At 46.2% G+C, this 109,934-nt stretch overlaps 1 protein-coding gene across 1 annotated transcript; it reads left to right on the top strand.

Annotated features, from left to right (window-relative positions):
- The first annotated feature begins 16,412 nt into the window (after positions 1-16,412).
- On the top strand, positions 16,413-108,426 carry LOC122941760 (prominin-1-A-like). The gene is made up of 25 exons (XM_044299171.1): positions 16,413-16,523; positions 48,673-49,258; positions 56,258-56,313; positions 62,682-62,887; positions 66,791-66,911; positions 67,897-67,960; positions 69,071-69,160; positions 81,867-82,060; positions 84,257-84,331; positions 88,680-88,743; positions 90,927-91,086; positions 92,179-92,331; positions 93,316-93,439; positions 93,693-93,766; positions 94,184-94,268; positions 95,101-95,247; positions 96,109-96,174; positions 97,832-97,924; positions 98,134-98,187; positions 98,515-98,595; positions 98,765-98,833; positions 99,024-99,113; positions 104,807-104,919; positions 106,144-106,167; positions 107,635-108,426. The coding sequence occupies exons 2-25, from the start codon at positions 49,129-49,131 to the stop codon at positions 107,684-107,686; spliced, it is 2,385 nt and encodes a 794-aa protein (XP_044155106.1). The 5' UTR covers positions 16,413-16,523; positions 48,673-49,128; the 3' UTR covers positions 107,687-108,426.
- The last annotated feature ends 1,508 nt before the right edge of the window (positions 108,427-109,934 follow it).

The raw sequence follows: 109,934 nt of genomic DNA, 5'->3' as shown, positions 1-109,934 counted from the left end.
TCTGGAACACTTCCGCCAAGTGCTGTAAATGCTCTTCGTAGGTCTTAGAGTAGATGATCACATCATCCAGGTACAACAACACGGTCTCAAAGTTTTTGTGTCCAAGACATCTTTCCATGAGTCTCTGAAATGTCCCAGGGGCGTTGCATAACCCGAATGGCATGTTGTTGAACTAGAACAGACCCATTGGGGTGGCAAAAGCAGTTTTTTCTTTATCTTCTGGTGCCATGGGGACTTGCCAATAGCCACTTGTTAGATCCAGAGTTGAAAAGTAAGCAGCGGATCCCAGAGCTGCCAGGGATTCTTCAATCTGTGGCAGGGGGTACGCATCCTTGTGCATAATGTTGTTGATCTTATGGTAGTCCACACAAAAACGGATGGTTCCATCCTTCTTCTTTACCAGGACTAAGGGGGCAGCCCAGGGGCTGTGACTATCCTGGATAACATTAGCTGTCTTCATATCCTGCACCATCTTCTTCAGCTGCTGGTACATGGCAGGAGGGACTGGTCGGTATCTCTCGATTGGTGGATTAGTGCCAGTTGGAATGGTGTGCTGTATTAAAGGGAACCTGTCACCGGGATTTTGTGTATAGAGCTGAGGACATGGGCTGCTAGATGGCCGCTAGCACATCCGCAATACCCAGTCCCCATAGCTCTGTGTGCTTTTATTGTGTAAAAAAACCCGATTTGATACATATGCAAATTACCTGAGATGAGTCCTGTCCCTGACTCATCTCACATACAGGACTCATCTCAGGTTAATTTGCATATGTATCAAATGGTTTTTTTTACACAATAAAAGCACACAGAGCTATGGGGACTGGATATTGCGGATATGCTAGCAGCCATCTAGCAACCCATGTCCTCAGGGTGGCCTGATTAGCACTTACTGCGAATCTGCTGCCTGTTTGTGTCTACACTCCATAGCTGAAGGACCTTCGATGACATAGTCATGTGATCTTTTCAGCAGTGGAAAGTGGAGGTAGGACCTGTGATGAGGTCACCGTCATGTGACCAGTGCAGAAAGAGGCAGCTCAGCAGTGGAGACCTGTGATGCCATGGAGTGAATTTGAGTGTCAGAGAAATGCTGGGAGATGTGGTTCTCCCCATTATACCTCCTCCCTGCTTTGTGGGAGGGAAATATTTTATTTAACTGGGACTGTATGTTAGAGGGGCTGATGGGAGGGTTGTCATTTACATAGGGCTGTATGGTATAGAAGACTATAAGAAAGATATGTTTTTTACAGGGGACTGTATGTTATAGAAAATTGGAGTGAGATGACTGGTGTTATTTACATGGGACTGGATATTTTAGAAGACTGGAGGGTAAGGACTGATTTTATTTATATGGGACTATGTGTTGGAGGGGGGTAAAGGAGGGGATTTAAGTTATTTACATGGGACTGTATGTTATAGAGAACTGTAAGGAAGATAAGTTATTTACACGGGACTGGAGGGAGAGGACTGATGTTATTTACATGGGACTGCATGGTATAGAAGACTGAAGGGAGAGGAGTGAAGTTATTTACATGGGACTGCATGATATAGAAGACTGTAAGGAAGATAGGTTATTTACATGGGACTGTATCATATAGAACAGGCATGCTCAACCTGCGGCCCTTCAGCTGTTGTAAAACTACAACTCCCAGCATGCCCGAACAGCCTAAAGCTATCAGCCTATAGCACGGCTTTGTGGGAGTTGTAGTTTTACAACAGCTGGAGGGCCGCAGGTTGGGCATGCCTGATATAGAAGACTGGTGGGAGGCGACTGGTATTATTTACATGGGACTGCATGGTATAGAAGACTGGAGGAAGAGGACGGCCATTATAATTTATGTGGGCACTGCAGAGATGATTATAACTCCGGGGGGTGCGGCAGGAGGTATATTTACAGGGGGCACTGCAGGGAACATTATAAATACTGTGTGCAGTGGTGGAGGGCATTACTACTACTGAGGGCTCTACAGAGTGCCTTATAGATTATAAGAGGTGCCCTATAGGGAGGCCTTATTAGTACTGAGGGCACTGTAGGGAGCCTTATTACCACTGGGGATACAGGGGGCACATATCAGGGCATAATGTCTATGTACTGGCACAAAGGGGGAATAATTACTATGTGGGGGCATTAAGGGGACTGGGTGTGTATAGTTATGCTTTGGGCAGAGTTAGAGGCGCGACCTAGTATGAAAAAATATATATACATATTGTAAACATAGTCACAAGATGTTTTTTATTTGCACATATATGTTTATATCTGTATGTGTGGTTTTTTGGGGGGGGGGGGGGGGGGGGCAGGTACAGCCTTTGCCCTGGGGCCCTTTGCTGCCTGTGTCCGCCCCTGAACGGAGTGCTTCCATTCCGTGGTTCCATTCCGTTCCGCATCTCCGGATTTGCGGACCCATTCAAGTGATGCGGATTGCACACGGCCGGTGTCCTGTGTATTGCAGACCTGCCGTACGGCCACGGGGAACACACGGTCGTGTGCAAGAGGCCCAAAGCTGTGTTGTCTGCTGGAGTCGTAGTAGTCTGATATCTCGCATCAGAGACTCAGGCTACTGCTTTGGCCCTCTTCCATGCTTTACACTGCAGTTCTGATTGCTCAGATTGGCTGATGATTATAAGAATAACGTCAGTAGGTAGCAGTGCACGGAAAGCACTAAGGCAAGAGAGATGTCTGGGAGCCACTGAATTGTGGTTCATGTAACATGTCAGGATCTTGGAGCAGATTTAACCCTTTCTACCCCGGAGGTTTTTACGTTATTGTTTTGCGCTCCCTGCCTTCCCATAGCCATAACTTTTTAAATTTCTTTTTCACATAGCCGTACGACGGCTTGTTTTTTGCGGGACAAGTTGTACTTTCCACTATTTAATATTGCATACGGGAAGTAGGAAAAAAATTCTAAATGGGGTGGAATTGAAAAAAAAAAAGGAACTCTGCCACAGTTTTATGTTTTTTATTTTTTATTTACGACGTTCGATATGTGATAAAACTGACCAGTTGCTTTCATTCTACAGGTCAGTACGAATTCAGTGATACCTTTTATGTATAGTTTGTCTTGCATTTTGATACTGATAAAATAATAAAAACCTTTGAAAAAAAAACAGTTTTATTTTTTCATCAACATATTCTGACCCCTATAACATTTTGTACTGAACTGTGAGAGCATTCATTTTTTTTCCAGGGCGATCTGTACTTTTTATTGATAGCATGCTGGGGTGTGTATGACTTTTTAATCACTTTATTTCATTTTTGCAGAAAATGATTTTTTCGTTTCACCTTACAGGGAAAATATTTTTATATTTTTATAGTATGGCTGTTTTCACACGTGGCCATACCCATGATGTGTATTTTTTTAATTATTTTTTTATTTTATTTTGGAGAAAGGGGGGCAATTTGAATTTTAATATTTTTTATTTTTGAAAACATATTTTTTTACAGGCATTAGATTACTATTCTCATAGGCTCCAATGCATTACCATTGGAGTCTATGAGAAATGTTCTAGTTTCTTATAGAGCTACAGATGGCTCCTCCAATCGCCACTGGAGGGAGCCGAAGCATACCCAGAAGCACATGCTTCCGGGTTTGCACGCGCTCAGATGCCATGGTCAGGATTGACCACTGCATCTGAAGTGTTAAATGTCCATGAACGGCATTATCGCCGGTCGCAGACATGAGTCGCAGGTGTTTGCTGTCTGAAACTCAGTGGAGCGGGTGCCATCTTTAAAAACCTGGCCAGCGCCGTACTAGTATGGCGCTGGTCGGGAAGGGGTTAAGGTAATTTTGCAAACGACGACGGTTGCATTTTGGAAGCTTAACTCATGGAGATGATGTCCGTTTCCTCTTCAAAATGGGTGATGTGAACCTGTGAAAGGCTTCCCTTAGGCCGGGTTCACATCTGCATTGTGAACTCCAGCAATCTATTCCGGCGGAGGAACAGACGGCCGGAATTCACTGTATCCGGCATAGCCGGAAAACACCGCGCACCGCCGGATTCCCATTCACTGCAATGGGATCCGATGGGGATCTGGCCGCTTTACAAAAAATGCTGCGTGTACGCTGAATACAGTGAGTTCACAGCACATACATAAGTACAGGACCAGAGTGAATTGCGATAAGCCAAGCTGTTCCTAGCCTGGGGAGGGGGGTCTTAGAATGGGTTTTTCTAATAAGATTGGCATCCCCCATCAACGTGAATTATGAAAAAAAATAAACTTAAGGCCCCTATACACATTATTGTATTTGCAGCCGAACCCACGAGAACAGCGATTTGGCTGACAGTTTAAGCCGGGTTCACATCTGCATTGTGAACTCCGGCACGGTCACTGTGGATCCGGCAGTGCATCATGGTATCCGGATATGGTGAAATCCGCCAGAGTTCACAGCGCGGATGTGAACCCGGCCTTAAAGTGTATGTGAAGCTCCTGACTCTTCCTCACATATTGTGGTGCCCATGGCCGGGCCCAGCGCTTGGGGGATCCCTTGCCCCTTGGTCGGTTTCTACGAAATATGTCCCTCTTATAAAGCAAGTAGACGTGACGCCAGTTGCAGTTAAGCAAAGGGAACTTGGAGTCCCATTTGTAGATGGTAATGTTGGCACCCAGTGTAGGAAGGCCAGAGTGGTGTTAAATAGGCCACAATATCCCTGGAGATGTTGTGTGGCACTTTTATCACGGTGCTCCTACCTGAATACGGGTGGATCCCAGACGTGGTCAACCGAGGCAGTGCGAAAGGGTAGTTGAACTTGGATAGTGTAGAAATAAAGTTGAGTTCAGACTTGGTAAACGTTGAACAGTTGCTTTTACTTGGCATAAACGGTAATCCATACAGTTTCCAGACTTTATCTTGGTTTCCAATAGGTTTCAGCAGGCAAATACTTTCTCTGCAACAAACTCAGTTTTCCTATGCTGTAGCTTCCTCAGCTCTGCTATGTTAGCAATAGTAGTCTGTCTCTTACCGAAGGCAATCCTAGGAACTTCTTGTCCTGGTATTTAGTACCTCAAGCTTAGGCTTAGCTTGGACGAAGGCAATGCAAGCCCAGGAGGGGACATCCAGCCAAAATGCACTTTAGAGGCAGAGCCTCTGGGCCTAGCAGAGCAGGCAGAGCTCTGCTAGCCAACATACAACCTCTCCCCAGGAAGGGGTAGGCTAGACTCAACCTCTATCTTAGGAGGTTAGACTAGTCTAACACTAAACTCCTCCTCTTCTTCTCCCTCCCTCTACACCTTGTAGTAACCAGGCACATTACATGAAACAACTATTACATGGAATAAATATGCACATTATTAGAAGAGGACATGAAATACATTCAATTACAGGTATTAGCACATAGGAAATTGTAGCAAGGTGTCAAAAGGAGTGGTAATAACAATCTGGGTCATTACATTATGATGTCGGAAATGAGAAGGCTCAGGCGAATTGAATGTTTTCGGAGCTTTCGCCTGATCCTTTTGTTCTCCTGGGAGATAAGAAGAGTTTGGCAGCGGCTTTCTCCCCTCTCCCCATTGAATATACATACATGTATGAAGGAGCCAGGAGAAAGTCGGGAGAGATATCTGTCGTCTGAACGATCATTTGGCCGACCGCTATCGAATGTGTATGGCCGTCCTAAAAAGGTGCAACGTCCTTTTTAAATTTAGTATTTTTTTTTTTTAGTTTTAAAGTTTTGGTTTTAAACTTGACATACGACCGTGCACGTAGACAATAAGCATTGTAAATGTCAGAAGGCGAAGGATTAGTAAATACCAACCGAGGGCTACAAAAGACGTAAAAATAACCAAAGGGTCACTAACTGATAGGTATGAGATAGTGTGACAGAGACAATGCGATAAGGAGTCGGGGAATGTATATTGTGGTTGTTTTGCCAGAAATGTTCTAAGACGTATTGTCTGATGCTCCTTGTGCAATGCTGCTTAAAGTTACCACAACTGACCTGTTTCTCAACAATGATTTACTTCCTCATCTTCTGCGTTGCAAAGTCCTGATCTAATGGAGATGCTGATCATATCTAAGTAACGGTAGGTAATACGGTATCAATGGAAGTCTGTAGGGCCATTCTGATTTCAGATAGAGGCATATGGGTGGCTTGTAGAGGCACGCCGAGTGCCCACAGCTCCACGGTACCGAGCCGTTGTGCCATTCAGGTCCTGCCATGTGCACAAGGCCAAAAGAGCATATAAAAAAACTATAAAAACTGATTGTAAAGCGCTGGGAAATATGTTGGTGCCATATAAAGATTATTTTTATAAAAACATGCACTAAACATAATGCTGCGAATGGCTACAATTATACATAACTGTTTCTTTATTGCAACCGATTTTGGCACAGCTGAGTGACAACCAATCACCATCACTGGGCCCCACCTCATTGCGTTGTGACTCTGCCCGGCCTGAACCATGCAGAGACACGGTGGAGCGGCATTCTCTTTCTTAGGCCTAGTTCACACGATAGTTTTTTTTGCGAGTGTACGGGCCGTTTTTTTGTGTACCGTATACGGTCCGTATACGGAACCATTCATTTTAATGGTTCCGCATTGAAAACGGAATGTGTTCCGTAAGCATTCCGTTTCCGTATTTCAGTTTTTTTGTTCCGTTGAAAGATAGAACATGTCCTATATTTGGCCGCAAATCACTTTCCGTGGCTCCATTCAAGTCAATGGGTCCGGAAAAAAAAAACAGAACACATACGGAAATGCATCCGTATGTCTTCCGTATCTGTTCTGTTTTTGCTGAACCATCTATTGAAAATGTTACGCCCAGCCCAATTTTTTCTCTGTAATTACTGTATACTGTACATGGCATACGGAAAAACGGAACAGAAACGGAAACACAACGGAACGGAAAAACTGAACAACGGATCCGTGAAAAATTGACCGCTAAAAACAATAAAAGCCATAAGTTCGTGTGAACTAGGCCTTAGTTCCATAACCATTACTTTCTAGTGATGATGGGGATAGTTATTAAGGTCAAGGGGTTTCCAATGATAAGAGTGAAATCTGTGGCTCGTCCAGAGCATTTACGTACCACAATGTGGTGCCTCTGTGGATTTTGACCCATTATTTCACGAGTGGCGTATCCTAGCAGTAAGATTTAGGACAAAGATTAATTTTGCTGCCCCAGCCTTGCATCTAAATACCCAATGCCTATCCTCGTTCTATCTAGAACACCAAAAACTCTGCCACCAAAACAGCACAAACTCAAAAACAAAAATAAGTATAGCACAAAATAAAAAATAAAAAAAAGGCCAAGCTTTTGTTGGCAGTTGTCGCCCCAACTGCCTGCCCACCCATTGTAGCATAGAAGGGCAATCAGAGACTGGGCCCGACCAAGCATCTACCATGATGGACTGGGCCAAACCTGTTCAACCACTCGCCAACCGTGTCCGTTCACAGAACTAATGCTCATTGGATGTTTTTGGTATTCCATCCATGTGCAGAAAATTCCAGCTTCTAACATAGTTTCATGTTTACTTTAGTGACCTGCAGCATGACTTGCAATTTGTATCTACTGGTAGGCAGCTATATGCATCCAGTTCTTGACCTAATTTAGTTTACCTTCAAAAATGTACAAGAGGGTGTTCTCTCACTAAGGCTAGTTTCACACTTGCGGCAGGACGGATCCGACATGCTGTTCACCATGTCGGATCCGTCCTGCGGCTATTTCGCCGTGCCCGCGGACCGCCGCTCCGTCCCCATTGACTACAATGGGGACGGGGGCGGAGCTCCGGCGCAGCACGGCGCTGCACGGAGAAAGCCGCCGGACTAAAAAGCCTGACATGCAGTAATTTTAGTCCGGCAGCCTTTCTCCGTGCAGCGCCGTGCTGCGCCGGAGCTCCGCCCCCGTCCCCATTATAGTCAATGGGGACGGAGCGGCGGTCCGCGGGCACGGCGAAATAGCCGCAGGACGGATCCGACATGGTGAACAGCATGTCGGATCCGTCCTGCCGCAAGTGTGAAAGTACCCTAAGAAATGTAATCTAATTCTGAATCTGCGAAAATGCTTGTACATGCCCTCATCATCTCCCGCCTAGACTACTGCAACATTCTCCTCTGTGGCCTTCTATCTAGCACTCTCGCACCCCTCCAATCTATCCTCAACTCTGCTGCCCGACTAATCCACCTCTCACCCTGTTACTCCTCTGCCTCTCCGCTCTGCCAATCCCTTCACTGGATCCCCATTGCCCAACGAATTCACTTCAAAGTACTAACAAATACATACAAGGCCGTCCATAACCTGTCCCCTCCCTACATCTCTGAGCTACTTTCCCGATACACCCCCACACGCAATCTCCGATCCTCACAAGACCTCCTTCTCTCCTCTCCTCTTATTGCCTCTTCCCACAATCGCCTCCAAGATTTCTCCCGTGCATCCCCCATACTCTGGAACTCGCTACGCCAACATATCAGACTCTCACCTACAGTGGAATCCTTCAAAAGAAACCTGAAAACCCACCTCTTCAGACAAGCCTAAACCAGTGACCCTGCTGCCTCTATACCGCCATGACCAGCTTCACCCGCACCTACTGTGTCCTTCTCCCATACCATGTAGATTGTAAGCCCTCACGGGCAGGACCCTCTCTCCTTCTGTACCAGTCTGTAACTCGTCTTGTTCATGATTAGTGCAATTGTCTATATTATGTATGTGCACCGCTTATCATATGTACAGCGCTATGGAATGAATGGCGCTTTAATAATAAATAATAATAATGATAATAAAGGGGTTGTGCGGTTGAAACACAGTATATATGCACACCCATGCCTGATGCTCACGGAAGAAAACGTACTGAATCCGTGCTGGACCCTATCAACATGCAGGGAATGTCCACTTAGTAGGTCACTGCTGATGAGAGGGACCAGGGAGCAGAAATCACAGAAAAGAGAAAAAACAAAGATAAAACATCCTGCACGATATGATAAATAAATCTGCGGATGTCCCTGGCTACATTTATGAAAAAAAATCACAGAAAAAAAAGATAATAATGCACTAATAAAATAGATGCAAGCATTACGGTATATATGGACTAAGCCCTCACTCTGATGTAATAAAATGTGAGCCAATATATTTTGATCAAAACACATCTGTGCCCGCCTACCACCGCCAAGGTGGACCAGGGAGCAGAGACCAGCACAGGTCCAGTAAGTCTTGGTACGTGAGATCAGTGAGTTCAGTATCCAAAAATCTCGGCCAGGGAGCCCTTTAAGGAACGAAATGTATTTAAATAATGTTTTTATTAGGTTTTTGCTATAACATTTTTTTTGTTTTGTTTTTTAATGATTTTTATGTGATTATAAGGCTAGGGCTACATGACGACGTGTGGCGAGACAATAAGTTGCACAACAGAAAGAGTGTAACTGCATGTGGCCTGTTGTGCGACATTCATGTTGCATAATTTTTTTTTATAATGATGGTCAGTGGTGTTGCACTGTGACATGTGACATGCTGTGACTGTGACGCATTATACAAAATTATTACAAAATGTTGCACGACAAATGTTGCTTTGTAGGTTGTCGCGTGACAAATGTCATCATGTAGACCTAGCCTTAGTGGTAAAGAGCAGCTCCAAAGTCGCCTCTAAATGGGGTTGCCTCCTACAGGACCTTTGGGACCCTGTGGTATTGAGATCCCATTATTTTATCAGAGAGACTGGATGCAATGGAGAAAACATCTGGTACACCCGGGAAGGGGGGGGGGGGGGTGGAGACCCCAAAGAGGGAGTATGTAAACACTTAAAGAGGACCTTTCACTATTTTAAAAACTAAAAACTAACTATATCAGTGGGCAGAGCGGCGCCCAGGGGTCCCCCTGCACTTACTAGTATGTCAGGGCACCGCTCCGTTCGCCCGGTATAGGCTCCGGTGTCTGCAGCTCCCTCTGTTGTGCTGGGCGGAGTTTTTGTATTAGGGTTGTCCCTTGCTGCAGCGCTGGCCAATCGCAGCGCACAGCTCATAGCCTGGGAGCGCATTGAAATAAATGGGTCCGCAATCCTATCCGCAAAAAAAAATGGAGAGGACACGGAAACAAAATACGGTCGTGTGCATGAGGCCTAAGGCTATAGGGGGGACACAAGAGGTAAAAGTGCCTGTTATGTACAATGGCCCGGCCATATTTTCTACGAAATAAAGGAGTGCACATAGAACTGCGTGAGCCGGCCACCAGCCTGTTTATGTACCGTTATGAAATCCAAGGAGCGCTGGATGAAGGGCCGAGTTCTGAGGATTAATGGTGATAGGAGGACAGGAGATGTATGGAATGTGATGTCTGCCAAAAAAGATAATTTCTTAGACGTGCTGTGGATGGTCTGGGGTGCGCTTTCCAGAGAATGCATGCGAGACGGGAGTGGGAGGTTTGCATTACTAAAGAGGTTAAATCCGTTGGACGCTTTCTGATGAAATTTCTGAAATGCCATAAACTGTTGTGTACTGGCCCAGGAAACCATCAAATACCTCATTCCTTACCCCAGCATTAGGCCATAAGATGTGTAACCCCCTTGCCGACATCTGACGTATATGTGTGACGCACCACAATGGCCAGGTGTCCCTTTAAGTAAATGTTTTTCGTGACGCCAGTTGCAGTGAAGCAACAAGGGCACAGGGCATCTTTTTAGTGATACTGTGGTAGATGGTACCCAGGTGTAGGAATGCCAGAGTGGTGAAGGTTGGCCTAAATGTCCCTTAATGTTGGTGCACATGTCACGGTGCTCCTACCTGGATACGCTGGATCCCAGGCGTTGTCGTCGGAAGCAAAGCAAATAGGGTGAACAATTGAGGGATTTAAAGAAATAAATTGAGTCCAGACCTTGTGATGAAGTTCAACAACAGCTTTACTTGAATAGACGTTTCTCCAACATTTTTAGACTTTGTCTTGGTTCCCAGCAGGCTTTAGCATTAACTCTGGCAGGCAAACGCACTCAACCCTGCTACATCAGTTGCTCTCTGGCTCTGCTGTGCTGACAGGCTGACTGAATAACTTTACTTTAGCTGTATGCTGCAACTTCTCTCTGTAGACTGACTAGATTTGTCCAGGGAAAACTTTCTCCTCCCGGCTTCAGAGGCTCCAAGCTGTGGCCTCCATTCCAGCTTGGTAGCCAACCATATAGAGCTGTAATAGAGATCTGATGAATACTGTAACTACCTAGATAAATCTCTCACTCACTACCGTATTGTGCCATAACGTGCTAGATTTGCATTTCAGGGTCCCAGGAAAGATGGGTAGCAGGATATAGAGTAGACCAACTGGGTAGTGAGGAGATGGATTTATCTAGTTTGCTTTAGTATTCAGCAGATCTCTATTTCAGCTGCACATACTGTGCTACCCAGATTTCCGAGGACACTGAAAGGCAAATCTGCCTAGCTAGGGCACTATTTAGGAGTGAGGAGCGGGATTTATCTTGGTTGATTTAGAATGGTGCCTGCATCTCTGTGTGTGACTGGAGCATAAAACATGATGTAACAGCAGAATGGTGCCTGCAGCTCTGGATGTGACTGGAGCATAAGACATGATGTAACAGCAGAATAGTGCCTGCAGCTGTGGATGTGACTGGAGTATAAGACATGATGCATCAGCAGTGTTGTGCCTCAGCTCTGGATGTGACTGTAGCAAAAGACATGATGTAACACCAGGATTTTGATTGCAGCTATGGATGTGACTGGAGTATAAGACATGATGCATCAGCAGTGCTGTGCCTCAGCTCTGGATGGGACTACAGCAAATGACATGATGTAACAGAAGGATTTTGATTACAGCTCTGCATATAACTGGAGTATAAGAAATGATGTAGTAGCAGCATGTTGGGATGCGATTGTAACCTGAGAAATTATGTAATAGCAGAATTTTGACTGCAGCTCTGGATGTGACTGGCGCAAAAGACATTGGCGCAGAAGACCTAGGAGATTCCTTCCAGCCAACATGGCCACACTCCCTGTGTAGACAAATGCCCACATGCACTAGCATCAGAAGGGAGAAGAGAAGGGGGAGAAGTCATGGCTGCAGCCTGAGAGAACATCACACTGCTTTCCCATTGTATTCTTCATGGTCTGCTATTGTGATATTTGATGAAACAAGAACAAATAACAAAGGCACATAGGGATATTATGTAACGTTTTGTTAGTTGTTCTTTAATTTGTGTTTGGAATTAATCTTTAGTTCCTCTTTAATTTAGAGAGTTTATGAAAACAGACGAACAGTATAAACAGGCATTTCTCAGAATATATAGTGTAGGAGCTCCAGCAGTTTTATGGAAACCTACATGGAACATGTGCACTTTGACTGATCCTTTTGGCGATTCTTTTTCTGTTTAAATACCTCATTATGACTATGCAGGTTATTTTGTTCTAACCTGAGGAAAGATCTTGTCTAGATCTGACACTCTTCGTTGATACACACCTTAGGCCTAATTCAGATTGTTGTATTTTTAACCATGTGCCACCCGTGTCCGCATCAGTTAGCACACAGACCCATAAAAGATAATGGTGCCATTCACACTTCCATTTTTCCCTGGTGATGTCTATGCGTTCCAGACTTCAGGCTGTAATTGACTGCAAAGAATTTGCAACCAAGTATTAAAAAGTGAAAGTTTGATTTATGATTATTATTGTGTCCCATTACTTTTGGTCCCTTAACCAGATGCAAAATGTTGTAATTCCTGCACCGTTCACCTGATTTGGATGTAAATACCCTCAAATTAAAGCGGACCGTCTGCAAGTAAAGCACATCTTGTTCGTCTTGTCCGCAAAGCGGGGCCGCGGAATGGAGCCACGGATGCGGACAGCACACAGAGTGCTGTTCGCATCTTTTCCAGACCCATTAAAGTGAATGGGTCCACAACGGAGCCGCCAAAACGGCAGCTCGGATGCAGAGCCAAACAACGGCCGTGTGCATGAGGCCTAAATCTGTGTTAGTGAGCGCTTCTCCTTTGCCGAGATAATCCATCCCACCTTACAGATGTGACATATCAAGGTGCTGATTAGACGGCATGAATATTGCACAGGTGTGCCTTGGACTGCCCACAATAAAAGACCACTCTGAAATGTGCAGATTGATCACACAGCACAATGCCACAGATGTCGCAACGTTTGAGGGAGCATGCAATTGGCATGCTGACTGCAGGAATGTCTACCAGAGCTGTTGCCCGTGCAATGAATGTTTATTTCTCTACCATAAACTGTCTCCAAAGGTGTTTCAGAGAATTTGGCAGTACATCCAACCGGCCTCACAACCGCAGACCACGTGTAACCACACCAGCCCAGGACTTCCACATCCAGCATGATCTTCTGAGACTGAGACCAGCCACCCGGACAGCTGCAGCAACAATCGGTTTGCATAACCAAAGAATTTCTGCACAAACTGTCAGAAACCGTCTCGGGGAAGCTCATCTGCATGCTCGTCGTCCTCAGGTCTGGACCTGACTGCAGTTCATCGTCGTAACCGACTTGAGTGGGTAAATGCTCACATTCGATGGCGTCTGGCACGTTGGAGAGGCGTTCTGTTCACGGATGAGTCCTGGTTTTCACTGTTCAGGGCAAATGGCAGACAGCGTGTGTGGCATCATGTGGGCGAGCGGTTTGCTGACGTCAACGTTGTGGATCGAGTGGCCCATGGTGGCGGTGGGGTTATGGTATGGGCAGGTGTATGTGATGGACAACGAACACAGGTGCATTTATTGATGGCATTTTGAATGCACAGAGACACCGTGACGAGATCCTGAGGCCCATCGTTGTGCCGTTCATCCACGACCATCACCTCATGTTGCAGCAGGATAATGCACGGCCCCGTATTGCAAGGATCTGTACACAATTCCTGGAAGCTGAAAACATCCCAGTTCTTGCATGGCCAGCATACTCACCAGACATGTCACCCATTGAGCATGTTTGGGATGCTCTGGATCGGTGTATACGACAGCGTGTTCCAGTTCCTCCCAATATTCTGCAACTTCGCACAGTAGAGGAGTCAACATTCCACAGGCCACAATCAACAACCTGATCAACTCTATGTGACGGAGATGTGTTGCACTGAGTGAGGCAAATGGTGGCCATACCAGATACTGACTGGTTTTCTCTGTAGACCCTTTAGAGAAGGCGATTCTCTAGGATGTAGGCTTAGTACTCTGAAGAGTAACCACTTGTAGCTTCTCTCTCTCTATTCCTGAGCTAACTCTCAGCTGCATTAGGGGCGGACCTAAGTCTATCCTCTAACTTTCTACAGGGACAGAGTCAGGACTAACCCTCACTAATCTATACAAAACCATACTGGATATTACAATACATTAGTTAACATTACATAACATTTAAATAAAAAGAAACTATTTTAGTGCTGCATACTGCTCTATTCTTTAGGTCAAATCTGAAGAGACTGCTGACAGAGGCTTAGGACAGAGCCTATGACAGTGTGAGAATAGCCTTATTTTGCTAACATTTATCACTGCTTGCTTCCTTGGGGGTACTCAGTTTAAACTTCTGGTCACTAGGGGGCACTTAGCATAAAAAGTTTGAGAATCACTGCCCTAGACCACCATAGGTGTAGACAGAAACCTGACATGGCATGCTGATGTTAACAACTTTACTGCCATAGACCACTAGACGTGCAGACATTAACCCCTTCTCTGCCCTAGACCACCAAGGGTATATTCTAAAACTCCTTCACTGCCCAAAAGAACCAGGAAGGTAGGTAATAACCTTCACTATTTGCCTGGGTGCTATGTGGCCCTGTATATCTGGCTAATCATTAGGGTGCTCTATGTTGATATTTATGGATATTTGAGGCTATGGAATAATACAGTTCTGGCTGCCTGCATTAGACTAGGGGACTAAACCTTTATGCAATTAGCTCCCTCTAGTGGTGGTCACGGCTAGCCAGAATGCTGTCATTTAAAGGGGTTGTGCAGGATTAGAAAAAACATCACGTCTGTCCATTCACGGAAGTGACTGTAAAGCAAAGCAAACTTGTAAACTTCTCCATCGAATCCAATGGTTTATTATTAACAGTAATACGTAATCCACCGTACAGGCCATTAAGCCCTGGAATGTAAAAATCCAGACATGATGACCATCCTAGTGAAAGGCCACCACGTCCAACGGTGAGAAAATATCTCCCCCTCCTCTAATCAGCAGTGGAAGGTAAATTTCAAGTACATTTTCTTACATGAGTGCCATGTCTACTGTTCTAGACTTGCACAAAATATTACACAGAAACCTTGATATTCCCCCCGGCGCTTGCAGGCTACCTACCTTAGACCCGGGCTGCACAGCAAATTTAATCGGGTAAAGTGAATGACAGGCAAGTTGCTTAATTTAAAAGGGATGCACCTGTCAGCAGGATCAACCCAATTAAACCAGGGATAAACAGGGTGGATCCTGTTGATTAGAATGATACCTGTCTTGTACAAAACGGCTGTTGGCATTTCTAAGAAGAAAAAAAAAAGACTTTTAGTGTTTATGCAAATGAGGGCTTTGTTGCACCAAGGGGTAGAGCCTAGCCCTTCAGTGCACCTCAGCTTTCCAGTGCTAGCCACTCTGGTCCAACTGGGTGTTACCAATTGGGCGGGGGTCCCTGCACAGTCTTACCCTAGGAGCACAGATTGGATAATGTCAGACCCAACTGGTAACACCCTGCTGGACCGTCAGAGTAAACTGCTGGCAATTCATTCAAATCTAGCAGGAATAATAGAGGAATGGCACAACACAGAGTCATAGGAATAGATGCTCCAGAATTGTTATTACATGGGGGATGCAAGTAGTTACTAGAACAGACATGTCAGGAGAGGGGACTGCACCATGATGCCACTTGTTCGCAACTGGAAATCTGCTCCGTACATATGAAGTGGCAGTTGCCACCAGCGGCGGGGTTCTTTTTATAAGGGGTGCTCTCAGCGGCGGATTGGCCATAGACCTTACAGGGAAATTTCCTAGTTGGCCGATGCCCAAGGGGCTGCCTGAGCCCTCCTCACAGCTGCCAGTGGAAGTTTTTGGGGATGTGTTTTGTGCTGCTGGCAGTATTTGGCTCTGTTGGGGCGGTATAATGTGCCGCAATATGGTATTGCTGGCCCTGCCTTCCATCAATTTGGACCCGACTACAAAATGGGGCCACTTTTTAGTATTTTTTTCCAGTGCCACTTTTAGTTCCCAGTCCGCCCCTGGGCGCCCTTCATTATTTGCTATGCCGCAGCATTGGCTAGAGAATCCCATGTGAAACGCCAGGGTGAAAACAAAAGGCCAAGGAAACCGTCCAAGCTGCAAACGTGCCAGCGCTGATTAACTGCAGGGAAGGGGCAGTCTTGGCCAAACTTTTACATCTCTCTAAGGCTCAGTTCACAGTCACATCCCTTAAAATCAGGAGAAAAAAAAAAAAAAAAAGTCCTGCCTCCTGCACAGTATGGAGGGGGAGCCTTCACCAGGGCACTGCTAATGAGAGGAGCAGAGAGGCTTCCTCCTCAGCAGACCTGTGCGGTGGCTGACTCACACTGTGCCTGTTTACCTCTGCCCAGGGCGCAGCCGTCACACACACTGTCACCCATGTTCCTGCAGGCAGCAGGGTAAGTACCTAGTGCTCAGCTCCCATCTCCTCTCCCATTGTTCTCCCTCTGCTCTTGCATTTTACTTGTCGCCTTTTGTGCCTTAATTTCCCTCTTAAAATCTCAACACAATACCCAGGGCGGCTCTGCTCAACTCCTTGGAGTTTCTGTAGCTTGGGGATGTGAGATCTGAGCGGCTCCTTCTCCTCTAGTGGCCGGAGAGTGAATTCCTTTCCTAGAAATAACAGGAATAGTAACAATTTAGCCTAAAAATCTGCTTTCATTTAAGTCAATATTTACATTTTTTGTTTATTTTTCATTCTCCGTTTGTCCCAGCCCTTCTGTATTGGGAGACATTTTGGTGGCACGCAGCTGAGACAAATATTTTTTGTAGTTTCGAATGTGACATGCAGACTTTTTTTTTTCCTAAATTTTAATTCATAACCACAGACCTTCTTCTTTTCTGGCTGGATTTCATGCATCCATTGATGAGTCTGTCATAGTGAGAGATCTGAGATAACTGCAGTTTACGGGGGCTGCCCACTAGGTTTTTGTCATGGCATTTTTTTTCCCCAAAAACGCCTGACTTATGCAGCATTTATTTAGTGTTTTTGTGCTATTTTTGGCCAAACAGTGTGTTTGAGCAAGATGCATGTCTTGCTTTTTTTTTTATATAGGTATACACCCCCCACCCCACAATGTCACTTCCTCTGTAGAGCAGTACAAAAAAAAAAAATCATTGTTAAAAAAATGGCACTAAAAATGACACACAAATTGCCAGTTTTCCAGCAGGTCAAAAAAATAAATAATAAAAATAAATGAAGGTCCATGGGACAAATAAGGAAAAAAGCCAGACGCAGAGCATGCTCTGATTTCCAAAAGCTCAGGGGTGAGAAAACTGTAAAACACCTTTTTTTTTATTGTGTTTGATATTTCTGATAGGTGTTACATCTACAGCCGACATTATTTTGAGTAAAAAAAGAAGCTGCAGAATATAGCAGTAAAATAATGCAGTAAAAAAAAAGTGTGAGACACCAGCCTGTGGGTGTTTTTTTTTTTAATTTTTTTTTTACTTTTTGTTGTTTTTACTTTGTTACAACTTTTTGCTGCACTTTTCACAACTTTCTTTTTTTTTACATTTTTTTTTTTTTATATCCAGATGTTACTTTACTTTAAAATGCACTAAAAATAAAAATAAATGTTCCCCCTGGCGTTTGGGTCTTTTCACGGTTTTAGCCAGGTATTTTCTTTTTGGTATTTTTCTCTTTTATAGATATTGTTATCACAGTTGAAAAATGGCACAAAAAAAACCCATCTCCATTCACACGTCCGCAAAATGGGTCCCCATCCGTTCCGCAATTTTGCGGAATGGGTGCGGACCCATTCATTCTCTATGGGGACGGAATGGATGCGGACAGCACACAGTGTGCTGTCCGCATTTGCGGAGCGCGGCCCCGATCTTTGGGTCCGCAGCTCCGCAAAAAGATAGAGCATGTCCTATTTGCGGGTCCGCAACACAGCACGGACGTGTGAATGGAGCCTAAAGTGACTCCGCAGGGTGGATTTGAAGTCTACAGTATGTCAATTCATGCTGCAGATTTCCACTGCTGATTTCTCCCTTTGCGATACAGATTGCGAAACCCACAGCAAATCTGGAAATGCAGTAAAACCTGCTGCAGAAATTCCGGTTTTTGGTGACCGAGTGCATCCTGCAAACCCATCTTACTTATATATACCTGACCTGAAGGAGAAAGTTTGTAATATACTTAAAGGGGTTGTCCAGGTTCAGAGCTGAACCCGGACATCCCTCCATTTTCACCCCGGCAGCCCCCCTGACATGAGCATCGGAGCAGTTCATGCTCCGATGCTCTCCTTTGCCCTGCGCTAAATCCCGCAGGGCAAAGGCATTTTTCTGAGTTCCGGTGACGTACCGGGGCTCTCTATGGGGCTGACAGGAACCCCGGTGACGTCACCGGCACTGATGGGCGGGATTTGGCTCTGCCCTAGCCAGTAAAACGGCTAGGGCAGAGCTAAAGCCCGCCCCTCAGAGCCGGTGACGTCACCGAACACACTGCTGGGCGGAAGTTACCGCCCGGCAGTGTGTTATTGTAAACACAAGAGCCTGTGCCCTGCGCGATCTAGTGCAGGGCACGGGAGCGCATCGGAGCATGAGATGCTCCGATGCCAGGCTCAGGAGGGCTGCCGGGGTGAAAATAAGGGTATGTCCGGGTTCAGCTCTGAACCTGGACAACCCCTTTAATGTCCCAAAGTTGCGTGGGTCGGCTTTGTCACATGACAATCCTCTTCTGAAAATCCGTCTTCAGCCGACGTCATGTCCTTTACCAGGTTTCCAGCACGAGCTATGGACGGGACGTCACTTCTGTTGGATGGGCTCAAAACTATTCCTTTCTCTGGTGCATGCGCAAACCCCTGAATCCACTTCATCTGCACATGCGCCAGGGAGAGGCATAGTCCTGTCCTTGTCCACAGCAGAATTGACGCCCCCGTCCATAGCCCAGGCTGGAAACCCGGTAAAGGACATTGACGGATGTAGAATTTTCAGAAGAGAAGCGCCGTGTGACCGGGTTCCTGAGTGGACGATCCATGCAACTTCCAGAAAAATAACTATATTACACACTTTCTTCTGCAGAAATGTCATGTGTAGTTAAGGCGGGTTTGCAGGACCCGTAGGATCTTGAAAAATCCCTTCAATGTTTACATCGAGGGTGGGACAACGGGTGGGCAGAGTTGGTGTCTGCCTAGGACATCATGAAGAAGGGGTCATACATGTTCACACACATGCATGCTTTGCTTAGCCAAGCATGCATGTGTTCGCAGTAGCGATGGGGAATAAGACTCTTTTTGGCAGTGGTTTATTGGGGATGCAAGTTCCTGCGAACGAGTAAGTTATCATTTCTAGGCAGCAGATTGTGTGGTCTAAGCAGCGATCTGCTGCCCAAAAACAATGCAGCTGTATGGAGACGAGCGATAGAAGCAGCGATCCCTCATCCTAAGGGCTCATGCACACGACAGTATTTTGCGTTCAGTATACTGGACGTTTTTTTAGCTCAGTATGCGGAACATATACTGAACCATTCATTTCAATGGTTCAGCAAAAAATACTGAAGTGTCTCAGTGTGCATTCCGTTTCAGTATTTCAGTATTTCCGTGCCGTGAAAAGATAGAACATGTCCTATTCTTGTCCGCAAATCACGGTGCTCGGCTCCATTCAAGTCAATGGGTCCGCAAAAAAAACGGAACACATACGGAAATGCATCCGTATGTCTTCCGTATCCGTTCCGTTTTTGCTGAACCATCTATTGAAAATGTTATGCTCAGCCCAATTTTTTCTATGTAATTACTGTATACTGTATATGGCATACGGAAAAACGGAACGGAAAAACGGAACGGAAACGGAAACAACGGATCCGCAAAACACTGAAAAAGCAATACTGTCGTGTGCATGAGGCCTAATACTGTGGAGGAGATCGCTGCATGTAAATACCGAGATTCACCTCCACTAAATGAGCAGCCAGTTGTCAGGAAGGAACGCTCCTTACTCCATGTAAACCCACCATTCTCTTCACTGAAAACAAAAGGATTGGGCATGCTTAAATCAAACAGCCTGACCCTTCTGTTCTCTGACATGTGCTTTTGGGAAGAGTCATGAGGCCTCCATACACATTACATGGTTGGCTTGTCCCACTGAAATCGGCCAATATTAATGTAATGTCTATGGCTAGTTTAAAGGGCTTGTGCCACCAATGTCAGATACAGGGGCGAAGCTATAAGGGGAGCGGCTGCTTTGGGGACCGAACTCGGAAGGGGCCCACCCAGGAGGAAGACTAAAAGATTTTATTGTCAGGGCCCCCTCAACAGTAGTATAAACAGTGACATAGAAACATAGAATGTGTCGGCAGATAAGAACCATTTGGCCCATCTAGTCTGCCCAATATACTGAATACTATGGATAGCCCCTGGCCCTATCTTATATGAAGGATGGCCTTATGCCTATCCTATGCATGCTTGAACTCCTCCACTGTATTTGCAGCTGCCACTTCTGCAGGAAGGCTATTCCATGCATCCACTACTCTCTCAGTAAAGTAATACCTTATAACCAGTGACAGTATATACAGTGACATTACATACAGTGACATTATGAACACCATAATGAAGAGAGAGCAGCCGCGCACTCGCTCGATGGCACTCTCATAGAGAGGTGAATGGCGCGCTGGCCATGCTTGTACGGTGCACTCTCCTTTCATTTCTATGGGATTTCTGAAAATAACCAGCAAGTGATTAACTACGTTCAAAATTCAAATAGAAATGAATGGAGGGCGGCTGTGCAAGCGCAGCTTCTCTCCGTTCACTTTGGGGGTCCCATTCTAGAGATGGGTCCCAGAGGTAGGAGGTGACGCAAAGTTTACCACAATATGTCGCCGTCTTGTAGCAATATTTCAAGTTGGTGATACATTATTGAAAACTGATACATGTGAAAAGGCCTTTAGATACATTAGACCCTTTGCCACAGGAGCTTGCACTCTAATTTAGCTATTATTGCTGAATAACCTACTTGTATAACGGACACAGAATGGTGGGGACACATATTACTCCTACTGTCAGTCAAATTCACAGAGGAATAATACCTGACAACTGCATTGCCTGGGGGGGGGGGGGGGGGGGGGGTTTATGACTATGAATTTATTGCCCATCGGTTCCTGTCCTTTGTGGCCTCACCATTTCCTAAAAGCTTTCTCTAGGGTAATTTAAGAGGAAGCCGATGCTTTCGATGAGTAGGGAAAATCCAAGCACCAGGGTTCCCGAGCTCCCTTCTCTCTGGATAATTTAGCCGGATATTTTTGTTGTTCAATCATTTTATTAAGGATGAATATGTAACAACATGTACAAATACACTGTGGAAATCAGATCACAATTAATAATATTAGGGCTACACATCCTGTTTGAAGATACCCGCCCAAATGAATGACCCCCGGCACAGAATATTTCCCAAAAACCTATGCATAGACATGTAAACAAGACAAACGGGTTAGACAGACTAACACAACACACACGACACATAAGGGTAAAGACTAAACAACAAGGTATCCCCTATGAAACCAAATACAGTCACCCTGAAGCAACCGGAGAGGTACTGGCCCGCTCCAGCCAATCAGAGAACTCCTGAGACCCCTTAAAAAGAAGCCATGGCGTCCACAGTTTCAGATATTTCTGATCCATTCCCACATCCTCAGCAATTAATTCCTCCATTCTGCGTATAGTCTCGAACGTCTCTAGCCATTCCCCTACCTTTGGGACATCCTGAGGCTTCCAGTGCCTCGGCACCACCAAACGAGCCGCCTGTAAAAAAAATCTCAGGAGGCCCTTCTTAGCTACCTGAATGAAACCGGCAAACCTCGATAGCAAAGCTTCCTCCAGAGTCCAATTGGCCGTCAAAATTCCTCAACCCACTATACGGTATCCACGCCCCTCTACCTCCACGGCCTGGCAAATCGTCTAATGGTCGAATTGAGGTCCCCGTGATCAATTGACGTACCCTAACATCTTCCCCCTTGCGAAAACCCAGTAATTCCTTCCTCCCCATACCCAACGGGAAAACTGGGTTGTCAAAAATTGGCGTCATAGGACTCGGGAAGGTCGAACAACCCAATGCAACAGCACATCTATCCCATACTTGAAGAACACCTGTCGTGATAAGCGGAAGTCTACAGCTACGTGAAGCTTTAGGTACCCATAGGAGATTTTGAGGGGGGGCTCCCGTCTCACTTCTCTCAAACCCGACCCACCTCTTTAGCCGGATATTTTTGGACAGAGATGTAATATCTGTGTGCGATTCACTACTACTGTGAGCATCAGGGCAATAACTGCCCCCCCCCCGCTTCAGAAATAATCACAGGCGGGTATATGTCTCATTGCAGACCTTCCCCAGTGTGTGCGTCACACGACCATCCCCTAGAAGTAAATAATAAGTTTCCAATGGATGACAGCAAGCAGAGATCTTGAGAGAATCCTGATGAATTCATACAGGAAAGCTCTGATTTCTGAAACTGAAATGCACTGAATATACAGTATATAATATACCGGCATATGGTCTATAGTCTCCTGACAACGTTTAGAGCATTTTTCTGACAACCGTTGGCTGATGTTTCTGCGAGGTGATGTCACGGCCCTGCAGCTCGGATGTATAGAAAATAACAGGATTTGACCGCGGCTTCAGAAGGTCTCCATCAGTATGGAGGGTGGGAGGAACCGGAGAACCCGGAGGAAACCCAAACCAACACCGGGAGAACATACAGACTATCTGTCTCATATCTCATATCTATTATCTATCTATCTACCTACCGGTATCTATCTATCTCATATCTCATATCTGTAGCATGTTTCCTGTAATTACTTTGTGTAATTTGCCGCCTCGTTTTCAGGGTTGTATTTTATGGCTGTACCTGAAAGGTGTGGTTTTATTAGCTGGGATTAGTGAACCCTCTGGCTGCTCCTCCTGTCAGCCCTGTTGTCACCCTGTACAGAACAGAGCCATAGTATATCCATGTGCATGAGCCCTAAATCTAGAACTACATGGAGGCTAGCCATCATATATCCAGTTGTAGTAATCCTCTTCGTCCCAGGACAGGGGTCCGGGGACCCCACTTCTTAACACAGGTGCAGGTTCCAGAGGTGAGACCTTCCCCAATCTGACATTCATGGCCCGTTCTACCCCCTTTAATGGCAGAAAGCCTCTGAAAGCCCACAAATACTCCGGCGTCCACATATAACTGTATTGATGGATTTGTTGCAGATTTTGCTGGATTTTTTGCCGTTCACTTTCCATTGGGCCCAATCTTTGTTCTCCCCCCTCCATGACCCTATGGCCAATTCTCACCCTGTCTTTGCCAACAGTGAAGTTTCTCATGAGAGGAGAGTCCTACAAGAGGTTCTGGAATAACCAGGGCTTGCTTGTATGATATGTACACCCCTGCAGATTTCATATCTAGAAAATATTTTCTACCAATAAAAATATCTTCCATTGAGTTCTATGGAATGCCACTGTCGTATTAAATTGTTAGATTATGCAAAACTCATAGACAATTGCTGGGACAGTTTTTCTGTTATTTATCCTATACTAGCACAAGGACCCGGCTTCACACGGGTATATTTCATTTATTGTTTCTGTGTGTCATTAAAAGATATCGACAGTATCCACTATAACAGTGACCTCCACAGCCCCCACCCCTTAACACTGACCCCCCCACAGTGCCGTCCCTTAAAATGGGACCTCCACAGCAGCCCACCCCCTTAACTTTGAACTTTACAGCAGCCTGCCCCTTTAACAGTGAGTTCCATAGGGGCTCTCCCCATTAACAGTGACCTCTACAGAACCCGCCCCTTAACACTGACCATAGGTTACAGTCCCCTTAATTTACCTCCACCATTCCCAGCCTTCTTTAACAGAGACCTCCACAGAGACTGCCCCTTTAACAGTGACCTCCACTGTACCCCGATCCCTTAAAAGTGACCTCCACAGCAGCCTGGCCACTTAACAGTAACATCCACAGCGCCCTCCCCCTTAACAGTAGCCTCTACAGCAATTTGCCCCCTAACACTGACCTCCATAGAGGACCGTCCCCTTAACTGTGACCTCCATAGCAGCCTGCCCCTAGGGTGGCCAGAGGTCCGGTTTTAGGCCAGACAGTCCGGCTTTCAGACTCCCTGTCCTCCATCTGGCACGGGGCCTGAACAGACACAGGGATGCCATTTTGAACAGCTCACTCTCAGACAGCAGCACTGTGCTGTCTGAGCGTGAGCTGCAGGGAGAAAGTCACCCTCCCTCCCACCCCTGCAGATGACAGAAGTTGATTTTTACCTTCATTTTTTTCAATCGCTGTCAGCTGCGGAGTGGGAGGGGTGTGACTTAGCGGGACCTGGGGGAGAGGTTGTTAAGTCTGTCTTTTGAGGGTGGCCTGAATGGCCATTAACTGTGACCTCCACAGCATTCCGCTCCCTTAACAGTGTCATTCACAGCGCCCTGCCCCTTTAAAGCTGACCTACAGCAGTGAAGAAAAATGGCTGGGTTGTTATGGAAACCTGGTGTAAAACTGTGTGTATGTGGAGACTAAGTGACATGTGACCATGCGTATGGCAGTTGGGATATGAAGAGAAAGACCTGCAGGCTTTTTATTGGCTAATGTAGGTCATGTGATGTGCCATATCAGCATTTTTGGGGGAATATCTCGGGAATGGTACGTGCTAGAGAGCCGAGACCTAAAACGTTTCTGGACACCTGATGTACCTGTGTGCCAAATTTCGTGATTGTAAATGCAATGGTGCAGATTCCTTTAGCGGACATACACATACACTCAGCTTTATATATTAGATAGCCACATGTTGTATTTGACAATTTTACTCAAATTTCCTGGAATTTTCTCATCCTTTGTCAGCGCAAACTAGAAATTCCAGAAAAGTTCTGTTCATACTAACCCTAATGTACATAAGCAGAGCCGTGGGATGGACTTTGTAGCTTGTAGGAGGCCATCATTTCATAGACGCCATGAGTGATCTCTGGAACCAGTTTGGTCGCTCTCCTGAGTTAAAATTGCAGAGCATTACCGTAGAACCACAGATATGTGACTATAAGCCAACACATGTAAGACATACGAGGGTATTTAGGGTCTGGAAACGTGAAGTGATTCAGTTGGTTTCACACATATGCAGTCGTCAGGCGGGATACAGCAAGGGGTCTTTAGGCTGGGTTCACACCTGAGCGTTTTACAGCGCGTTCCTACGCGCTGTAAAACGCTCTACAGGCAAGAACCAATGATTCCATATCGGCATGGTTCTCACCTGAGCGTTTTACAGCGCGTACGAACGCACTGTAAAAAGCTCTACGCCCCAAGAAGTACAGGAGCTTCTTTGGGGCGTAATGTCACGCGTTCACGCACATAGACTTCCGGGAAAGCGCGACAATGGGCGTTTGCTTGTTCCTTAGCCGCGTATGTAAACGCCCGATAAATTCGCGCATACAGAGTACACTCAGGTGTGAACCCAGCGTTAAAGGGAACCTGTCACCAGTTTTATGGTGTCCTAACTAAAGGCAACATAAATAAGTGACTGATTCGCTTAGCAAAATGCTGCATCACTTTCTTTAATTGACCCAGTCAATCTGCCAACATCTTGTATTGAAAAGCTCCAGCTGATAATGATGAGTCCTGAATATTCATGAGCTCCTGACTCTCCCCGCCCACCTGCTGCTGAGTGACAGTTTGTTTCCATAGGAATCGGCAGCAGGTGGGCAGGGGAGTGGCTATAGCTCTGAATTAAATATACGCTGGACTCAATGACATCACGCTGGACTCCAATCAGCTCATTAGCATGTGGCATCTTTGTGTGTATATTATGAGGTAACCATCTGTCACACCAGTAAGTGAATACATCTAAGGCACCTTTTGTAGTTAATGATTGTATATAATTAGTTAAATTATAATCAAATATCCACATGACAGGTTCCCTTTAAGTAAATGTTTTTGTGCCTCCAGTTGCAATGGAGCAACAATGGGACAGAGTCCCTCAAAGACATGGTGTTGGAGATATCCAGGTGTAGGAATTCCAGAGTGGTGTAGGGTGGCCTACAATGTCCCTTTAAGTGTACTTGTGCATGTGTCATGGTGCTCCTACCTGGATACGCTGGACCCCAGGCGTTGCCTTCTGAAAGCAGAAAAAGGGGTAGTAGAAGTAGGGGATAAAGAAATGATTGAGTCCAGCAGGCTTTAGCATTAACTCTGGCAGGCAAACAAACTCAACTCTGCTACATCAGTTGCTCTCTGGCTCTGCTGTGCTGACAGGCTGACTGTCTCTCTTTGTAGTCTGACTCTAGCTTAATCCAGGAAACTTTTCCTCCTGGCTTCAGAGGCTCCAAGCTGTGGCCTCCACATCCAGCAGAGCTTAAGGTGCTCTGGCTAACTTTGGGTAAGGCCTGTCCAGCAGGGACATGCACCTGCTGCACACCCTCCCTTGGCATGGGGTAAACTGCAACTAACTACAACTTACTAGTCCCCTCCCCTCCTTAGAGGGAGAGTTAGAATGGAAAGAAGGGTTCCATTCTCTATAAATGTAGCTCTGCCATGCTTGCTGCCACTTTCTGGTGAACCAGGTAAATTACATGAACAATTACAATAAATAAATATGCACAGTGTACAGGACCTGAAATAAATGCATAAGATTATAATATATTAGCCCATATGAGACAGTAGAGGGGTGCAGAAGTGGTATTGCCACTCTGGGGGTTACACATAGCTACATAGCCATGCATGCATCCAACTAAAACAGCCCCACCTTAGTGACTGCTGAAGGTCCCAATGGTGTGTCCCCAAGCTGTCAATTTTCAGTGAGGGAGTATAAGAGGAGAGGACTATTGCTTCTAAGTTTTTTCAGGCTCACCACTTCTCCACTGCTGAACTCCGCGCCCTCCTGAACTGATCACAAGGCGGCGACATCATCACAGGTCCTTACACTTCTCTTCAGTGCTGAGCTCTACCCCATCCTACACCAATCACATAAGGATGACCTCATCACAGGTCCTTACACTTCTCTTCAGTGCTGAGCTCTACCCCATCCTACACCAATGCCATAACGGTGATCTCATCACGGGTCCTTACACTTCTCCTCTTCACTGTTGAGCTCCACCCCATCCTACACCAATCACATAAGGATGACATCATAACAGGTCCTTACACTTCTCCTCTTCACTGCTGAGCTCCGCCCCATCCTGCACCAATCACATAAGGATGACATCCTAACAGGTCCTTACACTTCTCCTCTTCACTGCTGAGCTCCACCCCATCCTGCACCAATCCCATAACGGTGACCTCATCACAGGTCCTTACACTTCTCCTCTTCACTGTTGAGCTCCGCCCCATCCTGCACCAATCCCATAACGGTGACCTCATCACAGGTCCTTACACTTCTCCTCTTCACTGAGCTCCGCCCCATCCTGCACCAATCACATAAAGATGACATCCTAACAGGTCCTTACACTTCTCCTCTTCACTGCTGAGCTCCACCCCATCCTGCACCAATCCCATAACGGTGACCTCATCACAGGTCCCTCAGCTTTTGCACTGTAACAGAATCTACTACAGTGCAAGAGCTGAAGGACCTGTGATGACCCCCTGAATGAAGTGTTTGCACATTGGGACGAGAAGTAGGAGTTCAGTGCCGGGAGTTCAGTCCCTTCTCTGTAGGGATAGAAAGCCGCCTGTAGATGTGCCCCCTTGTTCCTCCAACCTCAGCTCACTCTCTAAGTCTCGGTTTTGCATTGGCTTTTGACTAGATCACAGGGCAACAAGTCTTGAGTATAATGTTAAACTTGCTTTGGTCTATTAAAGGGGTTGTCTCACCTCGGACATTGGGAGTTTCTGCCACCCCTTTATTTCCATAATTAGTGGTGGCCCCAAAGGTCCCTCACAAATCCTAAAGTGATGTCATAGAAACATGACATCACTTTGTACGACGGGAAAACCCCTTTAAGGCCCCTTTCAGCCCAAAATGAGTAAAATGCAATTATTAAAAAAAAATGGCCTGAAGGTGTCTGCTGCTCAGGCTGTGTTATTTCAGTACCTGTCATCGTCCCTATGTTTAGACAGCAGTATTGTTATTGTTGGACACAGTCTGCGCAGTACCTCGTACCTGCAGGTTTCATCCATCAGATGTCAGCTTGGCACAGAGCTATTCTCTTGTTCATTTGCATAACAGCAGGCGAAATTCTTAGGCCCCGTTCACACGAGCGAGTTTTCCGTGCGGGTGCGATGCGTGACATGAACTCATAGCACCCGCACTGAATCCTGACCCATCAATTGGCTCTGGGCACATGAGCGTTTTTTTCACACATCAGTTCTGTGTTGCGTGAGAATCGTAGCATGTTCTATATTCTGCGTTTTTCACGCAGCCCTGGCTCCTTAGGCCCCTTTCGTGACAGATTGGCTCCGGATGCGTTCAGTGAAACTCGCACCATTTTGTAAGCAAGTTCAGTCAGTTTTGTCTGCGATTGCGTTAAATTTTTTTCCGCGCGGGTGCAATGCATTTTAATGCGCTTTTCACGCGCGTGAGAAAAACGGAAGGTTTACAAACAACATCTCTTAGCAACGATCCGTGAAAAACACATCGCACTTGCTTGCGGATGCAATGCGTTTTTCACTGAAGCCCCATTCACTTCTATGGGGCCAGGGCTGCGTGAAAAACGCAGAATATAGAACATGCTGCATTTTTCCCTGCAGCGCAGAGCTGATGCGTGAAAAAAAACGCTCATGTACACAGACCTATTGAAATGAATGGGTCAGGATTCAGTGCGGGTGCTATGTGTTCATTCACGCATCGCACCCGCACGGAAAACTCGCTCGTGTGAAAGGGGCCTAAGAATTTCGCCTGCTGTTATGCAGATGAACAAGAGAATAGCTCTGTGCCAAGCTGACATCTGATGGATGAAACCTGCAGGTACGAGGTACTGCGCAGACTGTGTCCAACAATAACCATACTGCTGTCTAAACATAGGGACGATGACAGGTACTGAAATAACAGAGCCTGAGCAGCAGACACCTTTACCCTGGGTTCACACCTGAGCGTTTCTGAGACGTGCGTTTTACGCACGTATTTGTCGCGCGTTTTTATGCACGTTTTTTGCAATAGTAAACGCGCGTTTGTGTGATTGACTGCAGTGTTGTCCAATGAGTCTATGGGCCAAAACGCGCGACAAACGCCCCAAAAAAACTTGTTTATGCGTCGGGCGTTTTACAGCGCGTTCAAACGCGCTGTAAAACGCTCAAGTGTGAACCAGGGCCATAGGGAAGCATTGGTTTTCACGTGTTGAGCGTTTTTTACAGAGCGTTTGAACGCGCTGTAAAACGCTCAGGTGTGAACTTAGGGTTAGGGCAATTTTTTTTTTTATAATTGCATTTTACTAATTTTTGGCTGAAAATCTTTTTTTTACAATTGGTCCTTATTAAAAATGTAACTGTTTCTGAGATACAAGGGTTAAACCTCAGTCTGTTTGCAAGTTGTCTCAGTCTGTTTTATTTGAATCCTGTCATCTGACAGCTTATATGCGGATCCTTTCTTGGCTCTCTTGACCTCATAAACTCCCAATTCTTATCAAACTGATAAGAATATGGCTTAAAAAAAGTATTTATGAGGACACGAGATCAGCGATAAGAGCATATAGATGACACTTTTTAAAGGAAACAATCTGTGAACTTTTCAAAGGAAACAATCTGTAACAACGTGCAAACAGACAGATTTTTAACCCTTGTAACTCAGAAACAGCTGAACAGAAAGACCAATTGAACAAAAAAAAAAATGCCCCTGAAAGTGTCTATAGCCTTTGAAGGAACACTCCAGATGCACTGTGTCAGACATTGGGGGTGAAGAAAAAGATCAATGATAAAACTATTCTGTATCCCTGATCTTGACCGATCTCGTAATAGTTACCACTGTCCACAGCCCAGAGCTAAACTCCTTCTGCTTCATGACATCAAACTGCATTTTCCAGCAGCCACCACTAGGGGGGAGCTCAGTGCATAGAGATTCTTACAGCTTCTGTTGAGTTTAATAGTAACTGTATACATTTCTATGCGCTGAGCTCCCCCTAGTGGTGGCTGCAGGCGGCCAGTTTTATGATATACTTTGTGAGGGCAAGCAATGACTTTGAGGTTGTACGGGAATGGTAGATCAATATATGTATGCCAGTTGTCTGGTGTAACTACACTGAGAAATACGGTGCTTGGAAAAAGGGCCATATTTGTGAGGCCTGACTGTATATCTGCATTTCACACAGTGGGTTGTGAGATCTTCTTCTTCTGTCAAATTCTGTACGAATCTGTCAAAAAATGTTGGTGTGTTCCATGAAGTGTCATATTGTAGCGCAAGTCTCCCCTAGAAGCATTGTTTATAGGGTAGAATAACTAAGTGCACTTGGCACCCAAAGGAAAATAATCTGCTGGCGAATGACCGTGGTGGTGTTGGGCTTAAGCATAGCATGGGGCTTAAAGGGGTTTTCCATTACTTACGTAGATGTTATTGGCCTGTCCTTAGGATAGGTAATCAATAACCGACGCTGTTTCAGGCAACCACTGGCGCTGGAAACTATACAGTGGGGAGAAGCCTCTGACCAATGTGTAGTTTTCGATGCTGACGTGGTACAGCCCGGCTCCCCCGACCACTACAGTAGGCAGAATCTTTTGCTTCCTCCGTGTGGTTTCCGTCATTGGTTGCTGTCCAAAACAGCTGATGCGTGGGAGTGCGGGGTATCGGACACCCACAGATTTGATATTGGTGACCTAGCCTGATGATAGACCATCAATATCTAAATAACGGAAACATCATCCTTTAAAGAGCTTTCATAGCATTAGAACAGGCTAACCTTAGACCTGTGCTCTGGTCCCATCCCGATATATAGGCTGATTTGGGTGGAAAAAAAAGTTTTTAAAATATGCCAATGAGCCTCTAGGAGCAAAGGGGATCGTTGCCTTCTCCTAAAGGATCTGTTCTCCTTGGCCTGGCCTTGACTTCTCATAAAGTCTCGCTCCGTGCGGTTCCCTGGACTACGCATGCATCTGTTACTGAACTGCACGTAGCAGCGCAAGACTTTATGACAAGTCAGGGCCAGGTGTGATGACTTTCACAACGACTGGTCCTGTCAATCAAAGTGCAGGAGGTGCGGCAGCAGCAGGGAGAACAGGGCCTCTAGGAGTAACGGCAATGCCCCTGTTGCTCCTAGAGGCTCATTTGCCTGTATGAAAGCTTCTTTTTTTATCAAAATGCAGCCCCGTATAGGGATGGGACCAACACAGATCAATTCTGCTGACCAGCACATAGGTCTAAGGTCAGCCTGTTCTAATGCTATGAAACTGGAGACAGAAGCCCTTTAACAATCTTTATGACCTAATGCAGATTGGGCAGAGGGAGGAGGCTCCTGTGGCAGGCGCAGCACTATGAAGTGCCTTTTGCGCTGTGGCATTAGAAGAATTTTGATATCTCTGACTTTCAGTCTAACCAGACTGTCTATTACTCTGTAATTCCTCTAGCGCCGTTCTATGGAAATAGTAGGTTTAAAGAGCACACCAAATGCTTGAAATAACTTCTTTATTAACTTCAACTTTTCTTCATATATAACACTGCCGCTTCCGCAGCAGATAGTCCATGTACAAAACACGTGTTAAAAAGATATCACAAGATGGCGGTATGCATAAGATGGTGGTTCAACCATTCAATCTTGTCATTCAACATAAAATTGTGGATATATTTCTCTCTTGAGTATCTCTACTCTCACTTTAAATTATTTAAGCACTTTATGATCTCTCTGAGTAGAGATATATGAAGTCTAACTAATAGTTCACAGATTGGTTGAGTATAATCTGGTATGGTTGTATGCAATTTGGATTGCAATATGGAATTTGAATTTGGATTGTGAACTTTGTAGTTTGCAATTGGTGGAACTGTAAGTAAACACACATATAACTGGTTCAATATACAGTTCTGATCGCTATATTAACAGTAGGAACATTACATAACTGTTTTAAATACCTATTTTGGCCTCTCTGCTTCAATAAATACAACTCTTAGTGGAATGAATGTCTGTTCAGCTTCTCTCCTCTGGTGTAATGATTCCAGCAGCTCCTGCTAGGGGAATTTCCCACACAGAAGCTGTGTGTGAGGCTGGCTGTGATTGGTCAAGACTCCTGCCCAGCAAAAACAGTTTAACTGTATGCTTTCTGTTGTTTCTGCTGTGTCACTGAGCTTACCTCACATCCATATAATGAATCTTAAAGGCATACTATCTTTTCTGCTTCTGTGAGCAAAATATATAATAGTTATATGACATCCAAACATAAAGTCACTGTAAATAACTCTGCTTTTGTCTTTAACACACAAACATAGGAACTGTATTAAAGGGGTTTTCTCATCTCAGACAATAGGGGCATATTGCTAGGATATGTCCCCATTGTCTTATAGGTGTGGGTCCCACCGCTGGGACCCGCACCTATATAGAGAACGTGAAGGAGAGCACACTGCGCATGCGCAACTGCCCTCCATTCCTTTCTATGGGGCTGCCGAAAATAGCCAAGCGCTGGCTCGGCTATTGCTGTCTGCCCCATAAAAATGAATGGGAGCACAGGCCGTGCATGAGCGGCACGCTCCCATTCACTTCTATGGGAGAGGCGGGGATTAGCGCTTGGTGGTGGACGGCCCCCGGGAAATCTGGGGTCCTCCAGCCACAGCGCTCCCCGCTCACTTCTCGCACCTATCAGACAATGGGGGCATATCCTAGCGATATGCCCCCATTGTCTAAGATGGGAATACCCTTTTAAGGTTATTGGCAGGTTTAGCTGTATAAATATAAAAACTATATTAGCTACCTAGGACAGGTCTAATTAGCTGGCCAGCTACAGCTCCTGCTGCAGAAAGTTGTCTTACAGCCCGAAGGCAAACATGGCTGATATTCCTCCCATTCTGGCTATCAGATATTTATCACCTTCCAGCCTCTTCAATAGGTCTATGGAGTATAGCTCTGATCCTTCCTATACAGGTCCTTCTCAAATAATTAGCATATTGTGATAAAGTTCATTATTTTCTGTAATGTACTGATAAACATTAGACTTTCATATATTTTAGATTCATTACACACCAACTGAAGTAGTTCAAGCCTTTTATTGTTTTAATATTGATGATTTTGGCATACAGCTCATGAAAACCCAAATTTCCTATCTCAAAAAATTAGCATATTTCATCCGACCAATAAAAGAAAAGTGTTTTTAATACAAAAAAAGTCAACCTTCAAATAATTATGTTCAGTTCTGCACTTAATACTTGGTCGGGAATCCTTTTGCAGAAATGACTGCTTCAATGCGGCGTGGCATGGAGGCAATCAGCCTGTGGCACTGCTGAGGTGTTATGGAGGCCCAGGATGCTTCGATAGCGGCCTTAAGCTCATCCAGAGTGTTGGGTCTTGCGTCTCTCAACTTTCTCTTCCCAATATCCCACAGATTCTCTATGGGGTTCAGGTCAGGAGAGTTGGCAGGCCAATTGAGCACAGTAATACCATGGTCGGTAAACCATTTACCAGTGGTGTTGGCGCGGTGAGCAGGTGCCAGGTCGTGCTGAAAAATGAGATCTTCATCTCCATAAAGCTTTTCAGCAGATGGAAGCATGAAGTGCTCCAAAATCTCCTGATAGCTAGCTGCATTGACCCTGCCCTTGATAAAACACAGTGGACCAACACCAGCAGCTGACATGGCACCCCAGACCATCACTGACTGTGGGTACTTGACACTGGACTTCAGGCATTTTGGCATTTCCCTCTCCCCAGTCTTCCGCCAGACTCTGGCACCTAGATTTCCGAATGACATGCAAAATTTGCTTTCATCCGAAAAAAGTACTTTGGATCACTGAGCAACAGTCCAGTGCTGCTTCTCTGTAGCCCAGGTCAGGCGCTTCTGCCGCTGTTTCTGGTTCAAAAGTGGCTTGACCTGGGGAATGCGGCACCTGTAGCCCATTTCCTGCACACGCCTGTACACGGTGGCTCTGGATGTTTCTACTCCAGACTCAGTCCACTGCTTCCGCAGGTCCCCCAAGGTCTGGAATCGGTCCTTCTCCACAATCTTCCTCAGGGTCCGGTCACCTCTTCTCGTTGTGCAGCGTTTTTTGCCACACTTTTTCCTTCCCACAGACTTCCCACTGAGGTGCCTTGATACAGCACTCTGGGAACAGCCTATTCGTTCAGAAATTTCTTTCTGTGTCTTACCCTCTTGCCTGAGTGTGACAATGATGGCCTTCTGGACAGCAGTCAGGTCGGCAGTCTTACCCATGATTGCCGTTTGGAGTAATGAACCAGGCTGGGAGTTTTTAAAAGCCTCAGGAATCTTTTGCAGGTGTTTAGAGTTAATTAGTTGATTCAGATGATTAGGTTAATAGCTTGTTTAGAGAACCTTTTCATGATATGCTAATTTTTTGAGATAGGAATTTTGGTTTTTCATGAGCTGTGGCCAAAATCATCAATATTAAAACAATAAAAGGCTTGAACTACTTCAGTTGGTGTGTAATGGATCTAAAATCAATGAAAGTCTAATGTTTATCAGTACATTACAGAAAATAATGAACTTTATCACAATATGCTAATTTTTTGAGAAGGACCTGTAGTTGCCAACAGTCCAGAATTTGCAGGGACTGTCCTTAATTTTCAGAGACAATCTCTGCAAATACGCGCTGTCAAACAACGAAAACAATGTTTCTGTGAGCTCTGCCCAGAAGTGGGTAGTCCCAGTCTTACTTGGGGCATTCCTGAGATAGGGGTTAAATTCCCCGAATTGCCTTACAATAATGTTGGAAAGTATGTCACTCCCAAATAGCTGATATTGGTTTGGGGCAAAAACTGAACCCAGTTTAGCCTTGACCATCTTGCCCAATGGGCAATGTAAACCTTCTAAAGGCTCCTTCTACAGACACCTATACAAAGGAATGGGGAAACAAATTTCACACAAAGGACAAACAACCATCAAACGCTCCCTGGCTGAAGATGGTGGGGCAATTACATAAACCAACAAGAAGTGGGATTTGAATGGTTTTTCGACAATAGACATTGACCATCTGAATGACTGATCTCTGAAGACCCCAACAGTCACTAGAATGAAGATCCCAAGCCCCCCTCTACCATTGCAGGACTGCAACGCAGTCTAAAGCAAAACTGACTTCAAAAATACCCATTTTGATAACGGCCCCATCAATAGCCTCCAACTTTCACTAGACTCTTGATCGTAGTGGGCGTCCACTAGACAACAGGCACCAACTCTGAATACTGGACTATGTCGCTAGCACCTCGTCCTGTGGATAGGATGTCCATTGTGGGAATAGCCCTCTAACTTAGATTTTTACTATGTCTCCACCTGCCCCTGGAAATCTCACCATAGTTCAGTTATGACAAATCTCTTTCTCTGTTCTGAAAAAGTGGAGAATCTATTTTTTGCAACTCTTTTTCACGAGGAACCAGTTTAAGCAAGTTGTTTTTGCATTTTATCTCGAGGCGATCTTATGACCGGGGGTTTTCCCACCTTCAGCCGCACTTTACATTTTCCATTCATATGTTCCTGATACCAGCAGCGTGCTGTCACAATGTCATTTAATACTGAGCGTAAAGATGGCAGGGCTGTGCCCTATCAAAGACTATGGAAAAATGCAAATTGGGGGAAGTTTTGTGGCCGGTAGTCGGTTGAAATTGGAAATAACTTGGGAAGGTATGACTACTCCAGCCCAATGAGCATATTCACACCATGGCCCAAACTTCCTCGGTAATGGGAGAAAGCATGTGACTTAGATATAAATGGTCACAACTACCTCTTAGCAAATCTATAAATTCACAATCTACCGGTATGTATAAAAGAACAGTATAAACAACCGTATACCCTCACACAGTATAAGCAAACGGATTATCGGTAAGAAGTGGTCTATGAAGGTCCTTCTTCATCTATGAACTTACAACATCATCACCTCCCGATTCAATGGCACCTCCTACGAAATGCTTCCCAAAATTAAAGGGGTTATAAAATGAGAATCAGACATCCTATAGTATATTAGCTAACAAAGCTAGAACCAGCCCTGTACCTCACATGGATCCAGAGATCTCTGCATTCATTGCTCCAATTGTTCTGCTAGATTCCCTTCAGGCTGGCAGCTGAGTGGGTGTGTCCTATCCTTATACAGAGAGTGTGTCCTTTCTACTGCAGCTCGGGAGGTGTGTCCTTTCTGCTGCAGCTCGGGAGGTGTGTCCTTTCTGCTGCAGCTCGGGAGGTGTGTCCTTTCTGCTGCAGCTCGGGAGGTGTGTCCTTTCTGCTGCAGCTCGGGAGGTGTGTCCTTTCTGCTGCAGCTCGGGAGGTGTGTCCTTTCTGCTGCAGCTCGGGAGGTGTGTCCTTTCTGCTGCAGCTCGGGAGGTGTGTCCTTTCTGCTGCAGCTCTCTTCCTGTAATTACAGCAGATATGACAAGTGGCAGTTGAAGGATAGAACTGACCATGTGCGACCACCTCAGAAAGGTGGACAGAGAAATAAGAAAAAAAGCAGGTGGGGCTATACAGATACATTTTATTGAATAATAATAATTATATTAAATTACAAAAGTATTGTGATTCAGATGCTGATTTGAAAAATGTAGAATATTTTTTGTGAGACAACCTCTTTAACATCCCACTGAGATCTCAGCCTAGTAAGGACACATTCCCAGTAATTCACCATATCCATGTACAACCTGGAGGTCCCCACATACGTGGCCCCCTCAGTCCCTAACGCTAGCTGCCTGGAAAAAAAAGGAGAGAAAGTATTATAGGTGGGTAGGACGCTGCTGACCTCCCCTCCTACCTTCTTAGGACCCACCTGTGTTGTACATATCAGGTAAGGGAAACCTCACATTCCCCCCCCTAACCTAAGGCCTCCCACTACCTTGGGACCCAGAGCCCACCATTTTACTTTAAAAAATGTAACCCCTATTTAGGTCTACCAAAGATGTCTTCATTCCTCAAGTCTTGGAGCCCTCACCTAAAAGCTGCGCCCCCAGCTGGGCTTTTTCATGAGCTGCACTGAAATGTGTTCTGTTGAGAGATCATTTGGTCAGTGGCCCTGCTGACTCCCTTATTTGAGTCAAAAATGACTGGTAAGTCGCAACTTACCCTACATCAAATATAAAGATGGCTGCTTCTTCATTGATGGGGCAAGGCTAGATGACTATGTAGAAACCTGACAATTCAATAATCCGCAGCACTCGCCGGTGAATAATGAAAATAGTGGTGATTCATTCACTCAAGCAGCCAGTATACAGCGACGTTTCGACCTCAGTTGGTCTTTATCAAGCTTGATAAAGACCAACTGAGGTCGAAACTGCTGCTTGAGTGAATAAATCACCACTATTTTCATTATTCACCGGCGAGTGCTGCGGATTATTGAATTGTCTGGATGAGTTGGGACCCCCAGCCAGGATCCCTATCTGCGCGCACCATTTGGCTCCTGGTCAGTACCCAAATGAGTGGGATGAGTAGTGCTGCCAACCCCTGAATTTTCTATGTAGAAACCTGGCCCCTTCAACCAAGAAGGAGGGGAAGGGATTGGCAGAGGAAGCAGGAGGAACAAGTGCAGTGTCCCAGGGGGTCAGTAGTGTATGCTGGGCTTGGTAGTGCAGATCAACCCACTAACCTGGGATCCACTGTCGTCTTCAAGCAGGGCAAATGCTGGAACAGGCAGGTGATTAAAAGTTCGTGACGCCAGTGTCAATTAAACGGTGACACGTCGTGTATAGTAATGTAGAAGAATGAAGCAAGCACAGGATAGCCAACAAAAACTGGAACTTTACTGAATATCAGTTATAATCATACATGGACGCAGTTGGGAGCGCCGTTCCTTAGAAGACAGTTGGTTTCTATTTGAATACAGGTGGTTCTTAGAAGTACAGACTGGCCGGTTATAGCAATGTTCTTTACAGAGTGTTGATTACAGGAGATGCAGTACAGGCGGCTTGCACACTATTCCTGACTGGTCCTGAAACATGTGACTTATTCTCCAAGGTCTAATGCCCTATAGCTGGCGTATCCTTGAAGCTGTCTTTATCTAGTACCTCCTCTGTTATCTTGAGTACCTCTTGCTTTATCTGATCGGCCTCTGTGGTATTCTGTGTCCTGGCTGGTGCTTATGATGTTTCAGCTAAACGGATGATGACTCAGGAGGGGAACCTTTTCCTCAGAACTGGAACCCGGTTACAGGGCCTTTACCACCCTCTCCTAGTCGGCAGGCTTCAGGCCTGCGCTCCTCTCACAGGCCCATAGCCTTGACTTTACTCAGACACAGGATCATCTCTGACTCCTTCTCCCACTGTCTGCCTGCTTACTACTTCCTGACTGGGCCTTATATAAACTAGGGCTCCCTAGCTCCCTCTAGTGACTCAGAGCTGGAATAACACCCTAGCCGGCCTGCACATGCACGTTTCACAGTAACAGGAAAATACATAGCAGTACATTGACAAGATGTTCTATACCAACCTCCCCATAAATACAGGGGGAACGACAATACCCAAGTGACCCTTCAGTAGTGACGGGGTATTACTCTCCCGTACACTACATACCCCGCTGCTTTAAGCTGAGTACGACCTCGTACTCCATCAGGGCCCGCCCAACTGGAATCATGACCTGAAATAGAGAGAGACACATGCATGCATACCTATATGTCATTTACACTCTTATCAGACCCAATTGGCAAAGGTGAAGTGCGGTGACAAGGGGCGTCGTTCTCTTCTTCTCAGGATAGTGAGTGGAACGGGGGCGCTGACCTGGCACAGCGGATGTTTAAAAGAACCAGGATAGTCCATGACAGTAAATAAGTCCATAATAAAATCAACCTCTCAGAGGCTTGCACATAGGAAGTCCATCTCTGGGCACATAGACGTGAATAAAAACCGGTTATTAAATACTGTCAGCAGCACATATATAAAATGACAATACAGGACTCTGACAATACCAGGGCCATGTTATCCTGGCAAGTCCTGTTTACCCTTTAAAATAGTGCTGACATAAAAATGTCTTTTCAACCTGAAATGGGGGTTAAAAAGGGGTAAAATGGTGCAAAACTAAAGGCACAACCGGGATTTTAGCAGCAGGCCGGATGTCTCAAACACAACATGGGCAGGCTGGGAGCTGTGGTTCACAGTGGCACTATACTTAGATATGATGCCACCGGCCGTGTATAACTGGCAGCGAGCTACACCAGCTTTGCCAACAGGAGAACAGAACGGCCATTATGGAGACAGACATGAAGAAAGGCCTACTCACAGACGAGTGTCATACTCCTCCTCTGATGAAGACTCTATGAACGGATCTTGCAGCAACTGTTCTGGCCTAGCCGGCCATATCTGGAATCCATCTCCTCTGACGATCTTTAAAGGGGGAGGCTTGTCCTTCATTGCCTCCATCTCGGCATCCGTCCTGGGAAACGGGATACATTGCACGCATCCTGCGTACCCGAGGTCCTCTACCCAGTACATTCTTTTGCGTAGAGCCTCTATGTCAGCCTTGGTGCAGGTCATCGGGGCTACCGGAGGTCCGGTGACAGTGGTCTCTGGGGTACCGGTGGCAGCCGCTGCTAGACGTCGGGCCTCAGCGCATTCTTCTGCCCGCTGGCAGCTATCTAGCCGCTCTCTCTCCTCTTCTCGCCTCACCGCCTCAGGAGGGGGATATCGTTCCTCCAGCCCCTGCAAAACGATGGGCTCCCAGAAGACATCGGGGCTTAGATAAACCTGGCTATGCAGGTGGGTGGTTCGGGCTGATTCAACTCTCACTTCCTTTGCCTCACTTGGGTCTATCTCCTCTTTCTCTGGGTCCCAGGTCTCAGCCGGCGCCTTCGGGCGAGTGACTGCGGTAGCGTAGGGGCCCCGTAAGCTTTCGGCGGGGGTATACTCCACTATTTCTCCCATGGTCAAATTATGGAGATGCTCCGGGAGGTAGTGCCGCTTCACCGACCGCCGATTCACATAAAAGTCCCGGCCAGTTCCCAGCTCCTGGATGAACCCGTATCCTTTTTCTTTATCAAAGGACACCACGATCCAGCGGCGCCTTTCTAGCTGGGGCTTACCCGGAAAGGAGTCCCCTTGGATGGACTTGGCCATTTCCTCGAACCTCTTTTTCCGGCTGGTGTTCTTCTTAGCCACCGCGGCTTTCAATTCGGCCATGATAGTCGGCCATTGCGCGTGCCGGCGACGGATCGGTGGGGACTGAGGACGAGTTATACTCAAATCCATGGCTTGTCCCCAGGGGGTGGCCGTCCAGGCTAGAGGGTCCCATGGCCCCAACTCGGGATAGTCCGGTGGAGTGGCGCCCCACTCACACGTGGCATCGAACTCCGGTTCTCTAGCGCACGCCATAGCCATCTCTTCTCTCACTGGGTGCAAGGACGACACTCGCTCCTCCCACACACTGGGCCGGTCTACCTCCATCTGAGGCCCGCCTCCCAGGCGTAACTCTTCAGGGAAATCAGCCGCATCATCACTTCTCAAGGTGGGTGTCGCTCCAGGACAATCTCCTCCTCCTTCTTGGAGGGTCCTGGCGCCAAATATTCGCGCCTCTGTACATCGTGATGGCGCAGTAAAAAGCCTCATGGCATCGGCGGCCATTTTAGATGTCCTGATGCTGCAATTCACTGACAGCAAGCAGGATGATGAAAAGTCCAATAAAACACAGTCCACAAATGCGATTTTCTCTCTGGGGGTAGCGCAACACAGTACAGCGCCTCCAATTCCTCCCAGGCACAATTGTAATCCACAGATTTGGGAATAAAGGTTACAGTCTTTGTAATACGGTGGTGGAATAGTTAAAGCACACAGTTCACACTTCTCTGCACTTCAGAAGTATGCGTATCCTGTTCGTGACGCCAAAAAGAGCGATGCAGTGTCCCAGGGGGTCAGTAGTGTATGCTGGGCTTGGTAGTGCAGATCAACCCACTAACCTGGGATCCACTGTCGTCTTCAAGCAGGGCAAATGCTGGAACAGGCAGGTGATTAAAAGTTCGTGACGCCAGTGTCAATTAAACGGTGACACGCCGTGTATAGTAATGTAGAAGAATGAAGCAAGCACAGGATAGCCAACAAAAACTGGAACTTTACTGATTATCAGTTATAATCATACATGGACGCAGTTGGGAGCGCCGTTCCTTAGAAGACAGTGGGTTTCTATTTGAATACAGGTGGTTCTTAGAAGTACAGACTGGCCGGTTATAGCAATGTTCTTTACAGAGTGTTGATTACAGGAGATGCAGTACAGGCGACTTATTCTCCAAGGTCTAATGCCCTATATCTGGCGTATCCTTGAAGCTGTCTTTATATAGTACCTCCTCTGTTATCTTGAGTACCTCTTGCTTTATCTGATCGGCCTCTGTGGTATTCTGTGTCCTGGCTGGTGCTTATGATGTTTCAGCTAAACGGATGATGACTCAGGAGGGGAACCTTTTCCTCAGAACTGGAACCCGGTTACAGGGCCTTTACCACCCTCTCCTAGTCGGCAGGCTTCAGGCCTGCGCTCCTCTCACAGGCCCATAGCCTTGACTTTACTCAGACACAGGATCATCTCTGACTCCTTTTCCCACTGTCTGCCTGCTTACTACTTCCTGACTGGGCCTTATATAACCTAGGGCTACCTAGCTCCCTCTAGTGACTCAGAGCTGGAATAACACCCTAGCCGGCCTGCACATGCACGTTTCACAGTAACAGGAAAATACATAGCAGTACATTGACAAGATGTTCTATACCAACCTCCCCATAAATACAGGGGGAACGACAATACCCAAGTGACCCTTCAGTAGTGACGGGGTATTACTCTCCCGTACACTACACAAGGGTGCACAGAGTGGCTTGGGTCCGCCCTCAGTGCACTTAACTGCTCATTTGCATATGGATAAAAAATGTTTTTTCACCAGAATGAAGCAACGTGAAAGGTCTCATTGCATTAGGGTCCATTCACATGTCCGCATAATGGGTCCACATCCGTTTCGCAATTTGTGCTGTCCGCATCTGCACTTCCGTTCTACGGCCTCGCAAAAAAATAGAACATGTCCTATCCTTGTCCGCAGGCACGGACAAGAAAAGGCATTTCTGTTATAGTGCCGGCCATGTGCGGTCTGCAAAATGCGGAATGCACAGGGCCTGTGTCCGTCTTTTGTAGGTCCGCAATTTGCGGACCACAAAACACTTGCGGACATGTGAATGGACCCTTAAGGCTACTTTCACACTAGCGTTTTTTGCGGATCCATCATGGATCTGCAAAAACGCGTCCGTTACAATAATACAACCGCATGCATCCGTCATGAACGGATCCGGTTGTATTATGTCCTCTCTAGTCAGGACGGATCCGTTTTCTATTGTGCCAGATTGTGTCAGAGAAAACGGATCCGTCCGCATTGCCTCACATTGTGTGCCAGGACGCATCCGCTTGGCTCTTCTTCGTCAGGCAGGCAGCGTTTTGGTGTCCGCCTCCAGAGCGGAATGGAGACTGAACGGATCCTTTTCCATTCAGAATGCATTAGGGCAAAACTGATCCGTTTTGGACCGCGTGTGAGAGCCCTGAACGGATCTCACAAACAGAAAGCCAAAACGCCAGTGTGAAAGTAGACTAAGCTGAGCTAATCCTACGAGGCATTGTGCCTGGTGTATCGGTGAATTTCCTGGTGACAGACCCCTTTAAGTCTAGATCCTGGTAACGCTAAGTACAAGGAAAACAGAACGCACACCCCCATACTGCTCGACGGATTATTTCTGATTGAGCGAGTGAAAGTGATACGGGAACCTGAGTCACAATCCCGTCAGCAAGTGGGTGAAAGCCGTCCGGTAACAGAGAACAGATAATCACCCTGATTTGGGTGCATTATACCAGGTCTGTTGTCCCTGACAGGTGCTGGAGGTGCCAGGTTGTCATAGGAAGGTTGGTTTATATCCAAAGGCGACATGTCCTTCAGAGCAGGAAACGAGCTTCTCTTTTGTTTACTGTGAATTTTGAATGTGATAAAACCTCTGTGGAATTTACATAAGAAACCCAAAAGATGTCCCCATATTAGATCAATGTCAGCTGAACCTGCTGGTTTTGATGGGACTGGGTGACAGCGATGGATTAAGTGTATCATAGTCCTTTCGCTTCCACCAAATTTTTATTTTTTTCTGATAAATATTAAAGAAAACTATACTACACATATATAGTATAACACCCCTAGTCCCTCATCGTATATATTTTACAACACTCTGCAGTATATAGTATAACGCCCCCATAATATGCAGTACCATACAGTATATAGTATAACACCCCCATAATATGCAGTACCATACAGTATATAGTATAACACCCCCATAATATGCAGTACCATACAGTATAACACCCCACAGTATACAGTATAACACCCCCACAATATGCAGTACCCTACAGTATATAGTATAACACCCCATAATATGCAGTACCATACAGTATATAGTATAACACCCCCATAATGTGCAGTACCATACAGTATAACACCCCCATAATATGCAGTACCATACAGTATAACACCCCACAGTATACAGTAGAACACCCCCACAATATGCAGTACCATACAGTATAACACCCCCATAATATGCAGTACCATACAGTATAACACCCCCATAATATGCAGTACCATACAGTATATAGTATAACACCCCCACAATATGCAGTACCATACAGTATAACACCCCCATAATATGCAGTACCATACAGTATAACACCCCACAGTATACAGTAGAACACCCCCACAATATGCAGTACCCTACAGTATATAGTATAACACCCCCATAATATGCAGTACCATACAGTATGCAGTATAACACCCCACAGTATACAGTATAACACCCCCACAATATGCAGTACCGTACAGTATGCAGTGTACAGTATAACACCCCACAGTATACAGTATATAATATAACACCCCCATTATATGCAGTACCGTACAGTATGCAGTATATAGTATAACACCCCACAGTATGCAGTACCCTACAGTATGCAGTATACAGTATAACACCCCACAGTATATGGTATATAGTATAACACCCCCACAATATGCAGTACAGTACAGTATGCAATATACAGTATAACATCCCCCAGTATGCGGTATACTGTGGGGTGTTATAACATGTTACTGGTCACATGACGATGATGTCATCACAAGTCCTTTCTTCTTCCAGCATCACACTCTTCTTACTTGTAATTGGTCTTCTGTCTGTATAATGGGAAAATTAAGTCCCCTTTACACTGCCTGGTGGTTGGGCAGATTAGTCAACTAGTGCTCATACGAATGCTAGTTAGCAATAATCTGCTTGTATAAAGGTACCACGAATTACCCGACAAACAAGCGTTTTGCTCGCTCATTGGGTAGTGGGGACGAGTAATGGCAATAGTGATTGCTCCTACCCTTACTGTGGAGGAGATCGTTGCATGTTAATACAGCGGTCTCCTTATATGATGAGCAGACGATTGGCAGTAAGGAAACCGTCCTTCCCGACAATCATCTGGCAAGTCTAAAGGGGCCTTTACTCTACTCTCTCCATTGATTGTCAGAAGGAATAGTGTGTAAATATATCTATATCATACATGACTAGCCTCGTCTTCTGTCAAACCTAACCAGTGTCTCCTGACTAGCCGGCATCGAGAAGCCTTGCAGGAGCCTTCCCGGTATTTACCAGAAACGACTAAGCAATGACCCAGCTTGATAAGGGAGGACATCTCAAGGACTTACACGCACATACATTCCTCATCAAAGTCTTTTCTCATGAAGACCGTCCAAAGCTAATGGTTGAGTGCCAGCTATACATTTCTCCTGTGAGGTTCTACAAATATGAACCTTGTTCTGGTTGTATATGTCCCCCTTTTGGGAAACTATATGATTAGCTATTATCTATTGGGGACCACACATCAGAGCAACCATTTACCCTGCGAAAGGGAAGAATTCCATTTTGCCACAATGGGAATATCAGCCATGTTCCCCTTCTGGCTGTAAGATAACTGTCTGCAGCAGAAACCTCCTGCAATAGGTCACATAGATCGTTAAAGGGGGTGTCCAGTACTTATATATTAATGGTCTATCCACAGGATAGGCCACCAATATAATATCTGTGGGGGTCCAATACCCTGCACCTCCACCGATCAGCTGGTTTGGGCAGCCATCGATGATGGAATCCTGACCGCGGATGGAGCTGGAAGCAGAAGGTTCTGTATAGTGGTCATGCCAGCTGCTATTCAAGTGAATGGGAGGTGAGCTGCACCACGCCAGCATCGGAAACTATACATTGGTCACAGGCGCCAGTGATTGCCCGAAACAGCGTTGGTTATTGATGGCCAATAATATCTACATAAGTAATGGAAAACCCCTTTAAGATCCATGCTTTGGTTAACAAGTAGATCTGGTCAGCACTCGGGCTTATGGCGGTGCACCACAATCTGCGACCTTTTCCCTGCTCACGTCTACAAAACTTTGGAGGATCCACCACCAGCGCAGGGGTGTATCAAGACTGGCGTCTAAAACACCGTTCTTAATAACTGACTCCACCATATTTCTCAAGATATTTACACCAGACAACCACATAAATACTTATCATTTTGATATTTTAATTGAGTTATAAAGAGAGTTTATGATGTCAGGAGATCTGAGATAAGAGCTACACACGAGCTGTCAGATGAGGGGATTCAAAGAAAACAGTCACAGCTTGCAAACAGACTGATTTTAACCCTTGTTTCTCAGAAACAGCTGAATATTTTTAATAAGGACCAACAGAAACAATTAATTTTTTTGCGTAAAATGCTATAATAAAACAAATTGCCCTGAAGGTGTCCCTAGCCTTTAAGTATTTCTGCATCTCAAGCTCTATTTCAGTACCTGTCATCCTCCCTATATTTAGATAGCAGGATTGTTATTGTTGGACACAGTCGTACCTTGTACCTACAGGTTTTATCCATCAGATGTTTTTCAGAAAGCTGTCAGAGCCGTTCTCTTGTTTATCTGCATAACAGCAGGCCCTTTAAAGGGGAATTCCCATCTTAAAAAGTGATTTCTAGCACTAAACTGTTGCTGTAGAGGAACAGCCTGTCGGATTTTATCGAATTCAGCGTGTGATGAACTCTGAAAACTGCTGGAGCACCGCCAGGCCCCCATCCTAATATAATGGGACCCGGCGGGGAAACCGGCCTGCTTCCGACAATAGTGCCAAGATTCGGCCGGACAAATACGGCTGCAAGTAGCAGTTTTTGTCTGGTCCCATTATAGTACATGGGCTCCGGTGGGGAAATGAAGCATCTGGCTACACCGGATGCAATGAACTCCAGCAGGCTGTTACTCTACCGGAGCAACCTGCTGGTGTGAAACTAGCCGTACTGTCAATAGTCTTCATCACAGTCCCTACACATAGGTATTTTTTTAATTAACTAAATTTTTCCCATACCGCATGCCAGTAGTGTACCTTCAATGGAGGAAGACAATGCATCTGCTGTGGGGCCCCAAGGGGGAGGAAGGGCACGGCACTGAACCACTACTTCTCTTCCCAATGTGAAAACACTGCCTTTTCATGCAGCAACCACTAGGGGGAGCTCAGTGTAAAAGTCGCGGCAACGCTCTGTTGCCACCACCATCTCTGTCCGGAGCAGGCACGAGCACCACATCACTCACCTACAGTATGTCCTGGCTGCTGGATATTTTTCTGTAGGTCTATTAGAGATTATTCATTGAATCTTTCTCTGCAGCACTGCAAGGGTTAATTCCCATTTTTGCTCTGCGTTCAGCTGGTTGACTAACGAGCTCATCATCCTTTCTATATCTGCTCGGCTGTTTGTTCCACCCCCAACCTGAGCCATAGATTTATTTTGCTTACTTGACCCTGCAAAAGTGGCATAATCTAATTGTCTTCTGCTTGTTTCCTGCCGCCTGACCTGACCCAGGCCTGTTTACTGTACTGATCCTGTGCTGCCTGTCCTGATCTCTGGACTGTTTTAGATTCTCACGTACTCTGCCTGCCCTTACTTCTGCCTACTTTCTGACTATGGGTATTGCCTGATTCCCTTTTGCTTTAAACCACGGTCTCTAACCTTAGTGGGCCTGGTGGTTCCCTGCAGCGAAGGCCAGATCCCTGTGTACGGGTAAGGCCTCATGCACTCGACCGCTGTGTGTATTGCGGTCCGCAAACCACGGATCTTCCAAACACGGATGGCGTCCCCGTGTGTTCTGCAATTTGCGGAACGGCACTGACAGCCTTTAATATAACTGCCTATTCTTGTCCGCAATCTGTGATACGGTGCGCACACGTCCGGTGCTTGTATATTGCAGACCTGCTGTTCGGGGTCCGCAGCACAGGCATGGAGCTGCTACAGTTGCGTGCATGACGCCTTAAAGGGGCTTTCTGAGATTCTGGTATTGATTATCCTTTCCTTAGGATAGGACATCAACATCAGATCGGTGGGGGTCCAGTGACTAGCTGTTTGAGGAGGCAGCTTAGCAAGCACAGCGCCATCCATCTGACAGTGGCTGTGCTTGGTATTGCCTCTCAGCCTTTTTCATTTGAATGGGACTGAGCTGCACCTAGTCCAGGGATCAGCAACCTTCAGCGGTTCTGAACCTGAAACTACAACTCCCAGAATTCTCCTTTTAATTTCTATGGGAGTTACAAGAACAGACAAGTAAGTGTGCACGACCTATAGTTTCCCAGCCGCTGGAGAGCCGAATTTTGCTGGCCTGCTGAGCCTCACCGCCTCTTCAAATTGCAGGGGTTACAAGAGTCAGACCAGACCACCACCGATCTGATGCTGATCACCGATCCTGAGGACAGGTCATCATTACCATAATCTCAGGCAACCCCTTTAATAAAAAAAAGATTGTTGCGGGATGCGGTTTGCATTCTGCCGGGAAGTGTTTGACGCATTCGTATTGGGAAGCTGGTGGTGCAGGAGGGCCCCTACTAAGCTTGCTATGGGGCCCTATGAGCTCTGTATATGGCTCAGCCACATGTGTGTTATTTTATGATGTTCTTAGTTTTAGCTGCATTTTTTCTAAACTATTTGAACTACTTTTTGTTTTACTACTGAGAAGAAGAAAACCGTAAAAAGGTTTGACATGCTGAGGTTTTTTTTTGGGGTTTTTTTTTAGTCAGCCACAAAATTAACAAAAATTCCAGGAGCAAAAAAATGTTTGCATGTCCTGTCCTGTCCTGCACTTTATATTTCCATAGACCTTCAGCTAACATCTGCTGTTTTTACCACAAAAAGGTGACAAAGGACACAGGTCCAAAAAACACAGCTAAAACTACAAAATGCACAGAAAATGCCACTAAAAAGCTATGTGTGAACACAGCCTTATGCAAATTGGATGATGTTGTTGTTTTGCTAATTGTCCTAGCAGACCCTGTGTGAAGTCCTCTGGCTGTGAGTGTGGAATGCGGGAGTAGGGGGTGGAGGCCATCAACTTTATTTTATCTGTTAAATTCTCAGTCCTTGCATTTTGCAGATACTTGAGGATTGAGAGTCTTCTGCTCCTGCAGAGACCTGGAGAAACCAGTGAAAGAGACGCTTGGCTTTTATTGTTTTTTATTTTACTAGTTTTTGTGTTTTATATTTTACAGGAAATCTTAGTGCTCTGTAAAAGGAGACCCCACCTGCTCGAGGAACCGAAAGCTTCTTGCAAGTTGTAGAACTCTCGCTTGATATCATCTCCACAAGTCCTTTGAAAATTTTCAAAAAGTTCTTCTGAAGTTTACAGCTTTATTTTCTTTGTTATGGATCCATATTCATTGGAAACTGAGATTTTCCACGTGAGATGGTCTTCAGCCTGAAGGACTAAGGATTTGTTTGCTCAGGGATTTGTTCAGCCACAATAGGTTTACAATTGTAAGACTTTGTGTGATCTCCGAGCAAAACTGTGTCTAAACCCAAAAAAACTGGTTTGTTGACTTCAAGTTTCTGGAGAACAGGCTCTGTACGATTACTGCAGGATCTAACTCTTTCCCTTTTAAAAAGGAAGATTTTTGTTACTTCTACCTACCTCAGTGTACCTACCTCTGCTTCCAAGAGATACGAAAATGGAATACGGGAACCTGACAAACCCAACGTACGGTCCAGGAGCTCCCGCCGAAGATGGGCCCATGAAAGTCTTTAGCAGCATGGTCCATTCCTACCTGGATCTGGTTCAGAGAAACGCCTTCCCCCCTGGTAGGTAGACGGATATTTATTCAGTATTGGCAATGCAAGAACCTTTCCTATAGACGGAATATTCTGAAAATGTTAAGCAGTTTTAAGTTGATAACGCTTGATTAGGGTTGTTGAAGGGGATATTTATTATTGATATTTTGGGTAATCTTAATTAATATTCATAAATAGGCGTGAGTCGTCTAGTGATGACTCCGCCTATTTATACTTTAAATCAAACTAACTCTGTTGCGCTTACACTTTCCCTGAACTATATGCGACTCGCTGCTGCTACTACGATATACTACGGCGGCGGCCACTACGACGATAAATGACCGCGAGCTGCACTATGAATAATAAAAGGAATTTATCAAAACAATTACAAGCTATACAGTCTACTTATTGCTATAATTATATACACATATAAAATGTATATACTTCTAGTCGCACACTGTAAATATAATAAACGCACTACAGCACAGCAATATAATATTACACCTAACTACACTACACAATACACCATTCCTATTCCACCCCACAAACTAGCTATACATTACACTTACACATACCAAGGGGTTAAACACAATCAGCAGTGCAGCAGTAAAGGGGCTACTGCTGCAAGGGGTACAGGGAGCAGTGAAGGGTTAACCAAGAGTTGGCACTGCAAGGATCAGGGCAATGCAGTGCAGGGGGTATAGGCTGGGGTCTGCACGGGTTTTTAGGGTCTAGGGGGGGGGGGGGGGTAAAGGGTTACTCGGCCATCTCCAGGGGCACGTGGGGCTGTGGTCTATGGCAGGGAAACGAGGGTTAGGCAGAGCAGCAGTAAAGGGGTTACTGCTGCAGGGAATAATGCGATACTCAGCCAACTGCTCATCTCTCGTTGTAGGGGATGATCCTCTCTTCATTGGGGCTGCAGGGCTCAACTGCAGTCCACTCATCCATGTGTTGGTCGTCCAGTCCCAAGAAATTCCCCAATGCTGGACTATTTATCTGTCATAAGTAGGGGGGAAGGTGTTTTGGCCATGGGGCAGAGGTGTGGATAACCCATGCTGGTATAAACCTTAAGGGTCCATTCACACGTCCGTTGTTTCTTTCCTGATCTGTTCCGTTTTTTGCGGAACAGATCTGGACCTATTCATTTTCAATGGGTCCTGAAAAAAATCGGACAGCACAATGTCAGATTTTTTTTCAGGACCCATTGAAAATGAATGGGTCCAGATCTGTTCCGCAAAAAACGGAACAGATCAGGAAAGAAACAACGGACGTGTGAATGGACCCTAACAATGCAAGCCACGGCCGACCGGCCATCAACATAGTGGGATGAAGAGTTGATGAGGAATTGAATCTAGGCAATATTTCCCAATATGCATATATATACATATCCATTCAGGGCCAATACATATATATATACACCTACCTGGCACTTCCCTCTACAAGGGTGAAGGAAACTCACTGGTTTCAATATCTCTGATTGCTGTCAGTGGATGGGTGGATCACTGAGGATTGTCTCTACTGGGTACAAATGTAGCAAACTCAGTATTATGTCTGTAGGGAGTTTTTTACACCACCTATCGGCTGTCTTACTTTGCGGCAAAATTTGGCCTCGTCCCCTTGCCAAACTAGAAAACAGAGTAAGGTGCGGCGGATTATTCATTTTTGCCACGTTTTGCTTTATAAATTGACTAAAAATGGGGCAAATGTTGGTAAAGCCCTTAGAGAAAAAGGGAAAGAACTTCTGGGCTAAAGATCTCCCTGGTGCCTTACAGGTTCTCCCCCCAAATTCCTGCACTTCCCACCTCCTGGTGCCAAGAGGTGTCAGGGCGATGTCGGAGGGGGGCGCCTGAACTGGAGGCAGGTACAAGAACGAGGAGGGGTGACTAGCTGAGTGCTTGGTCTGAGGGAAGTAAAGGAGTAGGTTGGCGCCTGGCCCAGGGTCTATAAACAGGGGAGAGTATGGTCTGGGGTCCATATTTATTTAGGTGGTCTGGATTTTCTATTAGTTTTAACCAGTGGAGTCTCATAATTAAGTTTAAAGGGTATTCTCATCTGAGCGATTTATGGCATGGGATATGCCATAAATGTCCAATAGGTGCGCTTCCCACATCCGGGGCTCGTCCTATCCCCATAATGTTCCCCCATTGGAGGCAGGAAGGCAGAGGCGGATGTGCATCTCCATTCACTTCAATAGCACTTCGAAAATATGTAGCTATTTGCACCAACTCGGAAGCGCTATTAAAGTGAGCAGAGAAAGCTGCGTATGCGCGTGCATGCAAGTCCAAACTCCATTCAAATGGGGGAACACTGGCCCCCATTTCCGTGATCGGTAGGCTGGTCAGATACTTATGCCCTATCCTGTGCATAGGGTACATTGCCGTAATAGGACAACCCCTTTAAGAGGACTGCATAGAATGGTATTTTTTGACTTTTTGCTCCAGCCATGGAACTGATCTGAACGTGGCCCTGCAGGGCGACTGCCCTTGTGACTACGGTTAACCCCCTGGTATCAGTTTCTGGATGCATCATTCTCACGTGTCACCGTCTCTTCACTTCGATTGTCTTCTCTGGTCAAGATGCCCCTAGGACAGAAGTGGACACCTCTGTGTACGACCCGGTGACCGCCCTGTTACTCCACCCCGGCTTACTCTTATGGGGCCATCCTTTGCCCTGCAGCCTCAGGGCCACTTCTGCAGCTTAGAAATATTTGGTTACTTCTTTGGCACGGCTGCAGAACTCTTCACATTTGTGTCCAATTTCCATTCCACATTTTCATATCTTCTTGGTGTTCTTGTTTGGCATGCAAATATGACGAGCCTGACATAAAAAGGAGATTTATTTTGAACAAATTAAAACCGCGTAGACGCAGCCAGGTTTTACTAAAAGGGACACTAACCCTAATGCCCGTCGTTTGCAGTGCAGTTGAAAGGCTGGCTATAAGTTTTATTCATTGAAATTTAGAGGGAAAAAACCCTGACCCCCATGATTACTACTGAGTCACATAACTCTCTATGTACTGGACATGATGTACGAGGGGCCCTTTAAACAAGGATCAATGATCGGGAATGAAAAACGCTCATTCCAGACAATTGGCCCGTGCAATGGTGCCTCCGAACACCCAGATGAAATCCTTGTTTTTGGGGCCCACAATAACGCTGCCAATAATATGCAAACCGAATGGGAGATGAATGATCGTAGTAATGATCGTTTAGCTTGCACTGGACAATGTAGTAACTTATCGACTTATATATTGTTGATCGGTGCTCGATCAGGGCTGAAGTTTCCCCTTTTGTTCCATCCTCAGCCACATGTTCTACGTTTTTGCACCGTACCCTCGCTCCCTCATGTCTTCTCTTTGTAAGTGACTCGAATGATTGCCACCTCCCACAAGATCTAGCAAACTGTACCATTGCCTAGGACCAACGTTTCCTCTAATGGGCCCCCAGGAACAATTATTGACCTCTTGATTGCCCTAGACCACCGGGGAATGGGAAATTACCCAGCTTCAGACAAAATGGAAATTTACCCCTTTCACCACCCTAGACCACCATAAAGCTACCCCTGGTGTCACCCACCATCTTTGGTGCACACATATATAAATGACTAGAAATATTTTCCATGCTGTTCTCTTCTTTAAAGGGGTATTCTCATCTGGGACATTTATGGCATATCGCTAGGATACGCCATATATGTCTGATAGGTGCTGGTCCCACCTCTGGAACCCACTCCTATCTCCAGAACAAGCCCTCCAGAGAGAAGGGAGAGCATGTCGTCCATGCGCTGCATCCTCCATTTACCACTATGGGAGGTTCCGAAAATAAGCCTAGCGCTCGGAAGTCCCATATCGGTGAATGAAGAGGGTGCACATGTGTGGTGTGATTTCCATTCACTTTGGGCCCCCCTCTTGAGATAGGAGCAGGTCCTACCTCTGGGACTAGTGTCTATCAGACTATTATTGTATATTCTGTCAATATGCCATAATGTCCCAAATGGGAATACCCTTTTAAACTTATTCCATCCTGCACCCCATAAATTCGGATTGAGCATAGACCACCCCTCCTGACAGGTCTGTTTTAGTAGAAACTTGTATTCCCCATAAAAAAATAACAATTCCGGAGCTTCTATTCCTATAACTCCATATTATGCTGTTCCTCTGTTATTCCTCCAAGAAATGTATGAATACATTGAGTGGTACCAGTTGAGGATGGGTGGTTCCCTACATGGTATGACATCGTCCAATCAGTGCTGCCGGTGCCTGATGGTTTAGGGACAAGCTCCTTTGACAAGGAGAATGGGAACACCCAGTTGTCAATTTATTCATCATTTTTTTGGGGAGGAATTATAGAGGAACGGCACAATGTAGAATTATAAGCACAGATGCTTCAAAATTGTTACTTTTATTAAAAAAATTAAAGTATTTATTAAAGCGTGCATGCGAGGAGAGGTGCTAGATCCCCTTTAACCCTTTGGGGGCATCTTACAGTCGCCTCCGCTATTGTTTTATGATTGCACAGAACAAAATCATAGTCTGTCCTTATGTGACTGTATAAATATATAACTGTGCACAGTTTCTTCCTGGGGTGGAGCCTCGCCCACAATACTCCTCCTCTGTCCGGATACTGCAGCTGCATCCCCCTCCTCCCTGTCTAGTACTTACTGTTTTACATTATATGGATTTTTTTTTTTTTTTGAGGGGGTGAGGAGGTTTCTGAACATTTATAGAAAGCATGCAGGGAACGGGACTTTATGCTGCTGGAAGGTGAAAATAATGTAATTTTCCCTTACCTAGTTTTTCCAGCTTTAATCCCTTATAATTAGGACAAGAACCATTAAAATGCACTTACCTGCTCCCTGCTGCTTCATTACACGATCCTTTCAGTCCCCAGAGTGCACGTTGAGGCATGTGAGCCGGCAGTGACTTGTTGCTTGGAGACATATCACCACTGAGACCAGTGAATGGCTGCAGCAGCGTTCATGTGGAAGGGTCACGGAATGGAGCAGCGAAGGGCAGGGGACTACTGCATTTTTATTTTTTTTCTACAACAATGTCCTGGGGTTAATTAAAAAAAGGGGGTTTAAGGCTGGGACCCCCCTTTAAGAGATATTACTGCAACACAAGTGACTACTGCGATCAGTTTAGGCAAAACAGTCCATACATAGTTTCTGAATTCAAATATGACTTGCATTTTTGCTCATAACCTCCCTGATATACTGATCATTTCCCTATGATACCAATCACAGTGTTATCCAGAGTACCCCTTTAAAGGGCATCTGTCAGCAGTTTTGTACCTATGACACCGGGTGACCTGTTACATGTGCGCTTGGCAGCTGAAGGCATCTGTGTTGGTCCCATGTTCATATGTGTCCACATTGCCAAGAAGTTTTATTATATGCAAATGAGCCTCTAGGAGCATCGGGGGCGTTGTCATTACACCTAGAGGCTCAGCCGTCTCTGCAACTGCCGCGCCCTCCGCACTCTGAAGTCAGGGCCAAGCGTGATGATGTTTTCACTGTCTGGTCCTGTCAAAGTGCAGAGGGTGCAGCAGTTGCAAAGAGAGCAGAGCCTTTTGGTGTAATGCCCACGCCCCCGTTGCTCTTAGAGGCTCATTTGCATATAACGAAACATCATTTTTCTCAGCAATGCGGGCACAATATATAAATAGGACCAACACAGACGCCTTTAGCTGCCAAGTGCACATGTAACAGGTCAGAAAGTGCTATAGGAACAAATCTGCTGACAGATGCCCTATTACGGCACCCTCCACAAAACAAAAGAAACGATCCCTCCAACTGTAGGTGTGTATTTGCAAGAATTTGTATATTTTTTAGGTTCTGTGAATGCACACTTTTATTTTTTTTCTCTAGTTTTTCCTGGTGTGATGTCAGAGCTTTGTTTGCACTCTGAGCCAATCGGATGTCTTTCCTGTGCAACGCCCCCCTAGCCTTTCCCTTTTCACTAATGGAGGCAGACAATCTGCAGCTGCACCCCCCCTCCTCCCCCCTCTTGTCTACTTTTTACAGTTTTACACTAGATGGATTATTTGGTGACTGAGGAGGTTCCTGTAGAACTCCAGTTGCTGGAAGGCGAGGAAGGGGCCAATGTCCTCTAGTATCATATTACAAAGTTTCATATAAAGGTGGCGTACGCTGTCTCTATAATGTGACAAATGACTGTTTGCTGGTGACCATTTTTGGATGAGATAAGATACCCTGATAAGCCTTTTCTGCAGTTCCATGGCTGACGTGTTCCTTGGGTTTCGGTTATAAAAGAGTCCGCGCTGTATCGCTGAAAGCAAACACTACAACAATGCAGCTACACAGAGGTGTCGTAAGTCACAAGTAAATGTACAAACGGCAAGGCAAACATCCGTTGAGTGATGCACTGAAATAGCACTTACAACGCCTGTTCTTGTGGGAAAATAAGACACCATACGGGCCACCTTCATGAATTTCTAGCCACCACACCTCCAAGGAGTCTGGACCCGTGCTCCTTTGGCAGCTGTATATGCCCGTGCCTGTATGGCCCCAATGTCTAGGTGCCCAGTAGGTAAAAGGGCCCACTGCCAGACCATAAGCAGATGGTTACAGACTACTGATACTGCTTTCCATCTATCCTCTACTTCCTGTAAGATACCAAATGTACAGGAAACAGTGGCTACAAAAGGAGGACATCAAAACGTGTCGGGAAATAACAAAGAACCACAAAATGTTGTGTGCGGGGTTTTAATCTACCAGGTTCAAGCGAAGATCTACCTTGATCAACAAGTTGCAAATCTAATACCTAGTACTTTGAGTGCACAAGGGTGAACTGATTGTGTCCGTTGCAGCCCTGCTCACTGTAATTTGAATACCTATTGGTTTCTAAAGGTGAGCGCTGGTTTAGATCTGTTTTATGACAGATCCGGCAGTGATACGTGGCAAGTGGGAGACACGGTGCAGATGTGAACAGAGACATAGTCTATGTCAGTGATGGATCAACGGAATTCACTGTAAACCTTGAATGATTGTCGTTTTTTTCTTTTCTTCCAGACTTTCTTGAACAGGCGCTTAAAACGCAGAAGTTTAATAGTATCAGTCCTAATCAGGTAAGTGCTCCTCTTTTCTTAATGACCCGTGGTAGTTGCGAGGCAGCACAATCATCGTAAGAATTTGTGATCAACGTGGACATGATGAAAATTCACCTCCGAGCCCTAGCTTCAAACTTCTATGGTTTAAACTGCAGCACTGCTTTAAAGGTAGAATGTTTAGGCCCGCCACATGCTCGTCAGTGCAATATTGTATTATTACAGCACGGGCGAAATGAATGATTATAAAGTGCAATCCACCACATAGGCTAATCCAAGTACATCTCAAGAAGGTGGAATCCTGGAGATCTTATACCTTAGACGTTTCTAGTGTCACTTGCAGATTAGTTGTGGTCTCGGAGCAGCTTGCTTTCCCTGGACACTGCAGCAGAATGTCCAGCTGCACCATGGCTTCCTGCAGCGAGCAGTCCACACAATACCCTGACCCACAGGGAAGAGGAAATCTGCATCTTCTGCCTGGGGATCCATTGTTGGTCACCGGAAGTGCTGGCTTCCCCTGCCCCTCAAACAATGGCCGTCACCTCTATCAGGTGCAAGAGGGCTACGAAGCACATGGTGCATTCTGGGAAATGCACTTCGGCTTCAGTTTCCTCACATGTGTAATTGGGAATTAGAAAAACAATTGAAGGAATTTAACGACTAATTGAATATTTTCTCTCTATTGGAATGTGGGGTGGGGTTACCCCTCATTCTTTGTAATATTTATCATCATACAATCTAGATTCTGCTGTTTATCTCTCATACAGTTTGTATAGAGCTCACCTAATACAAATGTACTGCCCTGGAGCAAGGGTACTTTGGAGTCTGGATGTTTGTGGACATTTTCCCCTAAGCCATGAGCTCCCTACTTTATTGCCCTTTGCACAGTGATTTATACCGTTGTTTGCAGTTATACTGTTTATACTGAAGAATTGTATTTTATATGGTATGTCCTGTCCGTTTGCACTGTATTTACACTGAATGTTGACAAGGGTTAATACACCGCCAGTTAACACTAAGAGACTTTGGGAATTTCCAGTCTGTGCACTGAGAAGCTAGTAATTTTCCACAGATACCGTAAGGGACTATGCAGAGCGAAGTTTTGGAGGGACAAAAACCAGACACAATAAACTTTTGACTGGTTTGGCTCTGTTAAACGGTTGTTTACGTCTGGAAACTGCTTACTCATTCCCATTGACTTGTATTGAGTCACAATACAAGTCTATGGCAGCTGTGACCTGCAACATTGTTTCTATTAGGCTGTGCTTCTGTAGCTTCATCCCTCCCACTAGAAGATTCTGAATTAGTTGGAAACTGTATAAAACTAGATCAGTCAGAGCTGCTAGTTGGCTGCAGATAGGGACCAGTGTTTAGTAGGAGAGACTCTGCCAGACTGCAGGAGTGACCAGAAGAAGACATTGAGATGGGGATACCCTGCCCCATGACTGAGCCAGAGCTCATGAGCCACCAGCCCTTTGGCCAGGGAACCAGCCTTCTAAGAGAGAGAGAGAGAGAGGGGCAGCTAGCTCAGGCCTTTCCTCAGCACAGGACCTTCTTCTGCCCGGGGGGAGACTGGAGAAAACAGCTCAGTGCATTGCCAAGTATAGGTTTGCACTTGAGTTCCTCCAGTAAAGAAGCACACTGGTTTACTGCAGACCCTGACTCTCTGGATTTATTTCACATAGGGGTGCACCATGCTTTACCATCCCCCTCCGCAGAGCTGCAAGATATTGTCACACCTCAATACCACCTTATACCCGGCCACTGCACAAACACCTTCTCACTGCAGGTATATGGGAATAGTAATACTCACATTTCTAACGCTCCCTGCACATATGGGGAAGGACATACCTTTCACTCCTTTCGTGGCACACTCTGGCTTTGGGGCTCTCTTGCCTGAAGATGGGTGAGGTGCCCTTGCTGATGGTGGAGTTGAGGTGCAAGGCAGGGCCCCTTGGTGCATCTGTGGATGTTGGTGCAGGAAATCATCAGGCCAGATTATCAGCAAACAGCCCTTTACTGCAGATACAAGTTCAAAGCATTAGATACAGTTCTCAGTATGTATGGACGGGCAGTTCTTGAAAAAGTGCAACAGGTTTCACAGTTGCTTTTGGAGTGAGCATGCTAATTTGTCTCTTTAAAGCTATTAAAGAGGACCTGTCACCACTCCTGACCAGGGCCGTCTTTACCAAGGGGCAAAAGGGGCAGCTGCCCTGGGCCCAGTTGCTCCTGGGTGGTCCAAGAGGCAGCTGCCTCTTGAGCCCTGCTAGCTACTGCCCTGGGTGTCAGGCTGTCGGCTACACAGGCATCATGATCGTACTGTGTTAATGATCTTAATTCTAGGACCTTAATGAGTTTTGATCTAGGACCTTAATGACATCATTACCATGTGACCAGTAACCTAGCAATTACTGGTCACATGGCTATGAGGTCATCACAGGTCCTGTGGAGTGTTGCAAAAGTTAACTGTGGAGCTTTTTTGTGTAAAGATTACATCAGAAAAAGGTGACAGGGGCTGTTATGTTAATATACTGTAAACTACTGTATAGTGGGGTGCTATATATTGTGTGGTGGGCTGTATATTGTGTGGTGGGCTGTATATTGTGTGGTGGGCTATATATTGTGTAATGGGCTGTATACTGGGGGGGGGGGGCCTGTATACTGTGTGGTGGGCTGTATACTGTGTGGTGGGCTGTATACTGTGGGGGGGGGGCCTGTATAGTGGGGGGAGTGCTATACTGCTGTACTGTATAGTGTGGGGGGGCTGTATACTGTGGGTGCGGTATAGTGTGGAGTGCTATACTGCTGTACTGTATAGTGTGGGGGGCTGTATCGTGTATAGTTTGGGGTGTTGTATACAGTGAGGTGTTGTATACCATGAGGTGCTGTATACTGTGGGGGGGGGTGGCCTGTATACTGTGTGAGGGCCTGTATACTGTGTGGTGGGCTGTATACTGTGTGGTGGGCTGTATACTGTGTGGTGGGCTGTATACTGTGTGGTGGGCTGTATACTGTGGGAGGCCTGTATAGTGTGGGGGGGTCTATATAGTGGGGGGGGAGTGCTATACTGCTGTACTGTATAGTGTGGGGGGCTGTATACTGTGGGTGCGGTATAGTGTGGAATGCTATACTGCTGTACTGTATAGTGTGGGGGGCTGTATACTGTGGGTGCGGTATAGTGTGGAGTGCTATACTGCTGTACTGTATAGTGTGGGGGGCTGTATCGTGTATAGTTTGGGGTGCTGTATACAGTGAGGTGTTGTATACCGTGAGGTGCTGTATACTGTGGGCTGCTATACTGCTCTACTATATACTGTGGGGTACTGTATAGTGTGGGGTGCTAAACTGCATACTGTGTGGTGCTGTATACTATAGGGTACTATACTGCATACTGTGGGTTGCTGTATACTATAGGGTACTATACTGCATACTGTGGGTTGCTGTATACTATAGGGTGCTATACTGCATACTGTGGGTTGCTGTATACTATAGGGTGCTATACTGCATACTGTGGGGTGCTGGGGTGCACTGTAACGCTAGGGTGAGCCGAGCCCTGGTCTCCTTCCTGCAGAGCGGTGCCCACTTCCAGCCCAGAACACTGATCCTGAGCCACTGGAGTCTTCAGAACTGGAAGTATTTACAGTCATTCACTGTACTCTACCAGATATGTGGATTTTTTGTGTGTGTGTTGTGATGGAGGGCGTGATTGCCTGCTAAGGTGTGGGAAGGCGGGATCCAGGGGGGCCAAGTAAATTTTTGCCCAGGGTCCAATCAATATTAAAGACGGCCCTGCTCCTGACACGCCTATTTTAATAGCGTTATGCATTCCCCGTGTAATAACAATTCCGGAGCATCTATTCTCTTGGCTCTATGTTGTGCCATTCCTTTATTATTTCTACTAGAAGTTATGAATGAATTGCTAGCAGTCTGCAGTAAGGGTACAGAGGGAGGTAACCAGTTGGGGGGTGTACCTGCACAGACTCACTCTGTCGAATCAGTGCTGCCATTTTCAGTCTGTGCAGGTACACCCCCCCCCCCCAACTGGTTACCTCCCCTCTGTACCTTTACTGCAGACTGCTAGCAATTCATTCATAAATTCTAGTAGAAATAATAAAGGAATGGCACAACATAGAGCCATAAGAATAGAGGCTCCAGAATTGTTATTACACGGGGAATGCATAACGCTATTAAAATAGGCGTGTCAGGAGTGGGGACAGGTCCTCTTTAGACTCACACTGCCCTTCATTAGCTGGCTGGTGTTTTAAAGTACCAGGAATAAGGGGTGCACTATTAGAATGTTTATGAGACAGTGCAGCCACAGGGCAGTCCCTAAATGTAAGACATAGTACTACACCTTTTTATTTTAAGACAGGTTGTCGCACTCGCAGCACAAATGCTTCACGAATGTCCTCAGCGGGATGTGGAAATGCATGCAGGTGATCAATCTGCACTTTGGCTTTAAGCACTGGAAGGCTTTAAACTCCTTCACGCAGGGCTTTGGAAGCTAGAGGTCCTAATCAGACATATATTGCTTTGCAATAGCACTGGAGCTATTTGCTGTGTAGTGCGTATAACTCTGGTTGGTTCAATCCAGAGCAGGATTCAGCTAGCTATGCTCCTCTCTCTAGGCTATGTTAGACCTAACTCCTCCTGATGAGGAAAGGGTAAATGGCCTCATCTAGCAGTTATGGCCTGTTCTTTCCATACTGGTGTTTTATATGAAAATGCATCAATACACATTTAATCACAATTTTGACCTTTCATCAGCGTGTACATACAAAAGCATGTAAAACCCCATTTGCAGTGTACTACTGCCTTTCAGTAGGATGCTACAGTAGTAGTTCCTAAATCTCATTCTAAACACTTTGTAATCTTTCCAGATGGACCACAGGTGTGCAACATTCTCACAATCAGTATTCCAGTTCCCACTGCATGATGCAGATCTTCAAACAGATGGCCAATCCCTTATATATGTGTGATGGGCACACTCAGCACATACCCTCTCCACAAGCAGCAAAGTCCATAGCCATAAATTAGCATTACCTTTGCTAACACAAACAATTCCTTGTCTATAGATATCTTTCCTCTTTCTCCAAGGAGTTTGGCACTTGTCCTCAGCATGTACGGAGAGCTCCTTGAAGCAGGCCTCACACTGCACAGACCCATGCAGAACCTCGCACCTCGGCTGCTTCGTCCAGAATCACTGGATGATGCAATCGGAGTACATAGCTCCTCCATCTAAGTTGGAAGGACAAGCCTTCTTCCTTCTGAGTAGGGCACAATATCTAAGCTATGCCACCTATGTACATAGTACTAACATACAAAGCATAAAACAGGACATTAACTCTTTTAGCTCTAAAAACGCTGGGTCACTGCATTGGCACCAGTTTTAATTCATCCCGCTCATACATAGAATCTCCAGACGACTCGCAGAGCAGTAAATGCTTTTAGCAGTGTTCCCAGAGGCCAGGATAACCAGCACAATGGGAGCTGTCATTTATTTTGCTTGCGATGTGCTTTTATTGACCGGCTTCCAGTCTTTGTCTCAGTGGTCCCTATGCTCATGGGTGTAGACTTTTTCATATTTGCATTGGCTGTGTGACTATTTCACCCTCATCAGGGTTCAGTCCATAACACAACGTCACTTGTATTGTCTGATAAGAGCGTGTTTTCTTCAGAAGTCACTGTGTAAATAAACCAGCGTCTAGCCATGGTCCTCCTCATCGCAGTAATACGTGACGCTTATTCGTTCTGTGTTCAAAGTACTTGACTTTGCCGGTAGTACGAAACGTGACTGTACAGATAAGCTTCAATGCCCACAAGCAGATTTGACCAGATGATGCCACCATCCTTGTGAACACAATGACCTATTTGTAGACCAGAACGATTGTCTTATTGGCCATCTAGACCAAGCATGGTGTTGGCCGAGTGGAGCATCAGTTAGACTCTGGCCTTAAATATCCTAGTCTTTAGTCTTTCCTCTTGTTGTCATCACTATAAGAATATTTTCTTTCATAAATCCAGTTTTTGTTGTGTCTTGTGTTATGATAATGTTGAAGCACTTGGAGGCTTCCATCGAGAACACCAGGCCTCACAGTGCCCTCCAGGAACCCGGTCTATGACACCACATGGGTTGGGTTCAGATTAATTGCCAAGTGATGCACCTTGGTTGGTTCCCATTGCCTACGAAGGAAGGTGGACTTTGGGTCACCATGGGAAGGAGAGACTGGGCCCACCGACCATGGGTCCTCCCAACCTTCTCCACACGTCCATTGTAGTCTATATGTCTGTGAGAAGTATATATTGTCCTCTATTATTAGTAGCAGCCTGTTATTTTCACGTGTTAGCCTGCCACTATGTATAAGTATTAATGTAGTACTTGTCTTTAGGTGCTGACGTATGAGGTGGGCTACCTCGTGGCTCTAGCCATCGGCCTCCTCTTCATCATAGTGATGACGCTGGTGGGCTTATTTTTCTGTTGCTGTCGCTGCTGTGGAAATTGTGGTGGAAAAATGTACCAGAAACAGACGAAGAACATCAACTGCAAGAGGAGGTTTCTGTACTTCTTCCTGTTCATTATTACTCTCATCATTCTGTGAGTATAGACACCATTCTTTATACTTGCACACTTTGGAGACTGACATTTTGTAGGCAGATCCCCCTCGGGTGGCCATAGTATATTTTACAAAATGACGCTTTTCTCAGGTCCTGTTGCATGTAAGGATGACTGGGGGTAAGGCTTCTCTGCAGTGGCGGATCCAGAGCCTGGTCTCGGGAGGGGCACTTCCATATTGTTTTGTGGCGGCGGACAGAAAATAATGTGGCGCTTATAGAACAGAATATTTTATTTAACCTGTGTGAGCAGAAGAAATGCTCTGTCTATAACTAAGGGATATCAGGGGACATTATACAGGGGGTAATATAACTGAGGAGGGGTATCGGGGGACATTATACAGGGGTAATATAACTAAGGAGGGGTATCAGGGGACATTTTACAGGGGTAGTATAAGTTTTTTACCCCTGTATAATGTCCCCTGAGATCCCTCAGTTATATTACTCCCTGTATAATGTACCCCGATACCCTCAGTTACCCCCTGTATAATGTCCTCTTAAACCCTCAGTTATATAACTGAGGGATATCGGGGTACATTATACAGGGAGTAATATAACTGAGCTGAGGAGGGGTGCAGGTTACATTTTATGCGTAGTGTGTACTTTATATAACTTATAGGGTCTCAGCCGGGCACCTGGAGTCACGGATTTTGAAGGACTATTGCTGGGTTTCTGGCACCGTTCTGCCAGCCCAGATGTTGTAGCTGCTCACATGAAGGTCCTGCTGATTCCCTCTGGTCAGGGACATCCTCTCACATATTACATAGAAACATAGAATGTGTCGGCAGATAAGAACCATTTGGCCCATCTAGTCTGCCCAATATACTGAATACTATGGATAGCCCCTGGCCCTATCTTATATGAAGGATGGCCTTATGCCTATCCCATGCATGCTTAAACTCCTCCACTGTATTTGCAGCTGCCACTTCTGCAGGAAGGCTATTCCATGCATCCACTACTCTCTCAGTAAAGTAATACTTCCTGATATTACTTTTAAACCTTTGCCCCTCTAATTTAAAACTATGTTCTCTTGTAGCAGTTTTTCTTCTTTTAAATATTCTCTCCTCTTTTACCTTGTTGATTCCCTTTATGTATTTAGCAGTTTCTCTCATCTCCCCTCTGTCTCGTCTTTCTTCCAAGCTATACATGTTAAGGTCCTTTAATCTTTCCTGGTAAGTTTTATCCTGCAATCCATGTACCAGTTTAGTACTCTTCTCTGAACTCTCTCCAAAGTATCAATATCCTTCTGGAGATATGGTCTCCAGTACTGAGCACAATACTCCAGATGAGGTCTCACTAGTGCTCTGTAGAGCGGCATGAGCACCTCCCTCTTTCTACTGGTAATGCCTCTCCCTATACACCCAAGCATTCTGCTAGCATTTCCTGCTGCTCTATGACATTGTCTGCCTACCTTTAAGTCTTCTGAAATAATGACCCCTAAATCCCTTTCCTCAGATACTGAGGTTAGGACTGTATCACTGATTGTATATTCTGCTCTTTGGGCTTTTACGTCCCAGGTGCATTATCTTGCACTTATCAACATTAAATTTTTGTTGCCAGATTTTTTTACCATTCCTCTAGTCTTAAGGAAGCAAATCAACACAATATGTTACTTCAAAATGCAATTAAACTGCGCCATATTAATATAACATAGTGGTATAGCTAGCGGGGTCACAGATGCGAGCAGGACCACCAGGAAAACTGATATTAGCCCTTTCAATGCTTTGGATCACCCAGGATGCTAACACCTGTACTTCCCTAGGCCACTAGAGAGATATATATTAACCCCGTGACTGCCTTACAGTAAGCTTCACTTGGTTAGACCTGTACGCTGTTTAATGCAGTTTGCCTGGATGTTCCGTGGCCCTTTGTATCTGGCTACTTTAGAGCTTATTATTGGAGCACCAGATATTATTATCCGACTGCTCTGTCCTCTGGCTACAAAGGCTTAGAGGGAAAATTGCTGGCAATCAGACAACCTCCGTATCATCTTGTCACAATGTCTGCTCTGAAGCCAGGCCTCATTTGTGGAAGGTTATTTACTGGGATGATCGTCCTTCCCTACAATATTCCTGCAGCGCAATATCCTATTACGGCATGAAATGTGGGTACAGGAGATGTTAGTGCAGGATGTACAATCTGTATTTGTAGGTTTTATTCCCTGAATGTCTCGCTCGGGGCAGAGACAGTTCTTGTACTGTACATTTCAGGGAGCAGCAGTTGGCCACCATGACGCCGCCACCCTCACCTCACTTAGCAGGCGCGCAGGCAGCTCGTCTTCATTCCTCTGCCGCCCAGACTGGACTACTCCCTCTCCTGTCCTGGCTGCGTGCTCTGCTTCCTCTCCAGCTCCATCCCCCCTATGTACAGTGAATTTAGCCGCCACCCGCGGCACAGTGCGGGACGGGCGCGGCCAGCGTTGGGGCAGGGGAATCGGCAAAACAATATTGTCGGATTCTCGGGGGGGATCCGCCAATGCTTCTATGGTGGCTTCAGGACCATATTTTGAGCTAGAGGTCTAGGTGGCAGTATCTGGGTTATTCTCTTCTATATCCTGAAGAGCCAGGAAGATCCAATTATAGTAGAAAGTCTAGTGAACCCAGTTAATGGTCACTTGGCCAGTCAGAAGCTCCAAGAGGGATCAGGACCCTCTCTATAAACCAGAGCGGACAGCTGCTAACAGATCGGGTCCTTCTAGATATTACATGGTTGGCCAAGTTTCGAATGACTTGCACCTAATGCATGTAGAGTAGGTTCCTCCCCAAATCTAACCATACCAGTCCTCTAATCCCATACACACCCTCTGTGCGGTTTGTAAATTTAGGACAAATAGATCCCACCTGACAATGCCCGCACAGTGTTAGACTGCCCACTCGTGGAGAGGGCTTACACATGGCTCACCCTGGGACAGCCTGAATTTGCATTGACTGTACTGAGAAATTGGATTTAGGTGCACCATGGGCAGGGCTGCACCATTCAGTTCCCAAACTTTGGTGCAAGCGCAAACAGCCCTCGGACCTGGCCTCCATGGAATGTCCTTAGCAAGCACGAGGTCTGAACAGTCAGAGCTAGGGGCAGTGATGCAGGGGAAAGCACTGTCCACCACAGTAGAAATGGAGGTGCTGGGTGGTGAAAGCAGCGAAAAGCGCTACCGCGTCAACGGTGCACCTAAAACCTCAGCAGCATAAAGATAAAATTAGGCATTTCTCAGAATTAGAAGACCCGATTTTCACAAGAAAGGTACGGTTATGTTTTGGGGCAGCGACCCTACATACATGACCCTGTATGCTATCTTTAAAACCGATTTTGGTGGAAATGGCTGATTATGGGGAATTGAAAATAATGAAACCGATTTTGGAGGCGACTGACTCCCTCGCTAGCACCTGTCAGATCATGTCCCACCCCTGATGAACCACCTGATTTTGTGCCATGGGAAGCCATAGTGAGTCAGGCCTGACAGCGCCCACTGCAGGGCAACTATAGTATTACACGGTGGCCATTCAGATGAATTGCTGCCCTTGTAATAGAAGTCAGCGCATGAACAGACTGGATCCTAGAGGGGCCCCAGGGCAGCGGACCCCATATATACCCCTTCATAAGTCTCCTTTAACTGTAACAAACTCTTCTCCTGAGTGTCCGTCTCATGACAGATTTATATCCAATTAGGGTTTCCATTCAATGACCTCAGGAAGAGGTCTTGAAATCGTTCAGGAATTGATCCAAAAAGTTTATTGGAACATTTGTATACCTCTTCGTAACACATGAAATAACCTTTTTTTTGTGTTTACCCCTTTTAAGCATATGAACCCCCATTACTGGTGAGAGCTGTGTGATCTGATTTGATGCCGTTTTTTATTTATTTTTGCGCCGCTTATCTCCTCCTCAGGGCCGGTGACATCTGCGCGTTTTATAGCAACAGCAAAATGAACGACGCGGTCGACAGAGGTTTCACGTCCCTCAATAATACAGTGGACAACCTGAAGACCTATGTCAATTCAGTGCCCCAGGTACAGTACCCAGCGCCCAGCCATTGTAAGGCGGAGCAAACACTACAACTCCCAGCATATCCTGGTAGCCAACTAACTGGGCGGTGTTTGCCTAGTAAATCAAATCACTTTTCGGGAGAGCGTCCTTTATTGAACTCTACCATCTGCTGAGTCAATGGAAGGATTACGCGGCTCCCCGGGAACATGGGTTTATGACCAATTGCCAGAAGAATGGCGGAATAAGCTGTAAAGATTTACGGGGACACGAGACAAAGACCTGATACTACAGATAGAAAGCAAACAGCAGCGGGTAATAAGGGGAAGGAGGGACTGTCCACCTATAGATGTATGCTACACAACCACAGGAGCCACTGGTGGACTCTGGCACCGTATAACCACCCTGTACCCCACCGCTCACCAAAATAGGGGACTGGCACAGCCGCAGTGAGGAGGCCTTTGTATAGCGTGGAGGTCAGGCATGAATACTGCCATACTATAAGGTTAAAGGGGTTGCCTCTCGTTTCAGCAAATGGCATTTATCATGTAGAGGAAGTCAATACAAGGCACGTACTAATGTATTGTGATTGTCCATATTGCCGCCTTTGCTGGCTGGATTCACTTTTCCATCACATTATACACGGCTCGTTTCCAGGGATTACGACCAGTGGTGGTCGTGCTTGCACACTATAGGAAAAAGCGTCAGCTTCTCTGGTGGCCGGGACCATGGGAGCTCACGTAGGTTGGTGCGTTTTCCTACAGTTTGCAAGCACGGCCACCACTGATGGATTGCAGGGAGGTCATAATCCCTGGAAACGAGAAGTGTATATTGTGATGGAAAAATGAATCCAGACAGCAAAGGAAGCAATCTGGACAATCACAATACATTAGTAGGTGGCTTGTATTAACTTTCTCTACAGGATAAATGCCGTTTGCTTAAGTAAGAAAACTATCGCAGTATAAACTCCAGTATTATTAGGGGTGACTAAGAATGCTTTTTGTTTTTCAGGACGTTAACATTATTTTCAATGCAAGTAGGATCCCCGTTGCTTGGGCCAACAGCAGCATTATCGGTAAGTCCATGGGAGAATTATCTTGGTCCCTGGGTCTTAAAAGGGTTTAATATTGATGGCCTTGCCTCAGGATAGGTCATCAATATCTTATTGGTGGGGGCCGACTCCCAGCACCACCGCCGATCATCTGTTTGAAGGAGGCTGCAGTGCTCACATGAGTGCTGCAGCCTCCTCACAGGTTACCAAGCACAGTGCCGTATATTGTATAGTGGCTGTGCTTGGTATTGCAGGACAGGCCCATTCACCCTAGGCCATGTGACCAATGAACGGGGCGTCATTGGACCGGAAAGGAGTCACAGCACCACAACTTCTTCAAACAGAAGATCAGCGGGGGGGCCGGGAGTTGGACCCCCAGCAATCCAGATATTGATGTCCATCAATATCGAACTCCTAGAAATCTAACATGTTAGGCACATTCTTAGATGTGGTATAGGAAAATCTTAAAAGGATTTTCAAAACATATAAAAAAGATTTTCCACGGGCTGCAAATTATTTTAAAAAAAATATATATACATATAGCTTCGACTCGCCTAACTCCACTGCCATTGACAATGTCTGGGTCGAAGCTGCAAGCCACCTCCTGCTCGGGAATTGTCAGCCATTTCCTGCTGTGTCGGGATGTGACCTGAGCACTGTCACAATGGCAGCGGCCGGCGATCGGTAAGGTGATCCTTTTTAAACAGCTGGAACCCCCCTTTAAAAGGGTATCCAAGTTTACAAAAAAGGTCTCTTCTTTATCAAATACACAATACAAGGCACAATAGAGGCACAATACAAGTCTATGGCAGCTTTGAACTGCAACATTGTTTCTATTAGGCTGTGCTTCTCCAGCTTCACTTCTCCCCCTGGAATTAAATATAACAAATGTGGTGTCTGTGTGTGAATACTTTTATATACTGATGATCTAGAACAGGGATGCCCAACCTGTGGCCCTCCAGCTATTGCAAAACTACAACTCCCAGCATACCTGCCAACAGCAGGGCATGGTGGGAGTTATAGTGCCCGCAGATCGAGCATCCCTGATCTAGAAAGTCCTGCTCCAAAAAAGAAAATGACTTCTCTCGTTGCATGTTTTAATCTGACTTTATCTTTGCATTGGGTGTTGTACAGGGATCGGTCCGGTTCTTGGAGGAATGATTAAAAGAAGTATCGAGATGGAGGCAAATAAAACGCTGGATACGATTCAAACAACGATAAATGGTAACAATTCAAGCGTTTAGCGGACAAATCTTATGTACACAATGTGACGTATACAGTTAGAGGGTCATTTGCAGATGCACGCCATTTTTTGGGCATATATCTGTCGCAGATTTTGTGTCTCTATGTTGGACCATTCCTCTGTTATTCCTGCTACGAGTTCTGAATGAAGGGCAGTTGGCAATGAAGGGGTTACCAGTTGGGTGTGTGTCCCTGCACAGTTTGACACCCTCATACAGTTCATCAAATTTCATCCTCCTTTATATTAATAAAAGTTACAAAACCGTGATGAGATCATCATGTGGATCAAAAAAACTTTATTTGACCCTAGGCTCACCCTAGACCGGGTGCCATTACCGTAGGTTATCCATTAGGATTTCGTATTTATTTAGTTTTACTTCCTTCTTCCTTACTAAGGTTAACTTGGCAGCAGAGCTGTGAACTATATGAAGCAATAAGTCCCCAATTAACCCTGTAACTGCTGATGAACCAACTTTCCGTTGCCACCCTGGAGCGGACGGTCCATTGTTTGACCGTGTAGGGAGGTTGCAGCAGGAGCAGAAATCTAGAATTGTGCACATGTAGGACTCCCTTTTATGACCAGCCTAATCCCTATTTCCGATGTTTAACCCTGAGAGTATTTAAGTACCATAGATCTATATTAAAAGTCATAAAATGCCACGCCGATGGTGGACACAAACCTCAAGTCCTAAAAAAAACAATCGTCTCTATGTAGCGGTTATATGACACAGGGTAAAAATAGTGGCGTTTTTATAGAATACAGAATTAAATCCTTTCTATTTCAGGGAGAGGTTAGACTCACGTTTCCTGCTTCCATAATAATATAAATCCAGGCTTTGCGCTGAAGATTTGGTCTTGTGTGGTCAACCACCCCACCATGCGAGGTCAGATATTGCCTCTTCTTCCAAGAACTGAGTGGCAATTGTCCAATCTGACAAGGAACATACAAGATCTTCAGGACCTCCTTACGCTTGGCTGCCTCCTTTTAAAGGGGTTATCCAATGATTAATATAAAAAATGATAATCGGACATCATATAGTACACAACAATTTATTTTTAACAAACCCAGAACCAGCCCTGTACCTCACATGGATCCAGAGATCTCCTCATTCATCACTCCAATTGTTCTGCTAGATTCACATCAAGCTGGCAGTTCAGGGGATGTGTCCCATCTGCTGCAGCTCAGGGGGCGTGTCTTTTCTGCTGCCGCTCTCTCCCTATCACAGCTCAGTAGGCAGTTGAAGGATGGAACTGAGCATGTGCGGCCACCTCAGCGATGTGGACAGAGAAATAACAAAAAGAACAAACAGCAGGTGGCGCTATACAGTTACATTTTATTGAATAACTCAGTGGCTATAGCATATTTTTAATTGCATGCAATTATAAAAGTTTTCAGATCTGGGTGCTGGTTTAAAAACTGCAGAATATTTTTTGTGGGACAACCCCTTTGAGGCAGCTGATGGGTATCTCTCCCAACTCCCTCCTGGCTAGGCCATACACATGCAAGTTTGGCTTGGCCGAACATGTATGTGATTTCAATGGGATAAAGCTGATGCCAGACACCTTTAGTGGTGGCTTATCTCCCAGGAGTCTTCACTAACACATTTTCAATAGGTCAAGCGCCTTGGAATTTAAAATAAAACGTAACTTTTATTTACATAAATAAAAAAACTCCATGGATTTTTTTATTTTATTATGTAAATAAAAGTTATGTTTTATTTTTAATTCCAAGGCGCTGGACCTATTGAAATTTTGTTACTGAAGTCTCTCATGACCCCAGATCCGAGTGATTCATCCGTGCTGCCTTTTTCTACATATTACGGAAGTGTTTAGATTACGCAAATTGAGGGTGAGCTGTGCAAACAAATTTTTTTTTTAATTTTTCATTTTTTTCGTGTTATCTCTCAGGAGAACAAAAGGATCAGGCGATCATTCACTTCGCCTGATAATTCTGTACCCTGACGTCAACTAAGCCGTCGTTCTCGGTGGGTTTGGCTGACAATACACTAATGTATATGGGGGGCCTCTAGACTATAATCGAGATTCTTTCTGCAGTTGTGTACAAAGCCCAATGGTCTATTTACTGTAGCCATCCTCTCGTGACCAGCACCCCCCAGTTATGGTTACTTGTAGCTCCCGTCCTGTGACTACCACCTATCAAGCCAAACAGTAATACCAGAAGACAATTGGTGGGTTAGCCAGAAGTAGGAAACGGATGACTGTAGGATCAGACTACACAGGTTTTGTTTGTAGTCTGTTACCATGGAGACACATAGGTTGTTTTCAATAATAGCTGTATAAACAAAAGAGAAGCAGATTTTTAATCCACACTATTTTAAAAGTTGATTCATTTTACATTAAAATGCATTGAAGTCATTAAAAGATAGACACAGCCTTTTGAGGTCATTTTATGGGGCAATTTAAAGGGGTTGCACAGGCCACATATATTGATGACCTATCCTCGTTGTCTCAGGAGCGCAGTGTAATTCACTTGTATGGAGCGAGTACTTGTAATTACACTGTACGGAGAGGAAGCAGCACTCGCATGGAGCACCGCCTCCTCTTCAAACAGCTGATCGGCAGGGATGCCGGGTGTCAGACCCCCGTCGATCAGATATTGATGACCTATCCTGAGAATAGGTCATCAATATATATTGCTTGTACAACCCCTTTAAGCCCTGAACTGGTGTCGATCTGTGCTGCTTTACTAAATTGCCTTTCACATAGCCCAATTCAATTCGAGTGGAGGATGAATGATCGCTACTACGATCATTTATCCCCCATTCACTTTGCACGTTGTCAGCAGCACATTCCTTGTTTACACAGGACGATGTGCTGCCGTCAAACAATGACTTTTGGTGCCGCGTTTGCTCGGTGAATGGCACCATGTTTCTACGGTATAGTATTGATCAAGGTAGAAGGGCCCTAATCTACACTCAGTCACGTGGTCCTGTTCTGGCTGGTGATATTTTGGAAGGCTCATGGATTCTTTTTCCAAGTCCGTTTTTATTGATTAGTCTCCATATAATACTAATATTGATCTACTGTAAATTAATCCGTGAGCAAACACTCTTATCAGAGACACTGTGCCCCATGGTGCATATATATCAGTAGCTGTAGCTGAGATTACGGTAATACGGCTGCCTGATCCTTGTTCGATCCTTTGATCTTATCGGCACAAAAAAGAGTTACTACTGAAAGTACATTGAGGTAATAAGACCCTGCTGAACTGGCCAAGTGATAACTTCCTGTACCCTTCTTAAAGGGGTTGTCTGGACTCTAGATATTGATGACCTATCCAGGTTAGGATGCGTGATCAATATCAGATCAGACTGATCAGCTGTTCTTAAACATTCATTCCCAATAATTGCCTGATTGTGAGTGGAGGTGAGAGCTGTATTTACACGCAGCAGTCATTTCCTCCGTATGGGGATGAATGATCGCGCCTGCGATCACTTGTTCCTATGCAAATTCATTGTTTCTAGGCGGCAGATCCCTGTTTACAAAGGACGATCTTCTTCCCAGAGATGATCACTTAGGTGTCAGCATCAATGATGCTTCTGCTAATTCATTAGGTGATCACCGGGCAATTATCGGGAACCAGAGTTGCAAGGAATGCTCCTTCCCGATAATTGCCTGTCCGTGTTAATGGGCCTTTAGATGTTATAGGAAATTTGATTAAACTCTGATGGTCAGCTTAAGCTTGACCGACAAATAAATATCATTTGATTGAACCCGCCGATCTAGATGGGCTTGACCAACTATCTGATGTGTATGGTAGACTGTCAACTCTCTCCAAAGTGGAAGATGTTGGGAAAGGCGATATCAGGCATTCTGGATTTCAACATATACAATGCTTTGTTCCCCCAGGAGATAAGGAACCATCATAACGGCCTGGCAATGGCTTATTTCCCTATTCCCATTGAAAAACACATGCACGCCTGGCTAGGCATGCATGTATTCATGGTGGAGTTGGTTGTCAGAAGGACAAGCATCCTATGGATAGTTTCAACAGCTTTTCAATATCGCAGTTCTTGTCACCTTTATGTCACCTTTCCCCCAACGTCTGCTGTCATGCAAATGTTAAAGATTGTCCGGTCCTGCTGAAATCGGCAGGGTTTACCCGACATCCATTGCTTATGTCCTCCTATAATCGAATGCTGTGGAGTGGACAATAGGTAGTAGGTCAAAAGAAGCCCAGTTTGAAAAAAGCTCTGCTGGAGATGAAGGTGGAAGTAAATGGAACCAGTATACAGGTTGTTGCTGGAGGTACAGCCATCGCATGAAGGGGTTAAGTGAAGGATCTGTTATCAGGAAGTAAATACATGGGCAGTCATGTGTATAGAGGCGTTCTCGTTCCTGGAACGTAGGCTGGAAACAAATCTGACGCGTTGTAGTGCTGGTCTCCATCATTTCATACAACAGCAAATCTTCTTGTTTGATCAAGTTAAACAGCAGTTTGATAAGTAGGATCGGGGTTTATGTTCCGTGGCGACGTGAATGCGTTACGGACTGCGCATTGTCTTCCTTCTGGAGGAGAGTAAATTTGCATACTCTTATGAAAGAGACACATAATTCAATTAGCTAGGAATGGGCAGAGACAACAGAGGGCCCTTGTGCAAGAACTGCTTGGTTTCCAACCAGAATCTGGAATGCCAAAAACCCCCCCACAAAGCTCAGACCTTTCCAGGTCCTACTTGATGCATGCCACCTGTCGGGATCTGTACGTGTGGGCACGGTTGGCAATGACTGGCTTTGCAGGCGTTGACAGTTTAAAAGTCCAAAACAAGATTTAGAGTCTTCCAAAAACACCATAGTGGCATCAAAGTTGAAAAATTAAAGCACCTGCCCGTCTAGGCACTAACTAAACAACGGTTTTCCTTAGCTATGTACGGGACATTTAGCCTTTACACGGTCATGCAACTTTCAGGCTCTGGCACTGAATGAGCCTCTCAACCCTGTATTTATTCCCCCCCCTTCCCCCAGTAATAAGGCCAGCAGCTAAACCTGGACTGGATTACCTTGGGCTAAGGGAATGTGGTGTACTGGAGTGGGGAGGGAATGGCAAGACCCACTATCAAAACTATCTGACATCCCATAAAAAAATCCCGCCCATTAACCTTTTTTTTAAAACTAACTCGGCAAACTACACTTTCCTGGATTCTTTGTACCTTGCCCATCCAGTGGTGTACCTGCAATAGAGGCAGACGACACGACTGCAATGGGGCCCGGGGGAGGGGAGGCCCGTACGGAACTTGCTCTTCTCTTCCACATGTGAAAACACTGCATTTTCACACAGCCGCTGCTAGAGGGAGCTCAATGCAAAGAGATTCTTACAGCTTCCAGTAGTTGTATTCATGCTTATTCACTGAGCTCCCCCTAGTGGTGGCTGGCGGCAGCTAGTCTTGTAATAGAAGAAAAGCAGGAGATGTATCAGTGTATTTTTGCAAGTATTCTGGTATAAAAAAATTGAGAAATTAGGTTTTAGACTGAAAGCCATTTTTCCGGCATAAAAGTTGGATAAAGTGGGTGAAGCCAAAAGCAACTTTTTATTACAGTTTGTATTTAATTAAAATTTATTTTACTGGTTAAAAAAATAAATAAATAATAATTTGTCAGAAATCTGGGGTGTTGCACATGTTCTGCATTGACTGAAGGTGATTGATGCAAGTACACTGGTAAACTAGTCGCAGGGGGCCTATACTAGGTTCTGCTATGGGGCACTATGAGATCTGTGTGCGCCCTGGCGCCCATCTAAGCACTCTGGGGGAGATATACACATGGAGTACTTTACCAGACACCGTATACCTGTATAGCGCCACCTGCTGTTTTGTTTTTGTTTTTTTCATTTCTTTGTCCGGATCATTGAGAAGAACGCACATGCTCAGTTTCATCCTTTAATTCCTGAGCTGTGATAGGGAGAGAGCTGCAGCAGAATGGACACGCCCCCTGAGCTGTGATAGGTAGAGCTGAGACACGCCCCCTGAGCTGCAGCAGAAAGGACACTCCCCTTGAGCTGGCAGCTTGATATAAATCTAGCAGAGCAATGAATGGGGAGATCTCTGGATCCATGTGAGGTACAGGGCTGGTTCTAGCTGATTTTTATTTTTTACATTAATCATGGGATAACCCCTTTAAATGTGTTCCGCCCATCTTCTGTCACACTGACTTATTTCATTATCCAAGGTAACAACTCCATGTGCTAAACCGTGGATCTCGAGGGAGGTAGTGCCGCTCCTGACCCTCTGAAGACTTAGGGCTCATGCACACACGACCGTATGTATTTTGCAGTTCGCAAAACACAGATCCGCAAAAAATACAGATGACGTCCGTGTGACATCTGTATTGCATCTGTTTTTTTTGGGCGGATCCATTGTAACAATGCCTATCCTGGGACATGCTCTATCTTTTTTGCGGAACGGCCATGCAGACATACGGAAGCGGAATGCACACTGAAGGTGTCACGGCTGTTTGAGGGTAACAAGAGCAAACACAGTGAAAAGAGCTACTGACCGGACCCAAACTAGGGAAGATAAGGGGTGACCCCTGTCAGACCCTCAAAGCTCTCCCTATGCTGCTAAAGCACATGCCTGGATCCAAATGGTGGAAGGAGGCATGCCCGCGTACCTCAGACTGATGGCCACTGTAACCCCTACAATAGTGAAAGGGGCACGGCCACCGGTGCCCTACTCAGTATATGGAGGGAACCGTGGCCACCTCAGATCCAGTCAGAAAATAACCAGGTAAACAACAATATCTGCACACTTATCTGAAGGAGATGCAGCCGCAGAGAAGACGGATCCAAGGACAGCTGGCAATATCCGGATTGCTTGCTGCAGCAGAAACCAGGTCCAGTGAACTGATAGCTTACAAGTGAAGTTACTCAAGCCAGAGCTACAACTGAAATGAGAAATATAATCCACGCCCTGCAACAGGAGGAGGGGTGATTTAAAGGCAGGAAAATCAACTGCAGGAGAAACAGCTGAGAGTAAAGACCTCATCACAGGGGCGGAGAAACAGAACAGTGAGAACACCTCAAAGCTCTAAGTGACATCATCGCAGGGGTGGAGACACAGAGCTGTGAGAACTTCTCAAAGCTCTGGTAGTGACAGTACCCCCCCCTCTACGGGTGGACTCCGGACACCCAGGACTCACCTTCCCAGGATGAGCCCTATGAAATGCCCTGATGAGGCGAGTGGCTTTAATGTCCGACACCGGAACCCACATCCTCTCCTCAGGACCATAACCCTTCCAATGAACGAGGTACTGAAGAGAACCGCGGACAATGCGAGAGTCCACAATTCTGGAAACCTCAAACTCCAGATTGCCATCAACCAAAATCGGAGGAGGCAAAGAGGAGGGTACCGGGGGCTGGACATATGGTTTTAAGAGAGATCTGTGAAATACATTATGTATCTTCCAAACCCGTGGAAGATCAAGACGGAAGGCAACCGGATTGATGACTGACAAAATTTTATAAGGCCCAATAAACTTGGGACCCAATTTCCAGGAGGGAACCTTCAGTTTAATATTTTTAGTAGACAACCACACCAGATCACCCACATTCAGGTCCGGACCAGGCACACGTCTCTTATCAGCCACACGCTTATACTTCTCACTCATCTTTCTAAGATTACTCTGAATCTTTTGCCAAATGGTAGACAAAGACGAGGAAAATCTCTCCTCCTCAGGTAAACCCGAAAGAGCCCCTCCCGAGAATGTCCCAAACTGCGGATGGAACCCATATGCACCAAAGAATGGTGACTTATCAGAAGATTCCTGACGACGGTTGTTCAAAGCAAACTCAGCAAGAGGGAGAAAAGAACACCAATCCTCCTGGTTCTCTGCCACAAAACAGCGCAAATATGTCTCCAGATTCTGATTGAGGCGCTCAGTCTGACCATTCGACTGCGGGTGAAAAGCAGAAGAGAAGGACAGCCGAACCCCCAGGCGAGAACAGAAAGCCTTCCAGAACCTGGACACAAACTGCGTGCCTCTATCGGAAACAATCTCAGAGGGAATGCCATGCAATTTAACAATATGGTCGATAAAAGCTTGCGCCAACGTTTTAGCATTGGGTAAACCAGGGAAAGGAACGAAATGAGCCATCTTGCTAAAACGGTCCACGACCACCAGGATCACCGACTTCCCCGAGGAACGAGGAAGATCCGTGATAAAGTCCATGGACAGGTGTGTCCAAGGACGGGAAGGTATGGGTAACGGGAGAAGGGAACCTGAAGGTCGTGAACGAGGGACCTTAGCGCGAGCGCACGTCTCACAAGCAGCCACAAAACCCTCCACCGACTTACGAAGAGCCGGCCACCAAAATCTCCGAGCAATGAGATCAACCGTGGCTCTACTCCCGGGGTGACCAGCAAGAACCGTATCATGATGCTCCTTAAAGAGTTTGTGACGTAGCTCAGGAGGCACAAACAACTTCCCGGAAGGACAACGGGCAGGTGCCTCAGTCTGGGCAGCCTGGACCTCGGCCTCCAAATCGGAATAAAGAGCAGAAACAACTACCCCCTCCGCCAAAATGGGACCCGGGTCCTCGGAGTTTCCTCCTCCCGGAAAACAGCGAGAGAGAGCATCAGCCTTCACATTTTTGATCCCAGGGCGGAATGTAACGACAAAATTGAATCTGGAGAAGAACAGAGACCATCTGGCCTGTCTCGGATTCATACGCCTGGCCGACTCCAAGTATGCCAGATTCTTATGGTCGGTAAAAACGGTGACAGGGTGCCTGGCCCCCTCCAACCAATGACGCCATTCCTCGAAAGCCAACAACTCCCTATCTCCCACATCATAGTTTCTCTCTGCCGGGGAGAGTTTTTTAGAGAAAAAGGCACAGGGTCGCCATTTGGCAGGAGAAGGGCCCTGGGACAAAACTGCACCCACACCCACCTCGGAAGCATCCACCTCAACAATAAAAGGTAAGGAAACATCGGGATGCACCAAGATGGGAGCAGACGCAAAACTCTCTTTAATCTTAGAAAAGGCTGCAAGCGCCTCCTCCGACCAAGAGGAAAAATCCGCCCCCTTTTTTGTCATGTCAGTAAGGGGTTTGACAATAGAGGAATAATTCAAAATGAACTTTCTGTAGTAGTTAGCAAAACCCAGAAAGCGCATCAATGCCTTCTGATTCTCAGGAAGCTCCCACTCAAGTACAGCACGGACCTTCTCAGGATCCATGCGAAAACCAGAAGCAGAGAGGAGAAAACCCAGAAATTGAATCTCCGATACCATAAAAAGACATTTCTCCAGCTTGGCATACAGTTTATTCTCCCGCAGTATCTGCAGAACCTGAAAAAGATGATCCTGATGGGTCTGAACATCAGGGGAAAAAATCAAAATATCGTCAAGATACACCAAAACAAATTTCCCCATTAAGTGGTAGAAAATACTGTTAACAAAATGCTGAAAGACGGCCGGAGCATTCATCAGGCCGAAAGGCATAACGAGATTCTCGAAATGCCCGTTAGGGGTATTAAAAGCCGTTTTCCATTCATCCCCCTCTCTGACCCTGACCAGGTTGTACGCGCCTCTCAGATCCAATTTGGAAAACACCTTGGCCCCAACAATTTGGTTGAAGAGGTCCGGGATCAGAGGAAGGGGATAGGGATCGCGAATCGTGATACGGTTCAGCTCCCTAAAATCTAAGCAAGGTCTCAGAGAGCCATCTTTTTTTTTAACAAAAAAAAAACCCGCGGCAACAGGTGACTTTGAGGGACGAATATGCCCCTTATCGAGACTCTCGGAGATATAGGTTCGCATTGCGATTCTTTCCGGTTGTGAGAGATTGTAGAGGCGTGCTTTTGGCAGCTTGGCGCCGGGAATGAGGTTAATGGGACAGTCAAACTCCCGGTGAGGAGGTAGCTCCTGAACACCGCTCTCGGAAAACACGTCTGAGAAATCAGAGAGAAATGATGGCACAGTTTTAGTAGACACCTCTGCAAAAGTCGCTGTGAGACAATTCTCTCTACAAAAGTCACTCCACTCATTTATTTGCCTTCCTTGCCAATCAATAGTGGGGTTATGTCTCGTGAGCCAGGGTAACCCCAAAACTAGAGGAGAAGGCAATCCGTTAAGGACAAAACAAGATATCTCCTCCACATGAGTGTCACCTACAGCTAGCCGGATATTGTGAACAATGCCTTTCAGAGATCTCTGCGAGAGTGGAGCAGAGTCAATGGCAAAAACAGGTATATCCTTTTCCAATGTGCAAACCTGAAAACCATGCATGGCTACAAATTGAGTGTCAATAAGATTGACGGCCGCTCCACTATCGACAAAAATCTCACAAGAAATGACCTTGCTCTCTAGCGCCACCCTGGCAGACAGGAGAAAACGGGAACTGCAGGTCAGAGGAAAAGCATCAATTCCTACCTCAAGTTTGCCCAAAGTAGCAGATGAAGTAGAACTTGATGATTCGCCTTTTGAGGTTTTTCTCTTCTTATCACTCTTAGTACAGTTCAGGAATCTCCTAGACGGACAAACATTTGCCAAATGACCTATGCCCCCACAACAAAAACACACCATATTCTGAGGACTAAATCCTCTTTTATCAGGGGCAAGTCGGCCTAGCTGCATGGGCTCCTCCTCAGAGGGGAGCGAGACAGGATGAGGCCCCTGCACACTGAATGAGTCCGCACCATTGCCCCAAGACTGACAATGGCTGGACAGAGAGGTCTTGTTTCTTTCTCTTAGACGTCTGTCAAGGCGTACCGCCAATGACATGGCAGACTCTAAGGACGTTGGTCTCTCATGGAAAGCAAACGCATCTTTCAATCTCTCTGAGAGACCATGACAGAACTGACTCCGGAGTGCAGCATCATTCCAACCTGAATCAGCTGCCCATCTCCGAAATTCAGAACAATAAAGCTCCGCAGACAGTTTGTTCTGGCATAAAGCACGTAAGTTCGATTCGGCCAGAGCAACACGATCCGGGTCATCATATATTTGCCCCAGGGCCACAAAAAATCTTTCCACGGATCGAAGGGAGGGATCCCCTGATGGCAGCGAAAAAGCCCAAGTCTGAGCATTGCCCCTGAGCAGGGAGATGACAATCCTCACCCTCTGTTCCTCATCACCAGAGGAAAGGGGACACAAGCAAAAATGGAGTTTGCATGCCTCTCTGAAGCGAACAAAATTCTCACTGCCCCCGGAGAACATCTCCGGAAGTGAGACCTTTGGCTCGCAACAGACTCCATGAGCCGGAGCAGAGCCTAATGCTTGTAACTGAGTCATAGATTGACGGAGATCCGCTACTTCCAAAGAAAGACCCTGCATGCGGTCAACCAGGCCAGAAAGCGGATCCATGTCAAAAAAGGACGGTTTTGGTGGATTATAATGTCACGGCTGTTTGAGGGTAACAAGAGCAAACACAGTGAAAAGAGCTACTGACCGGACCCAAACTAGGGAAGATAAGGGGTGACCCCTGTCAGACCCTCAAAGCTCTCCCTATGCTGCTAAAGCACATGCCTGGATCCAAATGGTGGAAGGAGGCATGCCCGCGTACCTCAGACTGATGGCCACTGTAACCCCTACAATAGTGAAAGGGGCACGGCCACCGGTGCCCTACTCAGTATATGGAGGGAACCGTGGCCACCTCAGATCCAGTCAGAAAATAACCAGGTAAACAACAATATCTGCACACTTATCTGAAGGAGATGCAGCCGCAGAGAAGACGGATCCAAGGACAGCTGGCAATATCCGGATTGCTTGCTGCAGCAGAAACCAGGTCCAGTGAACTGATAGCTTACAAGTGAAGTTACTCAAGCCAGAGCTACAACTGAAATGAGAAATATAATCCACGCCCTGCAACAGGAGGAGGGGTGATTTAAAGGCAGGAAAATCAACTGCAGGAGAAACAGCTGAGAGTAAAGACCTCATCACAGGGGCGGAGAAACAGAACAGTGAGAACACCTCCAAGCTCTAAGTGACATCATCGCAGGGGTGGAGACACAGAGCTGTGAGAACTTCTCAAAGCTCTGGTAGTGACAGAAGGTTTACAAACAACATCTCTTAGCAACCATCCGTGAAAAACGCATCGCATCCGCACTTGCTTGCAGATGCGATTTTCACGCAGCCCCATTCACTTCTGTGGGGCCTGCGTTGTGTGAAAATCGCAGAATATAGAACATGCTGCGATTTTCACACAACGCACAAGTGATGCGTGAAAACTAACGCTCATGTGCACAGACCCATTAAAATGAATGGGTCAGGATTCAGTGCGGGTGCAATGCGTTCACATCGCACCCATGCGGAATACTCGCTCGTGTGAAAGGGGCCTTATACAGCGTCGCTCCTTGCTGCTATAAGACCAATAATCATTCTTGAACTCGTGCCATCTATTGTTCTAGTGCCTCAAAGGGAGGATATGCCCTTCGGCACTCCAGCTGTTGTGAAACTACAACTCCTAGCATTCTCCTTTCACTTCTACTGGAGTTCCGGGAACGGCTGAGCAAGAGTGCACATTGGGAGTTGTAGTTTGAGAACAGCGCCGCCGGAGGTTGCTGATCCCTGCACTAGTAGGATATGAATGAATGGGGAAAGTGGGACAAACACAAGCCAATATATAAAATCCTAATTAAAATAACGATATTTTTATTAGCGAGCTATGTGGCATTATTATTTTTATTTACTTTTTGAGGGTTAGACATTGATTTCCCTTCTTCTTTTCCTACAGACCTAAATTCCACTGCAAAAGCCATGAGATCTGTGAATGATTCCTTCAACGCCCTTCAAGACGCTCAGCGGCAGCTGGTCCAGAATCTCACCGGGATCAGAGACCGGATTAATCAGACGCTGACTTCGTGCGGCGCCGCCTGTACCCCTGCCCCGTCAGTCAGCGACCTGGACATAGACGCCAACTTCCAGAGTGTAAGTGACGTTTCACCAGATCCTCGTCCTATGTAATGGACTTTATCACTTCTCACTGAGATAAAACACGGTGGCCAAGAAATGCAAATCCTCAAATCGTCCTGTCAGGGCGCCTTCACACGTGGCAGATTTTTGTGGCAGAAAATTCCACGAGTGCTGCGGCTATCTCCCTATCACAGTTCAGGGGGTGTTCCCTTTCTACTGCAGCTCTCTCCCTGTCACAGTTCAGGGGATGTGCCCTTTCTACTGCAGCTCTCTGCCTATCACAGTTCAGGGGGTGTTCCCTTTCTACTGCAGCTCTTTGCCTATCAAAGTTTAGTGGATGTGCCCTTTGTGCTGCAGCTATCTCCCTATCACACTTCAGGGAGGGTGCCCTTTCTGCTGCAGCTCTCTCCCTATCACAGTTCAGGGGATGTGCCCTTTCTGCTGCAGCTCTCTACCTGTCACAGTTCAGGGGATGTGCCCTTTCTGCTGAAGATTTCTCCCTATCACAGCTCAGGGATCATGTCCCTTCTTGAGACCTCCAGCCCGCTAACTACAGCACTGCCTCCCATTGAAAACCGAACAGCTGAACCTGCAGCAGATGTCAGGCGAGATATTAAGTTGCTGCCAGAAGTGTATGTCAGTGTTTTCCTCCCCTCTTACTACTGACGACGTATGCAGGCTCAGTCCTTGCACGGGAATGTTCCTGTCCACACACTGCAAGGATCTGCCATTCAGTCCCATTCACCTGAACCCCTTTGTCCTTGGGATCGGGCAGGGGCCCCACAAGATGGTAATAACCCTCCTGGTCTTGCATTGGTCAGGACTCGGGTTGTAAGGCTGCAAATGGCCCAAAACACCAGTGGGCACGTTTATCAAACTCGTCTGATTTTGGCCATTTTGGATTTCATTCGCCTGTCTTTTTTTGCTGAGTATTTATTAAAAAAGTCGCACAGCCATTGGCGAATTAAGCCTCGTTCACACCTCCTTGTCCGTGAAGAAATCCATGATAGGGTGGTCAGTGATTCATCCGTGAAGGATCTGTGTTTTTTACGGAAACGGAAAGCATACAGAGTACCTTCTGTTTTTTCTGCGGATCCATTGAAATGAATGGTTCCGTATATGGAATGCAAAAAACGGAACGTAAACGGAAGGCCTTAGGGCCGTATAAACGAGCCCTTAGACTTTTTTTGTGACAAATTCAGGCACAAAAAAGGCGCGCCTACATAAATAGGTCAGAAAAAAGTAGCAAAAGTCAGTTAGTCTAAAAAATCTAAATAGTCAAATGAGACGCAAAAGCCTCTAAAACGGGCGCAATTTCAGTAATGAATGCAACCAAAAAATAAGACTGTATTAGACTAAGAAGAGGCGCTGACACTATGGCCAATGTGTCCCAATGATTTGTCTGCAGAGGGTCTGCTTTTATAAGCCCCATTCTCACACATTTTCTAATCGCGCCTCATTTATTATCCTCTCATAAATCTTCTTGGTCTTTTTTGGTTTAGGCCTGACATCTGGTGGTTGTTTTCTTGCACAAACATGTGCGCCCCGTGCCCATGCTGAGGACCACAAATATGGGTCCGGGATCCGTAAAAAATAAATAAAATAGAACATGTTCTATTTTTTGCGGTGCGGAGGCACGGCGAGAAATCCCACGCTCTCTGTGGTGCTTCCGTGGGCTTCCGCTCCATATCTTGCGTTCAAGTGAATGGGTCCACATCTGTGATACAGAACGCACACAGTCAAGTGCCCGTATATTGCGGACCCGCTGTTTGCGGCCTGCAATACGGGTACAGGCCCGCACACGCACACGTAAGACAGATTTAAAATTCACTAAACTGGTTTAAATAGTATACGAGTGAAAATGTGGCGCAAGTGAGCTGAATTTTGGCGCATATCTCCATAAAAAGTAGGCAAATTGTGGTGCAACTGGCCACTCAAAACAGAGACAGAAAAGTATGCCGGCCCTGGAGTGGCGTAGAAATGAAATTGTTTTTTTACGTCAAAATCTGGCGCAAAATAAGGCGCACCTAAGTAGGACGGAAAATAGGTGCCAAAATGAGAACTTCAGAATTTGTCTTAAAACTCAAAATAAGCGCAACAGGCGCAAATGCCTCAAAAACGGGAGCAAAATCAGACGGTAAATGAGACTTAAAGTGCTAGGTTAGGGCGCCCCCTACTGATTGCTAACTCCGTTTAATTGTGTATTTACAGATACCAGACTTTACCGACCAGCTGAAAGCCATTGACGACTTCTTGAACTCAGGAGTAGAAGACAATATCCGGAGCGTAAGTTTGACGTTGCTTAACCCCTTAAAGGGGTTATCCGAGAGTATAAAAAGCTCCCACACATGCCGAGCCCGTCACACTGATTTTACTTACCCTTACCTGGGTCCCCGTTCCGCTCCTGGTCCCCGCACCGCCCGCGCTGCTTCTCCCCGTGCGCAGATGAAAACATCCGGTGTCGGGGGGGAGCAGCCAATGATGGCAGGCGGTGATGGGGACAAGCTTCTCTAGCATTACCCTCAATGCTAGGGAGGCTCATCCCCGTCACTGCCTGTCATTGGCTCCCCCCCCCAACACCGAATGTTTTTATCCGTGCACGGGGAGATGCCAGGTAAGTATATTTTCTGTTCACATAACCATATGAGAGCTTATTTTTTTGCGGGACATGTACTTTTTACTGGCACCATTTACTTTACCATATCATGTTTTACTACTTACGGTACTTTAACACTAGCGTTTTTCTTTTCCGATATTGAGTTCCGTACTAGGGGCTCAATACCGGAGAAAAACTGATCAGTTTTATCCTAATGCATTCTGAATGGAGAGCAATCCGTTCAGGATGCATCAGGATGTCTGCGGTATTTTCTCAGTCCAGAATTCCGGAACACTTGCTGGAATGCCTGATCCGGCATTATTTTCCATTGAAATGCATTAATGCCCAAGTGTTCCGGAAAAACGGATCCGGTTTTGCGGCCTGCATATGCACAAACCTTTAAAAATGTGAAAAAGATAAATACCGGATCGGTTTTTCCGGATGACAACCAGAGAGACGGATCCAGTATTGCAATGCATTTGTGAGACTGATCCGCATCCAGATCCGTCTACAAATGGTATCCGTTTGCGACGGAACTGCCTGCAGGAATCCAACAACGCAAGTGTGAAAGTACCCTTAAAAAAAAAAAAAGCAGTTGGGAAAAAATTATAATAATTTGATCATATTCTTTCCATCTACAGTATAAGGGCTTATACACATGACCGCACCTTGTTTTGTGGCCCGCAAATTGCGGATCTGCAAAACACGGATGTCGGCCGTGTGCGTTCTGCAATTTCTTTTAAAAAATTATGTTAATTTACTGTTATTTTTAGTTCCATTAGGGAACTTATACATGTGATTGTCTACTATAATATTGCAGTCTATGAGCTATTTTATTGGCTGCCTGTCAAGCTGTGTTTGCAGGGCTTAGCAGGCAGCTTGCTATGACAGGCTTTGGAGCTTTCACAAGGCCCCAGTCTGTCATAACATCCGATCCGAGTCCTGTGTTTTTGCCGCAGGGGCTCCAATTGGGGGACGTAGTGAGCCCCTACCTTTGCCTAACGCTTAGATGCCGCAGTCACTATTGACCATGGTGTCTGTGGTATGGAGTTAATGCCTATGTTGAATAGCACAGGGTAGAACCATCACTCTGATGTTATTTGCCCCTTCCTATGTTTTGAATATATTATTGCAACTTTACTGTAAAAAAAAATATACCAATACCATTTACTACTCTGATCTGACCTGATTATGTGTGTGAGGCAACTTACTAGAGCAGGAGCCCTCCCCCACTGCCCTGGAGAAGCACTCTAACCTGCCCGCTGAGCAAAGCTCTGTCCTTCAGCCATCAAAATATGGAAAAGATCAGGAAGAAGTGAACCCCTGTGTTCTTCATAAGATTTTTACGAGGCTGTTTGACTTCCTTATCTAATGTTTGATCTCCAGGTTTACTTTAGCTGAATGTATCCTACGTAGTGCTGGATTTTGGGCAGAGCCTTCCTGTCTTGAACGGGTTCCAGGAGTCTTATCGATTTACTTCTATTCAGTTCCTGGTGGTTCCATGCCAAGAAAAACATTCGGAATTTATGATAAAAAAAAAATCTTAGGGAAAGTTTAAGATGCAACAACCCAGAAGGAGGGTGGTGAGGATAGGAGTGGTTATAGCAATAATGGGGGTAGTAGTTACTCATGGTTGGCTCTCCTCTCGCTGTGCGAGTGATAGGAAGGGCGCACCTTTTCTTCCCTTCAGGGAACACCCGGATCTTGGGGTTCTCCTGCCCGATCTGATGGTGGTTCGGGGTGCACGTGATGGTGATGAATTGTGAGGTGCAGGCAGGGTCGCGTGCAACATAGAAGGGGACAATGATGAGGTATTTTTGCGATAGAACAGTTCTTTACTGAAAAATCTAATTCGAGCACTGGACTGGCAGATGTTACACAAATGCACTTTCCACAGATCTTAAACGTCAAATGGCTGCAAAGGTAGCCACCCCGGGGCCAGGGGATTCTTAGCTTTAAAGCTAAATGCACACGATCAGGATTGCGTGCGGATATTCCGCGCAGAAAATATGCACAATAGGTCATGTACATTGTATGCTATGAGAATTTGAAATTCTCAATGCGCACGATGCAAATTTTTTTGTGCACAGATTTTGACCTGCGGTGCGGATTTTAAAATCTGCAGCATGTCAATTTATTTTATTTTTCCTGACCCGATTTTCTTCATTCACTTAGTAAAATTCGCACCAAATCAGCAAGCAAATCCGCACCAATTGATGCGGATTGACCGCACAGATTTGCCTGCGAACACCTGCGGATTCTCCGCACATGAACCCTGAACGTGTGCATTTACATTATTTTTTGGATAATATTTTGTTTCTTGCGCAGAGTCCTAGCCAGCCTTGTAATACAGTGGGATGCGAAAGTTTGGGCAACCTTGTTAATCGTCATGATTTTCCTGTACAAATCGTTGGTTGTTACGATAAAAAATGTCAGTTAAATATATCATATAGGAGACACACACAGTGATATTTGAGAAGTGAAATGAAGTTTATTGGATTTACAGAAAGTGCTATAATTGTTTAAACAAAATTAGGCAGGTGCATAAATTTGGGCACCACAAAAAAGACATTAAATCAATATTTAGTAGATCCTCCGTTTTGCAGAAATTACAGCCTCTAAACGCTTCCTGTAGGTTCCAATGAGAGTCTGGATTCTGGTTGAAGGTCTTTTGGACCATTCCTCTTTACAAAACATCTTTAGTTCATTCAGGTTTGATGGCTTCCGAGCATGGACAGCTCTCTGTAAGTCACACCACAGATTTTCTATTATATTCAGGTCTGGGGACTGAGATGGCCATTGCAGAACGTTGTACTTGTTCCTCTGCATAAATGCCTTAGTGGATTTTGCGCAGTGTTTAGGGTCGTTGTCTTGTTGATAGATCCAGCCCCGGCGCAGCTTCAGCTTTGTCACTGATTCCTGGACATTAGTCTCCAGAATCTGCTGATACTGAGTGGAATCTATGCGTCCCTCAACTTTGACAAGATTCCCAGTCCCTGCACTGGCCACACAGCCCCACAGCATGATGGAACCACCACCATATGTTACTGTAGGTAGCAGGTGTTTTTCTTGGAATGCTGTGTTATTTTTCCTCCATGCATAACGCCCCTTGTTATGGCCAAATAACTCAATTTTAGTTTCATCAGTCCACAGCACCTTATTCCAAAATGAAGCCGACTTGTCCAAATGTGCTTTAGCCCACCTCAAGCGGCGGAGAAAAGGCTTCCTCTGCATCCCTCTCGCATACAGCATCTCCTTGTGTAAAGTGCGCCGAATGGTTGAACGACGCACAGTGACTCCATCTGCAGCAAGATGATGTTGTAGGTCTTTGGTGCTGGTCTGTGGGTTGACTCTGACTGTTCTCACCATTCGTCGCTTCTGTCTATCCGAGATTTTTCTTGGTCTGCCACTTCGAGCCTTAACTTGAACTGAGCCTGTGGTCTTCCATTTCCTCAATATGTTCCTAACTGTGGAAACAGACGGCGGAAATCTCTGAGACAGCTTTCTGTATCCTTCCCCTAAACCATGATGGTGAACAATCTTTGTCTTCAGGTCATTTGAGAGTTGTTTTGAGACCCCCATGTTGCTACTCTTCAGAGAAAACTAAAAGAGAAGGGAAACTTACAATTGACCCCCTTAAATACTCTCTCATAATTGGATTCACCTGTGTATGTAGGTCAGGGGTCACTGAGCTTACCAAGCCAATTTGAATTCCAATAATTAGTTCTAAAGGTTTTGGAATCAATAAAATGACAACAACAGTGACCACATGTCTGCACCTGCCTGATTGTGTTTAAACAATTATAGCACACTTTCTGTAAATCCCAATAAACTTCATTTCACTTCTCAGATATCACTGTGTGTGTCTCCTATATGATATATGTAACTGACATTTTTTATCGTAACAACCAACGATTTGTACAGGAAAATCATGACGATTAACAAGGTTGCCTAAACTTTCGCATCCCACTGTATGTTGTCAGTATGGATTGCATCTTTTGTACCTTTGTAAAATTAATTGCTGTTCTTTGACTCCAGGCTCGTCAGACACTTGATGACATCCCCCAGTCCGTAGCCAATCAGACCAAAGGATCTGTACAAAGTAAGACAATCACCCTCCCAATTCTGTAAATGCCCATCTTGTCTAGAACAGCATAAATCTTATTGTTTAATCTATAGTGTTTTTTTTGTTTTTAAATTTAGCTTCCATTTGACCTGCACATTGTAAAGCTTTATTGTAAATGCTTTTTAGTTCTAAATCTCCTGCATAGACTTGATAAAATCCCTCTGCGTCAAAATGATAAAATCCAGCTGTCCGCAGCCACCAGTAGAGGGTGCTGGCGATATACTGTTTTATTATTGAGTTCAATGCATAAATATATGCAGATAGCTCCATCTAGTGGTGGTAGCCAGAATTACAGAGCGGACTAAAATTTCCTTCTGCTGTTGGGTAGCCACCTAAAGCCTCATCTGCAAAGCTCCTATTAATTCGAGGAGCTGCTCACCCATCCCTTGGTTGAACTTGATGGACTTAGTTATTACTAACTATGTGTGCAGCAGAGGCTTTATACATCCTATAATTGTCCGGGTGGGGGTCTTAGCACCCAGATAACCACGCCTGCTATCTGATATTAAGTTTATTTGACCAGTTTAAATAATGAGGTGCAGGATGTTGCTGCTGCTCTTCACAATTCTGGTTGTCTGCATCCACCACTAGAGGGAGCTCACTGAATAAATATTCATGCAACTCCCACGGATGTCAGGAGCAGTATTATACGCAGTTGGCTCCTCCTAGTGGAAGCTGCAAGAAGTCCTTGCAGAATAATTTCCTGGTCGGCAATGCAGGAGTGTGAGTAACTATGTCCTAAATCTAATCTGAAGCTACTAAACCAATTACATGAGGTTCTCAGCCTGAAATGGGTTATAACAGGACAATAGACAGTAGGGCTGCACGATATATCGAAAAAATAATCGAATCGCGATAATCGCCAAATGCGATATGGCGATTTGGCCGACCCGAAAATGCCGCGATTTATATATGAAGGGGCCTTGCGCACATAACTGTCTTTTTGTGTAAAGTATTTTACTACTGTGTGAAACAAGCTCTCTCTGACTCCTATTGATAACATAGCCAGCCTCTGTACTCACTATTACGATGAATGCACTGCAGCGAACGGCAGCGAGGTGGCCGGCCGGCGCGTGACTGACGTCACTTAGTAACGCTCCTGCTTCCTGAAGTGGGAGGAGCGTTACTAAGTGACGTCAGTCACGCGCCGGCCGGCCACCTCTCTGCCGCTCGCTGCAGTGCATTCATAGTACTGTGACAGTGAGTACAGACTACAGAGGCTGGCCATTTTATCAATAGGAGAGAGCTTGTTTCACACAGTAGTAAAATACTTCACACACAAAGCCAGTTATGTTTATTGCAGTTTAGGACACATAGGGCAATGAGGGGGACCAGCATAAGATGCTATGTGTGGTCTTATGCTGGCCCCCCTCATGGCCCTATGTGTCATAGCACACATCCCCTATAACAGTGCCATCCACAAGTCCCCCATAACGGCGTCCTCCACAGATTCCCCCCCATAACGGCGTCCTCCACAGATTCCCCCATAACGGCGTCCTCCACAGATTCCCCCATAACGGCGTCCTCTACAGATTCCCCCATAACGGCGTCCTCCACAGATTCCCCCATAACGGCGTCCTCCACAGATTCCCCCATAACGGCGTCCTCCACAGATTCCCCCATAACGGCGTCCTCCACAGATTCCACCATAACGGCGTCCTCCACAGATTCCCCCATAACGGCGTCCTCCACAGATTCCCCCATAACGGCGTCCTCCACAGATTCCCCCCATAACGGCGTCCTCCACAGATTCCCCCCATAACGGCGTCCTCCACAGATCCCCCACATAACGGCGTCCTCCACAGATTCCCCCACATAACGGCGTGCTCCACAGATTCCCCCACATAACGGCGTCCTCCACAGATTCCCCCACATAACGGCGTCCTCCACAGATTCCCCCACATAACGGCGTCCTCCACAGATCCCCCACACAACGGCGTCCTCCACAGATCCCCCACAACTATGTCATACCCAGCCGCGTCAGCGGCTCATATGGGAAAATCCAAGCAAATAGACCTCTAGCACAATTCCCTTAAAATATCGCATCGCATATCGTTATCGCAATTTTTAGGGCCCTAATCGCAATCGCACAAAATTCCCAAATCGTGCAGCCCTAATAGACAGCAATGCTATAATGTATCATGTGTTTTATTTTGCAGAGGTGCAAGATCAGTTGGTCAACATACAAAAGAAAATCCAGGATGTCCGCAGCAACCTCTCCATTGTGGATAAACTGAATACAGTAAATGATTTTTTCGATAAAGTAACTAGCAATGCGAATACGTACAAGTCGGACGCGGTGAAATACGAGTATTACAGGTAAGACGTGGACCTGTCATTCACCATGACTGCCAAAAGTCCAGGAAAATTATGTAAACCAGTCCCCAAAAGGGCGTTATGTAAAATAGTTTGCTTATCCTGGGTGTTTGAGGGGATGTTCCTGGATAGAACGGGCTGGGCTTAAAACGTTGGCACGTCCTGGTCCTAACAAGAGTTCCTATCTAAGATCTGAAGGTGTCCATACACCTTCAATAGCGGTCGCCCCCTCCCGCCCATACACATGAATACTCAGCTTAGCATTAAAGGCTATGTACACCTTTTGGGGTAATTTTTTATTTATTTTTTATGATTGCATTTTACTCATTTTGGGCTCAAAATGATTTGTTCAATTGGTCTTTATTAAAAAAAAAAAAATTCAGCCTTTTTGTCACAAAGGGTTAACTGACTAGCTGTGTGAATCATACTTTCACTTTGTGGCGGTCATCTAATAAACCTTTTCTCATAAGCACCTATTTAAGCCACATTCTAATCAGTAGGATAAGAACTGAGCTATAACGAGTGTTTAGGAGATCAGAGATAAGGAGCCGTCAGCTGAGCTGCCTGACGGGAAGCAGTAAAAATACACAGCCTGGTACTAGAGAATCTCAAGGCTGTACAGAGAAAGGGGTTCAACATTTTTCAGACCAACTGAAAAAAAATTCCCCCCAAAGGTGCACATAGCCTTTAAGGTAGTATCTGGCTGCCAAACACCTCTGATGGAAGCCTGATAGATTCAAAATGCTCAGGCCTTTTTCTCCTCGGCATCCTCTGTCGATGCATTGTGGCCTGGGACAGCCATGATGTCGTGGTTGGGGGTTATAAGCCCACCAGGCACCAGTTGCTACCGCCACCCCCATAGCTGTCCCACTGCACCAAGCTTCCCAGGAACAGACGTAAAAAGTAGCAGAACTGAACTTGGAAGAAGAGGAGGATTCCAGCTCAGCTGGATATGTGCACATTAGTAATACTCCCATCATTTACTGGGGGCAGTATTATGTGGTAGCAGTAATGTTCTCCAAGTCAGACCTGCAACTGCGATGATCTATAAGAAATATCTGCACATAACCCGTACACTGCTTATGTCCTCTGCAGGTGGATAGTTGGGATCTGTCTCTCCTCCATCATCCTCCTGGTAGTTGTATGTAACCTGCTGGGTTTGCTGTTCGGACCCTGCGGCCACGAAGCAAAACTGGATCCCACAGAACGGAGCTGTGCATCAAATTCAGGGGGAGACTTCTTTATGGCGTAAGTAAACGTGGCGATCCCAAGAACCAGCCGTCTTTACCTAGTCAATAGTGAGGATAGAGGAGACTCGAAGGACTATCTAGTCTGTCCACTTTCAGTGTTACTATGGCACCCAGGACGCTATTAAAGTCCTGGTTGCCATAGTAGGAGCGGGGGAGCGGGGGAGCGGTATACTTGCCATCCGTGCGGCTCCCGGGGCGCTCCAGAATGACGTCAGAGCGCCCCATGCGCATATATGACGTGCCATGCGATCACGTCATCCATGCGCGTGGGGTGCCCTGACGTCACTCTGGAGCGCCCCGGGAGCCGCACGGATGGTAAGTATGCTGCTCCCCCGCTCCCCACTACACTTTACCATGGCTGCCAGGACTTTAGCGTCCCGGCAGCCATGGTAACCACTCTAAAAAAGCTAAATGTCGTATCCGGCAATGCGCCGAAACGGCGTTTAGCTTAAGGCCGGATCCGGATCAATGCCTTTCAATGGGCATTCATTCCGGATCCGGCCTTGCAGCAAGTCTTCAGTTTTTTGGGCCGGAGCAAAAAGCGCAGCATTGCTGCAGTATTTTCTCCGGCCAAAAAACGTTCCGTTCCGGAACTGAAGACATCCTGATGCATCCTGAACGGATTTCTCTCCAAAGAACGCAAGTGTGAAAGAGCCCTTACTTGTCTAGGCCATGTGATCAATGAATTTGACATCACTTGGCCTAGAAAGAAGCTCAAGGAGCTCCACAGCCTCTTCCCACAGCTGACTGACCGGGTGCCCAGGAGTCAGACCGCCACCAAGCTATATGAGGATAGGTCATCAATAGGTAAATCCCGGAGAACCCCCCTTTCCTTTGCAATATTACCACCAAGTTGACCCTTACTACAAGTAAATAATCCCCTGAATCATTTGGGGAGCAGCTTCCTGCAGCCGCCACTAGGTGGCAGTATAGGACAGATTGCAGCTATTCAGTATGTGCATTGACTGTGGTCTCCTTGCAGAGGGACTGGATTCAGCTTTCTTTCTGCTTGGCTTCTCATGTTGGTGACGGCCGTGCTGTTTGTCGTTGGAGGAAACGTCTACACGTCCGTCTGTAAACCATGGAGCAGTCAGCAGCTGTACAAGGTGACTTCTACGTTCTGCCACCCATTGAACAAAGTTCTTGTAAAGTCGCTCAGCGTTTTCCGATACTTGGGTGAGGGGACTCCCATCTAGCACGAGGACCACCCTTACTTCATCATGAGATATCGTGGTGTATTGCTCTTGTGCCATTACATTATTCCCCACTATGATTTGCCCTTAGGCCATCCTCGTCTGTCAAGTTCGCATCCGTTTTGCTCACATTTGTTCGAGCTCTCATACTTCTCTTTATTTCCAGGTCGCTGACAACTTCAATTTAAGCAATTTGCTGAATATCGACCTCAATAACCTGAAACTGACCACTCTGTATCGGTATGTAGACCACAGGGACATTCACACGGCTTCTCTCCACTTTGCCGTTATTAATATTATTCATCATTATTTCTTTTTAGGTCTAAAATTTTTGTTCTGGTTCAAATCGTGCTCTGTTTTTCTCTGCAGTAACCACCAGGGGGAGCTCTCTGCATGTAGATTTATACAGCCAGCTATGTACTTACTGGTATCAATGTGTATGCATTGAGCTCCCCCTAGTGGTGGCTACAGGTTCATCATTTACACAGCTTAGATTTGGAAACGGTGGGAGCCTTTTATGTGTGTGTCAGATGCTGCACCAGCGAGGTTAATCATTTGGGCACATTACAGGCTGCCCATGCACCACAAACTGAAAACAACCCTGCTCCTGTACGGACAGTCTCACCCCCCTGCTTTTCCTCTGTTCTTGTCTTGCAGTGACTGTCAGAACAATGATGGCCTGTGGAGCACACTGAATCTGAACTCCATGTACAATCTGGACAGCTATCTGGACATCAGCCAGGTGAGTACGGTGCCAGGCCGCTCATATACACCTTCCAAATCAGCAGAGGGCCACACGCGCTACTGGTGAGACGGCCGCCCTAGACCCGATGCAGCGTTTATGGGAACATCTGAATTTGATAGTCCAAGTTGTTTTTACCAAAGAAGCTGGTCTCAAGTTGTCCTGCTGCTGGGACCCCTCTGTTTTACCTGCCCTGGTCTTCTTCAGCGTTATCATAGGGACATTGGGGGCCATTTAGCATAAAAAAATTGCAAAACTCTCAACTTTTTTTTGGTTAAATGCAGGGGTGATTTTATGCCACTTGGGAGTCATGGGGAAGTTGGACCTGACAAATGTACTTACTTTTGCGCCGGAAAACAGGTGTAAAGTCAGGACCTGGACTAGTTTTTACTCCAGGCGTGCAGACTGCCGGCAGTGTGCACTAACACTAGGTTCTGGCATAAAGTGCACTGAGCCGTATTACTCCCTTTGTTTACTCCAGGATTTTGATATTGATGGTCTATCAGTATCAGATCTGTGGGGGTCTGACAACCCGCACCCATGCCGATCAGCTGTTCTACAGGACACAGCGCCATCCATTGTGTAGTGGACGGGGCTGGTTACTGCAGTGCTGCTCTCTTTGAAGTGAATGCAGGAACCAGTTCAGTTCACTACTCAATGGACCCCTCCCCATTCATATATTGGCGGGCTATCCTGAGGATAGGTCATTGATAGTAAAATTCTGGAATACCCCTTTAAGTTGCGTTTTGGGACTACTTTGGGAAGTGTTCGGTCCCTGCAGACCCTCTTACCTGCACATGACTGACGTGGTCCTCCTTCTCCTTCTCTCCAGTACACAGGGGATGTGAACTCCACACTGCAGAACACCAATATCAATATCGCCAACATCACGTTCCTGAGCGCAAGTCAGAAAAACAAAGTCACGAGTGTGGCCACCTCCGGAATAGACAATTTCAACTTCTCTGACTTCAACCAGCAGGTACGGAAACCCCTCGGCCTGGACCCACCATCATGAATGGCCGCTGAACGGTCCCCTCTCCTGACCCGTCTGGTTTAGTCAATGCTTGGCTTCAACATGAGATGACCCTTCTGAACCATCTTCTCTTATAACTCTGCAGGGTGCTGTTCCTCTGTTATTCCTGCTGAACGTTGATGAATAAATTGACAACTGGGTGATACCAAGGGTGCACCTAGCCTTTCTGCTGCCTGAGCCGAAAACTGAGAGGGCGCCATCACTCCCCAATGCCAATTTCTTCAACCCAAGCCTTTCCCTTCAGCCCATGGCCCTTCCGCTGCCCCCCTCTTGCCCCTACCTGGTGCTGCCCGAGGCGATCGCCTCACCTGGCCTCACTGGTGGTGCACCCCTTCCCTACAGTTTGACAATGTCTCACTGCTTAGAGAACCCCCCTCCCCAACAGATAACAGCCAGTTGTCAATTTATTAATACATTCGTAGGAGGAATAAAAGAGGGCCGACATAAGGAAGAGTTATAGGAAAAGATCCTGCAGAATTATTTCATGGGGAATACAAGTACCGGTCTATGCCTTTTGGCACTGTGGCACTTAAAGGGATCCAGCCCCCCTGGCATACCCACTGTACTGAGCTAGCCTGTGCACCCATGCCCACCAAACCGCCCCTGTTTATACCCAAGAACACACTTTCCTGCTGCCCTGACAAGAGAAGAGCCCCCCATTTTTTAGTTCTGGGGGGACCATTCAACTATTGGTTGCAGTTATACCCCCCCGTCCGGCTGCGGTGGGCACCGTACAGACTGGCTTCTTGTTGGGTACAGCGTCGTCATTACGTGCCGTAAATGATTAACGTGTTCTTTTTATTTCAGTCGACCAAGAACATCACCAAAACGGATCTGAATTCATTTGCAGCGGAGTTGGAAACTCTAGCGGGGGTGAGTTATGAATCCGGCAGGGGAAGTTGCCGACAGTGCCACTGCCCTCCTCTGGCCGTGACTGGTACTGCAGCAATCAGGTCAATGGGGATGAGCTGCAATAGCCGGCCTATCCAATGGGCATGAGAGGGAGACAACCCCTTTAGGTGTCGTATAAAATACCTATAACCCCAAAGTATATTCTTCTAAAACTATAAGACCAGAACAATGCTAGGCTCAGAGCCGAGGCAATGTACTAAACCTATCCATGGGCTGTCTGAGTCTAATCCAGGAGAACCGCCATAAGCCTCCAGTCTAGGAAAACCAAATGCAATATAAACCTCTCTGGTTTCCACATATTTTTCATATTTCTTTGCTCCCTCCGTTCCTTCATTACACTCCATAGCTGAAAGTCTGAGTATGCTGATGCTGGAGCGGGAGGTGACTTCATTCATCTGTTGCAATTCCCTCTGACAGTACTCCAGTATATCACCCATTACCTGCTGCTAGTACTTCACCCATGATCCCCTGATGGTACTCCAGTATATCCCCCATGACCTCGTGCTAGTACTCCAGTACATCCGCAATGATCTGCTGACAGTACTATGGTACATCCCCCATGACCTGCTGACAGTACTCTGGTACATCCCCCATGACCTGCTGACAGTACTCTGGTACATCCCCCATGACCTGCTGACAGTACTCTGGTACATCCCCCATGACCTGCTGACAGTACTATGGTACATCCCCCATGACCTGCTGACAGTACTATGGTATATTCCATGTAACCTGCTGACAGTACTCCGGTACATCCCCCACGACCTGCTGACAGTTCTCCGGTATATCTCCCATGACCTGCTGGTAGTACTCCGATACACCCCCCATGACCTGCTGACAGTACTCTGGTACATCCCCCATGACCTGCTGACAGTACTCTGGTACATCCCCCATGACCTGCTGACAGTACTCTGGTACATTCCCTGTAACCTGCTGACAGTACTCTGGTACATTCCCTGTAACCTGCTGACAGTACTCTGGTACATTCCCTGTAACCTGCTGACAGTACTCTGGTACATTCCCTGTAACCTGCTGACAGTACTCTGGTACATTCCCTGTAACCTGCTGACAGTACTCTGGTACATCCCCCATGACCTGCTGACAGTACTCTGGTACATTCCCTGTGACCTGCTGACAGTATTCTGGTACATTCCCTGTGACCTGCTGACAGTACTCCGGTACACCCCCCATGACCTGCTGACAGTACTCTGGTACATCCCCCGTGACCTGCTGACAGTACTCTGGTACATCCCCCGTGACCTGCTGACAGTACTCTGGTACATCCCCCATGACCTGCTGACAGTACTCTGGTACATCCCCCATGACCTGCTGACAGTACTCTGGTACATCCCCCATGACCTGCTGACAGTACTCTGGTACATCCCCCATGACCTGCTGACAGTACTCTGGTACATCCCCCATGACCTGCTGACAGTACTCTGGTACATTCCCTGTAACCTGCTGACAGTACTCACCTATGATCCTCTAACAGTACCCCGGTACATTATTTACTGCCAGGCTATAGTTGTTGTTACCTTTGACTTCCTATCATTACCGCAGCACAGCCTTAGCTCCGCTGGGTGTAGTAGTTTTAGTAATTGTCTGAATTTTTCCTCAACAGAAAAGTCCGGCCTTTAAGACTGACCTGAAGAATGAGGCCAACGCTCTGCGGACTCTCCAAAATTCAATCAACAGCATCATGGTCCCACAAATTGTTAGTATATCTCCCTATATACAGAGCTGTACTATATATTCTGCATGTATCTGTATTCATCATATAGAATATTTAGATCATTGTGCTTCTCTTGTGTAAAGAATATTATATATGGCGACACACTGCCGTGACGGTGTAGACGCTCAGACCCGTATGACTGTTTTATCTTCTATACTGCATTTCCTAAACCTGGAATTTCTACCTTCCAGAAAAGCCTCAGTACAAGTATCGTCAGCCTGCAAACCAAAGGAAAACAGTTACCGGTGAGTTCTAGCTGCGGATCTAACGGGATAACGTCTGGATACTAATGGTAGAAATGTAATAGTTGGATTTATTAACCCCTTCCTGCTCCATCACCTAGATTACATAATACAAGAAATCCAATGTGAAAGTGTTGCTTTTTGTTGTTGTGGTTGATAATCTTCCATAAAGAGATAAATTGGGGGCGCTGTTGCATTGGTGCCTATGGAAAAAGGTTACCTCCAGTAGTGGTGAAATGTGGTACTGCAGAAACCTAGCCTTTCCACCGCATAATATGGAATACGTTACCCATGTGTTTTTTTTTGTTTTTTTTTTGTCTTTGAATGCAGACATCTTTAAATGCAACCCTTAAAAGCATCGAAGACGCTCAGACCTTTGTGGACACCCAAGTGGTTGGCATTGTAAAGAATGTAAGTTCAAATGGTATAATATATGTGGTCCGATTATTTTGTAGGTGCAGTTCCCAATATGTAGTCGTTAGCAGCAGCCCTCTCATTGTAAGAGCCATAATAAGGCTATACTGGGATGACTGGAACCACACCGCCTTACATTCTAATATTTCATTCTCTGTACATTTAGGAGATCAGAAAATATCTAGATACAATAATCGGATATTTTGGGTCGTACATCGATTGGACACGGAAAATGGTGAGCGCTGAGTCTTTTATTCCTTTGTTTTGCCTCATTCGAATGATTTCCAAAGTTTATAACAAATCTAAAAATGAATAAAATAATAGGAAAAAAAAAAAAAATCTGCAAATTTATCCATTTCTTGTATAATTCTCGAGTGCCGGAGTCCACCTGATATACGGTATTCTCTTGTGCTCCCTTTTATTAGCTGACCCAGGACTTAGCTCGTTGCAGACCCCTCGCCGCCGCTCTGGATTCTGCCGAGGTCATCGCGTGTCAGTACGTTGTGGACACCCTGGTAAGAATGCGGATATAATAAAGGAACCTTCCACAAGGAGAATTGCTCCGATTGCTGCAGACTTAGAGCTCCTGCACACGGCCGTGCCTGTATGGCGGATCCGCACTGTATGGAGGGTGCTGGTGTGGAACGGAACCCCACAGAAGCACTACGGAGTGCTTCCGTGGGGTTTCTCTCCGCGCCTCCGCACCGCAAGGCACGGAGAGAAAAGGCAAGTTGAATGGGTCTGGATTCGTCTGCGGAAACCGCTCGGATGTTGCCCGTGCATTGGGGACCACAAATTGCAGTCCCCAATGCACAGAAAGGCCGTGTGTATGAGCCCTTACCAATAAGTGGAGAATTTGCAGTCGTTTTCCTAAATATTCCGAGATGATCCTGGGAAATTTAGCTTGTCCCGACTTGGAAATGGGTGGGGCCTACATAAACCCCGCCCAGAAGTGGGTATTTACTGACCACTTTTGGGGCTTGGGAGGCCATCCAATAACCAACCCCTTAAAGTGGAAGTCCGATTGACCTTAGGCAGGGCCGGCCTTAGGTGTTCAGGCTCCCTGTGCGAGCTAACCTTGTGGCGCCCCCCCCCCCCAAAAAAAACAAACAAAAAAAAACTGCTTGTTGCTGGCATCATGGCATAGGCTGGCTGACTATCCAACCAAGTAGTTACCAGCCCTCACACCCCAAAGGCCGGTGTAATGTTATACTTCCCTAGTTCGTGAGATTTCCCTACCCTCGTCACTTCCGGTCGCACCGGACATGACGTGAGGAGGTGTGCAGCATCGCGCAGGCGCACAACGACAGGTTAGGGAAATTTCACAGCAGAATGCGCATGCGCCAGGAGCCTCGCCGGCGGTTAGGGTAGGGAAAAACTATGGGCCAATGCGCAGGCGCAGTGATCGGATGGATGTTTTCAGCTGAACACCGGCCGACACTGCGCATGCACCGGGAGCCTCACCAGCGGTTAGGGAAGGGAAAAATTTACGTACGGGCCAGTGCTTTTTCCCTACCCTAACCGCTGGTGAGGCTCCCAGTGCATGCGCAGTGTCGGCCGGTGTCCAGCTGAGAAAATTAGTTTCCAATGTAGTATTAATAACTAAACAATTAAATAATAAACATATTGCATTGTCTACTTACCACCAGGACAATAAGATGATCTGGACTCTGGCTGCAGTCTGGCTCTGGGGACTCCATTGTCACTCTCTCCCCCCCCCCCCTTCCCTCGTCACTCTCATTATTCCCCCCCCCCATCACTCTCATTATTCCCCCCCCCATCACTCTCATTATTCTCCCCCCCCATCACTCCCCCCCATCACTCTCATTATCCCCCCCCCATCACTCTCATTATTCTCCCCCCCACACTCTCATTATTCTCCCCCCCCCATCACTCTCATTATTCTCCCCCCCATCACTCTCATTATTCTCCCCCCTATCACTCTCATTATTCTCCCCCCATCACTCTCATTATTCTCCCCCCCCCCATCACTCTCATTAGTCTCCCCCCCCATCACTCTCATTATTCTCCCCCCCATCACTCTCATTAGTCCCCCCATCACTCTCATTATTCTCCCCCCCCATCACTCTCATTATTCTCCCCCCCCCATCACTCTCATTATTCTCCCCCCCATCACTCTCATTATTCTCCCCCCCATCACTCTCATTATTCTCCCCCCCCATCACTCTCATTATCTCCCCCCCCCATCACTCTCATTATTCTCCCCCCATCACTCTCATTATTCTCCCCCCCCATCACTCTCATTATTCTCCCCCCCATCACTCTCATTATTCTCCCCCCCCATCACTCTCATTATTCTCCCCCCCCCCATCACTCTCATTATTCTCCCCCCCCCATCACTCTCATTATTTCCCCCCCCCATCACTCTCATTATTTCCCCCCCCATCACTCTCATTATTTCCCCCCCATCACTCTCATTATTTCCCCCCCCATCACTCTCATTATTTCCCCCCCCATCACTCTCATTATTTCCCCCCCCATCACTCTCATTATTTCCCCCCCCCCATCACTCTCATTATTTCCCCCCCCCATCACTCTCATTATTTCCCCCCCCATCACTCTCATTATTTCCCCCCCATCACTCATTATTTCCCCCCCCATCACTCATTATTTCCCCCCCCCCAATCACTCTCATTATTTCCTCCCCCATCACTCTCATTATTTCCTCCCCCATCACTCTCATTATTTCCCCCCCATCACTCATTATTCCCCCCCCCCATTACTCATTATTTCCCCCCCCCATCACTCTCATTATTTCCCCCCCCCATCACTCTCATTATTTCCCCCCCCCATCACTCTCATTATTTCCCCCCCCATCACTCTCATTATTCCCCCCCCATCACTCTCATTATTTCCCCCCCCATCACTCTCATTATTTCCCCCCATCACTCATTATTTCCCCCCCCCATCACTCTCATTATTTCCCCCCATCACTCATTATTTCCCCCCCCATCACTCATTATTTCCCCCCCCATCACTCATTATTTCCCCCCCCATCACTCATTATTTCCCCCCCCCCAATCACTCTCATTATTCCCCCCCCATCACTCTCATTATTCCCCCCCCATCACTCTCATTATTTCCTCCCCCCCTCCCCCTTTTCACTCTCAGACTCATTCTACTCCCACCTCCATCTCTAGTGTAGCGTGGCCGAGCTCTGTTCGATCCGTGGTACAGGAGCATTTGTTTCCTGTACCCGGCCGGACTGACAGGAAGTGCACACTAAGTGAGCACTTCCTGTCAGTCCGGCCGGGTACAGGAAACAAAAGCTCCTGTACCGCGGATCGAACAGAGCTCGGCCACGCTACACTAACAGCACACAGCAAGCGCAGGCAGGATTCTTTAGAGCGGCAAGCGCTCAGCCTCAGCCACTCAGGCGGCGCAGAATGAGGGGCGCCGCCAGCCGCCCGAACTTATATAAGCAAGTTTTTTGTTTTTTTAAACCGCAACGGGCGCCGGGCGCCCCCTGCTGAATACAGGGGAGGGGGAGATGGAGGGGGCGGGGGGCCTGCCCCGTGGGAAAACATAAGTGCCGCCTCGCCTGCCCATATTACATTGCGAGCTGTCGGCCGCCCGGCGCCCCTGTTGCTATGGCGCCCTGTGCGGCCGCACAGCCCGCACACCCCAAAGGCCGGCCCTGACCTTAGGGACCAAGCAATTTGTTTCATTTTCTTCTTCATTGACATCCAAGAGCTATAACTTTTTTATTTTTCCATCGGTGCAGCCGTATGAGGGCTTGTTTTTGAGGGACAAATTGTAGTTTTTAACAGCACCATTTTGGGGTACATGTAATCATTGACTTTTATTAACTCTGTCTGGGGAGGAATAAAAAAAACCCAGCAATACAGTAATTGCTGGTTCACATTGTAAGTTTTGTGGCGTTCATTTTTCGGCATAAATAACATGATAACTTTACTCTCTGGGTTAATATGATTACAGCATTTTTTAAAGTTTTAATACTTTTACACAATAAAATCCCTTCTTAAAAAAAAAATAATTTTTGGCATCCCAAGACCCATCACTTTTTTTTATTTTTCTTTGCTGTGTGAGGGCTTGATTTAGTTTTCACTGGTATCATTTTGGGGTTCATAACCCTCTTTGATCGCTTTTATTTCATTTTTTTGGTGGCACAAAAAATTTAATTCTGGCAATTTTTTTTTTTATTTTTTTTTTAGCGTTTACCGTGTGGGATAAATTTCATAAATAATTCCAAATATGTCGAAACTGTGTTTTTTTTTTTTTTTTTTTAGCCACTTAGTCCTCTGTGATCCTCTGATCGTTCACATAGTACACTGTACTACATATGTAGTGCAGTGTACTATGCTGTCAATACCATGCTGAGAGGCACTCTATTAGGCTGTGCCTAATAGGGCCTATACGGGGGGGCAGACCTGGGGTCCTTCATTGGTCCCCCGGCTGCTGTATACAGACATCAGCACCCAAGGTGCTGATAGCTGACAGACCTGGCCCCCTGCCTCTAAACCACTTAGATGCCGCAGTCGCTATTCACTGTGGCTTCTAAGGGGTTTTAGGCTAGGGCTACACGAAGACATTTGTTGCAGTAATGTCACGCAACATATTTTATAATGCTAGTCTATGGGGTCTCACCGCGACATGCTGCGACTGTGAGACGACAGTGCGACACCATAGACTAGCATTATAAAATATGTTGCGCAACATGAATTACGCGCGACTCATGTCACTAGCCCTAGCCTAATAGTTGGGATTGGCACGTCTGCCGATCTGGGGGTCAGTGCTCCATGTGCTGCAGTATAGTGCCCTGTACAGGGGTCAGGTGCTCCGTGTGCTGCAGTATAGTGCCCGTGTACAGGGGTCAGTGCTCCGTGTGCTGCAGTATAGTGCCCTGTACAGGGGTCAGGTGCTCCGTGTGCTGCAGTATAGTGCCCGTGTACAGGGGTCAGTGCTCCATGTGCTGCAGTATAGTGCCCGTGTACAGGGGTCAGTGCTCCGTGTGCTGCAGTATAGTGCCCTGTACAGGGGTCAGTGCTCCGTGTGCTGCAGTATAGTGCCCGTGTACAGGGGTCAGTGCTCCGTGTGCTGCAGTATAGTGCCCGTGTACAGGGGTCAGTGCTCCGTGTGCTGCAGTATAGTGCCCGTGTACAGGGGTCAGTGCTCCGTGTGCTGCAGTATAGTGCCCGTGTACAGGGGTCAGTGCTCCGTGTGCTGCAGTATAGTGCCCGTGTACAGGGGTCAGTGCTCCGTGTGCTGCAGTATAGTGTCCCCGTGTACAGGGGTCAGTGCTCCGTGTGCTGCAGTATAGTGCCCGTGTACAGGGGTCAGTGCTCCGTGTGCTGCAGTATAGTGCCCGTGTACAGGGGTCAGTGCTCCGTGTGCTGCAGTATAGTGCCCGTGTACAGGGGTCAGTGCTCCGTGTGCTGCAGTATAGTGCCCGTGTACAGGGGTCAGTGCTCCGTGTGCTGCAGTATAGTGCCCGTGTACAGGGGTCAGTGCTCCGTGTGCTGCAGTATAGTGCCCGTGTACAGGGGTCAGTGCTCCGTGTGCTGCAGTATAGTGCCCGTGTACAGGGGTCAGTGCTCCGTGTGCTGCAGTATAGTGCCCGTGTACAGGGGTCAGTGCTCCGTGTGCTGCAGTATAGTGCCCGTGTACAGGGGTCAGTGCTCCGTGTGCTGCAGTATAGTGCCCGTGTACAGGGGTCAGTGCTCCGTGTGCTGCAGTATAGTGCCCGTGTACAGGGGTCAGTGCTCCGTGTGCTGCAGTATAGTGCCCGTGTACAGGGGTCAGTGCTCCGTGTGCTGCAGTATAGTGCCCGTGTACAGGGGTCAGTGCTCCATGTGCTCGGTTAAAGGTTTTTCCTGTCTTCTAAAGTAATATCCTATCGCTGAGACCCCCACCAGTCCTGAGAATGATGGCGTTTTGAGGTTTCCATTGCACAGAAGAACTCCCAGCCACTCGACTGCGCTGGGGAGTGCTGCTCTGCAGGAACAAAACGCAACAGGCATGTAGGACTGAACTAGCTCTACAGCACCTTTACTCTCAGGAATGGTCAGGCCCAGAGGTCAAGTCCCCATCTAGCTATATACCATCACTAGAAGATGGGGGATAACAATTTAACCCTTTTACTGCTAAGTGTTTGGGTTGTTGGACATTGTTGCTGTTTGTGGGGTGTTTTTTGCGGTGATCATCAATCTCTCTGTTCTCCCCCCAGAACGCCTTCTGGTTCAGCCTGGGCTGGTGCACGATCTTCTTCATCCCCAGCATCATCCTGTCAGTGAAGCTGGCGAAATATTACAGGAGGATGAAATACTCGGACACTTTTGAGTAAGTGTTGGCGCCGGCGCCGTACGTCCAGGTTCTGGGATTGTGAGGTTTTTCAATTCTTTAACCTGTAGACACAAGGGAAGACACAGATATCAGAGGGCCCCTTAGAGCGGTATGTGGGCCCCTTGCTCTTCAACAGCTCCTCATAAAACGCCCCTTTTATGTCTTGATAAGAATCCAGATTCTTGTATTGGTGGCATGAACGTAGCGGGTGTGTACAGTTTTGCAACCATTTTTATTGCCCTCATAAAAGGAGCTTTAAAATGGACTTGACAAAAAATGTATTACCGTTTTCTGTATGCAGCTTTTATGCAAACCTGTGTGTCTCCATGGTTACATAGTCTGTGGCATGTGTCACCTTTTTATATCTGCCCTATATTCTATTGTCTGTACGCCGGGGCAAGAAGAGGGAACCGAGTAACAAGCGATTATAGAATCAGACTACAGTAGGTATGTAGTCTGTATCCATGGAGACTCACAGGTCTGTAATGGGGCTGTATACATGGAAGAAGGGATACATATAAGCTCTTCGCAAGCACTGCCTCTACTACCACCAGATGTAAGGTAGTTATCCTATAAGTTGGTGTTTGACCTTTTAAACAGGCCTTGAGACATGACTTGGCTAATAACTAAGCCAGCACCTCATCTGCAGACAGCCGGGTGATTGCTGCCCCTCATCAGCTGTCTGCAGATGAGGTGCTGGATTAGTTATTAGCTAAGTCATGTCTCAAGACTGACTTATAAGATTACTTTACATCAGGTGGTGGTAGAGGTAAAGCTTATTAAGCGCTCATTTGCATACCTTCTTCCCAGAAATCCAGAGGAGCGTGTATGGCCTATAAGTCTCCTCAAGCCGATTAGGCTCTCCCCATAAGGAGATATGGTACCCTCCAGGGCTGTATGTATAAAATGGTCACAAATTGACCTGTGATCCCTTTTGCTCCTGAACAATGTCCTATATAATAGACATTTGTATCCTGCTGTATTTGTCTGCGTATGTGAACGAGGTCCAGTCCTCGATATCTCCCACGGGGGGGGGGTATAATGTATTGGCCATTAACCCTTGTGATTCCCAAGGTACCAGGCAATTATTTAGCTCACTCCCCTACTGAAATAACATGCATGTAAGCACGAGATGAACAATCATGGTGATGGGGGAGTCCGATGATGGGGTACGGCTGATTATTGTGGTTTTAATCCCTGTCTTTGTCTTTTTTCCCACAGCAGCCCCAGTGATCACATGGAGATGTAAGTGCTACGTACATATCATATACTACCGTATAAAAGGTTCATACCATTGCTGGAGCTTGTTCACATTGACACTGCTTGTCCTGTCTCATTTATCCTGTGGGGGGCGCTGCAGGAGAACTGAACACTTGCGGTCAGATTCTTTTGCAATTTATAGTCAATCACTGTGGGTTTAGGCAGTAGGACACCCAATGATCGGTCGCGGGTGCCGCCTTACATAAAGCCATTGGCAGCCGCAGCCCCTTGGGAAGTCATAGGGATGGCATTTTCTGTGCAGACTGGTGAACAGTAATCCTGCAGCATATCCCATGTGGGGAACATATCACATGCAGGCTGCAGCGGATATTGACTTGCGGTTCAGTTTTTAAATTTAACAGCATGTCAATTTCTGCTGCAGATTTTCAGTGGATTGCCCTTCCCCCTTTCAATTTAGCAGGAGAATTCAGGACACTATTTTGCTGCACATTCGCCACGGATTTGTGTGGCAGCTTTTTTTCATCCCGCATGGATGCACTCTTACACCGTATAACACACCATCAGCATACGGTATTGTACATATTCCCATCTGCTGACACTCATTACCACCACTAGGGGGCAGGATGACCTATAACAGAAGTGGGTAGAAGCCACATGGGAAATTCCACGGCCGGATTCAGTCTGAAATCCCCTGCTGTTCTGTAATATTATTAGATGCATCAAGCCAGCGGCTCACCCTGGCCGTATGCCCGGTACTTGCTATATCCCAGGACATGAGCTCTGGACTGATTTTTGACAGCACTTCATGTTTCACTCATGTAACCTCCATAAAATTACACATCAAATTGTATTTTTATTTTCTAAAGGGGTACCCATACACATTGATCCCCAAAACACAGAAACTGTGGCATTCTGCCAAAGCAGTGTCTGAATGCCCCTGTAGGATTAGATTGGTGGGCCCCTCCGAACACAATACAGATGCAGGAAAAGTGCTGGAGCTTTAAAATCAAACACTTGTCATGCTCCACCCCCTGCACTATGCATAGCAGTTGTTGTCTGAAGTGTTCCTTTAAGGGGTCATGCATACAACTGTGCTCAGTTTGGGAATCCTGGACCAACGGCGGCTCCCCTGACCCAAACTGACTGCATCATAAATCACTATGATGCAGTAAGTTTGGATCTGGAGAGCCGCGGTTGACACACGAGCGTTGTTTCCCAGACCAAGCACGGTCATGTGCAGGAGACCTAAGGCTAGCCCAGAAACGTAAAGCATACCAGAGTTTTCAAAATACGTTCTCCTTTGTACAATCACTACTGTGAACTGAGGTTGTTTGGGCTTCCCTAAAGTCTTTCAGTTTCAGCTGCACGGCTAGATGCATTTCTCTCAGAAGCAAGGGGTGTCTTCTTTTTGCCAGTGCTGTATGCAATGAACATGAAATTATGTTAAAGTTCAGTGACTCATTAATTACCAATATGTATTTCTCCCCTCAGGACATCCACATCCCAGCAGTTCCTAATCCCTCGCGTCACTGTAAAATCATGAGGAGCCATTGGCAATGAACAGGACACTAATGGCGTCTGACCCCCATGTTGTTTGGCGTCCTCCCGGAGACCCTTAGGACCTATTTATTGATGAGATTGTATATATTTTCCAATCCTATTACTTTGATACCTGGACTGTGAAGAATTGCATTGTGGGAGAGATGACCCTGCAGACGGTTCAGGGTCTGCTGGAGACTTCTGATTTGGTTGTGGGGTGGAGGGTTCCTCTGTATAGATGTACAGAATACAGGGCAGTGCTGTTCGAGGCGCCAGTGAACGTAGACTCTGCTGATGGCACCTCGGCTTCTCAACGTGACCTGTGGATCGGAATTTTTATACCGAAGTGTAAAATATTTTTTTCTCTATTTTTTATCTTTTTTTTTTTTTTCTTAGAAGATTTATGTGATTTTAAGTCGTTTGCAAAAGTGGTTCAGATAAAGCCCATCTTTTGCGCACAAACAGTGTGTGCCCCTTCTTGATGCATGGTGTATAATGTCTGTACAGGTGGCAGGAACATCCCAACTTCCATACCCTATCGCCCTACTGGGGCAGGCCTAACACGTCCCTTTAACTAATGGCCAGCAAGCGGATCTAATGGCGCAGTAGACAGACAGTCAGATGATAAGTGCTGATCACTTGGGTGCTTGGCGATCAGCTAATCGCTTCGTTAGGATTTCTTAAAAAAATGTGTTGTCTTTATGAAAAAAATAAACCCTTTAAAAGGCCCAGTATGGGCAAAACGGATTCCTGGTGTTATAACTAATGCAGGGAGAAAGTGGGCGGAGCATGACACAGCAAGTCTCAGGTGTTCTCTGCTCCGTCCCTTCATACTCAGCACTAGACAAAACCAGAATTTTCCTTTTAAGTATTAGTTAAAGAGGGTTGTTTAGTGTAATCAAAAAGTAAATGGCTGGCAGCAGTGTAAAAATATTTCCCTCTTAAAACACCTCTTTTTAAGTGGCTTCATTGGTCATGCATGCAAGAATGCCATGTTACTGCCGACCCCGACGTGCCGTTCTTGCACATGACCAATGAGGCCAGTCAGTAGTTGCAGCAGTCTCATGACCAAAAAACTGTCCCCATTACTCCAGTTCCAGCAGGGAACTCTGGGAGCTGCAGCGGAGGGTGTTTGGAAAGGTGTTTTTTAATATATATTTTTAACACACCGCTGCCTATTTTTTTGTTTAAGGGGAACCTGTAATCAACTTTATGCTGACCCTACTGAGGGCAATATAAAGTACTGACAGAAATATAAGTGGTTGCTAAGAACCAACATCATAATCATTGCAGCCCAGGCCTTGAAAAGAGTCAAATCTACCTGAGAAGAGTCCTGGTTAGTCATGAATTCCTGCTGATGACCGAGTCTTCTACCTAGTTTTCTCCCTTTCTCTCTAGGAGAGAACTGCCAATCAGCAGCAGATGGGGGGAGAGCAGGAGATTATAATAACCAGGACTCTTCTCAGGTAGATCTGACTCTTTTCAGGGCCTGGGCTGCAATGATTATGATGCTGGTTCTCAGCAACCACTTACTTTTAGCTGATGAGTGACACACCGCTGACATCAGCATTTCTTTCACTTCTTTATCCTGCCCTCAGTGAGGTTAGCATAACGTTGATGACGGGTTCCCTTTAATTATGCTGGACAGTAGTCTCTTTTAAGGGGATATTATCATCTTACTAATATGGTCCCATCCTGCAGCCCTAATGGAGGGCTGTTCCTAATTACATTGCTCTCCTGGAAGTATCTTGTTTCCAATGTGTGGTCCCCAATGCATGGGCATCATCATCTGTGCGGCCGTCCGCACTGCAAAAAAAATAAAAATAGAACATGTTCTATTTTTTTCGGTGCGGAGTTGCAGAGATAAACCCCTCCGTTCCGCACCGCAGCTTCCGGATTATAGACCCATTCAAGTGAATGGCCATCCGTGATGTGAGGTGCACCTGGCCGGTGCCTGCATATTACGGACCGGCTGTTTGCGGGCCACAATTTGGGCAAAGTGTACATGAGATTTGCATAATCTCATACACTTTGCTGGTACTGTAATACGCTGCGTTTTTTCCGCAAGGTAATCCACGTGGAAAAACCCACACGTACTCCGTGTGTGCAGGTGGCCTAAAACGCCAGGCAGCCATTGTGTAGTAAGGAGAGACTGGGACATTAAGGCCTTGATAAATCAAGATTGGCGTGTACTACGCTGGTCTCGATGGGCCCTGTGCCCCGGAGGAGGTATTTACGAGAAGGGTCAGGCC

The sequence above is a fragment of the Bufo gargarizans genome, chromosome 6, assembly GCF_014858855.1.
Source record: "Bufo gargarizans isolate SCDJY-AF-19 chromosome 6, ASM1485885v1, whole genome shotgun sequence".
NCBI lineage: Eukaryota > Metazoa > Chordata > Amphibia > Anura > Bufonidae > Bufo > Bufo gargarizans.
This window is presented reverse-complemented; position numbering and strand designations above follow the sequence as displayed.

Bases quoted from the DNA above. Each gene is read 5' to 3' on its own strand.
- LOC122941760 (XM_044299171.1), top strand. From the start codon at position 49,129: ATGGAATACGGGAACCTGACAAACCCAACGTACGGTCCAGGAGCTCCC. The intron at 104,920-106,143 runs GTAAGTGTTGGC...TTTTTCCCACAG, and splicing joins AAATACTCGGACACTTTTGA to CAGCCCCAGTGATCACATGG. The intron at 106,168-107,634 runs GTAAGTGCTACG...TTCTCCCCTCAG, and splicing joins CCCAGTGATCACATGGAGAT to GACATCCACATCCCAGCAGT.